We start from the raw sequence: 108,831 nt of genomic DNA on the forward strand, positions 1-108,831 counted from the left end.
AAAAAAAAAAAGACAGCAAGTATGATATGCACCTGTAAGGTACAAGGCTACCCGGAACAACTTTCCAAAGACAGCACAAGTTGCCCCATAAGCGTTTGTTCTTCCAGCAGCGTGGAGGCAGCGAACAGGAGGGCGTGCGGCGTGCTGAACACCACCAACCAGGGAAGAAATCAAAATAACAGCGGCTGTCATCCGTCAGAGGAGAAGGGGGGGAAATTACCAAGCGCTACCAGCCAGCTTGCAGGTCCCACTATTAGAGCGCGCACGTTCAATTTATCATCATGTTATTCTCACGCACTCCCCAGTCCCCTAAAAAATAAAAAATAAAAATAAGAAAAAGAAAGTCCATGAAATATTCCTTTTTGGGAGAACGCTGCAGCAGCAAAGCCCGGCGTTGTCTGAGCACAACTGAGAGGGTCCAGTTCATGGGGGAAACCCTTTTGACTCAAATTAAGGGGAGGCTGTATGAGAAGAAGAAGGAAAAAAAAGGGAAAATGGGAGGAGGAGGGCAGGGAAGAAAGAAAGTGGTGGTGGTGCCAGACGCAGCGGCAGTAAGAAGCGTACGTACGTGCTTAATCTTAGCGGCTGAGTGTGTGACGTGATATTGCAGCCTGCTCCCGGAGCTCTGCAAGCACCGAGCAAAGCGCGTCTATTTCTCTCTCTGCTGTAACTCACTGGCTCCCCAACATCTCACGTCCACCCACTACGGATCTTTTTTTCTCCCCCCCTTTTTTTTCCAGAGGGGGGGCGCGAGACTTGCTGGAGAAAACATAACGGTGGGAAATAGAGACGTGGAGTCTGCCGAATTAATTTTATGGTAATTCTGTAAAGAATTGCTCTCTTCTCATCACTCCAAGAATTTCTGTCTCTGTCTCTCTCTCCTTCTTTCTCCCTATCTCTCTCTCTCTCTCTCTGTCTCTCTTTCCCTTTCTCTGTGTCTTTCTCGGTGACTGTCGTGTGTTGTTGCGCTCCGTTTTGATGGGAAAAACCCAGAAGAGGAAGAAGACAGGGGGATATGATCGGGCAGACCGGAGTGTAACGCATTTTATTTTCATCCATTGAACCATCTTGTTGCGCCGGACTTGTATCGTCGGGAATGGGGAGTATTGATTCACCGGAGGGCTGCAGAATTTATTTATAAAGGATGTGGTCAAGTATGTTGGAAAAATAGCCATAGCTCCGCAGTGTAAGGTAAGATTGTTATTTATTGTTATTGTTACTTTTACCGATATTACATGAAGCCCCGAAAAGCTCATTTTCATATGTCATCCATCAGTTAAAGTTTAGCCTCCCCCTGTTAAATATGTGTCCTGTCTATTCATCGCGTTGGCTTTGGAGCTTTCATCCGCTCACATTAGTCCAGGGCGCTTAACAGATCATTTCAAAGAGCTCATCTCCCTCTTCAGAGGCAAAAATCACTTTAAAGTGCCGAGCGTCGAAGTGACACTGCGTGAGATGGAGCTCGCGTCTCCATATTCAGATTTCCTCTCGAGACAAAATTGCTCTTATAAGCCCCGGCAATGAAAAAATCAGCGTCTCTTGACGACCGATGTCTCGTCTCCAGAATACAGATTTGCGTGTAGCCTTGACCATGCAATATTGCGGAAGGATGGGGAGTCGTATGGATTTATTGCGACTGGAATCTGATTTCACTCAACGTTTTGCTTCCACAAATCCTTATGTAACACATATTATCCTAATGTAGTGTGACGGGGAAGGTTTTATCCTTCAGACGGAAGTAGTCTGAGACATAAGTGCAAATGTGTCTATTCTCTGGACTCTGGTATATATAGCCTAGTTGAAATTTCAACGCCTACACACACACACACACACACACACACACAAACACACACATGCACGTTGTGCTGTGACACTGCTCACAGCTGCATTGCCTGTAGGATTAAAGCAATCAGGACATCGCATTGCATTCTCTCTCTCTCTCTCTCCCTCTCTCTCTCTCTCTTTCTCTCTCTCTCTTCCTCATACAAACACACTTAGGAGCGCACACGCATGCAAGCTGAAACAACACAGACACACTCAGACGCGCGCACACAGACACACTCACAAACACGCTGGCTCTTTATCAAATTGCATTGTCAAAAAATGTCAAGCCCTGAATTTTGGAGACATGCAGTGCGGGTGGCGGACCGAAAGCTCGCAGAAGGGGAGAAGCCAATAGTGACCGGGCTGACACAGAATGAGATTTCTAGTCAGTGACTTTGTCCTCCTTGTATTATCTCACTCACTGTCGTGTGCGGAAACTGACTAAATCACGAAGAAAACAGCTTGATTTGAAAAGATCCTGGTTACTGCGTAAAATGAGCAGCTGCATCCCACAGCTTGTGAGGACCGCGCTCACTTGGATTACGGCTTTCACAGTTTTTCTTTTGATGTTAGATATTGTAAACAGCTATATTTGAATATCTCCAGGGATTGTGCCACACCAAACACGAGCCAATTAATAGTTTCTAAATGACTCACACTATTGTACCCAGCACCCCCCCAGTAAGATAAATAAATGAATTAATAATGGCAGAAGCAACCACAAGGTGGCAATGTTTGCACAAAGTCTAGTAATGAAAGAGGCAGGATGGAGATGCAAAAGACACGTTGCTGGGGTTAATGTGTCTTTTTTCATTTTCATGGCAGGACTTGGTAGGAAATGTGTGAGCCACATCAATCAGAATCGATAGATATCATATATCATGTTTCATGTGCCTTCTGCTTTTATGTTCCGCTGTGTAATTCTCTTGATCTCTCTTCACAGGCCAAATGACATAGGATGAAGGCTGTTCGAAACCTGTTGATTTATATATTTTCCACCTATCTTCTGGTTATGTTTGGATTAACTGGTGCCCAAGATTATTGGTGTTCCACTCTGGTGAAGGGGGTCATTTATGGATCATATTCAGTGACTGAAATGTTTCCTAAGAACTATACAAACTGTACATGGACGCTGGAGAACCCAGACCCTACCAAATACAGCATCTACCTGAAGCTATACAAGCGAGACTTGAGCTGCTCTGAATATTCTTTGCTTGCTTATCAGTTTGATCATTACTCACATGAAAAGATCAATGAATTGCTGAAAGTCAATGAGTCTATAGTGTACCTTTGTGATTCGAAGAATTTTTATGTATTTTTGCTGTACGACAAGAATTTTGTTCAACTACGGAGAGTTTTCCCTTATGATTATAATGGATTGACGCCACAGAAGCTGGATGAAGAGGACAAGTCTATTGTGGAGTTTCTGGTGTTGAATAAGGCGAGCCCCAGTCAGTTTGGGTGTCAAGTGCTTTGTACGTGGTTGGAAAACTGCCTGAAACTAGAGAAAGGGACAGTGGAGACATGTGGGATTGTGTACACAAAATGCACATGTCCTCAGCATTTAGGCGATGGAGAATCAGAGAGCATGCTCATGCTCAACAACGTGGTTTTACCTCTAAATCCACAAACAGAGGGTTGCTTGTCACCCCAACTACAAGCTGGGCAGGTCTGCAATCTGAGTGCAGAAGTGAAGCGGCCTCCTAAAGAAGGTGAGTATCCTGTCACCTTCCTCCCTTATGCTGAAATAGATGTAGGCTTAATGGACTACTGTATGCATAGATAAGATAGTGTCATGTCAGTCTAATGTGCATGTCAGTCACTCCCTTCTCTGCCCTTATTGCATGTTTGAAGTATGATGGCCCATGAAACAAAGAGCACACATAGATATATAGACAGCCGTTGACTCAGAAAATTATCAACTTCGACAACAAGCCTGCCAGAGGAGTTGGGTGTAGTAAAGACCACACCAGCACAAACCAAACCACCCAAAGGGGGGGGTCTTTTTTCATTTGGTTGGATTGAATTCACAATGTTCGTTGCTATGAATTTAAAATGGCTGTTTTTGTGCACATCAGCACAGAGTTAAAATGGCTGCAAATCCGAAGATATATTTTTTGTGTGTTTATACATTTATGTCAATGTCATCCATACAAAGACCGACAGTGGTCCATATGGACGCATAACCTTGTTTGTTTATTTTTTTGACATCTATGTGTCACATGAAGCATTTGGAATCATGGATGCAGCTGTGGCATATTGGATCCCATTGCCAATGCAATGCAACATTTAAAAGTTGAGAGCAAGATTCAAGAGTGATAAGTTGAATTTGTAGAAATGAATAATTATATTCATTTAGATTAGGATGAGTGAATAAAAGCGTATTCTGTTGTGTTTTAAAAGCTGTGTTTTTTATACAGGGAGGCTTGTCCAGTGTTGCCATAGAGCAATGCAACGTGTTTCCACTCCATGTTGAGCAATAATTAACATACAGTCAAAAGCTTACAAAGGAAGCTGGCATTCTGGGTAGCTCTGCTTGCAGCTTGTATTCACACATATGCATAAATACATACATAAAGCACCTACACTGCACACCCACACACATTCACAGGTAGACAGCTGAATGAACATTAAATAGTAAACGCTCCTGATAAGGTCGTAATGATTTTGTTCATTAGTGTCAGCAGGTAGCAAGGGGACTTTTTGTAGTTAACACATTTGTGCAGCTCTTTGAATTGCTAAGGGAGGCCTTCTTGACACATAGCTGCTTGCATTTTAACTGATAGCACAGGAAAAAGCCCAGAGGAATATGCTACATTCTTTAAAGGTGAGGTGCGTTTACCGTGAGACATAAAAGGAGGGGCATTCATCACAGCACACTGAACCAAAAATAATGAGTCAACCTTTAGATTTATTCGTTTTTTGAGGAGGGGGGGGGATAATGATAGCAAGAGCGTTATGGAACCATCTCCCTCGTGGCAGTTACCAAAATAACAGTCGCTATAAAAGCACCCTGGAGAACAGGTGGCAGTTTTGTAATCAAGAGGAACAGGTGAACATCGATTGCAGCAATTCAGCTGTTTGCTTGACTTTTGCTGTGTGTTGCTACATGCTGCACACTAACGCAGGATTTTTCTAGAACTAGAAGTCTTCACCATGCTTTTGTAAGAGTTACAGTATTCTTGCTCTGAATTCCAGCGATATATTAGGCAGCCAGTCTCCATCTAGTTGAATGATAAACTCCTTATGAGTATGGTTCACCTACCCTTTCAACTAGAGCCCTCAAGCAATAATGCATACAGTCTCTGGTGCAGATTGCCAATATAACTCATCCTGCAGTCAAGCAGCATGTGCGGCAACATCAGAGAGTATGACTCAGCTTTGTGTATTTTAGTCAAATAATTTTATCATTTCATGAATCGTCTGTTCACAGCACAAGTATCACTGGGAAGTATTGTGCATATTTTCACAGGAAATTCTCTGCTCCAAAATAACATTTGACATTTTTTTTTATCAGCAAGTTAATAACAGCTTAAGAGCAAAGCTTTTTTTTTTTTTTTTTTTTTTTTCTCGCAGAAGATTTTCTACAAGCTTCTATTTATAGGGTCAGTTGATGGGAGGTTTGAATAAATCCGTTTTCATCTGGATAACGGGGAGATCACCACTGGGTTTAAAAGAGCACTGTGTCTCCTGTGGCATCATGGTGACAGAGTGGGTGTTCCTGATGAAGAATAAAGCATTACAAACAGTCGACAAGGGCTCCATTTGATAAAAACGCTTGTCTTTGATCTCTTCAGTTCCTGGTAGAGGATGGCTTCAGAGCACATCAAAGAAAAGTGAGGCTGGAGGTTGTACACTCCAGCCACGCCACCGAAATGCCCCGCCGGTGTTTCACAGAGACACAGGATGACAACATTTTAAAGGTTAAGGCTCTTAACTATTTAAGGTGATTATAAAGACAAAGGACAGACCGCATTCCTTCATACTGTGGCATTTTGAAAACCACCGTGACACAATGAAATCCTCAACCAGATGTACTACGCGTATGACTCATTTATGCAGTTTTATTTTTATCACATTCTCCCATTTCATGAATAAAAGTTGTAAAAGGAGGCAGCACAGTGGTGCAGTGGCACAGTTAGACGGATTTTATTCTCGATCCTTTTTTACATGTCGTGTGTTCGTGTGGATTTCCTCCGACATCCCACACATGCAAGTCAAGTGGGCTGATGACTCTGAGCTGCCCATAGGTGAATGAGTGACTGACTGCGTTAGCTCTGTGTCCTGGAGATGTGTCATGGGTGTTTTCTTGCTTTCAATCCAATGAATGCTGGGATAGGCTCCAGCTAGTGTGAGTTTTACATATTCTCTACACTACTACACAAATATCCCTGATGCATGTATTTTAAAATAGTTGAATCTCAAATGTGTAAAGAGCCATTCAGTAGCCAGATATCAAGTACAACCAGACATGTTTCCTTGTCCAGTTTGTTGCAGATGCTGGTGTTTACATGTATGCAAGCTTAAAATCCTCAAATTCACATTGTGCACAGTTCAAATCATCCACAAATTGTACTTGGCTCCGGGAAACAAACATCATGAGGCATTGTCTTGTTTATGGCTCAGTCTACTAGTCTGCCCTTGGCTGAGGAAAAGTGCCCCACTCTTTGTCTCATTTGGTTGGAACCTGCCAGTTTTCAAGATCAGGGTCAAGGAGTCAGATTGTTTAGGGAATTTTGTTGTTGCCTGTTCTCCCAGGTGTTGCTGCCACAGTTCCTCACCATTATGTGAAAACTGTCTGTTGAGATTCATGGTAATTGCCTGTTCCCTAAATTATTGTCACGTTTCAAAACGGACTTATTATTTTATTTTTGATTCAGTCAGAAATTTCAGCTCATATAACTGACTCACTCTTTCCCAACGTTCTATTTTCGTGTTGTCACTGGCTTATAAGTAATAGTGGGAAAAGATGATGAAAGTGACAGTGACAGTATGATGCTTTCTGGATACAAGGGTTTCTAATTTGTTTCAAATCCAATAAGGTTACAAAAGGGCTGACGCTCATAAGTATGCAAAATATTCAAATGAATATTGTATGAACCCATATTGTTAGTAACAACGATGACATCACAGATTTGAGTCCTGATCCACGGTTTTCCACTTGAGAGCAAATTGTTCACACTTCTGAACACTGATTAGATTCTTACTTGTAGTAGGTATAAATCATATCACTTCTTTATTTAGATTTTCTGACTTTAATAAGGCTGATTTGAATCAACTACTGCTGAAGAAGAAGAAACTTCTGTTGCAAAGGTTTTTTCAAAGGTCTAATAAATATGCAGCTGCTTTTTTGAGCACTGGCAGATGCTTACGTGATCATTACAGTATCTGACGACGCAGACCATGTGCCATGTACAAAATGGCAATAGGATTTTATTGGCAAATGAAATGTGTGTGAAGCGTTCTAATGCACTGTCACCTGCCAAAGTCCTGAGCACTGCAGCAGCTCAGCCGTGCTGCCTCACATAGTGAGGCCTTTTATTCCCTTTGGATCTCAGTCAAGTCACTCAGTAGTCACACTGCATTATGCTCACCCCCATTGTTCAGTACACTTGGAGGCCATTTTAGTTCCAATTCAGTGAAGGAGAGAGCTTAGCTCAACAGTGTAGAATCTGTTTGTTTAATCATGTATTATTTGTCTTTAACTACAGTAAATATCTTAAATACCCCATGTCCCAACTCCCCCGAAAATTCCCAGGCAAAATTGTTGCCAATTTTAGGAGTTTTAACCCGCTGTAAATATTTTTACTATGTGCAGCCCTCGGATTTTTAGCTGGTTCTAGCTGTGTCCTCTGTGTTCATTCTTCTGTATTCAACCTCCTGAGGCAGCTGTGTTGAGATGGAAATGCTAAAGAAAGTTGTTAGGGGATGACAAGGTCAACAAAAAAGCGTGATAGACTGTAAGACCCTGAAGAATCAGTGTGAAAGCGCCGGCCATCTTCTTCAAAAACGAACTGCCGAGCTGCATATTAAATTTCGCCTATTCAGAAAAGGATGGCGCAGCGTGTGGAACAAATATGTTTTATGCTGCAATCAATTACACAGTTTTAGGTAAGTTCAAGTAAATTTTGTGAAAAATATATAGAAAACTGCTAAAATTAGTTAAAATGTTACACCGGATTTTACTTCAAGATCTACAACGCTGTGATTGTTAGGAAAAAAATAATGGAGTCTGGAGGTGAGTGAGAAGTTCTTTTCTGTGTGTGGCTAAAAATATACATATATAAACTGTATAGTCTTCAAATGGCCCAGGTCACTGTTTCTGAATATAAAACTTCATGAGGCTCTGAGGTGATTTCTCAGTCTTTTTATACAGTGATATAAAACCACAAAAACGGTTGCCATGTTTAAAGTTATGTTTTAACCACTAACACTGTCACACATGGATGCAAATGGGCTCTTTGGAACCGCAAAGGTCTCAGTTTTCCAACCATGCACATTTACGACACAATAAAGTGGGGTTGCCCACATGAGACTTGATTTTTTTTTTCCCCCTATTAGCCCTTTTAAAACAACATATGTCATCCAACATTGGAATTTCTTTAGTCAATATTAGGTTAGTTATGGTTGTTTCCCGGAAATCTGGATTTACATATTTCTTTGCACAATTCAAGTAAGATAAGAATGTAAACCTGATGATAGCTGTGAGGGTGATTGGAGTTCTTGCCAGATAACTCTCCACCTGATATAAAACAAAAAAACACGTGGGCTTTAAACAAATTAAATAATTGCTAAAAAGTTTCAGTTAATCATTTTAAAGCACCAGTGCTGAGTGCTTTTTCTTACCAGGCTTGGCTGTGATGTTAACGATGATAACCTGCCAGTGGGGTGGATGTAGATCAGCTGTGAATCCTGTTGTTCATTTGACATGGATTTGTGATCTCAGTCTTGAGGCTGTGCTTCAGCAGCATGGCAATTGGAAGTCAGAGTGATAACTCTCCAGTACCCAGACTGCTAACTGCTAACTGCCTCCAAGTAAATTAAAGCCTTGTGCTGTCACAGCTGAACTGCAGACACGATGCGATGAAATGCAGGACGTCTGGAGGAAAAAGCTGGAAAAGGATGTAAAGAATGTGGACATTATTTTTGGTTATGAGACTAGAAAATAACACAGTATAACAAACTATGACTGCATACTTTATACAAATTAACTGCATTAATAAATAATCATAAATTGTGCCTAAAATGTAAAAAGGTAGTTTAAAAACAAACACATTTTGAACATTCTCTCTTATTTTTAAATATACTCACTGCTAAATAATGACATGGAGCTAAATTTTATACTCGGAAACAGGACTTCAGTAAATGTGCTTGCAGTAGTTACAGTTCACTACTGACAATTACATCAGAAAAAAGTATGTGAAAGTGTCCAGAAAAGCTCTAACCTACATTTTACGAATTAGAGCATCACCTCAGTGCCCATCTCCATCAATGTTGTTGTGTCTTGGAGGTGACAAGCCCACCGTTTTAACTACAGTAACATTTGTGATCAAATTTGTGAATAACAAGTTGATAAGGACAATAATGTCACATTACAGTGAGAACTGCAATTTAATTCTCGGATGTGAGGCAGACAAACCTCAAGTCCTCAAAACACAAGTCTGATTTATTAGCAAATGTATTCCACTTGTACCCAGGTTTCTTGTTGTAAATTCCAAATGGTGGTAGACAAGTGTGCCACTATATCCACATTCCCACAACTACTCAGAAATTCTACTTGAAAGACCACAGATTTGCCCGTTTAGAATTCAAGGTTTCACTCAAGTCTTTCAGTTTTTTGTGGATTAAACAAATGTAACACAAAGCAACAAATCGACACCACTTTGCATTTTTAAAATGTTCAACTGAGAGTAATTTTATATATTTTTGGAAAGAGAAAAAGCAAAGACATGCAGTCAGTTACATGTAAGTATCTGCTGTCTGTTTCTTTTAATTTACATATTCCCATATTTTTTTTTTCGAATCTAATACTTCTACATACTATGTAGTCTGTCCTTGCAAAATAATGTTGGGGCACAATAATTGAAAGGCAATTAATCCAATTTATTTAAAACTTATCTTTTACTAAAAATAGTACAATGACATCACATCAAATGATAAACCTGATTATGTACCATTTTGTCTCAGTTCATCTTAAATGAGTTCGGCCTATATGGCTGTTTCATTGCTTGCAGCCATTTTTATAACAGAATCCTGTTTTTTAAGTAGTGCTGCCTATTTAATATTTGCTTTGAGATCTGTCCAGATTTCTCTTTTTTATAATTTCGCAGTAGGTGCAGGGGGCCGGAGCCTATCCCAGCTGTCATTAGGCCATCACAGAGAGACGCACACACACAGACAGACAACCATTCCCACTCACACCTATGGGCAATTTGGAGCCACCAATTAACCTAATATGCATGTCTTTGGACTGTGGAAGTAAACCGGAGTACCTGGAGAAATCCCACACATCTGGAGGGAGAACGTGCAAACACCACACACAAAGGCTGCGAAAAAAAAAAACAAATTCTTTTCCATTTCACATTAAGAAACTGACCTTTTGTTTGCACTATTCACACACAGAGATTTTTTTTTTTACAGTCACTCACCAAACCTTTAGTTGAAGTTTAGGAAATACTGTGGCTTTGTAGAAACTCATGTGAGCATTATGTCAGGGTGCATTTTATGGTAACCAGAGAGCCTGGTGATACTGATGTGTACTCATCATACAGTGTAAAACACTTAAATTCAAAGTCAGACACTACTTAACGTGAACTGTGTTTTTGATTTATTCTTTAGACGTGGATAAGAAGCCGGTGCATTATGGCCGTCCATTGTTGGTCAGAAGGTTCAAAAGGTGGCAACATTTATTTTGAAATTGGAGTAATTTTGGTTACATTCAGACCTGATGTGGCCCAGTGCAACCAGTGCAAAGTGTCACAAGTCATATTAGGTGAACTTTGAAGCGAGACACATTTTAGACAGAACACGGCTGTAAACACGCATGGCCACGTGAATTGTGACATTATGCCACAGAATAATTTTCAATATAGGCGTTTTAGCTGAAGCACTTTAAGTTAAATATGTTTGATTTTCCACTGCAGAAAATACAATTTTACCTCTAATCATCTAGCACACTACTGCTGCATTATGTTTGCTATGGTGCATGCATGGGTGAAGCTGATGTGGTTCTTTGGCAAAGGCTCCATACAGTTTGCTACAGTTTGTTTCATCACCACACTAGCATTGCATACTTATCATGAACCATTTCCTTGTGTAATTGCATCTCTTGCATCCAGTCTCTATTTTGCAATTAATGAGATAAAGATAAGTGGACCTTATAAATCAAAGGAATAGCCACCACTGTGCTCTTTCCTTTAACTTCAAAAAGGTTTCTTTATGAATGCAAATATAACAAGTCTATGAAGGAGACTGTCTCATCTTCTTATTATCCAAATTAGATTTGTTTATGGCCATTATGTGCATAATTCAATGCTAACAATCATTTCTGATTCCCTGCCATAAAAAATAAAATATTCTTTCAGCCTCACTCGGGAGAAAAGCAGGGAACACTGTGAACTTGTTTCCATTTTATCCAGCTAGAACTGAGTGTGAAATTATGGTTTGGCATCTTTTCTTCACAGCGGAATAGAGCAATTCAGCTCACTGTAAAATTGGACAACAGCAATTGTGATTCTGATATGACAAATTAATTTAGAATGCAACATCCTTCAGACTGGGCCTCAGCAACTTCACTATTCATACTTCTAAGAAAACATGAACATTCTCATGAGTCTGTTCCAGCTCTGCCCTACAGTTCTGAAGCGAGGGTGAGTCTTTGAAGCTCTTAGCGAGGATAAACACTGTCATATGTCTTGAAGATTTCTTGTCATTTCTTTAAATAAGCTAAAACAAAATTTACTTCTAACTTTTGTGTGGGCTAGTTTAACGTGGTAAATTTTTTATCAAGCCCTTGTTACGCACTGCCAGAGATGTTAATGTAAATTAAGCACTGCTTTCAGCCTCTCAGTTGCATGTTCCTGCATTTCAACCCAGTTAGTTTTGGCCTGTCACTGGATGGCTATTCCAGCCCACAGAGGAGAGGCATTTGCATAAACATCCGCCCACAAAACCTGGCAAATGAGTCTGTCACTCAAAGATACTGTCTGTGTGGTATAAGTGGAGGCAAAATCCAAATTTTCTTTTTCTCAAGGGCTTCTGTAGCTGTCCTCACTTGCGGTCCCTCTGCAGTGTATATCGCAAGTGCCCTCATGTACAGTAGCTGTAATGGCTGCTGTCGTTAAACTTACATGCTATACAGTACTATGATCTAGGGCAGCATAAACACTTACATCATCATTGCAAACACCACCATGCAGTGTGCACATTCCTGAGAGACGTTTAGATTTTCAATACAAAGAAGTCAAAGAAGTCAAAACTGTATTTTCAAGCTTTAGGATTTATCAAGAACAGCTATATACAGTAGAAGATTCATACATTCAATATAAAATCTATTTTACCTTAAGCACAGACAACTACTATTTTAAGCATTTACTCTGGAAAGCAGTTTTCTCGTCAAGGGCATGAGCTTAAAGTGAATAGCGCTCAAAGATTCACATATTTTTTACTTTGATTCCAGATTCTCCAATTTAGACCTTACACTTTACCCTAACATTGTACACGATTCAGGCAAAAAAAATAAAATAAAAAATACAAAATACATCATATATAGCACTTGACAGCATTGGTATTATCAAAAAACTGAGTAAAATTAAATTGTTCTAATGATAATAATAAATAAAAAAATCTAAACAGCTGCTATTATTTGTCAGTAATTTGTTCTGCCTCAATCCACTAGCATAGCACAGTCATGTGAAATTCAAAGTTTCTTTCCAGCATTTCATTCGTCTGTCTACCTGATCCAATATGTGCATTTTTTTTATCATTATCATTTTTCATTCTACAGGACTAAATGCAAGTGCCTCAGTTGTACTACATCTGCTCGTGAAAGAATACCTTTGTTTATCAAGTGCCAAACTGTGTGTTTTTTTCACATTACAAAATGTATCTTCAAAATCTTGACAAAGTCCTTCAAATGCTCGATGCCAGATGCATCATGGTATATGTTAGTAAAGACAGCTGCTAACGAAGCCAGCTGACATTCGTTTGTGCTGCTGGTATGTGTCCATGGAGCACTGTGGTTATTTAGCTCCTCTCACTGTGAGGCAAAGTGTTACGTAACATAACAGAGATTTAGAAATTATCACTCTGCAATACTCTCGTGCCAGATTGTAAGCTTCTACAGCTCTCTGTCCTTAATGGGAAATTCAGAGTAATGACTCTGGCAGTAGTACTTTTGATAGTTCATCACAGTTAAATAAGAATAAGAAGTGCCGGCAAAGAATTAAATAATGCTCCATTAAGAATCTTAATATATGGAAATGTCATTTACAAATAAGAATCTAAATAACATTCAGCACTGAAATCAGAAGAATTTCTGTACTGTGTGTGTCGCACTGTCCTTTTTAGACTCACATTTCCTTTAAAACATTGGCAATCAATACCCAATGATGTCAATTTCACAGCTGTGCTAGCCCGCCAGTTTTGCTCCACATCTTAAACTCATCTGTCACTCATGCTGGATGGTGAAGTGGCAGAGCTCTGCACTATGATTACATGGCATTAAGACATAGTTTTTTTTATTCCTCATCATTTTTTATTCCATGCCTACAGCATGGTGGTCTGAAGGTGGACCACCTATTAACATACCTACACACTAGTAAGACATAACTATAGCAACCAGTGCAGATGGGTTAATATCGCCGGAACATATGATTTACAATCAATCGCTTTTAAAAAAACTGTGTAGATAGTTGGTCCTGAAATTGATTTGGAGTCATAAATGTGATTTTTTTAACAGTCTTTTTTCAAGATAGCATCAGTCCAGTAACTACTGTCGTCCTATTGCCATATGTGCACACAACCAAACAAAGAACTACAACTTCTGCCAGTCTACAGAATATTGTAGATAGTATAGTTGAGCAGCATAATAAACACACTCTTTCCTTAAATAATCATTAATTGTTCATTTTCTCACAGTCTACTTGAAGTCTCAATGGCTGTGTCAGTGGGAGCTCTTTAAAAACAGTAAAATGAGCAAATCACACTCCTCCAAATTAGTGAAAGTCTGCTGCAGGGAGTCATATCCATTCAGCCAATACAGCAGACACATCAGATGGTTAGATGCTCTCTGCAGTATTGTATTAAAGAGGAAGAGCTTCACAGCACAGGAGTCATAATGAAATGTGACAGATAAATCAGAAGCGCTTGGGAGATGGCTTTGGATTACTGAATCAATACTGTACCATTACAGCTAGTCCAGGCCTCCCAAACCTGCACTTTTTTAGTATAGCCTCAGGTAAAAGCTTACAGTGGGGCTGGTGATTTTGTATTCTCTGACATCGCTAGTTTGTAATTTACCATTTTGCACATAGGCCCCAAAACAAAACAGGCTACAGTATAATTGAAAAATGAAAGCAAATATGCAGATGATGCTCTGAGAAAGCACATCACTCACATGTCAAGTGGGATCACTTAATTACAAACTGTACACACACAGTGTGATGTCAAGCTTTCAAATATGAATCACAGTCAGGTCTTACATTTTAATTCTTGAAGGTGGAAATCTTTCTTTTTGATGACTTGCTAATGTTTCCACCTTGCTGCAATGATGTAAAATTGCCCTCGGGGTGCATTTAAAACATGGTGACATCCGTGTGAGGGGCAGTTACAAGTGTTAAAGGGCACATCTCTGATTATAAAATGTTCAGCTTGGTGGTAAATTATATCTTAATTACAGTCAGTAGTCTTTTGTCATTCTTACATCAATAGACATATTATTCAATATTCCATCATTCACAAAGCCTAAGGTAGGATTTTATCATATGAATCTATTTTTTCAAAATTTGAATTATGTCAACAAATAAATGAATGGCATAACAAAAATTGAATAGACTACCACCACTTAATAATGATTGTGCCCTAAAACACTGAATTGAAGCTTATTTGGCTCACAGGGTGCATCTGTCATTGCAGCCCTATAGAAAATCAACCAATGATTGGATTATGCAAGAGGTCACGCAAGCATGGTGATTCAGGATCAGGGTTCCTCCAGCTGATCACAGGGATGTCTGGTTCAATGTGAGTCACAGGGTTCATTGCTAGTAACTGTAACCATGCTGTGCTCTCAGAAACCATTAACCATTATGCTGTCATTAAGCTGTTTGGTTCAAATGCACAGAAAACAATTTAAGGAATGAGGGTAGATTAAATATCAGTGTTACAGCATTTCATCTATATGCAATATGACAAACATTACTTAATCGTAATATTAATGCAGTAGGAATTATACTTCTTAGAATCATTAATATGTCTCATGTAGAAAATTATATAAATTGGCTTCAGAAAGTATTCAGACTGCTTCACTTTTCTCACATTTTATTATGTTTCAGAGTTAATTTTGAATGGGTAAAACTGCCATTTTTGCCCATCACTCAGCACTGAATAACCTATAATGACAGGGCAGTTTATCCCATTCATCCTGCCAGATCCTCTCAACCTCCAATTTCACGTCTCTCCACAGATTTTTGAAAATCTTCCTAGACTGTAGTTTAGCATCTACTGTACTTCCACTTGTTTTCTATCTTCTGGAGTGTGTCGGCCACTCTCAGCTTGGCTGGCATGTAAATTCTGTGTTCACTTCTGTAATCTGTTTAGTCTTTGATTTTGTGCATTCAAAGACATCTTTGTTTCCAAAGGAAACATTAATAAACAATTTCTATGTGTGGATCAGATTTGCAAGCCTTTGATGTTTTCTCTTTGAAACATACGTCTATAAAAAGAGATCATGCGATGCACAGCTGCTCTGTGTGTATGTGTGTGTGTGTGAGAGAGAGTGTGTGTGTAATAGTAAGGTAATGAATAGAGCAAATGGCACTGAAGTGATAATAGAGAAAATAACTGCCCTGTGATACTTACCCTCCTGCGAGCCTCATTTAGTTTCTGTCACTATTAACACATTTTCTTGTGTTATACATTTGTACTGGTTTAAAAGAATCCAAATGCAGTGAGTACAGAATAGTAAACTACAAAGTATAGTTTATGTGGCATCTACATGTATGTTCCAGCATCTCATTTTACAACATTTAAATACATTTACATCTGTAAAGTAAAACAAGCCAAAACAAGTTTCCGACAGAATTGACAACTGTAATGACAATTGTGTGGCTAAAGCTCTATAGTGGCAGTCTAAACAACACGTTTTGGAGTTTTACTGCATGATTCTGCAGCCACAGCATGTTTTAGAAGCACAAGACACCGCGGAAGACACCGTTGTACTGGGCAGACACAGTGAAAGCTGAAAGTCAAACCTTCACCACGCTCATTTTAAATTCGGAAGACTTTAACAACATCAGTATTCCTCGTTCAAAGGCCATCTTCCTGCTTTCCTCTAAAATGCATGAGTGCAGAGATGATGGCTAGAGGCCATCACTCGGTGGTCATCTCTGTGCGTCATCTGGTTGTGCGGTTATTCAGTGATCCACAAAACTTTTTTTGTTTAGTTGTTTGGCACTGCAGCGTTTGCAGGCAAATAATACAAATCTGCCCAAATGTTTAAAGTAAAGTCCTAATGCTGTTAAATAAATGAATGTTTATGGGCAAAATATTTTGAGTCATAGGTTATAAATGTATTTATTCAAGCATCTATATTTCATGCTGTTCTAGTTACAAAGCTGGCACACAAGGGATGCCACAAGAGAGGGGTAATAATAAAGTAAAATCGTAATGGTTTATTGAGTTCGTCCTTCCAAACTTGTTTTTGCATTGACCGGTTGTTGAAACACAGCAACAAAGATTTTCTTACAAAACCAAAGCTTTATTTGACAAAACTTTCATTTGTATGGCACATTTAAGTGTAAAATGTCAATCCTACGAATTCTTGGAACCCTCATTTGAAATTGCAATATTAAATGAACCCTCATTTGCGTGTGTGTTTGTGCAAATGTCTCTAAGAACACTGGTATCCATGGAAACTATTGCTGCACGGTTCATGCATTCAGAGCCAGTGGTGCTACACTGTACAGCTTCTTTAGTCATTGTTCAAATTTAAGGATCCACAGTAACTAAATGCACAACCAGGACTGTTTCTTGGCACTTTGATGGCCACATCATCTGACTTTATAGCAATATATTAGTACCTTTACATGAACCCTACTCCCTGTTATGCCTTATAACAGTTTTAATCATCCTGAGAGTACAACCAGGTTACTTATATCCTTGTGTGTTTTTTACTTTATTAATGTGAATAATGTAGTCGCCGAACGTTTTTTTAATCAAAATAATGTGTATATCTCCGGTGGTATATAATTCCTATAATATTTTATTGCGTTTATAGAGTGAATCTGTTTTGGCCGGAGGGTCTAGGTAGATACTGGCTGACCTGTGCATTAACCTCGGTTAAATACTTTAGTATGTTAATCTGTAAAGTGTTGCTGCAACACGCAAAATGACCACTTGCTCTGTTAATGCCGTTGCTGCTGGCATATAATTAAACTGACAAGTATTTTTTATTTCATATATTTTTTTGGCTAACAGTAAGGTGACAGCTGCAATCCCAAACATCTGAATTTATAGCCATTAAAATTCGGAAATTGCCTATAATCTTCTTGCTAGGGCTTACAGTTACCATCCATTTATTTTAGGGTAAACATAAATAAGTTTATACTGTCTTTCATTAAGCCCACTAAATGACTAGGCTTACATATATAGTATCATTAAGGCCATAACTTATCCTAGGGTAGATCACATTTTGATGTTTGGATAAAACATACGTTTTCCGGTTACTTACAGCAGTGTGAGCAAACGAACTGTGAGGCCGCAAAATAGGCAGCCAGCCGTTTAATGATGCTATAGTGAATCTTCCCTCAGGCATTTAGTGCAGTGTGAGCCGCATTTTATTTTATTCTTCATAAAAGAATAAGTTGTGCTTTGAATAGCACAGATGGACTATTAAAAGTAGACTGAGCATCTGAAATTAATTTTCAAATATTTCTTCCTCTTTGGTGCACCTACAGTTGGTGGTGCCCTAGGTGACCACCTCGCTCATCTATGCTTGAAAACAAGCCTGCATATACACCAACAGCTATCTCCTAATAAACCCAATGCGGCCTCTACAGGGAATAGTAAAGGTGACCTTGCAGTTATGTCAAAATAATGACAATGTGAACATAAACCTTTTCACCCGCATGAGGCCACAACCAATATCAAGCTGCTGTATGCTCAAGTGTTGCTTTAGCACATGACAACTGAGTGGCACGCACACAAAACAACAACTGCACTTTCTTCATGGCAACACAACACTTCTGTTCAAAATTCCGTTGAGCTTTCTCGGGTGTTGCTTTCTGTGGACACTAAAGTAATTTTTCCCGTAACTAATATAATGCAGGCTACTTAGGAAACTATTACCATTGCTATTAACACAAACCCAGGGGAATGCATGCATTCAGGATCTTTTGTGTCAGCATAAATCATCTGCAGTATGAATTATCTTTTATTATACATTTTTGCAATTTCTCATTGATACAGTATGTCACATTTGTCGCCGTTTAAACATGAATACAACTGAATTCAAGTATAATTTTGAAATCTTGCATGACAAAGTGTCCATTTTTACAACAAAGTACCTCCTTACTTTTAAAGTGTGTGTGGTCATAAGCAAGAAAAATGTATGACATTACAGTTACTGCTGCAGCAGGGCCACTAAGCATTGATGGAGGCATTTCAGGTTTCTTTAGGCACCAACACCTGGAACTGCTCTGTGAGTTTACTGCTCTATGGGCACATTTATATGAAAATGTCTACACCCTCCAGTACTCTCATGCAGTGATCTAAAGTTATCATTAAGCAGGTGCTGTGGAGCTTTGAGATGCTCCACTTTAAGAGCTCTGCTCCTCAGACCATCTTGCCTAACCATCAGCTCAGCGGTGTCCAAAGCTTGACTGTTGTGATGTTGTCTCAACAGTTACTGAAGTGCAATAATTGCAGCTTTCTCTCTGATGTGAGGTGACAATTAGACAAAGGGGGCGAAAAAAGGAGGATTAGCAGCAAGAGTGAGAGAATAATTTACTGCCATTTGGCACTGTGAACATACACATAGCGAACTGCGGGGAAAATCAAAGGATTTTGTAAACATTGTTCTTTGTGGGTGTCAAAAGATGCAGTGTTGACATTTTTTTTCTGTGTGGCTCTAGATAAGTGATAAGGCCTGAATATATTTTCATATATTGAATTCTTTTGTCTTCCACTTTCAGTTTGGAAATTACATAGTGCACCCTAGCTTTGTGACTTCAAAGTGTAATCAACATCTTTAAGGTCAGTGTTGTTTCATATCTTTGGCCCAAGTGACAAATGGAAAATAGTGGCTGAAGACGCAGATTTTGTTATCTATGTCCTGAGCAGGCTGATGCATTACAATAAGCCTCAGAGGTCAGGGTCAGTGGGCGGATGCAGAGATTGCTCATCTTAATGTCAACACTTATCACAGCAGCTTGTTCCAAAGTGTCCATGTCTGAATGGTAAATCTCCATTGACGAGGGCTTACAGTTTAGTCCATAAGGTGAATCTCAGGCTCCATTTGTCATTACAGTCTCTGCACTCTGCTGTGCACTTCTTACAATTTGCACAGTGTACAGATTTCTGGTTGAAAGTGTCTATCTTAGAGATGTACTTGTTGTGACACGTGTCGCTGGCACAGCAGTAAAAAATAGACAAGACATGTTAATGACTTACAGAATATTGGTGATGCTTCCCCACTGCACCACTGGTGGTTAAAAGAAAGAACAGAAACTCAAGACAGAATTTAATCAATACAACGTTTAAAGGGCCTAAAATATTTTCAATTTGTTCCCTTCTATAGGAGATGGCGTCTTACATAAACATGAGGGTTTCTGCCAAATTTGAAACTTGAGTTCTTTCTGTTGCAGTCTACTGTTTTGTGCTATTCACCGTATTGAAGTGTTTACATAAGTCTGTGTACAAATATATCCATAATCAATAATGATATTGCAATATGTATATATTTGTACATTAAAGCTATATTAGATACAAATATACCAATTAGCCACAATGCTGCTGGCCGTACTATTGTCATGGAGGGCAAGGGTCAACATGGCAACTCTGAGTGTCAGTCTGTGGCTACACAGCAAAACGTGATACACTGTGTGAAGAAGGGGTAGATTAGATGCATTTTATACTGTAGTAAAGTGCAAACACTGGCCTATAAAATTCTCCACTACAATGCTACTTTAAACCTTTTACTCAAGTTAAAGTACTAAGCAGATTATCTACTGTATATTTTCCTCCACAATACTGATTATAGTAATTATGGCAAAACATATACAGTAATTATTAAAACTTACAGGTCAAATGTCACCCATACTGATACATCAGCATTTAATAGTTCCTAATGATTGTAAAAAAACAAATCCTATTTTTATATTAAAACCACCAGGTGGTGTTAATGTTGTGTCTGATCGGTGCACATACTGTATAGTGTATACTACACGACAGATAAAGAATGTAGACTGAAATGTGTCGTGCACAATTCATTGCACAGCAACACAGGTGTATACACACATACTGTACATAGCCACACAAAAAGACTATTATTGTGGAAATCAGTCCAAGACCTACACGATCCAGCCAACAGCAAGACCAAGGACTGCCGTAGAACTATAATGCAAATGCTTCAGTTATATGTCACATGTTCAAAGTATTAAGTTTTTCACTAGGTTTAATGATCAATATATGATCTTTATTTTAGCATGGGCCATCAAGGCCCAACTAAACACTTCATCAGCAGATTTTAGCGATAAGAGTGTGATCATTCTAGCTATGCTAAAACCTTTATTAAAATCTTCAATTCATTACATGCAAAAATGTTGTTGTGTTCAGTTTAAACAAATGCAATGTGCAAACAGCAGAATATAGGTTAATGCACTCTCTATAGGCTGGATTTCCCCACACTCTGCACTCGCTGAGGTAATACTGTGATTAAATTACATCAGAAATTTTCCTTAGGGTCTCAGCAAGCTCAGTGAGCCATTCTCAAATGTATTTGACAATTCAGATATTGAGCCAGAAGTTATTTTGACAAAGCAGGCAAGTAGAAGTGTGGATGGTACTGGGTGGATCATTATCAAAGTGGTGATTCTCCCAAACACACAAACCCATGAACGTCATATAAAGATAGGATTCAGACATTCCAGTCAGCTGCTGCAGGCAACCGTGCACCAGAGTTTTATTTTCTAAGTGCCGTATGCCACAGTACAGAATACATAACAATACTACATTGTAATAAATTTGACTGCACTGGAGCAGGAGAAATGCAGAAACCACTTACATGATTTAACTTTTTCAAATTATATTTCTTGATGTGATTTAGTGGGACTAATTACTATCATGCAAATAATGCATTCTCACAGTTTTGTTTCATAATAAATACAGTATATAAAACACATTGGGCAGAATTTAGAGATTAGATAAAACGAAGATGCAAATACATCTGGTCCTGTTTTATAAATCTCAATCACTCAGTACTTTCATCTTCCACAAGTTACAATGAACAAATACTGTATAAAAGAGCCCTTTAAAAAAGCTTTAAAAAAGAAAAGTTGTAAATAGTCGTGTAAAAAGGAAGCCTATAAGTGTTAATTAGGTCGAAATTAGATTTCTAAATAACAAATGAGTTAATAAGATTTATGAAAAGCCCAGATTATGTCTCTCATTATATATTCAGTTTCATCCATATCAATCCATTCGTGCTGCCGCTGGAAAACTGTAAACACGTGGTCTGAAGTTCGCATGGCGTGCACACTTTCTCCTTGCACATTCTGTGTTTATACAGTACACAGTACTTTATATTTGAGAAAAGTCATATGCATGTTTTTGTGCATATGCATCATTTATAATTCTGGGTCCTGGTGATCTTCATGTATCTGTTTGGCCTAATATATATATACTGTATATTATCTTTTGAGGGTCGTTGAAATCTCAACTCTCGGAGTTATATTGATTTAGCTAATTTGGTTTTTCTCTCACATCCCTCCATGGGAATATGTTAATCTTTTTTGACCTTTTTTGTCAAATTGCGATTTCCTATCACGGAGCTGCTAAGAGGGCTCTCCTGTGAGTACTACTGTATGAGCCCAAATCACAATGACCTAAGGTTTGTGTATACTTTACGCCCTAAGGCCACACATGTTCACCAGGAAAAACTAGGGAACTATGTTTTTTGTCCTTGAGAGGAGAATATATTTGGATGTTTGGCTAGTACTTTCTTTGTGACTGTCCTACAAATGTCCTCCATCAGTTTCTTCTTGCATTCATCTGAAAAACCATTGATTTATTGGCCTTGCACAATTTTTGGACATTAACAGTGAAAAAACAAATTTGATCTCAGAGGGAGTGTTGGTTTGTGTCCATTCTTGCAACATGTCAGGTGTGTAACTCCAAGCCTGACTGAATTCCCAGATGGACTGAAGCCATCAGCGCCAGCCAGACAAATGAATCTAAAGCAAGCAATGAGATTTCTGCTGGAGTCTGCCTTTCAGGACAGAACGGCATCGGTGAACTTAGTGTGAAAGAGATATTTGGTCTAGACAGTGTCTCCCTGCCTTTAATGCACAAAGCCGAGGCTTTGTTTAAAAGGCCCCTCACGTTCTGGGGTAGGGCAAAGCCTGTCAAACAGAGACTGTCAGAATACCTCCTGTGTTTAACAAAAAGAGGAGCACACTGATCCCATTTAATTATTCAAGACCTCAGACTGGCAAGAAAAAATAAACACCACCGATCAGATAATGTCAATGCTCTGGTTTCCACAGAGTAAACACCCACACAAATCTGTCACTACCTTGTTATGTTAGTGGTAGTGTGTTTTCAGAAGCTTTATTCAGTTCAAAAAGTAGACATGAATTGAAAAGATGTATTTAACTTTTCACTCTGCTTTTTCATAGCAAAGGTCAAACTTTTCTTTAATAGTAGGAATCTAATAAAATGATTGAAACCATTACAATAAAACAAAAAAAGGGGTTAGCACTGCCACCTTAAAAGAACAAAATACTGGGTTCAAACCTGGTGGGAAAATAGAGGTTGATGACATCATGCACCTTTCTGCTGTGAGCCAAACCTTTTTTAATGGGGGTGTTTAGTGTATTTCTTTAAAAAAGGCACATAGAGATGGAAAATGTGAGACATCATGCAAAAAGCTTCGCTCTTAACAAAAACAATGACAAAAAGCCACTGCAGGCTGCTTAGATGCCTTGTGTCAGATTAGGGCCGTGCTGTGTGTTTCTGCTATCATCAACTTTAAGGTTCCCAAAGTAAGAAACACATTATTGTCAGGTGTTAAAATATTTAAAATATTTGCAGCTCAGCTCAGTAATAGTGGGGCAGTTTGGGGAGGGTGTTAATACTAATGAAGTAGAAGTGTAACACCTTGGTAATAGGTTTGTTTTCAAAACGTGATATATTTGGTTCTAAAACCCTTTGACAAAGTTTGAGAGTTATTTCTGCTGCATTAATAAATTGGGAAACATTTTGTTGTTGTTGTTGTAATGTCATAGTGGCAACTACCTGAAGAGCTGAGCAGAGCGTGGTGGAGCATAACAGAGCAGGGAGAGTAGGAGCTTAGTGTGTGATGACAGGAAACATTTGGCTATTTAGAATTTTTTTAAATCTTAGTTTACATATTTTGTACCCGGCATAAAATAAGACATTTGTTGAGTTTTCTGAAACAATATTAGTCTCATTCTTTAAATGGAAAAGTGATGACTATCAATATAAACACTTTGCATGTTTAGCGTATCTGCACTGTTAAAATACAAATTCTACTTTTGATGGTGCTTGGTATAAACTACAGCTAGTTATGATTTTATTCCACCTGTATCCAGTAAGTTACATGTCTTAAATATTACATTCATGTTCTAATAATTCTTCAAACATGTCCAGAGTCACATGTGCTGGTGAGAGCTGGAGTGCACTTCACATGCATATAACGTTTTTCAAGCCCCCCCAGTGGCCTTTTGTAATGTCTGTATTAAAATGTTTTTTTGTAGATGAAACATTTACGTGTGGTGTCACTTCTATTCAGCCTTCATTTCATCCACTTCATTCTTTATTGTTTTTTTGTTGTTTTTTTATTTTTTATTTCTTTATTCTGATATTACCTCAAACTGAAGCAGAAACATGTAAGTTTACATTTTGCAGCTTTTTTTTTTTTGGCTAGATACCATAAAGTACTATGTGTCATACTGACATATTACCCCTCTAGTACCTTATTACCAAAATATTACAGTATCTTCCACCTTGTTAGTTTTAATATAATACTCTTCTATTACCTTGTCATTTTCCAGCTGTACTGTAAGGTGCTACCTCTTTTTTCTACTTATGTACACCCAGAAAGAATAATTAATCACCAAAATAATTTTGCATTTCAAGGTTGACAAAAGAACCAGCATAACTTTTCATCAAAGATTTTAAACAGTAAAATAAAAATAGATTGGTTCATGGGCACGAGTGTATTACATTATGTCCCAGTTTGAGTTTAGCATACCCCCACTGGAGCTGGATTGCAGTGTCTATTATGCCAGCTTTGTACTAGTTCTGATCATCCCGAGGCTCACTCTGTTAGAAATTGCTAGAATCAGCTCTGATAGACAAGAGCTGAGGAAAGTTTGCCCTTTAAAGTCTGCACAGTAACACTGTGGGAGTGGTGTGAAAATGAGATCAAAGATCTAAATTGTAAAGACTGGTTCCCAAAAGCATATTAATGATGAAAAATAACAAGCACTAATGGTCTTTGTTACATATGTATCTCAAAATTGTTACATTTTTCTCCTTTAGGGATATGTTGTTTCAAAAATGTCAAGAATGTGATAATACAGTCACTCAGACATATAACAGATGATGCTTCAACTCATGTTTTCATTTTCCATCCAGTTCTGATGCTATTCATTGGTTAACAGCTTGCTGGCTCATAATGGTGTAGTCACTGTGTGAGTTGATTAACGGGCCTATAATTGTGGAAACAAACAAGTGGGGCTACATGCTGTACCACATCGCACTATAGACATTCCAGTTTTGCTATACTCGTCTGTAGCATTACAAGACAAACTACTGTGTTTATAGGCTTTTTTTCTGCTCTTGATTTGAGAAAATCATTTAAATGAATTTTTCGATGAAAAAGACTACGATCGTGTCTGATTTGAAGTGTCTGAGTTGGATTACGGGCTCTATGGAAATGAGCAAATTGCAATGTCGTACATCTGTTGTCGTCCTAGTGCAGCATAAAATATACAGAAAATGCAAACATTTATCAACTTGCTTAACGAGTGTCTATTTGTATGTGACAGGAGTGACAGAAAAGAAGAGAGGGAAAGATTTAAGACGCAGAAAAACCTAAAAGGCATGTGAGCCAGATTCAAATTCACAGTACACTACATGTCCCCTGCTTTCTGAACAACCAGGACACCCCATGGCATGCTATAGTTTGATATTTTCATAAACACGTCCTATTATTAGCTTGTCCTCAAGCATTAGTGACATCAGTCTGACTGCAGCAGTCTCTCTTCATGTCTTGGCTTTGCCTATTACACTTCATCTGACTCACCAGTGGACTGTGCCTCCCAGGTAGCCATAGGCTGACACTGTCTTCCACCTCATTACCAGCCCAGTGAATGAGGTGAATGCGCCTCCTAGTCTAGTTGGAGGTTGGCACCCGGGGATGTACAATACCTTATGTCATTTACCTCAAAATCTAACTGAGGAAACAGATACAATAAACCAGTTAGGCAAGTATTGTGCAGCCGAGAGATTTCCTTTGAAATTTCATAGTTGCTTGCACAAGATGAAAACACAGAGTGCATGCATTTTCATTTTTTTCAATATGCATCTTGCAGAACAGTGATTTTGTCAGATACGTGCTGGGGAAGGAATATTTATCCACACAAAGCTGGAAGAATTATTCTCTCACCCAAACGAGTCAGAGCCAATTTATATTTTCCTATCTTTAACCCTCTCGACAACAGCTCCTTACCATAACTCCCTCTGCATTTAGTTGAAAAACTAAAAAAAAAAATTCTAAATGTTTTTAAAGCAGATACAATATTCTTTTGCCCTCTCTAAATACTGGATGTGGATCTCTAACTCTTGTAAAGTTGAACCAGTCATTTGTTGACAAAGTGATGTGAGCCATGATAATGCATTATGCAGCTCAGTTTGGTCTGTGAGCCTGTTCTGTGTACAGTAAGTGTCATAGCTCATTTAATTCTTAATAGAAAACCAAAACACAAAATATAATATTTTAGTCCCGTTATCACAACATTAATTATGTTTTGGAATACTGTAATGATGTTATAGTGTAATTCTGTTTTAATGAGCTATGTAGAGACATTTTGTATGTGGCTCACAGCTACTGTAAAGTCATTTGCTGCACTCTACTATACTTCACCTGTCAAGTCTTTTTAAAGGCCAATCTCCATTATTAGTAGGTTGTTTAGAGCAAAAGCATAAGGTCACCTTTGTTGCTTTCAGGAGCGATGTCAGCTCTGCAATTTGAAATTTTGCCATTTTGCTAAAGAGACTTAATTATAGATGGGCTGAATCGAGCATTTATCATATTTCTTACCCAATATTATGACACATTTGTCAGAGCATTAATTTAGATTAATGGCACGGGGAGGGTTTTGGGTGATTTGCAAAGCCCTTGACAGCTCATATCTTAAGAGTCAGATGGTTTTAAGGAAGGTGATCTGTACAGTAGGCAATTGTAATACAAACCTTGAGATGTAAAATGTATTTTAGGTGCTGTAGCAGTGTTCAATACGCAGTAATTGCCACAGCCTTCATCAACCTACTGTAGGAATGCATGCAGAATTAAGAGGAGGCAGGTGCTCAGTCCAAAAATAAATAAATGAAACAGTGAGGTGGGCAAGGGGGAAAACTGTTCTTTAGATAAGAATAGATAAAAGAAAAGAAAATATAGGTTAGTTAACAAGGGAACAGTCACCTCAGACAGCATCAGTGACCTCTGCGTTCATCTTGAATAATCACACTTAAAATCAGCACTTTCCATTTGTTCCATTGTTAGCAAAGAGAACTGTAGACACTTGCGGGGCCTCTAAGGTGTGAAAACTAACTCTCATTAAATCTCCATTTTATTAAGAGTTTAGTCCGACAGGTGTCCGGGCACTAGCGGGACTCCATCCTGGTGCCTTTTGACTATCACCTCAGCTCCAGCATTGCAATGCGCAGAGAACGCCTGCATTATTCAAATGCATTTTGTGTCTCAGTTATCTGTCATGCAGACGCCTGTCAAGTGCCATAAAAAGGTGGGTGGTACTGCCGTGTGCTTCCCGCCCGCTGCTGAACTGAAATGAACTTGACACATAGGCAGGAGCACATAAACATAGGATGGATATTTGTTTCGAGTGTGGATGGCTGGTTAGGGGCGGATGCATTCTGGACATGTACATCCTCTCCAGCCCACATTCATACACATAATGGGACAGCTGTGTACTTTAAAACACTGTGCTCATAATACTGCGTGAGTCAGGGTTTTTAGAAACTGCAGTCCAGTAGTGACAAGCCATATTTTGTGTCAAACAAAATGGATTTTAATTATCCACTGTGGAAATATATATATAAAAATGGAAGCTATATTAGCTTCCAAAAAACTTTAGGCAACTTGTTGTTAACATATTGTTTAAATTAGTACATTTAAGTAGATTTAATCAGATAGCAGTATTATTTAACTGAAGATCTCATCTATCATTCACTATACACATATTGACCTATGGCTGTCTGCTTCTAGGTCTCAGTGAATACTTGATTCTTATCTCTGATTTAAGAAAAAAAAAAGACAATGACATTTAAATCTCGTCTCGTACTTTAGCTTAGTCCTTACAGACAAAATAATGCCCGGCATCACTCAAATCTTTTCCATGTGTGCCTCTCACCTCCTGTTTTCATTTGTTTTCAAATCCTGCATATAATTTATAGCTCTAACCATCACTACTAGCCAGCTGCTTAAGATTCAAGTCACATTGGCTCAGGAGCCTAAATATTGCCTCTAAATGAGCCAAGTTCTCATTAAAGGAATTTCAAACACACCACTTAGACTTGATCTGTTGTCCACATTCCTACTGCTTTGTCCTTTAACAGTATAGCTAAAAAGGAAGCTTGGAAACAGACAGGAAGTCCCAATTCTTCTCACCCTGCCTTTAATATGGACAGAGTGGCGTGCGCATTGGTTGACTTGGTTGCTTGGTAACAAGAAGTTAGGTTTGTTGATTCAACTTCTCGTTTGTGTGTAGATTTACTTGTGAAACGGTTACTTGTGATGTGCAGGTTAGATCACTGTGATACATTTATAGCCGACGCAGCTCAAAAGCACAAGCAAACTAGAGTGTCTAGAGATCTGCCTCATCCATGGCCAAGAGGACTGCAATCACTCTGCAGTGTTCTTAATCCTTGATACAATTTACTCTGGTAGACTTCAAGTGGAAGCAAAAGTAGAAACACTATTGCTGGTCTGGTAGTTGATGGTAATAAACATAGTCATTTTCCGGGACAGAAACTAAATCTAGCAGACATCAGAGCACTGAACCCCACTGAGTTAGCAAACAAAAGTCTTCTTGTTCTAACTCCAGAAGCTGCACTTTGTGCTGCTTGTGGCACTGCGGTCTCCTTTGCCCTCCCCTTGCTCGCTCAGAGATGCTGCTGAATAGAAAAAGGCGTGACTCTGGTGGGGTTAGAGGCAGGCGGTGGTGAATATAAAGGCATCATGTAGGTGCACATACATCTGAGAACTGAGTGGAAAGCACCTCTTTCATAGTCATGGGCTGATTACTGGCTTATTTTTGGTTTATTGTTTTTATAACTGCAGCATACATAATGTTCCTCATTACCAGCTATTTGCAATTAAAGCAAAAACAAGAATTTATAAACAAAACTAAGCATCTAGAACCATGCTGGTGGCCCCATAAGGCCGTACTTAGAAACAAAAGTACTGAATGCAAATGTCAGCGGGAAAATTTGCTCTCCACAGAAGTGTTAACATGCTGATCTTTATCAGCTGCAATAAACATGGTCAGCATCATAGCTTAGTATGTTAGTTAACATTAGCTAATCTTCACTGTACACAAATATAGCTGAGCCAAATTAGGGCACAAATGGAAAAAAAACAGATTTTGGTGCTACATAAAAACGTTATTGTTAATTATTCTCAGAAGACAATGATTGTCCATCCCAAAGTAGAATCAAAACTGTTACTTCTTAACACATGATAATACTTGTGAAAATGCCGTAGTAGCGAGTAGATGTCAAACAATTTCACAAGGTATGTGAAAACTAGGCAGCATAGTGGTGGAGTGGTAAACCCTGCTGCCTCACAGCTAGAGTGTTCTCCTCAAGCTTGTGTAAATTTCCTCCGAGTACTTCGGTTTCCTCCCACGGTCCAAGGATATGCATGTTCGGTTAATTGGTGACTCCAAATTGGTGTGAATGTGAGTGTGAATGGTTGTCTGTCTGTGCATGTCTCTCTGTGTTGGTCCTGAGATAGACTGGGTACCTGTCCAGAGTGTACCCTGCGTCTCACCCAATGACATCATAGATGTGAAAACGAACTTGTTGGTTGGTGGTGGAGGGAAAAAAAGGATTCCCATAGTCAACTGGACTGGATCTTCTGGGGACCATAAAGGTCTGCAGAAAATCTTACAGCCAATAGTTTGTCAGATATCTGGTCTGATGGACCACCAACATCCTCTGTTGTGGCTAAAAAGGATTTGTTACCCAAGGGTGTTTGTTCCTCACCAGGTGCTCTTACACACTGAGTTGCAGTGGGACTAAGGTTTATGAAAGTCTTTTTTGTTCACAAAAGAACACAATTAAAAGTTTAAGAGGGTGCCAGGCTTTCATTAATTGTCCAGAGCAGAAGACAGAACAGTCAAAGAACAAATAGAAAAGTAACAGGAGACATGAATCTATAGCCACAAATAATTAAGAACCATGCTATTGCTGAGAAAAGATAATGAGAGAAACTCTCCAACTGGTTTGTGCTCTTGTGAGAGTGAAAGTTACTGCCGCTGCATATGTCACATGCTTCAGCTGTGAAAGAAAGTAGGTGTCTTCTTTGCACGATTAGAACAGAATTTCTACAAAGTGAGGGGTCTCAGCTAATCATGAGATGATCATGGAGGAGGTCAGTCAATGCAAGCTGCCACTCCATGGTTGACTTAGACATTAAAACGAGGAGAAACAGGAAGGGCTCATTTGTAATGAATTATTGAGAATGTCATATAATGAATCCTTTCTCCTGTCTCTGCAGGGTGCCTAGACACACCAGAACTGCTGATTGCTCTAACTTCAAATGAATGTATTTCATTTTGCATTAACTTATAAGTACAGTCATGGAGAATGTGTCTGGGCTCATTAGTTTTAGTTATTTACATGACGGTGTGGGAAGCTACAGACGGTATACAGTATTCTGTGTATTTACAAATGACAATCCTCCCAGCAGGAAATAGGTAACATCAGTCACACAAACCTTTCAATATATACAACACAAATATGTTTGTTTGTTCAAGTGGAACATATGTATTTGTTTTATTTCATCTTTTTGTGCCAGTTTTAATTATACTGTTTAGTATGAGATACCGACCTTCACTTGGTTTTGCTCCAGCTGGGTATCCTGAGAGTAATAGTGAGGTTTATTTTATGGTCAACTAGTGTTGGTGAAGAATATCTTTTGTCCAAATAATGGCCTTTAGGCTTTAAAATTTTTGACATCAGTATTAATATAGCCCCAACTGTGAAAGTGCTTATCAGCTGATAGATTTGTGAGCTTAAATGTGACTGCTGCCTGCCTCAAGAACACCCCTGGAAATTAACAGTGGGGAAAGCTAATTGTTGCCATGAAAAATGGCTAAGTAGACACTAAGTGGAAATATGCTGCTTTTTAATGGGGGAAGCGACAACAAGCAATAAAATTTTGCCTTGTGGGACTAGAGATATCAATAATTTTATGTTACCAATTGTATTCTGAAGCTGAATTGCTCACTTATGTGTAATCTACACAGTCTGGTATAGCTGATTTTGTTTTAGTACCAACACTTAAGGGGAGAAACGCAGATCTGTAGTAGTACTGTATGTTGTATTCTCTCATTATGGGTACCCAGTACTAAAGTTAGGGTGCTGTACTCCAACGTACTGTACGTCACCAACATGGTAGTTAGAACTGGGTTCAGAACAGTTACAGTGACTTATTGTAAATCAGTTACTGTTACTTTACTTGGGCCTGGGTGGGTTAGCCTGGCATATACAGTAGCTACAAGTAGATAGAGTACATCTGCCATTCTCATCAAATGCCAAATGAGGAATTCTCATATGACTGAGCCATGTGCCTTGTGGTGGGTAGCTGGCTGGTTGGGACTGGGACTGATTTGGTCTGGATATAAAGACTGGTGAACAGGAGCTGTGTGGGAGCAGTTGGACCCATTCTACCAATCTTCAGATGAAAAAGCCAGTGAGCATTTCTTTATTTGGGGCCACAGTCCTCAGTAGCCTGCACATGGTGCATACATCTCCTTTCATGTTACCAACAGCTCCCATGAGTGTTGGCCATTATGACATGGTGTGAAAACCTCACCACAGAAGCTGAATGCTAATAATATGTTTTCATTATACTCCCTAGCATTAATAGACACAGATTTCTCTTGGAGTATGAATAAAAATCCTACTTTTACAACTCAGGTTTTTATTAAAAAAAAAAAAAAAAAGACTAGTGAAAAGAGCATTCAGATGCATTGACTGATTGAGGCTTGTGTATCCCATTTTAAATTTTAAAAGAACGCAGGACTGTGTCTCTCTACTACTAAAGAATCACAGGTGACTGCCTGCTCTGTTTTCTGTATATTTCCATCAGAGTCCTAGCAATCTGACTTTCTGATTTTAAGTGGGAGCGTTCTAAAGACAGGGAAATATTGTCTGTGTTGCTGGAAACTGATAAATGTGAGGTACGAACACACTGATCTTTTGGACAGTCAGTCAATCGATCTGTCTATAATCTGACACTTTGCCCGTAATGTTAAATGGTGCTCGCTCACATTGTATTGAGTTTTCTTAATGTGTTTGGTTTTACCAAAAGGCTCACAGTATTATGACAGTAAAGCTCAGACAACAATGGCTGCATTAAATATTTATTATAAATATCAATTCATCTGCTGAGAATATTTTCTACAATTATTTAAAAAAATGTAAGAACACAACAAAAAAGGACAATTTTCTAAACTTTATATATTACTGAGAAAATAAATAATCATTTTCTGATGCTGAAACTAAAATATATTTAGTGTTTTGTTTCTTTAAATAATAAAAATAAAGTAGGCTCATTACTTCTCTAATGAGGTAATTGAATAATTTTCTCAGCTCTATATATAAATGTAATAATATATGCTATAATAATACAGCCGGCTACAAGTATCTAGAAGTGATTATTATAATAATTTCTGAGTGCCTCTAACTTCAAAGCAGCTGTTGATGCTGTTAATGTTAATAAGATAAGCATAATCCAATAGTTCTGAAGCACTGGACAGAAAAAAGGCAAAAGATATTGCTAGCGTTCATTTACATAGGGAATTTAAGGTCAACATTTTTAAGGAAAGTAATCAAGTTGTTGATCATCCACACAGGGCAGTAGTTTTACTCAGATATGCTATATGAAAATATATTCTCATGTCTGGATTGTTGTAAATTGGTAATTCTTTTATCCTACTTATGCATCAAACAAGTGATGAGATGATTCTCTTATTAAGATGATGTACATAATGTGAAATCTGTAAAGATCTATTGTGTATAGTATATGTATGTGTTTCTGCAGCTGTAGAGCAAAGAAATTATGCAAAACCCATTTAATTTTGTTTTATTTTTACAAAACCTGATATTATGTTGATATTATTATATGAAGTTGCCTTACCATATGACAGTGAGGTAGGACAAACAACTCTGAATGTGAGAATGCATCTGGAACATATTTCATCAGGGATTTTTCTGCATAGAACATTACAAGGCGGCCGCCCTCGTGAAATTTTGTGCTGTTTCCAAATGTCAAAGCTCTGGTGGGTCTCTTCATAGAAAACATTCTTTTTGTACTTTTAGAGTTACTACTCTTCTAAGCATCAGTGACCACATACATCAGCTTCACCACCTAATAGTCACAGTACTGCATGAGCAAACCTTACATCATAGCATCATAGCTCTCTTGTCACAGCTCCACTGGGGGTTATAGTTTGTCTTTTTCAATCATTTTTACAGGCTTGAGTTATGAGGTGCATTTGTTTCTACTGCTAACAAATCTCAAGGTAAAGTTTTATGCTAGCAGCTTCAAGTTTTTAGCTCACGCTGATTGTCGTGGCAAATTATTTTAACATGCTGTAAAATACAATATGTAAATTGGAAAATCATACAGGCCATATTAACGCTATTGTGTTTTGTCGTTTTCTGTAAACACTGGAAAGTGCAATTTGGCCTCTGATTGCCCTCTTTTTTATATCATCTTATGTCCACAGAGATTCAATTACTGGCAGAATATAGCTGATTTATGGGACCATTCAGTGCCGCCCCATTTTAAATCAGGAGAAAATACAGAAAACATGCATTCATCTGTGCCTTTAAATGCCATAATGAGGTGAAAGGATAGTCAAGACTAAAATGGTTCCTTTGCTCATTTGGTGTAGTATACTTTACAACTGCATGTGTGGAAGAAAATGCAGTTATTGATGTCCTTGAACTTTTGCCTAGTTTAATAAATTCTAATTAGATTAGCACGAGAGAGTGCATGAAAAGACAGCTTCTTTTCCTTTGCTGATTAGAGTGGGGGGAAAAAACCATATGCATGGGGCTACATTTTTTGCATTGAAAAGCTCATTAAGGCTGCTCTCACTAAAGTGCGAGGGGAAGTAGAAGGAAGTGGTTTTGTCATTCAGGCTCACAATCACACTTTGTTTGTTTTGTGAGAAACATAGAACGAACAAGTTGTTGCGTCCACAAGGGGATGTCGGATGGTGAATACTAAATATGCATTGATTACTTAATGCATGCACATGGCTGCCTTTATTCATCACACAGCCTAATGTCGTGAAGTGAGTGAAGTTTTTCCAAGCACTACTGTGAATGTAAACACACGGAGTCATTATGTCGTATTCATCCAGATCCCAATAAGCTGCGATACATTATTTAGAATACTTGCCGTAGCCATGAGAGATTATTCTCTGCAAATTAACCACTTCAGTTGGTACTGTGAGTGAAGTGAAGAAAGAGAGATGTTTTAAAATTGCCGTTTTTTTAAGCCTTACAGCACTTTTGCCGAGAGGGAGAAGACCTGAGAGCTTTCACTGCGTATCAGACAGGTACATCGACAATAATGTGAACTCACCGACGATAGGTCAGACAGGCTATTCAGCCAAAGCTATTTGGGGGCTTGGGTGTCATGGGCCTTTAAAACTCCACGTTCCTCTGCAGTGAGTGTGTCGCCAGCTCCCTATTTCAGTGCTCTGCAGAGCACAGCTGAATGGACAGCAGCCATTGTGTGCCCAGATAATGCACTTCAATCATCCTTAATGTCATCATAGCCAAAAAGGCTCAGAAGCTAAGTTGGAGGGGCTTTATTTCCTCCGATATTCAAGACCAAAAAAGGGGGTTTTAATAATACGATTTAGGACTGTGCTTGTTTTGCACACTAATTCACACACTGCATTAAGAGATGCGTTTTGAATATGGGCTTGAAAATGCAAAAAGTATTGTAGTCTTTTTTTGATGAACATTTGGTGTCGGCCTCTGGGTGGTAAATGATTAGGCAGTCACATTTAGGTTAAAACTGATTTAATTTACTTTGACTTTTCAGTAGACTTTTTTTACATAACACTTAATATTCTGGACATGGTGGACTGCAGGGAAAGCTTGTGGTGTGGTAATCAATTCCATACATTGGCCAACGGTTAGATGTTGAATGGCTAATTGACCACAGTAATGGTGCATGGCTATGTGGTGGTGGACGATGGAGATGTGCACATTAAAAAACAATTAATTTCCAATACTAATGCCACTCTTGGCTGCCTCTGCTACTGCGTATAACAAGAAGCTGTCACTGATAAGTCATTTCATACTCAATCTAAGATTTGATCCAGGCTATGCCTTTTTTGTTGGACTGAAATACATACATTTCTTTTAAAAGGCCACCTGAGAAGAACTTATGCTTCCTTTTTGTTTGATGAGTTTATTTATCATTTTCCTCCTTTCTCTAAAAAAGCTCGAGGTCATGGTCTGGCCATGCAGAGATTACATTTTCTGCTTCTGGCCTCTGAATTGAGTTTTTTTTTACTCTTATTTACTGTATATTTCAAGCTGACAAGTAGCAGACAACTTTGCACTTTGGAAGCTTCACACGGCTACGAGACATCATCTTTAAAGTTGGAATAACTTCATTATCCGGAAATCATGACTTCAATAAACTGCAAATTTAAGGTCTTATTTTCTTGTGTTTTGGCAATGATTTAGAGAGTCAGCAGCTTTAGGCATCAGCCTGATAAAATACTGCTTTCTGGTTGTGGAGTGTTTGTTGGCTGTTGTTTAGGATACAGTATGTTACTTCAGTTTTATTTATTTAATTACATGAACTGCAATCACAATCATCCAAACGGAGGCAATACCATAGATTAATCAATCACAGCAATTTAACTATAATTGTGTGGCAACCATTTAGTTAATGTTGGAATGATCTAGTAGACTAGGATACATCTTTATTACTTTTACAATTGTCGAACAAGGAGAATGAAGCAATTTCACTGGGATTTATGTTTTTTCTATCGTTGGATAAATGCTGCTTTCAACCAGAGCAGTGATTCATTTGACAGTTTGTTTGTTTACAGACAAACCACTTTTGCATCTTGCACATTTCCCATCGTAGCTTTTAGGTAGGTATGGTTTTAGGAGAAATACTAAAAAAAAAAAAAAAAAAGAATGCAAATTAATATAAATGTTTCCTTATTTGTTTACTATTCAGTATTTGATTATTTTTATAAGGTTGATTTCAAAGTAGTGGATAATACCCTGAAAGCCTTTTTCAGGATACAAAAATAAAAACACCACGAATCAATTATCCCAATTTTTAATGGGCCCTTCCTTTTCTTATTTTACACAATTACCTCGCCCTTCTGAAATTACCATTAGCCTCCACAAAGACTCAGCATAATATCAACAGCACTATTCAGCATAATTTAAAATTAAGATAATGCTTTTTGGCTCTGTTAATTTAACAGAACCAAGCAAGTCTTTGATATCTAGTTGCAAAAGGTAAAAAAAAAAAAGTCTGAATTCACTGCTTGTGAACACAAGCACTAAACTTGAAAAGTACTTGAAAAGTACTCCACATCATACTTGCCTAGCAGTTACAATGCAGCACAGTTAAGATCAGTTGTTCCCAACCTCTTTTTCCATGGAGCCCCCTACCTGCATGTAAGAAATGCAGAGCATCCTAGCACACACACACACACACACACACACATTCAAGAGCAAAATGTTAGCAAAATTATGGTAATATACCGTATGAATCAGCCGGTATTACAGTCAATAAATTCATATTTTAACTAAAAGTCTTAAAATCCTTAATTAAAACAAGGTTTACCTACACTCTGCACAACTCCAGAACTCCTCAAAAACTGTCGTTTCTCAAATCTCAGATAACTCACACTGTATTGTTCCTGAATGTCTCCTGATGACTGCGCTCATCTGGCAGACAAAAGCAGAATCCACCCAGTTTTACTTAAATGTAAAACACGCACGCAAAGATAACTGATAGGTCCACTAACAAGACGAAAGGAGAAAACATCCATTCCAGGGAAATATTCAGTCAGCTGATTTGAACACTGATTACTGATTGACAAATCATCGCAGCTTAACATTACATTGTGTGAGTGTGTGTTAAACTCTGAGACAGACAGAGACCAGAAGCAGAGCGCTTGTATTTCAGAACATAGTAGAGGCTCTCAGGATGGCGTTTTATTTCACAGCTGTGTGGTGGACAGTCTTCTGAGATGTAGGCTAGTGGCCAAATGGAAAATCTACCCACATTTAGCGCATGGTGGGTGGATGCATGAAATGTGACTGGCTTTGACACAGCCGGGCCTATTAAACAGTATGTGTTACACCAATAACAATCAGTACAGTATCTTGTTTCCTTCTCAGCAAACCACCTTAGGCTGACAACCTCACAAAGACAAAGCAGACAAAGCCTGACACCCCTCCTTCTGATCTCTGGGGCACCTCGAAGGGGGGCTTGAACCCCAGATTAGAAACCAGGCGTTTAGATGACATTTCGCTCTCACACTTTACCTGTCTGGCATTTGTCTATTCTCTTCTATTTACTCTTTCACAAATACAGTTGAAATACTCACTGAGAAAGATTGGAAAAGAATTTCTACAAAAGCTAAAATGACATGAGGCCACTTTGCTGCAGTGTTGTGGGTTTCCATAGATTGTCAGGTGGCTAAATCCCATGCCTCTTGAACTAAATGCTCCTTTTACCCTGAGACTGAATCCCTGCTGAGTTTTCCCTCCTGTGTTTCCAATTCTGCTTCTCCCTCAACGCTTTACACAGCATTTTAAATAAAGGAGAGAAAACACTTAAGGTCAGAGGGCATCCCACCATAGTTTAAAATAAAAACACACAAACAGACATTCTGGGACTTCCCCTCTGTTGTTGCTCATACTAAAGAAAAGATTCAATACTAAAACAGGTCTTCTACTGTAATAGAAGCAGGACACTGTATAAACACCAAACACAGCTCATGTTGTATTTAGTGTTTAGCCTTTAGCTGATGTTCTAAGTCATCTGGTTAAGTTTGAATAAAGCACCTCATTCATGAACTGAATGAAGTTCAGCAGCGAATAATCCATTTAACATTGTCCTTAGTTATAAAAACCCAAACTGTAATGGCAACACATTGCAGCCATGCATGACTTTGAAAGTTGCAATAACTGTGATGGTTGTCATGTTGCCAGACATGGCATCAGAATCCATTAAATAAAAATCCTATTGCGCGGCTGTTGTGCTCTTGTCTCAGAATATTTCAGCATCGCCACTGTGTCCTTGTAATTATTTTGGAGAGCATATTTGCTTTAACATGAGCTTAGCCAATGAGCCAAGACAGGGCATGTTGCAGGCATCTTCTTCATGACTAACTTGCATATGACACAATGTTCCCTGTGCTGATAGATGCAGGGCGGCAGTCTGAAGCACAGGATTTTACCACTGCAAAAGGATCAGACATGATTGGTGCTGTGGAAAGGCTGACAGCATGAATTATGAAAGTCTCATTAGTGGCTGTTGGAAATGATTTATCTTGCCACAAAATATGGTCATCAGACTACATTTGCCTCCATGGTTACAGAGTCCATATTGTGTTTTGCTCTTTTAATTTCATAGGTGTATCATTTTCCATTTATTAGTGAAGTATGTCCATGGACGCCAAACCATGACTCTATTAAATCGAAGGTCACAACTTGGTATGCCAAGCAAAATGGCTCAGAAAAGGACAAGGTATGCTCTTTGAAAATTGGCTGCTGTTGCAAAGGTGCTAAAAAATGTGTCATGTTTCTCACTTGACAGATGCATTGCTTGGCATGGTGGCGTTGAGCTTGGCAGTGTGTGTTACTGCCAGGTCATCTACTGGGGTTGTGCATTTCTATACTGCTGCCAAGAGCGGCCTCCATAGTTTTCCAGTGTCCCTGCAGGAGCATTGTAGTAAAGCATACCAAAAGATAATTATGCAAAATTTACAACCGTACATCCTGTTGGTAAAAAAAAAAAAAAAAAAAAAAAAAAAAAAAAAATATATATATATATATATATATATATATATATATATATATAGAGAGAGAGAGAGAGAGAGAGAGAGAGAGAGAGAGAGAGAGAGAGAGAGAGGCTAAAACCTGACTAAAACTTTCAAGAGGATATTTGATTAAATGCTTTAGGAGTAGTGTCCCAGATTTAAGAAACACTTACTTTCTATACACGTACTTTCTATACTATGAATGAAACATAGCTTCTGTTTCTGAATTACTTTCATTAGTAAGCCATTTCCATCCTTGTTTCTGTCAGTGCACAGTGGTCCTTTCAGTTGTGTCCCTGCAGCACCCCCACTTTTAGTCACGGGTGGTTCAACAGTGTCGCTTTTTGAAAAAGGCTGTTGATTTTGCAAGTTATAAGCTGCAATCTTGGCATTGCTTTCACTTTAAAATGCTTAGGCGGATCCATTTTCTGATAGCATCATGCAGCTGAACTGAAAGCACGACACATTGCTCACATTATCATGCAGTGGGTACATCTTTGTGTGAACCCAGAATACATGACAAGGAAATTAGTATATTCATATGTTGCTATTGTTTTCATTATATTCCACCCTTTTATTTAAACCAAAATGAAGTGTAATGCTTGGTAAGCAAGCATTTGTTTACAACTACAGTAATGTGGATAATGCTTTTGAGTCTCATGCTATGACAATTTATTAAGGTATATTGTTCAGCCTGTGCAATAAGCATCTAAACTTTGTGGCTTTTGTTATAGCAGAGATTGATTTTATACATGTTTGGATGAGTTGAAATAATATGAAAACAAACAGCTGAGGCTTTTTCCCTGAAGTGTATGGAAGAGAGGAGGAACGATCTGCTCATGGCACCCAGCAACAGGGCTTCTTGATGCAGTGCTTTGATAACGTCAGAGCTCCATCTAGGTTGCTTTGTGAGGTACTGCTCAATAGTGTTATGATTTAGCATTGTGCTGTAAATTATCAAAGCAATCTCCAGCAGCTCACATTTGCCTACACATCAGTAATACAAAATATATCTTCTCCACTTGCAACAGACTGTACTGTATTTCTGAGTATTCTTGTCTTGCCACACTGACTCCATTTTTAGGCGACTTCACATGACTTTTCAATGAGGTGCAGTGGCAATGGCACAGAATTCTAATTTGGCTTCAATCTAAGCCATTAGGAGAGTCAACAGGAAGCAAACAGATGGCAGAAGGAATATGATGGATAATTGTATGTCTCAGAGGACAATTTGTAATTTGTATCTGATTCCGCGCAACCCCCTCATTTTCTTAATGAAGGACTAATTGAGTTTTTTAGATTGGCTCAAGCATATGGTCCCACCAATAGTGAAGGCTGTCTATAATAGCTGAAAGGGGGAACATGGAGGACATGGGAGTAGAGTTATAAGATACCATTTCTCAAGGAGTTATACAGTTTGACAGTTTGAATGTATAAGTGCATGTGTTAGAAAAACTACGATGCATCTTCATCGAATCATAATCATCGTCAATATCATCTTCATACTTCTTCTTTTTACATTGAAAAGTAGTTTTCAGTTTTGTCTGAAACACTGATATGTAGTGAGAACTACGTGTTGAGAAAATAAAGTGCACTTTCCTGCCTCTAAAATTTGGAACAAATAAAACCTAATAGAAACATAATTTAATGTATGGATACATGTGGATTTTATGTATTTATGTAACAATTTTACAATGCATTGCTCTGTTGCATAAACTGACTGCTCTTTTGTTTATCTGTAAAATGTGTTTTTGTTATTGTAACTTTTATTTGCTGTTGCCACTTTTGTTAATTTTACTGTTATTAACTCTTATGTTCGGTATTTATAGAGAAAGTAAATTTTTAACCAGAAAAGCTGCTTCTCAACTTTTTTGCATTGGTGTTTAGGTTAAAGACCTCCAGAAACTGACAAAACCACAGGTACTATTGGTACAAACAAGTTTGACACTTGAATGATAGTACATGTATTCACACTTCACACTGTGATTGTCTTTATGTTTAAATGTAAAACTGTATCTCCATAATAATTGTGACTCATGACTAAAACAGATTTTCCAATATGGATAATAACGTAGTTTAAGTTATTTACAATCCAGAAGTACTACTACATTTGACAAACATCTGCCAGCCTCACCAGGTCAGCTGTTGAGAAAAGCATCAAAGACGAGAAAGGAGTCGGGAGGTGTCCCTCTTCCGGGTCTGCACGAACTGAATGCATGTCTCTATTTTGGGAACTTACACTCTTCAAAGTGCAGCGGTAATGAAGTGCTTCTCATTAAGAGCTACATTTGTGACAGTCAGTCAGTCAGGCAGGAATGCATGGAGGGCAGTAAGCGGCGCACACCTGATAGAAGCCACTCATGGGGGCTCCTGAGTAAAGGCTCATTTCATGCAAGGTTAGACACATCAGTCATTGGACACTGGTCTGGCTTTTACTGCATTTCAATAAAATTACACATGGAAAGTGTCCACACAGTGAAGATGAACCTGGAAATAAAATGTCTTCTATTGGACTCTCCGTGGCATGATTACTGCCAGTGGTTAAACTTAAAATTCCCTGCATGCACTGCATCAAAGCCTCAGTGATGACAAAGGTCATGGGCCCAGGGAAATTTTATTCGCTTTGATTGTGTCCTGAGTTTTTATTTGTTTCTAATGTGTAGTTCATGTGCTTTGGTAGCAGGACATTAATTAAATCAGGCATGAAAATCTTTGCAAATATGGTCTCTAATTAGGCTTGAAGGCATCAGTATGCTGTGATGGGTCAAAAATAAGGTCTAAGCCCACCAAATCAGGCTCACATAAATAGTTTGGCTTGGATGGGAAAATGCTGTCCAGCACTATCAATATTTGTACACCTTTGACACTGTGATGAAGGCCTGTGTGGGCCACAGCACATACATAGTAACACTGATGCCTCGAATTCTGAGCCCTACCATGCTGATAACCTTCATTTATTGTCACCTGCTAGGGTCACATCCCAGTGGTAATGAGTTCGTTGCAGCTGCATAGCCACTAGAAAATTTAGTGGACATTTTGGCCAAGGATTTTCATTGTTTTGGCTCCTCCACAGCTGCCATTGCTGTTTCTGTTTCTGCATGCAGTGCTGGCTTTGCTAACAGATGCACCCCTGGAGATCAGTTTCCAAAGCTGATTGAAACAAAAGAGTTATTTTCCCTTCCTTTTTAGAGCGGCCAGACATATCTCACGGTAAGATCAACTTGCAAAGCAGCCTTACCCACAAGACTAGCCACCCAATCACTGCAGGTTTTGAAAGTTGAGAGGAAGGATTTTTTGCTCAAAAGAGTCTAATCTTATTTTGCACTTCTTTATTACTGACTTGATTTGTTGATAATCCATGGCAAAATGGCTGCGATTATAAAAATGATGGCACAGCATGGTGGCAGAAAACAGTCTTTGCTAGCACCTTTAAAAAGATGGGGGGTTTTTTTGTACTTGCTTACTTACAAGTAATTTCAGGTTTGATCTTGCAAAGCATTACTGAGTGGAGCGCTAGTTCCGCTTCTTCCTTTAGCAAATTAGGAACCTGAAAATTGTAAAACACAATAAACTCAATGTGTACTGTTTTATTTCAGTTGTGCTCGTGTGCCTGCATGTGTGTGCTTTAGATTAAATTCATTCTTTTTCTGTATTCTATATTTATGTTTACTGTGTGGTTTCCCAATAATCAGGGTAATTCATATTTCCGAGCACCATATGTTTTTGGCCACATTTTTTGTTTATGAATGTTATGTATTTATAGAAAATCATAACAATGGATTAAACTGCAGACATCAAGAAATTGTATGATTAATAATTGTTTATTGTGACTAATGGATGAGTCTAGGAAGGTGGGGAAGAAAGAAAAAGTACAAGTACATGATGGCAGGTTAAGATATTAATGATGGCCTTTAGCCTCAGCTCTTTCAGTAAATACAGTGCCCTGAACACTGCTGCCATTTTAATTACAGTATTTGCACAATCTGACAGACACACTAGCCTGTAAGACTGCTCTCTGTAAATTTTTAATGCCAAATGTCCCCCCGGTTATGTTTAATTTCATGCTATAACATACTAGAATGTAAACTGACTGTGCTCTACAGACATTTCAAGAACTTTGAAAGCAATTACCATATGATTATTATAATTTAGATGACTGAAAAACAAAAAAAGGTAAAACAGCTGTCTGCTTCAGAGCCGTCAGGTTTTGAAAGTGTGATTATTGCTGATTTGACTGATTTTTGCTTGCCTTGTGTGTCTGCTAAATGACTAAATGTCAATGTAAATGTGATTTGTCTGCCAAAGTTTTCCAATTCTTCCCCATTTTACAACGGTTTTTCCTCCTACACAAATGTATTGTGTGTTTCTGAAAAGCAACAATGTACGTCCTCACTTTTGTCAATCCTGCTAAAATTAATGAACACAATATGACCTGTCGAAATGCAAATGTTGTTTCCTAGCCCAAAATGCATACCATGCCTTCGACATATGCCATCAAGGTTATGTGCATGTACACAAAGCGAATGGATCACTCGTTTCACAAAACTCATGAAAGTCAACAGTGATGGATTTCTGTGAATGGCCTTGTCTCTCCTTTCTTGTTGAAACCTGATGGTTGATGGATATCAATAATGCGTCTCTAGTCCTCACTGAAGGACATACAACTCATAAAAATTTAACTTAATTTTCTTTAAAACGCATACAGCAAAAATTCTGAATACTGGCCAAAGCTTCAAAACTTTGCTGTCTCAAACAGAACAAATGACACGTTACATGCATCACCTGTACTTTCTACCATGCAAAAGAGATGTTTTAACAAATTACAACAGCCTGTCCCTCTAGTTAAATTAATTCTGGTTTGTGTTTAGCCAGAGGCATGAATACAATCCTTGCAGTTCCATTTAATGTTTGTGCCTACTTCTGACTTTTCTGATGGCTTGAAATCCTTCCACCTCAGGTTCTTACAACATGAAACCATGAATTGGTGACACTGAAATCCTTCAAAACCTGTGAGGTTTCATACAGTAGGTCTTCTAAATTAATTGTTAGCCATCTAAGTATCCCACTGACATTGTGCTTAATGACAGTTTAATAATCTTTAATGTTGCAGTGCTTTTGGTGTATTGTTCATTGTGTGTTTGTGAGAACTACATTTGATTAAGTGTGACTGACTATATGAGTAATATCATTGTTTAATAGGTTGAGTTAAACAAATCATTGTAGGTATATGACAGATTTATAATCAATAATTTGTTAAGCTTAGCTGATTAGTGTTTACAAAGGACGGTGAGGAATGTACCAGCACCAGATACACTACAGTAAGTCCTCGCTGATACTGTTGCTGTCCATTTCTGTTACTTTTGAATGTAAATATAAAAAAAAAAAAATGTAGGCATGAATTACGTCTTTCAGTATATCAACAAGTAATACTGTTGCTTCTGTGTCTTTAGTGGTTTGAATTTATAATCTTTTCTGCATGATTACCATTGATTGTTATTGCAAAGTAAAGGCATTAGAGAAAGTGCTGCAATTTCGGAGGTATTGTCTATATTTCGCCAGTCCCACTGAGCCAACCGGCATGAAAGTGCTAGTGTATGATGTCTTATAGCTTTTAGTGTGTAGTTTCATCAGACTAAATTCATTAATAAGAAGTGTGCCCTGCTTTTTGTATGATTTCCTGCAAAGTAGCAGACGTTCAAGCTGACTAAATCAGACAGCTCTTTTATTCTGCCAAATGGACAATTGGTTCATGATCGAAGACACCACAGGGTAGGGTATAAAACACAGTAAAGAGATAACATTTCAAAGTATCTCTGAATAGTAGATCAACTGCCCGCTGTTTGTCCGACCATCAGTGTACCTGCACGATCTTTGTCCGGCAAAGAGTTCACACTGTGCTTTCTGCTTAATTTAAGCCACGCAGATGTGGACAAGATCAAATCATACTGCAAAGACCTTTGAACACGCTTCTAAAGCTTGTTACTTTCTGCAGTCATGGTTCTGAAGATCTCAATCAGCATCAAAAGGCTGTGATGTTTGTTTCTTCCTGGCGGCTTTCTGTCCTTTCAGAATACCTTCTTAATATTCACATTTTTTTTTTATGTAAACACAAACACAGTTCTCCTGGTGCTATACTGGGAAGGGAGGTTTGACTGTAGCTGAGTGTTTTGATTTATTTATTTTTCATAATCCAATGGAACATGTTTGTTGATCTGATTTTGTTAATGCCAGCAGGCTGGTGCGCTGATCAAACAGCTGTCATTTGTTGTAGTCAAGTGATTTGCTGTATAATTAGTCCTAAAATTTTAGCTTTTAGCGGAACATGATAAGAAAAGACGACTTATTTTCCCTCTACGGCTCATTGTGAGGGAGGTCAGTTTTTCAAGGCTTCCAGTCTGCTGTAGGGAAATGAACACCGTAAACTGAGGCTACAAACTGTATTACCACTAATGATTGAAACATCCTCCCTATCAATGGCTAATGCATTGTATTGTCTACGATACTAACATGAGCTATGTGTGAGTTTGTTGTTGATGCATCACCTCATCAGGACCACACTGCAAAAAGGAGCGCTAGTCGTTTAATTAAACAGGGTTTGTAAAACTATTTGCATGAGCAAGTTAAGTAAAATATTGACTTTGTTTTACAGTGCGTCACTTTTACTTAAACCAGCTGATGCAAATCATGGCCTAAATGCAACATTGCTGGCATCACTTTTCTCAGTGTGGCTCAGAACATTGTTCTCATTGTCTCTTTGTCCCTTTATGGGCAACAAAGAAGTCATGCATCGAAATAAATACAGCTCAGAATACATTTGTCTAATTTTACAAAAGGCTCATAATATTTTGGACTGGGTCAACCAAAAGTAAAAAGTGCAAAGATGACAAACTGTTGAAGAAACTGTGGATCAATAGCATGTTATGTCCCCCTCCCCCCCCTCCCCCCCCCCCCCCCCTTCCTCCTCTGTGGCTTTCTGATGGCTTACACATTTTTACTTTCATTTTAATTTTGTTTTCTTTTTGAGGCGTACAGGAGGGTGGGAGGGAGGGAGCTGGTCTGTTGAAGTGTTAGTCTTAAAAATCAATGTGAGTTTATTTGCATGTTTGCTATGTGTCTACACTGTGCTTTCAAGCTCAATTAATACTTCCAACTCACCCTTATAAATTCGTTGCATTGTTCTATGCCCTAGAGTACAGCAAAAAAGTAAATACAAACTTGTGTGGTCTTTGTTTCTAGCCATGTACTGCAGTTGCTTCGAACATCCTGAAAAACAGTATGTAATAAGCTTTTGTTCTCAGATCATGTTTAAGCCTAGCTTTCATATCAACCTCTATTTTGTCCCATAGAATATGGAATGATCGGAGAGCATACAGTAAAAAGTCAGCGGCCAAGATCAGTTCATGACACAAAGGCCCTGCAGGAGCAAGCTGAGTCTGCTAAATTTATGGCACAAACTGGTAATACAATAGTTATGTTTCCTTACTTTATTTTGTTAACTAAACTTAATTTCATCATGCATGCTCTCTCTTGTATTGCACCTTTTAAGTGGAAATGTTTTGCATTATTATTTCTTTCCTATCCATTCTCTATTGCGACATATGAACTAGGAAGATAAATCTCCCATTTCTCTGAGTATTTGCGTTGAATATAGTACATAATTGGGTTTGGTGGGTCTGTTTGTTTTATTGTCAGATAGTGAGTTGGCAAGTGGATTACTCATACAGTATATTCATAGAACATTAATTAAACAGCAGTTTAAAACTAAGGCCCTGGTGTAGTTAATCATTTCCTCCAAGGCGTGATAAATTAAATGTCATTCGATGAAAAACCCACCCCTTCAGCCAAATATGAAACACATACTTGGCATAAAGTTGAAGTGATAGATGCTGCCCTTAGAGATAAAAGGACGCTGTGTGGCCTAATCAAGAGTAGCATCAAATAATTTAAAAAGCTTAAATTATAGTAACTCTTAATGGCAACCTACCACCTTAGCATTTTTTAGAAATGGAATAAGTGACAATAAATTCAAGAAAAAACGTAAATGTTTTCCTTAATAGTAACTTTTTTCTATCTAGAAAACGACTTTGATTTTAGTGGGTGGGTTTAGATCTAGATACCATAAGATGTTTCTACCATTTATTTCATTTTTTGTTTTTGAATTTCTTTTTTGGGAGGGGGGCAATGTTTTACCTTTTGAATGTGTTCTTCCATTTAGATTGCTGTCATTGTTTTCAGACTTCTTTTATTATGATTTTCATATGTGACACACCCTCCATACATACAAGTACTAACATATGATCATAAACACCATTTTACACACGCTGTAGGTATGTTGTTTCCTTGTCAAGTAACATTGCTGTGCTTTTCTGTTTCTCATTCTCAAACAGTTTACTGTACCTGTACTGCCTCATTTAACAAATTGATCCACCTTTCAATCTATTTTATGATCTGCAAAATTAAGAGCAGGGTTTAGCTCCCTATTTGGCTTAAACTATGTGTCCTTGATACTACATGCTGAAAAACTACATTAAAGCCTAATGTGCTGAAAATTCTAATATGATTTGATGGCTTCCAATGACATAAATGTATTCAGAGCTGCAATTGTATTAAATTGTTCCTCTAATGCAGAAAGCCTCAAAGAGAAAGAATACTTCACCTGAGGGTTTAACATAATCAAACATCAATTATTTGGTGACTTCTCTGATGTAGAGATTTGATTGTCCACTCACATGTCACCAAATAATTTATTCTTTTTTTTTTCATAAAGGCTACCATGGCTTTGGAAATCACCCTACTGCCTCATTACAACACACACTTTTATTAAGCATTTCATGGCCTTTTGATATTTTACTGCATTTTTGGACTATGAAGATTTAAAGGCCCAATGCTATGTATTTATTTTCTAATTGAGCTTTTTAATTGAACCCAAAAAACATTTTGAGATGAATGTAACAATTACGGCGCTCCTCGTCCTATTCTAATAAATGTTTATACTATCTGATGACAATTTGTCTGTAGAAGTCAAACCTCAAACAAATCTGCTGGCCAAAACGTCCATTTAGGCTGAAATGCCTGGACCATGGAAACCGAATCCCTTTTCATTCTGAGGCTTACTGTAAATACATGTTGCATTTTCTTCTGGGCACAATTGAAATTTAAATAAATTGAAAACAGTCTGCTTTCAGCCACATTTCTACGTATGAAAATGGCTGTGATCTGCTGAATAAAAATCAGCTAACTTTCTCATTTTCCTCTACCCCTGGGAGTTAACAGTTAAGATGGATTTGAAAATTATTTGAAACCACCATCTAAAACAGAATTTGCTCCACTGTTGTCAAGGAAACTAGATAGTTTCCTGCAGTGCAAGTGAATCCATATCTCAGACCACTTTCTGAACTAACACCCATTAAATTCCATTTTATTTTCTCAGATGTCGTCTATCTTGCATGCCACCATGTTCTTACCAAATTTTCTTTGTTTATGCCAATTTTGTCACTTTGTTTAAACGTGAAATGCATGAATTATCTTTAAATATAAAGTGAAACAGCTGCTAATGTCTACTGTTGAGTTTTAGAATCACAGCTACACCTTGTCTGTGATCTTTGTATAAATGCACCTTCAAATTTGTTGGAAAAAGGCCTATTCATTCTCACACTATAAAGATCGCTGTTAATGCAACTTCCTTCAGTGACTAGCTGGGACTAGCTGCCTTCAAATAAAGTACTAATCAATAAAGCTAAGCTGCCAATTATGCATTTATCGAAGATCACGTGAAGGTTGTACAGATTGTCAACGGTGTTCTTGTGAATCTTAAAAGCCCCACCTCACCCCAACGTTTTACACAATCCAGCTCACTTTGCCCCACCCTGCCACTTTAGCCCTGCCTAGGACCATACTGCTGCATTTAACTAGTGTCACCCTTCTCCCACACAGGTGAATCAGGTGCAGAGGAGTGGTCCCAGTGGAGCTCATGCTCTGTAACATGCGGTCAAGGGTCGCAGGTGCGAACAAGAACATGTGTCTCACCATATGGAACACACTGCAGCGGCCCTTTAAGAGAATCAAGGGTTTGCAATAACACTGCCCCTTGTCCAGGTAGTGTTAGTCGCAGATTCTTGAATGTTTTTCTCATTTGTTGTTTATATGGGAGGAAATGTGTTGTTGTGTTTTAACAAACTTCTCAATGTGTATATTTAAGAATGTATTTTCATGATTAATACAGTTCTAATTAATCTGATGCTTTTTTCTTTGATGTTTATTTTGTGAATGTGTGGTTTTTTTTTTTTGGTAATCATGATCACTTTTGTGTTTGCCATTTCATATAACTGTAAGACAATTCATCAGCATTGAAATGATTTAATGACATATGGTTCTGCATGGAGCTCGGGGAGCAGTAGATACTGATATGTCGTCAGCTTCATTTCCTTGAAGGTCAGCCGTGCATTTTAAAATAGCTTGGCAGCATTTCTTCAAATACGCTGTAAGGCATTTCTTCCTCAACACATGATGGCATGGCAAATGAGTCACTGGTTGTCAGGTATCAGCATCAGATGCTTTTCTGTCTGGTGATTGCAGTGCGCTAGTGTTTGTTTGTGTGCATCTGGTAGACAGCGTGCATTCTAAACAAGTCACCATTATCCATTTTGAGATTGTTTACACGGACAAATACGTTGAGTTAGTAATGTGTTTATTGAAAATATTTGTGAACACTGTGTAGTGCTTCTGTGGCTACATCAGACATTATTAAGTAATTATGACTGATCAAAAATGTGGCAAGCTTCATCCAGCAGTCTGATGTATGATGTACTGTGTTTCATTTTTAGACATGGCATGCTAAGTGGGAAGTTGGCAGTTTTCGTAAGGGTTATGCTCTTCCTGTGCACTAAGTACTCTATGAGCTCAAAAGAAAATGACTCATTTCAAAAGAACAGTTGCCTAAATACCAGTCTTGGTGTGACTCTTCTCTGGCCATTAATATTAACCTCCATTTTACAGTTCCTGTTTCTCAAGGAAAAAAAAGGCTTGATAGCCCAATTCCAGGTACATGCATTCATTTCCATGAAGAATTGTTATTAATTTAGAAACAGAACTGACAGAGCTTCCCATGTGAATTTGTTATTGTTCTTGATTTATCTGAGGACATGCAGACATGAGGCGTTTGCTCGTGGCTCATTGTGCACTCAGAACTTTCTTTCATGTAATAAAGTAGAAACACTTATCGAAAAATAATTGGGCCATAAAACTCTGGCAAAATGTCAAAGCAATTTTTACTTTTCTCACAAAAGTATAACTCTTACAACTTTCATTTTTAGAGAAATAACAAAAGAAAAGTTAGCATCAGAGGGTCTTTTTCTGAAATGTTGCTATTCTTCATTTATTGTATTAGTTTGTGGGTTTTGAAATATAAAATGTACTACAGTCCAGCAGTGTTAAATTGCATTGCCTGTAATAGCTGAAAGATTTTTTTATCTCTTCACTTATATAAAAAAACCTAGAACTGGAATCATAGAAATCCTTTTTTTTTTTTTTTTCAAATCTTCCTGAAAAAGCAAGTGACATAGTGTAGTTACCTCTAGGCTACAGTAGCAAACTGGAACAAAAGCAATCCTCCTTGGCTTGGTGCCACATGAGTCTATATGTACAGTAATATTCTGAAAGGCGGACAGATCTAAATATCTGTAGTACGCCGGGGTAGAAGGATATCTCAAAAATAGAATGTGCTCGAACTGAAGACACAAGACTGCAGTCTGAAAGAAACCTTAGCTTATAGTCAGTCATTAGTGAAAAATCCACATCATCTGTGAACAATGGCTTTGGTGCTGCAGGCTGCAGATCAAGCATGCTGTTAGAAATTCTGGGCCCCCGTACAAGTTGTGGTGCAATTCATCCAACACAGTGAACCTGCCAAGTTACACTTCTGTTTTGTTAAATATTCACTTTGAATGACCGATCCTCCTTTACAACCTAACCTGCAGATCCCATGGCTTTTGCCTTCTTCTTCTGATTTCTTGCAGTTACTCTTCAGAAGAAAAGCAGTGCGGTCTATAGGAATTCTCATAATATCATGTTAATATTTAGTTTTCATGTATAGGGTGGGCTACATCCTTCCTATGCAGTGCCAATATTTTTAATGCCAATACAGATTAAGGGTGAAGTTATGATACTGTAGCACAGATCAAGGCTCTTTGTTCTTTTACAGGAGTAAGTTAATATCTACACTCACATACCAAGCACAGTTATGGATAATGCAGATATGGCAATGTTCATGATTTCACTCCATCTTGTCATATATATATACATATATATATGTATATATATATATATTGCATACTATATTTTCAAAATTAGTAATTAATCACTATCTATTTTGTTTGTGTTTATATTTCTAAAGTCTTACATCACTGCAAATGCTTATGGACATTTCCTAGTAAGTAGCGTAGGGTCGTACAGTTTACAATTAATACGCCAAAGGTTATTTTGCCTTTTTAGTAATGTTACTAGTAACAAGTGAGAAACTATAGCCTGTGTCAGTGAACGCAGCGTTGTCAAAAACAATAAAGAAAAATTTACTGGGTGAAATAATCATTCACTGCTGATTTTGGCGCAACTAGCTAATAAAAACCATGCCGACACATGCACATGATCTTTCAAACACTAAACTATTCTACCGGATATTTACACAGCGATGGATTTCTTTCAGAATACAGCAACGTATTACCTACATACAGTGACAACCATACTCTCATACTTCCTTCCTATAACAAGCATGTCTGTAGATCAGCAAGAACTGCACAAAGCCACCGTTTTAAAGCCTATATATATATATATATATATATATATATATATATATATATATATATATATATAACAGTTGCTAGTAGTACATTTCTATATTTTGTATTAGGTTGTTGCATAGGCCAAAAAGCAGGGCCTTCAACCTGTATCAGCAGGAAACCGTGAGTGTCTTGTATAAATTGACATGGTGATCATATAAAAACAAATAATGAAAAAAAACAACAACAACAAAACACAACTGACTAATATAAAAAATGTAATTGGTAATTAGTAAAAATTGAAGACAACTCCGAAATTAAGTACAGAATTAAGTCATTTTTATTTACAAAAGTATAATGCAATGCCATAATTATTAGACATTTAATTTTGGCCCAATAATATAAACAAATTACCCTTGAATTACACCTGAAAACTAAAACTTTAGGGGAGCATTCAAAGTTTATGTAATTTCAAGAGTACAAAGAACATAATTAAGATCATGCTTTCAGCCTTGTTCCCGACTATAACAACACTTTTTTTAGATAGGACTTGCTGTTTGACATTTTATAAATTAACTAGAATCCCTAAACTTGCAACTGAAGGACTCTGAAACCAGTTCTCATTAAACAGAAAGTCCGACTGCAATGAAAACCATTTCCAGTTACTATTGATTATTTCTTTATTGTGCGAATCTGACATCCAAGTGCAGTGTTGTGCAGAGTTGAACTACCTTGGAATGCATCGCTATGAGTAGCAGAGTGCGTAGTTGTTAGTGTCTGCTTCATCAAACAGATCTAGGGCAAGAAAACGGCACTGTACCAAAATATTAAAAATACTTTATGGTGAATACAATTGAGCACTGGAGGTAGGCTAACAAAGTAAAAGGTTAAAACCCACTGGAATGATATGAGAAGGCCAACCCCAGCATACCAAGAGTCAATAAAAGCACTATTGGCTTTATTTTGACCACTATCTTGTTCTGGTCCAAGAATTTCACCTCTAGCAGCACAATACAATTGCTCCCTGTAAAATGTGGCCATAGTTAAGATAAATAACACACAAAGACACAGAACACTATTCCATTTTTCTTTTCAATTTTTAAATGTGATTTCTAGTTTTGAACTCAAATTTTCAAAGTAAATGCTTTAGCCACCACGGGACACTTAGTTAAGAGCATCAAAGCAGCACCTAGAGGCAGGGCCTGGGACAGACGGTGGCTTGCTTCATGGTGGACCATCAGCTTGATCCCAAGATCCAACAATTCTACAACTGATCATGAGATCTAAACTGTTTCCGTACTGCAGACAGTTGAAGTCCCTACACAAGTTCCTTGTGGACAAAGTAGGTTGACTCCTTTCCTAGGTCCTAAATCCTCGTTGCAATCAACAGATGATAAAAGCCCCCTATCAACTCGTTTACCACCAGTTTGTATAAATTTCACCCTTTATGCTCCACTGTAATATGGAAACACCTGAATAAGTTCAGTATAAGCAGTGCAGCACTCACATCTACATTTATGACTCAGTTCTGTGCGTGCTGTTTTCTAATACTAAAAGATATTTACTGTGTGAGGGGTTTGATACAATTTCTAAATTCATTTTTGAACCCCTAAATCTGTCAGTAAATGCACTTTATCAAAGAGATCAAGAAGTCAGCTCAAGCTTCAGAAATTAATATCCGAGGTTAAACCGCTCTTTTTGAAAGAACTGTGTTTATCATTTCATATCACTGTGTACATTGCATTTGAAAGGACAGTGCGAAGGGCCAAGACAAGACAGGAGGTATCTTACGTCTGTCTGCCTCTCAGATTTCCATATTTCCCTCTCCAAAGTAAAACTTTGAGCCAATAGCAAATATTCTCCGCAGTTCTATGAAGACTCACCATCTGTCAACCAGAATCCCGTTAAGCTCACACACAAACCAAAATGCAGTAGGAATGATGCCTCCTGCCAGCTATTGTTTAAAATTAAAATGAGAAAAAAAACAACATAGTTTTAAAGTGTTTTAATAAGCAACTGAAACACCAAATAAATGTATCAATAGCACTGTTTTTAAGTGATGAATGTGCTAAAAAAGTATGTTTGGCAGTATGTCCAAAGTGTCCAAAAACAACACTGTCCCACATTGGATTTAGAATGATTTTAGCTAAGAGAAAATAAATAACCTTTAAAATATTTTTGCTCTAATTTCTCAGGCATATGGCTACATCTGATAAGGAAACATGTGCAAAACATACCAATGAGCCTGTTTCTTTCCTTTTGGAATTGGACTGTCTAGGCTGATATTTAGTCTGAGTGGTCACTTTATTGCCAATTACCTGACAAAATAAAATATGGCTGCTTATTCAGAGGTCTGGAACAAGAGCATGTGCTGTCCACTTTGTGTATAATTATGATTACTATGTTGGTGTAACAGCAGCTTTGCAGAACCATTGTCGGCCTACATTAACCTGAAGATCATCTGACTCAACAAACTGTAACACTGTGCAGACCTGCTGCTCCTCACCCTCACCTCGGGTTTAAAAGTTAGGAGTCTGCTTGTTGCTGTTTGTACGTGTGAAACTGCCATGTGAAAGATTGACATTTTTTGCACATTCTGTACCTTTACCTCTGGATGAAGCATGGTTAGTCTGATAGCATTTATTGTTGTTGTGTGCAAGTTAAAGAACACTAACTGACAGAGGTGGAGCCTGTGCCCCACAGTTTCTGTGTGCTGAGTGTTTCATTTGCATTTGTTTTGTTGATTATTTTAATTGATTTTACTCCACTTATGGCTCAGGGCAGTTTGTTGTGGGTTTGTTTATGCCATAGCAGGGACAAACATAATGATCAGGCCTGACGCCTTTTCTGTGCCCGCAGTACACGGTGTATGGGAGGAGTGGTCACCGTGGAGCCTGTGCTCATTCACATGCGGCCGAGGTCACCGCACTAGGACTAGGATGTGTGCGCCTCCCCAGCATGGAGGCAGGGCCTGTGACGGACCTGAGACCCAGACTAAGCTTTGCAACATAGCCCTATGTCCAGGTATCATCTATCACCCTAAAGACATAAAAATAAGATCAATGTTAAAGGTAAAATCAAAAACAAATATAAAAAAGTTACTTCTAGAGCATGATATTGGTTTACTGTACCTCTATAATCATTAATAATAGAGTTCTGCAAAGGCGAGTAAAAACTTGAATGAATGTGGGCCTCGTGGTGCCCTTGAAGTAATAGTGCTTACACAATAATGTGGTTGAGGAAATCCTGTTGAGAGTCAGTACTGTAATACTGAAGTCAAAATCACTTACTCGGAATTGCCTGTGAATGGTAAGCAGATTAGTGATGATGAGTTTTTGCACATAGTAAATGTTAGCTTTGCTGTGGTAACAGACCCAGTGAAAACCATTTATTCCCAAACACTTTCTGTGAGCTCAGACGGGGGAAATGGAACACGGTTTAATATAAAGATATTATACCAAAAACACTTTCATGTTTTCTTTTCTTTTTTGCTTTCGGCTACTTTTGAAAATTGTAGACTATAAACAAATAGGTCTAATGGGGTCTTAGTTGCAGTACAATTCTTCGAAATCTACAAGTAGTCATGTAATTTTTTGCTTTCCAATTAATGTCTGCTTTATTGGCTTTCGATCTGAGAGAGAAGAGTGATCTGAATATTTCCTCCCATTTCTGTCTGCCCTCTTTTTCCCTTCACTTGGGACATGCTTGTTGGGTTGTGGTTGGTGCCTCAGTGGACGGACAGTGGCAGGAGTGGAGCTCTTGGAGCGATTGCTCGGTGACCTGTGCCAATGGCACTCAGCAGAGGACCAGGCAGTGCTCAGCAGCCGCCCATGGGGGATCTGAGTGTCGTGGTCACTGGGCAGAAAGCAGAGAGTGCCATAATCCTGACTGCACAGGTAAAATCCTGAGCCTCTTAATTCTGTATCCGCTTTGATGTCTAAATTCACAAACATGATTTAAAACAGGGGAAAGACAGAGACAAAAGACTGCGTGGCCCGTACTGTCACCGTCATTACTATAATCATGGGTACTATAATCATCAGTATCAACTTGCCTTAACACAGAGCTTGATTGCATTGCGTGGTTTCCCCCTTTCTGTTGCATATTGAAAAGATCTGTATCAAGAATGAAGGCTGTGCTGGAAGAATCAAGAATAATGTTTAAGACCATGCTCTATCAATTGGATTTTAAAAAATCCACTTAGATATAGTGTATGCCTTTCACATAATTTAGGGTTAGCTGTCCAAACTGTCTGTCAACACCGTACATGTATTAGAGGCTCAAAGATGTCAGCTTAGTGGTCTCCATCAGGCTTTGAATTGTCTGATCATATGAAGGGCCTGAGCACTCTCATAATCTCCTGATGCAATTTTCAATGCAGCAGCGTAAAACAGTAGATTTTTGTTTTTTTTTTTTTGCTGTATTTTACTGGTGTTTGTGTGGCAAAAAAAAAAACCTACTCATATTTTTGAAAGTGAGTGGAACAATGTTGTGTAACAAGACTAAATGTGGTGGTGACTGTGGATATTTAATTTGCGCTTATAAAAACGAAGCAGGAGAAGCTGTTGTTTGCCTCACAGTGACAGGCTGCTTTATACGATTTATTCATTTAATGAGGCCTACCTATTTAGCAATTCTTATTTGTTTCCAAGGTGAGAGATCAAACATTAGTGAGACAACAATGTAAGTCATCATTTAATAAGTCAGCATGTCCATGATTGCTAGAGGCTTTGCTTCGCTTTGTGAAACAATTCACATCAAACTCGATATGTTTTTCAATAATAGAGACGTGTGCTAAAAGGCAACAGGCATTTAGGGAAAAAACTGAAAACACAATAAAGTGAAAATACTATCTAATACTACAATAAAGGATTGAGCAGGGTTTGAATTGGTGTTATGCGTTAGAAAATTGAAAGATTTTTTTCAGTACGGCTGGCACAATGAGCTCTTTGAAACACATGAGCATGCATCTGTCGGAGGAATCATCGGCTCAGATGTGATATACAGGCTTCAGTATCTGCAGGGATTTGATCAATGTCTTGCAGGTAGTTTTAGCCAACAGGTCAGTGCGGTTTCTTTTTTTTTCTTTCTTCCAAAAGCGCTCCCAACAGAGGTTAGTTGTAGGACACGAAATAGCCCCGCACATGTGAAGGAAGAGGGTAAGTAGAGGTTAAAATCAGAGTGGCGCGTGTTCTTCTGCTCACAGGTTGTTGTACCTTTCTGTTCAGACAAGGGCATGTGATTTACTACATTGCTGAAGGGGAGCATCTGTTTTTTTGTCTAATGCACAATTTAACAGTGTTCATTACAAGCGCATAAAACATGCAGCTGGTTTTGGAATCTTCAGCATTAATGTGTTTTAATATTAGCAAAGTGAGGTGAATAATCACAGCGCTCACAGAGATGTTTTTTAGCTATAACACTCACAGACACACACACCCTCCTGAATATTCAAAGTGATATTGTTCATTTTAGATTGGGGATTGCCACAACAACCTACATCTACCAACTGAGTGTATAACAAAAAAATGCATTAAAATGTATATTTTAGATGCAAAAAAAAAAAAAAGTTTAAAATATATTTAATGATTTATTTAAATCATCATTGGATGCCCTGAGAGTTTCCATTTCTAACCAACAATAATTCTGTTTTAGCTAATGGCCAATGGAATCCTTGGGGTCCGTGGAGCGGCTGCTCAAAGTCCTGCGACGGCGGATGGCAGAGGCGAGCTCGAGTGTGTCAGGGGGCAGCGGTGACTGGGCAGCAGTGTGACGGCAACGGAGAAGAAGTCAGAAAGTGCAGTGACCAACGCTGTCCAGGTGAGCCAAAGGATAATAAGTCTTGAATCTGAGTGTCGACAGAGACTCTGAATGAAAGAGGGGAGATAATTATCTCTATCAAGTGAATGACATGTCTCATTATATAAAATCAGTTATAACAGAACCTGAAGAGGAAATGCAGAGGAGGTTTGAATAAGAATGGGTATATTTCAATAAATTAAAAAGTTAAATACTGTGACATACATACAGAGTAATGCTGGTATCACAAACTTTTCTGCATAAATACCAAAAATTGTATCAGTTTTTCCGACAACACGAGTCATAAACTACATCAGACACAAAATCTGGCCACACAAAAATATGTCTGGCAGAGGTATGTGAACTTCTTGGATTACAGGTACATTTTCAGGTGATGTTACAATGCAGTCTTTCAATGGGATGACAAAAGGATGTGAGTCCTGAAGGCCCAAATTCTGAGAAATGTGCCATTCTGAACTATTTGTTAGGCTAGAAAGGGTTATGAAATAATTTTAAAAGAGTCTGGACTCTCAGTCTGAGTTTGACTGTCAGGCACATGATGTACAATAGCAGTTCACCACTGTTACCCTCCCAGCAGTGGTTGACCAAAGAAGATGACAAAAGAGGAAGTTGAGTTCTAGAGATCAGAAGGTAAACATTGGTAACATCGAGGAAAGTTCATAGGTTCATAGGTCAATGATCAGGAGGACATTGAACATCAAGGTGTGCACTAATGCAGTTTTTGTGTCAGACTGGGGTCGGCCTCTAGACCAGGATGACTTCTAACACATTTCGAAGCATTATTTTGTGTCCTCACACTTAGTTCTGAAGTATCCAGTGTAGACATGTATATGAAGGAATTGTTGCATCATATTTAAAAAATACTGAAAAGCTCTTTGCATAACTGAAGCGATTTGTTTTTGTTTCAGCACCATATGAGATTTGTGGTGAGGACTATGCAGTGTCAATGGTGTGGAGACGGACACCTTCAGGTGAACTGGCCTTCAATAGATGCCCACCCAATGCCACAGGTAACAGCATTATATCTTAAATCTACTAAATCAACTTTGTTATCACGATTTATTTTCAATATCATAAAGTGTGCACTTAAGGTTCCATAGATTAATTTGCGGTTGTCATAATGTGTGTGACTCATTTTGAGGCTTGTTTACATGGCTGGACTGTTAAAATGGCCTCAATTTGCTAATAAGAGCAACTGTAACTTTACAATGGTAGAATTGCACTAGTGTAGTATTTTATTTATTTTTGTTGAATTTTATTTGCATTATTAAAAAATACATGAAAATATGTGATATATACAGAAAGATACTGTCCCGTACCCACTAAGCTATCCATAAGCTCTTATGGTAAAATAAAACCAACAAAACAAACAAACAATAAACATTCATATTAATAAGATTGTCAGCACTGTAACGAACACGTGTTTGTTTAAGATGTTTCTTGAAAGAAAATAAGAATGATGAGTAACGAATAATATGTAAATTTGAATTCCAAAAAACAGCTCCTCTGTATCTAAATGAAAATTTTGCTTCATTACAGAACACAATCAAATATATTCATATTGTCTAATAGAATATGAATGCGTGATCAAATTAGTTTGGAAACAATTATGAAAAGCCTTAGGTACTAATGAATGCTAAACATATTTTTACAAATAAGTCGGTAATTTATTTGTACTAAAAACCTAAAAAGATTAAAATTATAAAATAGAGAGTTAAGAAAAGAGGAAGAGAAAAAAGAGGTAGCTAATCCAACAAAATACACTATGAATTTGAATACAGTTGTTTTTTCTCTTTGTGTATTAACTGATTGATAATCCTCCAAGTTTTCTTCTGTGATTCAATGTCTAAGGAAATATATTCATATAGGATTTCTATACAGTATTTGAAGATTAAGAGTTCAATATCTAATTGAATCTACTTTATGCATAATGTTTGGATGATCTGTAAAATTAGCAAAACATCATGATAATAAGATTGCATCTGATACAAGAATAGTTTGTCCACATCCAAAGACAAAGAACATACTGTTTCCTTTTATCCCATTTCCACATGTGGTGATGTAACTCATGACAACACTCATCCGTGCATGGCTTCTACACCAAACAGAAAAAAAACATTGTGAGAGCTTGGAGAGAAGTACACTGAGGTCTGCTTTCAGACTTTAAGCAGAAGCTTTAATATGTGCACATTGAGAAGAGCATCGGAGCAGAGGATGCAACTTCTCTAACAGGGTGAGACTAATACTCAGCTCTTGAAAAGAAAAAGGACGAGAGAGAGAGAAGAGGGGATCAAAAAAATGCACCCTCCGATACAGTTGCCTTGATTCACGTTTTGTTCTAGCTGAAGGTCAAAAAAGCTGCGTTTGGGTGCTAAAATTACATGATGGTCTGACACAGTAAGTTGTTGCAAAACTTTAAACACTATATTGTTAAACTGACGTTTCTCCCACAATCATAAAATAACATAACTGGCGAACTAGGTGTAGTAGCAAACACACATTCCCAGATGGCTTACCTGCGGCAAAGTTATGCAGAATAAGATTTACTAGCATGACATTAGCTTTCCGGCTTGACATTCGTTTTATAGCTAATAACAGTTTGGTAACACAAAGCTATTTCTAGCTCGCTGTAAGGGCATTTTGTGCTCTTTCTCCTTCTATCTCTGATGCTTGAATTTTTCCCACCTTTACTGATTAAGAGTTTAATCTACACTAAGATGTGCGCTCAGGTCAGTCAGTCAGAGGGAGACACTTTGCCCTATGATACAATTAGACTAATTAGTTTTCCTTACTGAGCAGTATCAAATTAATTAACTGGATTAATGCTATTTGTAAAGAAAAGTAACAAGCAGTAAACACTGTATTTTCTGAACCCTGAACATAAAATATGAATAAATATGAGACTGTTTTTCAATATGCGAACTGATGCTATTACAGATTTGACTATTGCTGCTGTCTATACACTCTTAACAAATTATTGAATAAACTGTGGGTCACTTTCTGGAATTAAAAAAAAAAAAAAATCTGAACTGTGAGCTGAAGTGTGACTTTCCCGAAAAAACAGGTTATTTTAATGTCTACCCAGTATCATGATAAAAGGGAAAAATAACAGATAGCATGGTGCATCCCCCTGCAAGCTGGCACTGACCACTGGAACAAAAAAGAGCACAATAGTTCAGGTCTGGTCAAGTTTATTTGTAAAGCCATTAATCACAGTTCCAGCGTGAGCAGGCTTCACAAAGCCTACATTATGAAACTATAAATGAAAACACCACCTCCCAACCTGTAACCTGTAATTAGATCAAGGTCAAGGTAACAAGAACAAGAACCTTCCATTACAAACAGAAATGTAAAGGCTGCTGAGAGCCGGTAAAGAAAAATGAAATATTGATCAGCCAACATACAGTAACAAAATGTGTGATATGAATGCAGTAAGACTGCTTGGGTGACCCGTCCAAACGTGTTAGGGGCATCTGGGTCTACTCAGCCGTAGTCACTGGCGTCATCAAGGTCATCATAGGAACAGCACCCACCACCAGGGCGTCAGGATGACAACTGCCACCGGAGGCAAGAAGGGAGGAGAAGTCGAGAGGATACATACACACAGTCGATGCCTATGTTCACTTTTCATCACTCAAACAAAGGTTCATACATTGATAAACACACCAAGTACACTTACAGCAGCCTTCTGTCTAACAACATAGCCAGTATCTCTTGAGGTGACGGGGTGAGTTCTTGTGCAGAACTACAGAACAATCACCAGGCCATTATAAAAATGTCTTATTTCACTGAATTCTTTATTTGATTTTCTTGTGTGCTACAAAAATTTGGATCAAGTCCTGCTACTCCAACACTATACCTAAAGTATTACAATTTTTTGTAATACTTTCAAGCAGTTTTTATTGCACCAACAACCGGAGTTACTTGTTGTGTTGCAGAAGAAGTTCTGTATGTGAAGTTGATGTGCCATTATTTACGAGCCTGTCTAATCAGAGCCCTGGATCTCAAATATCAATTAAAATTCCAGTAACCTATAAGGAGTAAGTGATTAACATCATCACGAGCTGTTAAACAAATTTCTTCACATGTTACTGCGGAAATAGAGGATCCTGTACTATTAGTAAATTAGACACCATTCTTCAGAATTAAGGTGTTCATTTTAAATTGCTGTATGAGAGGCAGGGCTTTGTTTTTTACTGCTGGCCTAATGTTCTGTGATATGTGATTTTTGGGGCTTTGTTGCTTTTCAAACACTGGATTATATTCAACAAGCTTAAGTCCACGAAAATCCTTCTCATAGAGTGTTTTAGACACTGTCTTATCTATAGCTCCCCAGTTTTAGCCTCCTGTCTCGTGTATTCTTATAATAGTATCAGAGTTGAGGGTGTAAAACTGGCCAGTGACAGGTCAGTGCCTCAGTGGAGTGCAGGCTAGATTTTGAGCACGTACTTCTCCACTGACCTATATTTCATATTCACCCGACTCTACATACTGTATATCACGGATGATGCCAAGTTAAATGATGTATTGTAGCAGAATAACAGTGAAAGCCTCACATTTCCATCTCTGACCATGTATGTATGGACACTTTTATTATAAAATGGAAGCGAATGTGGTTTGAGGTCTTATAGTATTTTATACAAGTAAGAATCAGCAACCATGACTGTTTTATTTCCTCAAAACTATAAATATTCCCAGCAAAACTGCAACAAAAATTGTGCTCCGATCCCGGCGTTTTACATTAAAATTATTTCAACCTTGGGCAATTTGTGTCTTCCAGTCCTGCTGAATTCACATTAAAATTGCATCATACGGTAAAACAGCAAAATAAAAGCAGAGTGCAGGCCATCGGAGAGCCAGAAATCTCACATCCTTTACACAATTCTTTCTGTAGCTGACATTCATTTTTCACTTTAATCAATACATAAACATAATTCTTGTCACTAATTTCAGTTTTTCTTTACCAGTTCATCGTAGTTCTCAAATGTTTTTGACCTCTGCTTACTGCTGTAATCTTTGTGTTTGTGTTTCTCCAGGCATTATTGTCTTTAGGAACGTCAGAGCCTAAATGCTCAAGTGAATCCCTAATTTCCACCTATCTTGTCCTCATAAAACACACTGTTTATCACATTTTTGAGTGCGTTGGCCTGAAATAGGAATAAATAACAACGTGGAAACACTCTTTTCGAGCGTTGGTTGCCTTAACAATAGCAGTTCAGAATATCAAAGAAAAAGCAACACCCAAGTGAATCCGGCTTGGATAGAGATGGATTTTCTGCACAGAGTAAAGTGGGGGGCCTCTCCTGCTGCCCCTCTGGGTTGTCTCGCTGGTGCTGCCTGGGTGCTTCCACCAAAGAGCAATGTTTTGTGTGCACTCATGGGTTCAGTGCATATCACCAGGTAGTAGCAGTGGAGAGGGAAGGCATGGGAGGTGTGTTTTTGATCTGTTTCTGTCTGTGTGTGTTAGTGTGTGAAAGGCAGAAATAGAGAGGCAGAACAAGAGATAGCAAAAGGGTTGTGTGTGATGTGGGAAATGTTTTGTACTGTGGGAGGTTTCCTTAGGATGTCAAGCACCTGTGTTGGAGCGGTGGGATGAGGTGCGAAGCGCCACGCAACAGGTCGACAGCTGGGTAGTTGTGATGCTGGTCATGTGTAGGGTGTGTAGGGAGATGTGGGTGGATATTGGGTGGTTTTGGTATTTTGGGATCACTGCCTGACAGCCATTACAGCTATGGTGCTGCAAGCCTGAAAAAGCTACTTTCGGTTGCATCATCTTGGCACACAGTGCTCAGCATACTGTATAATAAGAGGCATGGCACAGTATGGTAAAACTATGAAAGAAGTTCCATTTGAAAACTGTAGTCCTTTTGTTCTAGAAACCAACCTGCCTCTTTCTATAATATATTGTACCTCAGCTCCAATGCAAAAGTTATCGAGCTGAAACTTCGATAATGACTGATAGACAGAAAATGTATAACTTCTTATTGAAATGTTAAATTTCTGTATTTTTTTCTCCTTTTTCTTGTTTCAACTCCCTCCACTCCACTGCTTCCATCTGCCTTTCTTTGGCCTCTCCCGGTCCTAATCCCCCACACCCCTCTTTGCACTCTCCCTTCCTGCATCTCATATCCCCTCTCATCCCTTCCTTACTCTTTCTCCTCTGCAAATCTGTCACTATCTCCTTCCACTCTACAGGCACCACTAGTCGACGCTGCTCTTTGGATCACCGTGGTATGGCCTTCTGGGAGCAGCCCAGCTATGCTCGATGCATAACAAATGAATTCAGATACTTGCAGCAATCAGTAGGTGCAAAGTCAGCTCCCTTTCACAGCCTCTGTTTCCAGTGCATCATAAATTACCTCCCCAGTGTCTCCCCCACTCCCCCCACCGATTCTCATCATACTGTAGCAAAAGATTAACCACTTTCAATAGAGGAGCAAATTAAAAAACTGATCTTGCCATTTTTCTCTTTTTGATGAATGGTCATCATCAACTCCTTAAACTGTTTGATTTACAGTAGTGTTTCTAACACGTGTGTCTCGTTCATATTCTAGAATCCCCCAATGTGTTAGAAGAAACAAATTACAATTATTGTTAATGTTTTAATTAAATAGCATGTCGTGCTTTTGCATTTTTAGAATTGATGAAAAAAGTGTTAACCTCACTGACACTCGATAGATTGCAGTACGATTAGCACACACATTGCAAAGAAACATAGTAATTATTTTGGAAAAAATGTCGAGGATGTTGCTACTTGTTTCCATTTCATGTACCATGAGATATTTTGATCACCAAAAGTCAACTTTTATCCAAATCTGAGAAGATCTCATTGCCTTTTATTAAACAAGTCTTTGCTTTAGTGTGCCTGTCTTTAGCCTGGAAACACAATAGCGCTCACGCTAGAATAAGGTAATTTCAGTAACTCTCCATCACTGTTAAAAATAAAATAATTCAGAAGAGCTGAGGTAGCACATATAGCGCCACACCTGTGAACGTGTATTTATGGACATAAACCCTGTGCAATGATGTGAAATGTCATTTCACTGTGCAATTTCTGCCTAAATGTGTGTGTTCCGCTCCAGTTAACTCTTTTATTCATATTGGCTCATTTCAAAACATCTGCGAGGCAGAATACATTTTTGCTGGGCTTAGATATAAGTGTCACATAAAGGGCCTCAGAGAGCAAAGTCTTTCTTCCTGATTTTCTGCACTCCATTTACTTCAAATTTGTAGTTTAACATGTATCCTGCACAGCACACCGATGCCCCAAGTTCTGCCTTCTCCTGTTTTTGGAGGTTCAGGGGCACCTTGCCAAGGGCCAGAGGATGCTGGCAGGAGATGGGATGTCCCAGGTGACAAAAAACCTGCTCGACCTCACTCAGAGGAGGAACTTCTACGCTGGTGACCTGCTGTCTTCCGTGGAGATCCTCCGCAATGTGACAGAGACCTTCAAGAGGGCCAGTTATGAGCCGTCTTCAGATGACGTGCAGGTAAGTGGACAGTGAATTAACAGTAGCAAAGTATAAGATACCAAGATATTCACATCCTACTGTATAGTAGCTTACAGCTATATTGTATCAAGAGATCTCTTCCACATCCTAAGCTGTTTCATCTCGCCGCGTCAAGGTTTATTGCGGTCTTGGTCCTCTTTGTGTCAATAGGATGATGGCGATTATAGCTAAAGCTTCACCTTCACCAACAAAAATACAATATGTCTTCTGAGTCGTGTCATTCGAGACACCCATCTTTGATATATTTGTGTCATTGCCTTATATGTATGTTGTTGTGTTGTGTGCATATGTTGACTCCTATGGTTTTATAATGAGCTCTTTTTAGAGGGCATCAAATTTGTTTAGAGATTTTTTGTAGTAATTAAAATATACATTTTTCATCACAGTTAATTAGCAAATTGCCAATCTTGATATGTTTCTTTATGAAGCCTTGTTGTTGCTTTTATTCTATAAACAAAATTTAATATTAGCATTTATATTAGTAAATAAGAAGGGAGAGAAAAAAAGTGATTCTGAAGTAGCCAGTAACACATCACTTTTGAGTTTACTTCCTATTAGTACCTAACTGGCACACAGCCCATACTTCACGTTAGGATGTAGGTAATTAAATCACCACAGTGTTCAACGCACTCAATTAAGATCTTCTAAAGCGCGGTGGTATTTGGTACTAAATGTCAGCAATGCTCTTTTCTTTGGTTTTCTGCAAGTTATATGCACATTTATCAACAGTTTTTATTGGATGTAAGGTGTATGACCTGCTGCTAATATTCTGCAGAAATAAAACCCAAATGTGTTGGCCATGGATGGGCAACCTAGGGTCCATTCAGCCACTTTCCAACCCTAGAAAATCTATGAAATGAGGAAAGCATCCTGTCTCAGGTTATTACGAGTGCCCTGTATGTGTGTGTGTGTGTGTGGGCAGACAGGAGAGCAGTCAGTCAGCCAACCCCCTCCATGTGCCTCTGCGCTAATGCAGTGTTAAAGTGGGCACATTACCACCAGAGGGAGCATAAGCATTCAAGTAGAAAACAAGATAGCCTGTGTCAAGAGAGAGAGACACTCCCTCAGGCACACTGTAGACCAGACGAAATAACAAGGCTAAAGATCAGACAGGGGTCCTATTACTACTGCAGGCATGCACCCCAAGCAGCCCCTGTTCTCTGCTGCTGAAGAAGACAATCCACACAGCTGCTCAAACATTCCCTTTCATCTTTTTTTCTGATTGCAGCTTGTGCTTCACTCCTCTAGCATTCAGTGTTTTTTTGCAAGCTGCAGGGGTTTAAGGTGTATATTTGTCAGAGCTGATCCACACATTCCATCTTTTCTCTGATTGTTTACCATCTTGCTTTCAGTGGCAAATTTCCTGGTGCTATTGAGCCTTGCAGGGACAATCATTATTCCCTTATAAAAAAAAAACCTGCGTTCCCGGGGTCAGAAATGTCAGTATATTACCCACAACAGCCTTTTTAGTGCATAGTGCAGTTGCAGTTTCTGTAATACGTGTGTGGGTATGTGTTATGTATTTTCCCTTTCATCCTCTCCACAGAACTTCTTTCAAATCATCAGCAACCTCTTGGAGGAGGAAAATAAGGAGAAATGGGAAGATGCACAAAAGGTAAGCATGTGGCAGCACACTTGTAAATAATTCAGGCTTCTGCATGAATGTTACTGTATGTGCCTCAAAATGGACTCTGGACTTGTTTGCTGTTGTTCTGGGTGAACAGCAGAAATAAAGAAAAGTCAGGCTGAAGTTGAAAGAATGTTATACAATACTACCACATAGCCTTATGAGAGGTCATCAAACAGGAAGAACATCTGGCCTCATTTAAAAAGCTAGTTCCTCAGAGCACCACTTGGTGGCAGCAGCAGTGTCACAGAGACTGTCCAAGCATCAACACTGCAGGACTTCATCTATTTGCACATGCATTGTTTAAACCAGCTGATTCTGTTCGTGACAGCTGTTACTTCGGCTGACCAAATTACATGTTTATTTGTTTTATTCTTTCTACCAGAGGAGCTAAGATTGTCTGTGTTATATGCAGGGTCAGTATGATGAAAGCATAGCCCTAAAATGCATTACAAGTGAAGGGGCAACAGATTGCAGCACAGCACCAATGGACTTTAGATCAAAATATGAGTTTTTTGTGTTTGAGTTTGAGTGTTTTTTTTCATGGAAATTCATATATGGCTACGTGCTCCATTGGCCACGACTCTCAGTTTGAGAGGTGGCAACTTGGCTTTTCAAAACTGCCACTGGTGTCTGAGACAACCTGAACCCTGAAATCCCTCACATCCAGACTCTGACAGAGAGGCCATCTGCACAGACTGCGTGTCTGCAGAGAGCACAGGCTCTGTTGTCACCTTCGCTGGCAAATTGATTTAATGTATCTATCACCTGCACTGACACATGACTGAGAGGGTGTCTTAAAATCAGGCAGATGTCCTTTTTGTCTCACTTTCTCCATGCCTGACTTCCACTCAGTTGATAAGGGAATGCAAGGAGTTCAAACTCTGCCATAAGTGCCAATCCTGGCTGTCTCTACGGGCAGTAATTAGGTGTTTACTCACTGCCGCTTTAGTTTGGCAGGCCACAAAGGTAGGTTATCGGTGAGAGGAGCTCACAAATGAGCAATTTTGTCAGTAAGAATGCGTCAGAGATGGAGAGACAGATCAGACAAAGTATAGAAGCAGGAGAAGTTGTCTCTGTGATTGAACACCCAGAGGAGAGATGTGACACGCTTAATTATTTCTGAAGTTATTAATGCTCCTGTCTAAGGAGTGCTGCTTCAGTTTTGGCACTCCACCAAGTGGACGTTGGCTAAGTGATGTCTGATTTGAACAGATGAGCCTCGGACTTCGCAGTTAACAATTTCTTCTCACTTTCATGGCTTTTCTTGCATTAATGAGTTTCCACAACACCCACACACACTGCATAGTGGGGACATTCACAATACTCAGATGAAACACCTCACTATAAGGTTTTACTGACTGTGGAGTTGGCTCTGTGCAGAGATCACTATATATTCACCTCCTATCACTGTTACCATGGCAAGGAAAAGAAGGGCTCTGTCTACCTCCACTACAGCCATTTCCCTGCACTGCCTTCACATCTAATGGTTGCCATGGAGACCAGCAGAATGAGCATGACTGCACTGTGCGTCAGACATGCCGGAAGGGGCGACGTGATGTGCCTTTCTCCCCCAACTATGGCTTTCACTCTGCTGTGTCAGAGGCTCTCAACCTCAGCATTGCTGATCCACTTGCCTGGCTTAGTAACTTCACATGTAGTGGCATGTGCAAAAACACAGAACACAAGGTGTTACTGAGGAGGGAAACACCTGCTTCAGGTGTTTGTTTATTATCTGCCCTAAGTGAGGTGTTGATTGCTAAATGCCACTCAAAACTTTTGTTAATTGCCTGAGTACTCACACATTCGCTCTGCAATAATATTCCTTTTTTTTTTTACATTTTGAAATAATAATAGTCTCTCATACAGAAAGATTGTCCTGTGTTAAAATATGGCTTAAACACTGTCACATACTATACAGCTACATATTCCTACGTGTCTTTTCACTGCTTTAGTTCTTCACAACATCCTAGTCAAAGGACAAAAGCCACTTATTAGATCTGACCCATCAGCACTGAATTGACATCCAGGACAGTGGCCCAGTCTTTTAGAGATCAGTAGTTGGAATCCTGTGTCTTTGATTAATTGCCCTGCAGGGATCAAGCTGACCAGACCAGCAGTGTCATGGGTCCAGCTGAGAACCTGTCCATGGTGCTGGCTTCCTGCCTCTGCATTCTCTGCAAACCACCCTGCCCATTATATTTTTGATTTATCTGTTAATCATTTGTCATTTATCCTCTCAAGGGTTGTGGGATTGCTTCAGCCTTTGCCAGCTGTCACTGGGCAAACGACCGGCAAAATCCTGGGCAGGTCATCAGTTTATCTAAGTGCAGATATACAGAGACAGACCACCCTCTACAGTCACATTCACACCCACAGGAAACTTAGCATCACCGATAAAGCTAACTACCTGTCTTTGGACTGTTGGAGTAAAAAACTTGATTAATGGACAAATTGTTTTCATTATTTTAGGTTTTGGTATGAAAGTTATTATGTGAAGTAAATGTCTAATCTGTAAATTCCAATATCTGTAGCCTTTTTCCTTTTTTTAATTCAATTTATATAAAGCATTTCCTCACTACAAGAAGATTTTACATTTCTTTGTTTTTATCCCATATTTTATTAAGTTAGGATTAAACCACTGCTGTACATTTTCACCCTTCTACTAATACACACTATTACTGCACTTGGGAAATTGTCGAAACAATGTTGAAATTGAAAGGTTCTCCTTATCTCTCTTTTGTGTTGTCCAGATCTATCCAGGAGCAGTGGAGCTCATGCAGGTCATAGAGGATTTCATCCACATTGTTGGACTGGGCATGAAGGATTTCCACAATGCCTATCTGATGACTGGAAACTTGGGTAAGAATCAGGACACTTTTCCTCCAACCCTCAGCTAATTTTCCTATTTATTTCTGCTTGACATGGGCACACAATCCATGTGTTCTGCTGACTCCTTGTGTCAATTTCCCCACCATCATTAATTTAGGATAAATGGTGCGTGGTAAGGGTGGAGCAGTAAAATTACTGCAAATCAATAACGTTAATTAAACCGAGCTTGTGCTCTTAATGTGCTAAGTTCCTATGAAAACACTTAACACCCATTCCCATATCATGCAGTGTAGGAGCCTCTGCACAAGTGCAGCTCTTGGTCAAGTAATTTTGGTAGCTAGGATTTTTAAATTATGCAAGCTAAATATATCTATATTTTATATGGGTTCTTTTATGGAGAAATGTATAATGGTCTAAAAGACACTTTTTAATTCACTACAGACAATTTTTTCAATAGTGAAGTAATCCTGTCTGATGAAGCACTCTTCTGCAGTTATTTGAGAAGCACTTGATTAGCAGAGCAAACCGAGAAGCATGTTGTGAAAAAGCATAAAAAAAAAAAAAAAATCCCACAAATTCTTGTGAAAATACCCTTTTTGGAAAATAATTATTGTGGGAGTGTCTGATAAAAGTCTGTAAAAGTCAAAGTCAATTTACAAGTCATTCTTTGCACCTATAATGAGCTTGCAAACATTTTTCCTGCACCACTGATTCTGGTCCAGATGATAACTCAACTTGCTTAAAAATGAAAAGCATCTGGAAATGAGTCTTTGTGCAGTCTTTCTTTTGCTTAATGTCCTCGTGGGTTCTTTTAGCTACTGTTGCGCAGCCTCTTGGATGATCTGAGGTCTCAGTGGCATTTCATTTCTTACTCAGCCGTAAATGGTGTCTTACCGGAATTAAATAATAGAGCCGCCGTCGTGATTGTGAGCATGTACAGCTGTGCTGGTAGGAAATTCCTCTGGAGGAGTGCGGTTTCTTTTTTGTATTCTTTACAATAGCTAACATTTGACCCACTTCTAGCAAACACTCACACTGAGTGGCTCTTTATAGGGTATGATTTCCATAATGATGAATAGGTAGCCCCCAAGAACGGCATACCAAACATGGTACAATGAATGTAATCATCAAAATGCCATTATGATACACAGTGTGAGGCAAATGGACACTTAGAATTAAGGCTTGAATGCGTTTCATAATGCCAAGCATTAGTGACTTCTTTCACACATGTGAGAATATTTCTGTTGCTTTCACCTATTTAATTCTTCTGCCAGTTTGGCTTAATGGTTGTCATCCAATCTTACTGCCATTGCCTCCTCTTAATGCTTGAAAAAGCATTAACACATGACCCCTATTTTATACAAAAAATGCCATCTCTTCTGGGAAAGTAACTCTAAATCAAGAGTTAATCGTTTTATTCTGATTCATTCAAATATGCTGAAGAACAGTGCACTGAACTTTGGATAGCTAGACCTAAATAGGACATGCTTGACGTATTTTATATAAGTCAGCCATATGAGTGCCTGTGCATGGCCATATCCAGTATAGCACATTGATAATATGCGTGTACTCTTGTAGTGGTAAATATCACAAAACACACAAGTCAAACTATCCAATATTTTGGCCTAACCTGCAATGTACTGAATATGCAGAAGGTATAGAAAAGAATCAACTGTCCTTGGAAGTTTGTTTTTAATAAGTCTTTTGTTTTTTCATGGCATTGATGTATGGTCAATTATATTTGGCATTTTTGGCAAAATAAAAACAGATTGCTGAAAAGTAATCTAAATGAATCATACATCTATCTGTAACTGCTTATCCTTTTCAGGGCTGCTGGAGTTTGGAGCCTATGCCAGCGATTTAAGCTAATAGCAAAAAAAGCTTAGTTTTGGTCTCATCAGACCTTTGAAACTACTTCCACTTGACTTCAGAGTCTCAGAGCCTGCTGAAAACTTTTCCTTTTTCTCTTAGCTATGCTCTCATAAAGCTCCAACTGCTGAAGAACCCAAACAACACATTGTCTGTACAGTCTCTCCCATTCCACCTGCTGAAGCTTGGAACACCTACTACAACCCTTTAAACACATTCACTGCAGTCCGGTGATCTCTTTTTAATTAACTGTGTGACTTTGGAAACTAATGAATTGCAATGATGATGATTTAGGAGAGTTACTTTAAAGGGGAAAATCTTTATCAATTATTTTCACCTTTATATTATAGATTATTTAGATTCATTTGTAGCTTGTGTCCTGAATAGTTCATGCACTTTGTGAATGTTACAGTTCCATTTGATCATTACCTCCACTAATAAAGTAGTTTACCTCTGTTCCTCAAGACTAACTTAGTTGAAAGGCACAAATTGACAAATGTTTTAATTTTATCACACAGTAATTTTAAAAAGTTATAACTCCATTCAGAGTTGTTGTCTAAACTGGTTAACTGGAACCAGCTTATTGTTAAGGGAGTGGAACTTTTGTTTTTTAGTGATTTAGAGAAAAAAATGGCACAATATATGAATTTTCATAATTATTTCAGGTTGTACAAAGATTTGGGGTTCACGTGCAGGTAATGTTTGCACAGAGAGCATGTGTGAGCCTCTTAGTAAGTGTATGTGAATGCAGGCAATGTAGTATCATTAGCCGTTTGGTGATGTAGAACTGATGCAGGCGGATTTATAAAAATCTTATTCCACCAGAGACTGAGGGGCTATTTTGCCTTTTAGCAATTATTTGAAGATGTAGTAATAATGAGTTCTTCTGGTTAGAATCAACCAGAATCTCACTGTCTGCTGATGCAAAAATATAAAAGACCCTGTAGGGAGAATTTCTGTGCAAGAAATCACGACGTTTTACCTGTTTGCTGTAAATGTCAGCAATTATTACAGCTTTTAGTTTATCTTTCAATTTTGCTATATTAGGTAATTTTGCCATTATATGACTAGATCAAAAAATGTTTTTCAGACATATTTTATTTTAATATGTGTATTTGAACAATGTCTGAACACTTTTCAATACAGTAGACAAAAATATGAGTAGTTATGGTAGAACAAATTTGAAATATACATACTTAGATTCAAGGACTGAATTGTAGATGATAATAAGTTATTGTAATGGTCCCATATTATTAAATCAGAAAGTCTCTATTACTTGATTATATTATATACACTTTAATGATGCAGACACCTTAGAAATAAAGAAAAAACAGAATGTACTCTACCAGTAAGTAAGCTCAATGCTTCATTCACCATTCCAAACACTAATGAAAAAAGCAAATACAGTACATTTTGAGTACTGTGCTGTTCCAACAGACTCAGTTCTCCAAACTTTATTACAGTACAAGACGAACAGACACACTGAGTTTTCTGGATATTTATTTACCTCCTGGACACAGAGCATTCTTTGGTCCACTGCCACACAGACATTACAGCTCACACCACAGTGTCTTGGTGACCACGTGGACTTTTTGATTAAAGGAATGGGAAGTTTTGTGGCTCCATCAGCGGAAGCCAAGTGGATAGAATCTGGCTGGGTAGATATTGCGCCATCATTTCGTCACTAATTTATGGCAGCTTCTTGACACCTAGATAAATACTGGCTGTCACCGGTGCATCGTCCTCTGTCCTCCCACTTTTAGTCAAATAACCTTGATTGCCAAATGCTTTCCACTCCAGGATTTCATTCTCTTCCTTTACAGGGGAACACTTGGAGGACAAAGTCAAGCTGCTTTATAGGTGCACTACATCACGCACTTTTGACATTTTTGACATTTTCTTTACTCCCGCTGTCTATTTAAGTCTCTACTTCATGATAAAAACAATAGTTTGACATTAATATAGATTAATTGCAATTGCACACGCATATGATGCCTGGAAATGCTCCGTTTATTTTCGGTGCAAAATGTTTTTGCTGTCTGACTTGGATAGTTAACTGAATGCTGAACCTCTCATGAAAGCATTGAGATGTAATGAGCAATGCTATAATTCCCTCTTATCAAAATGAGCCATACAGAATACTCTCTGTGCACTGAATCGGAGTCTAGAAGCATCACAGTCGTAAATGATCCCTTTATTTGTGTTGTCTAGCCCCATCGGGCGAGTGCAAAGCCCCATTTACCTGCAGAATTATCCAGAACCCTGAAAGGCAGTTTTCACAATATCCTGTTGTTTTTCAGTATGTGCCCCGTGACTAAAACCACCAACACAAACACACACACACAGTTACCAGCTCTGCTCCCAACAACTGCAGCTGTTGAGCAGGCTTCTTTGCAAATGGCAGGTCCCAGAGTGTTCTTGTGATTTCATGCCTGCTTCTGGATCATCCCAAACACACAGACACACCGATACTGTCACAGATTTCACTCAAACATGGAGTCTTGCCAGGATTCAAATTGTATTATTGGCAGAGGACAAGGAACAATAGAGCTTTTGCATCAATGGTAGGATTAGCCTCAGATTCCCCTCATTGAAGCACCACCTGACTGGGACTGGATGTGATACCAGGTAGAGAACAGTACAGCTTTATCCCCTCCTTGTAATTCTGAGGCCTTTTCAGTTGATCCTCTGTATTTTCCTTGTCGTTGCCTTAGTGCATGGACTGGCCCCGTATGGTACCTCTGCAGGGAGTCAAGAAAAGGAGCGGGTGATTAAGGAGATTACCTGTATACCAGTTGTCAGTTGTAGCTTTGATTTTGGGGTAAACGTGTTCATGAATGTATTAAAAACCCAGGTGGGACTCTTTTGGACAGTACTTTTACATTCACATTCAACTCTAGTTTGATTAAAAAAAAAAAAAATAGTGGAGGAAGTTGTGTTTCTCTGTCTTTAGCCATGCTCCAGTTTCTACACACACATGTAAATGATCTGTTAACAGCATCTGAATGCATTGGTAACAACTGTAGCTCTTATACGTCTGTTACGAAAGTCAAAGTAAAGACCTGCATCTTAACTCTAATCCTTTTGTTAATATTTGGTTAAGCAGAATTGTTTTAGCGCAACCTTATGTAGCATTACTGTACAATTTCAGCTCTAAACATATTTACACATGACTTGTTATGTGTAAATATTACAAATTCACAGTAGCATTTTAGCCGTATTCAAGTACATATTTTAACAGGCAAACAATATATATTTAAAAAAGCAGGTGGCAGACTTTTATATGATACAGGTTAAGGAAATCGTTCAGCGTAATTGACCTGTAATGTGGCCTAGTTAACATTGTTTGGGTTTTTTCATTACAGATTTTGGTTTGTTGTTAATGAATGTAATAAGGATGATTATCGACAAGGCTATTTATAAACGTTTTAATTATGTTGATCGTCTAAATTGCTTTGTTGGTCTCTTTTAAATTCCGCAGTGGCCAGCATCCAGAGACTCCCAGCAGTGTCTGTGATGACAGACATCAACTTCCCCATGAAGGGACGGAAAGGCATGGTTGACTGGGCCAGGAACTCCGAAGATAAAGTGGTCATCCCAAAGGGCCTCTTTGTTTCCCAGTCAGCAGGTATGAGACACAATATAGCTGTCTAACAACTGGTCCAAGCCACATGATCAATGTACAAACATTTTATTTTGGAATAAATATATATATATATATATATATATATATATATATATATATATATATATATAGTTTTTCAGTATAAGAAGAAAGGAAAAAATGTGGCATTAATGTTTGGTGAGAAATGGTGCGTTTAGAGGCTGCTGCTTCTGCTGTGGAACTGGAAGAAACTACAAAAAAACGTTTGACATCTCAGCAAAAGCTGAATGATTTTAGCTGAATTGCTTTGTCTGGGCCCGACTATAAGACATGAACAGAGGTACAGAAGTTTTCAGCAGAAGGTGTTTTATTAATGTTTATGCTATACAACGCCTTGCTTTGGGAAGTTGAAATAATGTTACAAGTCTTTGAACAAAGCCGGCTTGCTTGCCTGTGCTTGTTCAGTCAGGGAAATTTCTTGCGACTCAGCATTTTCAACATAGTTTCAAATGCTGCCAGTTGCCACTGTAAATCACAGTCCAGAGCCAAACTATTTGGTTAATTGGTGTAATCAGTCTTATCTGGAAAATATCAGGGATAACAAAACAAGGGATTGATTAGGAACCTTTGTCATGTGCCTAATCCTGACACTCTAATTTGGACAATGCAAGAATCTGACTCTATAGGAGACTTTAGCACTTTAGCCGTATTCTGTTACAGAAAGTTACTGATTTTCTAAAGTAGTATTGGCAGAAATTGCATTGGCACCACAAACAAGAAGGTTTACTTAAGACAACACCTGGTTAAAAGTTTCTCTTCAATGACAAAAACTTGGATAATGAGGTTGGGTGATATCAATGTAAAGACTTGATAGGAGTGTTTCTTAATGCTTCATTTTCCCCTTTAGATATGGAAGGATCTCCTGTCTTCATTTTGGGAACAGTTCTCTACAAGACTCTTGGACTCATGCTACCTTCACCAAAGTAAGGGCAGCATATGTCTCTGTCTGCATTTTCTGCTCTGCTGGTAAGAGGAAATATGAGACAGATTTCATCCTTTGGAAGCAGCAGAGGTGTCCATTTTTATTCACAGTAGTAGATCAAGTCTTAAAGACATGCTGTGCCTGACTCCAGTGTCCCTGAAATGTTTTAGTTCTAGATACTTTGAAGGTTCTCACAAGTGCGGTATAGGTTAAAGTTATTTTTACATTTCAGTTTGTATTTTCTTCTTTTTATATCTTAATTGCAAACATCCATATCAAACTCCAATAATTGTATTAACTCCAATTTATTCAAAGAAACATATTTGCTGAAGCATAGCATAGGCTCCTAATTAAGGATGACATTAGAGACTGGAAAAAGCAGCAGGATGTTTCAAACAAACACCTGGTGTCAGACCCGAGTCAACAAGTCTCTGGCACCAACTTCCCAAGGACAAAGCGGTCATCGCAGGGCCGGTCAGGCCAGCTGTCACAGGTGGAACAGCAGCCCTGTGTGCACATGTGGGGAAGCGCCACTGAACTAGCCACTGAAGCTTCATCTCTTCAGAATTACAAGGGATAGAACTAAGAACTTACAGTATCCGCTGACTCTTTTGTTTTTAAAATAAGTCCAGAAAAATGATTTGTACCATGTGAAAAAGTCAGATGAAAATAATCCCAGCTCAAGTGATGCTGGATCGACAGAGGGGCCACTGTATAGTTGTTTTATTCCTAGTTTGTGGATTTCAGCTTACGATAACGTTCTGTCAGTGGTTCCTTTGCTGCTGATAGATTTTCAAATAGGACTATATTTGCCAGATTTACAAAGTGTCAGATACAAAGAAACATCTCATTCAATTCAGACAAGCCTTTGATTTTCTTTTCTTCTTCTTTTTTTTTTTTTTTTTTTGGGTCCGCTTGAACGTTTTCAACACTGTTGCTGGCAAACCGCCTGTATAGCTGCTTTGACGTATAATAGGCAACTCTGTGAAGTCCTCTAGTTATTGAGTATGTAATATTTAGTTCAGTAGTCAACAAAAGCAACATTAGATATGATATATTAGCCAACAGAGGTTTAATTCACAGTATAATACCATATTTGCACAAAGTCTTGACAGAAAAACTAATGATGTGATAGTAGCAGCAGTACTTGTAGATTTTATATAAAGTTTCACTGACCACACTGTTAATGTTATATGATGTCCACTCTTTATACCTATACCCAGCAGAGTGTAACAATTACACAGTAGTTACACCAGAATAGTATTATCATAGTATAATAATAATTAGAAATTCTAATAGTTATAGCAATTACACAGTATGATTATGCCTCTGCACCAGCTGAAGCCTCTGCTTCACCACCTTTTTTAGCGAATAAAGTCATTTGTGCCTCAGAAGTGAAGTTTGTGTTCGTGTGTGTGTATCTGTGAGTTTCAGTGTGTGTCTGTGTGACAGACACATCCAAGAAATTGAATTCATTTTCTAATTTTTTTGCATCTCTGTTTGACTCAGGAACCACACAGTTGTGAACTCCAAGGTTATTGCTGTGACTGTGAGACCTGAGCCCAAGGCAACAGAGTCCCACCTGGAGATTGAACTGGCTCACCTGGCAAATGTAAGCACCACAGTAACTCTCTCCTGTTTGAATCACAGCAGCTGACGCCTACATGTACATCAGCAAATAAATGTGTTATTATGTATGGACTGTGCTTTTCATGTTAGGTTTGGTTTAAACGATTCCTTTCTCAATGCTGTGGAAAGAGTTTTTGTGCACTGACTGAGCGTCGAGCGACCACAGCACATATCACCTCCCATTAGCCATCACACAATGGTGGTTAATTGGCTCGATAATTAATTTGCGAGCACCGGGTGTCAGGAGGGTGCACTGCAGTCAGATAATTACAAGGACAATCCCTTTTATGATTCAGCCCCTTTTTATTCATCTTGGAGATAAAGTGCATGTAGGTCTGAGCGTGACAGCTAGTGTGTGTGACTGTGTACTCCAAGCTCAAATTTATGGTTTCCATGTGATCTATGCTGCACGTTTTCAGAAGGACAAATAAGCAGTGGATTTATAATAACGATGATGATTGCAGTGATGATAATGATGATGAATTCTGTTCATAAATTAACTGGTAAACCCTTTGTCCTTTACCTGCCTTCCAGGGAACAATGAACCCTTACTGTGCACTTTGGGACAGCACCATAATGTAAGTTGACATCATTTTCCCTTTTCTAACTTATTGGTTTGTGTTGTTGGTATTCCTGCTTCTGGTTTTTAGGTTTTTACTTTTTTAGGTCTCTCTATTAAATATGGTTTTATTGTTACCCATGTGCTATATTATTTCTCTAGCACACCCCTGTAATTTGTGGGCATTGCTACTATATCTTTAAAAATCAGTATTACACAGCTGAATGATTTTGCATCTTACATGTCCTCATGAAGGAGGGTACAATTAAATATACCTAATCTAATAACCATCTATAAATGGCCAGCTTTAAATCAAATGTTTATACTCAGCTATGAGGGTCATATGTTTTAATTTAAGCCAGTGGTAATTCAGTTTATGGAGTTTTTCAGTGTTGGTAAGCTCTTCAGTGTTCTGCAGTGCTGTTGTGTACTGCATATACCATCGTGATTTCGTCAAGACTCTCATAAGAACCTGATAGTCCATGACTCACTTATGAGTCATAAGCTCGCTCCTGTATATCACAGTTACAGAGATGTGCATACATGGGAGCTAAATTATACAGAACATTAAATTAAACATCAATTAGCAGTATGTGTAGGCTTCTGGAGGAATCTGAAAAATGGCAATTTTTACCAGAGGATGTTGATGAGACAACTTGTTTAGATCAAAACAAGCCAGAGTTGCTAGAGCATCATCCAGTTATGTATTGTAGCAGAAGAAAAACAATTACAAAATATGAAAATCACACAAACTACAAAAGAACTTACAAACTATCATGGAAAGAAATTAAATTAAAATTAATTTTTTTTTTTCATTATTCGTTTCACATGCTATGCTTTTATGGAACGTAGCTGTAGCCCTCTACGTTGGAGCAGTTTGGCCTGAGTTACATGTTTAGGTGCTGTTAAAGGGGATTTGATGTCAGTTTGGCAGTGGACTGATTTTTGTTCTGGCACCACTTAAATTTCAATGGCAGTGTTCTTTTCACAGTGTCACTGGATAAAACCACAGCTGTTTGAGAATTTCATGTGAAGAAAGATAAAAGTGAGGTCTATTTACTACATTTACTGTGGATACTGTTAATTACAATAAAAAAGGCAATGGTAGCTGATAGCTGGTGAATTATTTACGGCTCTTACGGCCATAAATGTTTCATTAGAGAATTCCTGCCTTTAATACTATTTATGGCCAGCATTGTGAGCAATAGCCAATTCAAAGCATTTGCATCCCATTATTTTCTATATATAGAAGATTTAATTGTTGCTGGAAGAGTTTTAGCAATTTGTATACTAATTGGCAAGGGATTCACCACAAACATGGAAATGTATGATTCCACTGAAGGAGGATAAAGAGTTGGTCATTTTTTCTGTTTTATATTTTTAATTAGCTTGTCTTTTTTGTAATGTAGTTGTTTTTTTTTACATGTATGTGCCAATACTATTATTAGAGCCTCCATGGGGGCTGAATACTTTTTATAGGCACTGTAATACATTACTGTGTAGCATGTTACAACATAGCCCTATCATCAAAAAATTATTCATACTATGTTTAATACATGTTCGATGCATATCTACTGTATTTATGGATTTCAAGCAAAGCTGGATAGATAGTTTTTAAAATTCAAAGTCTGCTTTATTTGTAGGGAACCAAACGAGAGCTGTGTATGATCCAGTTTATGGAAAAGCTCAAAAAGCTTTGAGGTTGTTATTTTTACTTTGAAGTAGCATGTGAATTGTGCATGGTCTGTCCTCTACTGTGGTATTTGAGGGCAACCGGTCTATTTTTGAACTGCAAAGATACAACTGGGACAACTCAGTTCCATTCTCTTTCTCTGACTTTCACAAACCAAGTGTTTATTATAAGTAGGTTTTATCATCTAGCAGTTTCAATCAGAGAACCATGAAATGACACCATGGTATGATTATCATGTCCATTTCTAACAGTTGGCTCGTCCAACTATAGAATAGCACTCGCTCTCAGGACTCATTGAGGGGGTAATACACCATCTGTCAGCCATGTTGGCTCAGACTAAATAAGAGCGCTCGCTGTAGCAATTAGCAGAATGAAAATGATCTGTGTTGTGTCCTCTGTTTTGCCCGTTGCCCAGTCGTTGCGGTCTACATTCACACATGTGAGCAGAGAGCTGAACGCTGGAGGCAGCTACAGTAAAGCTGTAAGGCTGAGACAGCTGCTACACCTCTCTGCTGCTTCACTCTCACCACAGGGATGAAAACCTAAGGCATAAATATTCTTGTGTGACAACAAAAGGAGAAAAAGTGTTGTGGTTTGTCTGTTTATGTAAGCAACAGGGAGGACCGTTTTAGGCAGAGAGTGTGCTGTTCATCACTACAAAGCTGTAGCTTGATATGCATACATTTTTCATATTCTTTGTGACTTTCTGGGCTTGTCCTTTGCCCATATTTTGCTTCGTAGACCAAACTGAGTGGGAGCATTATGGTGCAGTAAATGTTGCAAAATGTTTTGATCATTCTTCAGCAAAAGGGAGTCTGGGAGCAATATAAACAACAAAGTTTCTTATGGTTTTATTTTTTAAATATTCCAGTGAATCAAGGTACTGGTTAAATAAGAATTATTTAAAATAGTTACAAAGTATTTGCATTTCTATTTCTGGTGTAGAAGCACTTTACTTTAGTATTAACAGGGTAATATTGAGGTAATATTTCTGAAACAACAAGGTAATGTAGCAGTAATATCTAGGTAATAACAAGGAATGTTACCTAGACATTACCAATATACCATCCTTTTATTTCTGAAATACTACCCCAATATTACCTTGTTATTAGTGAGCTGTAAGGTAACGTTACCCTATTTCCATTTTATTCTAATTCATATTTCTACTTTGCTGCATTGCAGAGCAAAACACTTTTTGATTCATTAAATGCCTCAACAAACTGCAGTTGAAAGTTACTGGACAAATGGTTTTAGAGCAACATATGAACAATTTGTTGACATTGATTGTATCAGCATAACATTAAGTCTAATTATATACGGTATATATAAAACATTAAAGAGGCTTTCATTATTAGTACTTTAATATAGAAATGTTTAAGAATATTTTGCTGCTAATTGTAAAATCTTAAATCATAAACCCAATGGAAATAGTATTAAACTTTGGTATTAATACTTTCACAAAAAGTAAAGGGTCTGAGAAAAGTCTCCACCACAAATAATTTGCAATATAAAGAGTAAAGACAGTAGAGTTCTAATCATAACTTTACATACTGAAACAGAAAGGAGTCTTGGAAAGATAATTAAGTCTCAAACGATCGTTATTTCATTCTTTGCAAGAAATAGGTTAAATTACTCACCTGTCAGAGCTGCTATTAGGTTTAAACGACATTTGCTTCTTGAAATTGTCATGCTTTGACTAGTTGTGCAACGCATGCAACCCATTGAACTGTAGGATAATCTGTCAGTGATTGTCTAAAGACAATAAAGAATAAATGAGAAGAAAATACAGTTAATAAGAACATACAAACATACATCGACACTGGTGCAGCACTGTGTTGTGGGTAATAAAATATTTGAACCTTCAGAGAGCTGTTTTTATTTATTTATTTACTCTTCAAGTCTGCTGTTCCACAGCACCAGCTGTAAACAGGTCAGATGCACTTTTATTACTCTTTCAAAATGTCAGTATTTTCAGCCTTCAACTAAGCCTGAAAATACTTAAATCCCAACACCAAAATATGAAATAGGATTTCTTTCCCAGCTGTTTTCAAAAGCAAATATTTGGTGGATTATTAATCTACAAATCCAAGCATTGGATTTGTTCCAAACATAAAAAAAAAAGTTCCACAGGTACAGTTGCACTATCTTGGAAATGTATTTTCATTGTATCATTGTAAATAGCACTGGTTTTCCCTCTGTTCAGACTTGGAATGCATCGTTCTTTAAATGGTTTGGAAAGGTTAATTAATCTAGTTTTGAGTACCCTAGTTCAGCTCAGACAACCACTAAACTTGCATGAAAAGAAAATTACAGAATGACATTACAAGCTACTTTATAGTCTTTTGACAGTCCCCTGCAATTAGATGCTTTTAAAATCCTCTGAATCTTTGTAAAGCAGTGCCTGATGTATCAGTGTCTTTCTGACTTTATAGGCATAGATGTTTTACCGTCTCCTTTTAGGTTTTCCAACAGAGCCTTACAGAGGCCAAACATTAAATTGAAGAGGACAAGCTTTATCAGTAGAGTCTTGTAGGTCTTGATGCAAGCACCTCGCCACTACAGGATTAACAGCATCTTGGCCCTTCTTTAAAAACATCTTTTAAATACAGCACATTTTTTTGCACCTCTATTTTACATTTTAAGATACATTTTCTTTTAGCATTTTAGCCTTTATTTGACAGCACAAAGCAAAGAGGCAGACATAAAATACGGAGAAAAACAGAGGGTATGGCATGCTACAAAGGTCCCCGGCCCAGACCAGGGTCATCATGATTATATAGCATGTTCTATAACCATTCAGCTTGCAGGCCACTCCCAAAATCCAGTTTCTATAGACAAATATGAATGACAGAGTGCAGTGCTGACTTTTTTTTTCAAGTTGATAGTTTCTTCAACAGTCAGTTGATAAGACTTACTCTGCAGAACAGACTATAAAATCATAATCAAAGGACATAATAAAGGTGACACACGCAGCCTATTGGTACATTTAATTACAGTATTTGTACTTGTACAGGAACATTGAAAAAAATTCGCTGACAATGACAAATAACATTGAAAGATATTTTCAGAACAATTATGTTGGTAGAGTTCATACCATGAATAACCAGGAAAACCTAACTTCCTGGTGGACTTGAAGCTAATTAATAATTAACACGTCAAGATGCGAAAAGCGGCCGTCACAGCTTGGGGTTCTGAAAACATCTGGAGATCCTGGATTCGAGCCAAACAGGTCAAACAAAACACTGCAAGCTGATGCAAAGCTTACGCACCAAGAAAAGATTTCTCTCATGCATGTCTTTGTTTAACTAGAAACAGAAGCTGCCATAAACTTATTTGGCTCTTAAATGAAGAAAAGTAATAGTCTCTTACTTGAACCTGAGAAAACATGAACTTGCAATGATGCCAAATCTGGTTTTACTTATAGCACTATTTGACAAGTCAGGGGACTCATCCAGCACATTTGAGTCAACGATATTAACACTGCAAACAGTATTTAATTACATAGACGGTTGAAATAAAGTATATATTATTCATAAATATTATAAATGTTGCGGTCATAATGCTTCTGTGTGTGTGTGAGTGTGTGTGTGTGTATGTGTAAAGCGTGCTTGTATAATTAATAATATGTAGTGTATCTCCAGATTTAAAGCTACTTGAAGTCCACAAAGTGGTATAAACAGTATATACCTGCAGCTGGTGGCTTATTATTCAGACCTCAATAGAACTGAGATTTCATCTTCCTAATTGTGTTGAAAGTGCTCTCTAATGGTTTCCCTCTTTGACGTCAAGCTTCTTTGACATTTTCATATCTGAAGTCAGCAGTTGTCAAACTTTTTCACATCATAGCCATGCATAATAGGAACATTTGCTCCTCAAACTCACACTTAATCAGATTTAGTCCCAAGGACCCACGCTGCAAGGTTTCGTTGTTTATGAATTGGTTTTGAATGGAATCTGTCTATGCTGCAGATGTGGATAAGATAACTCGAAGAATGTTTTCATTCTTTATTTCTTATGTTTTCATTTAAAGTGAATTAAATTTAAAGTGAATTAAACCACTTCTGGTTTTGCTTAGGACATTTGGTCGTGGACATGGACTGATTCCTGTATTCTGTAAAACAAATCTGGCAGGGAGAAGAATGAACAATGTGGGCGATGTTTACAGTAATTCTAAACTTGGCTCCAGCAGATTCACGATGGACTGCTGAGTACACTAACCATGCATTAGTTGACAACAGGAGGTTTGCCTGTGTTTATGTGGGGTGAGTTGGGGTAAATCACATGTACACCCTGTAATATAATAGGTGCAGCAGTGTCAGGGTGCACTGATGTCTCAGTGGTGCTACATGACATAACCAGTTCCCTCTGATTTGATTCTGTTTGCATTAATTGGTGTATTTACATATTGCTACACTCGTAAAGCTGGTGCACGTCGTTGACTCAAATGCCTTACCATTAGTCTGACGATAGTGTTTAAATGAATCCCGAAGGTCAGCTAACTGCAGTGTTAATGCATTTAATGGACTTGCATGACACCATAATTTGTATGCACCTGTGGAGTTATTCATGTCCCAACAAACCCAAACAGCTGGTTCTTTTGCTTCTCTAGCTCCATTAGAAGGTTTCGTGCCACTCAGGATTAATAAGGTTTTTCTTGATATATAATTGTACTGAATTCTTTCTCTACATTCTCTTAACACACACACTGTGGCCCACAGGCTAACATAAATTGCCGCTTATCAAAAGATCCGAAATGGATTGAATAATTCCCCAGCATTGCCTTCACCCTTCTCTGCCTGTCATTCTCTGTCAGTCTTTATAATATCACCTGAAGTGCATCCCCTAAGGCACTCTTTAAGCCCCCAGCCTAATGTCTGGATGATTTTTTTTATAGTTATCCCACATACCTGGAAAAATATATGCTGAGCAAAGCTGACTCATTTGTTGAATTTACTTATTGTATCAATAGGTAAAACACAGGTAAAACAAGGCTCAGGTTTTTTAGTCTATACAGCTGCAGTATCTTGCTTAGCTGAAGGATCGTGACGCTGCAGCGCTTCACTATTTGATTCTAAAGTACACTCGTCTGGATATGTTATGGGTTTAGTGAAAAGATCTGCATGCCTGGAGGAACTCTGTCAGTCTGTCAAAGTTCAGCAAAAGACACAAATGTAATTGGACGTTTTGAGCAACTGTCTATCTGGTTTTAGTAACACAGAGAAGAAGGTTCAAATGCTCCATGTGCGTCGACTTTCTTATGTCACTCTACTGTCACTTATGTTGCAACTCGACACCTAAACGTGTTTAAATTGGAGTGCTCCGAAATTATGTTAAAAGTTTTAAAGTTGTCAATTACGTCACTGCAAGCGTGGAAAGGAGACGTGATGAATGTCATATCATCAGTCTCACTGCGGTTAACATCAGCACTGACACTTTCTCTCGGGGACATTTTATATTCTAGGGCCACCAGCCCCGATAAGGTCAGACAACACATCAAACGTGTCGTACACAAATCCCCAGCCGGGGATGTTCTCCTGTCAGCTTCTCCCACTGGCACAGAAGAGAAGCAAACATCTAGCAAGTCAAAAGTTAGAAACCAATCATGTCTAGAACTGAGTTCTCACCAGGGGAGTAGTGGATTCATTCCAAAGTTATGAAGAAGTAGAACCATCACACATGCTATCAATCTATCACATCACAACAAAGTGTGCATTGGAGAGTGGCTTTGCTTCTGAATGTGACAGTTGTGTTTTGAGAGTGCAACAGCACCACACAAGAGGGGCAGCTCTGTGTAGGGTGTGATGGTGGCTGCTCACCCAATATCTTTGTCATGGCTCTATCTTTCTGTCCTACAAGAATTCCCACTAACCATATTGTTTTCTAGCCCAAGCCTCATTAAAATATTGTTTGACTGTGCACAGAACATCTCCATCAGCTACAGTTTTGGAGAAACTTGCCACTCTACAACTTCTCACTGGTGCGTAGTCTAAGACGGTTGTTAGGGCTGACAGAAACCCACATCAGTCTTCATAAGATAGTCCAACACCTCAACTGATGAAAAGCTGCAACAGACAGTGTTTTCAGCGAGACTTCATTCTACACAGTTTTCTGCTTCTAGGGCGTGTGTAGCAATGAAAAAATGAAGTCTGATGAGTCCTTCAGCCCTGTCAGCACCTTTATCTTTAGGTGTGGCTTCTGTTCTTCTACTATCCTTATTTCACTCACAGGTGATTCATTTTTGGCCAGCCTGCACTCACAGTGTGTTTAGCTCAGACATAATAAGTAATCTCATAAATATACTATCTTAGAGCATGTGTGTGTTAATGTTAATCCAAATCAGTGGTTGAGGTTCCTGGATTTTTTGACTTAGTGAGTGCAGATCAGTCATGTTTCAATGAAAAGGATCAGTTTGAGAGCCTCCCTTTCCTCATATTTACTAGCATCAAGTGTCAGTGTTTGATCAGTCCATTATGAAGCCATCATCCGTGGAATTCCTGTTGGAAGATACACAATTTCCTCCACATTTGTTTACTACATGTGGTTAACCTTTTAAAGCACTTCTCCTGATACTAATGTCATTTTGTTCTTGAATTAAATTGAAAATTAGTTTAGTACAGACTGTATGCAATCTGTGGAGCAGCAAAACAAAAATGTGCACAAAACAAGTGAAGGGAAAATAAGGAAAGATGCTGGTGGTTCTTTCATTGTTTTAATGCTGCACAAAGCAGAGTAGTGGTCAGAACTGGTTGGGAATTTGCAACCGGCTCCACGGTGCCTTCCAGGAATAATAAACATTGCTGCCATATTGATCAAATGACAAAGCAGTATTGCCTCACACACCAGAGGCCACTTGGCACACAAATCAACAGCTGGCATGTTCTATACAATCTTCACGTGAGATGAATCTTGTTCTGCCTTTGCTGTGACATGAGCAGAGAAGGTGTCTTGCAGGACAACAGGTGTTTGCTGGAGCGTTCGTGACGCGAATCTGAATGTGTTGCGGTAAAGACCGAGCTCTGAACACAGCTATATTATGGTCTTTGTCTGTGTCAATAAAGTTTTCACATGGGATATGTAATCAATGAGGGTGTGTGTGTGTTTTTTCTGTGAAGATTGGAAATGAGTGGGAGCGAATGACAAATGGAAGAGAGACGCTCCTTTCATTTCACCTACTAGTGGTGTGAAGTGGGGACCGGCTGCAACCATTTGCGCTGCTTGCGCGGGGTGTTATTAGTTCTGCAGTGCTTTTTTGCTAAAATGCTTCACGTTGAGGGGCGACAACTTCGGTTTAAAATGATTTTCAGGAATAATCCAAAAACATCATTTATTGCTGTCACATCATTAGACGCGCAGGTGGAAAAACAGATCCTGCGACAGCGCGCGTTTCTTTTTTCACTGTATCAGCCTCCCCCTCTCACGCCAGCAGAGAGGAACAGAGTATCAATCTGATGCTGTCCACCGTTTCCAGGGTGAAAATCCCCCTAAGGAAGCATTCAGAAGCTGCTAATTAAAACAGCTGAGGGGGGAAAAATCTACCGAAAGAGGAAAAGAAAAGATAACAGGATAATATTGGGAAGAGAAGGGGGGGCTACAGTCGTTTTCTACAGGAATAGAGAATCACGCAGAGACACATACAGGTAAATATGAAACGCTCTTATCTCTAAGCTTCATGACGGACTAATGGGGGTTTGATACCACTTGTTATTTGTCTGCTTATGGCGAATCAATCAGCACCGGTCTGCATGGACAGCTCCGTGCGTCCTCCCCCTCCTCCGTGTCTCTTCTTCTCCATCCAGCTCCAGCTGAAATGCTGCTCGGAGCCACACAAGAGCCGCGTCGATGTGTCTTATTCGCCTTTTTCTTTTTTTTTCTTTTTTCTTTTGAAATGTGACCGTGTTGTGACGGCTCTGTCGCTCTCGATCCACACTAAATAATGCAATAAAAAGCCGAAAAGATGTCGATACGTCCCGTGAAGTCGTGCCTCCGCTGGAATTAAACCTCTAATTGCCTCTGCCTTCCTATTGCAGGAACGATTCTTGGGGAGCCTGGTCCACAAAAGGATGTAAAACGGTGCTCACAGATGCATCCCATACAAAATGCTTATGTGATCGTGTATCTACCTTCGCCATTTTGGCTCAGCAACCAAGAGAAATAGTAAGTAGGCTATTGATTTGTTATTCCGTGTGGGTTGTACAGGCTAATGTAAAGGAGAACGGTGTGTGTGTGTGTGTGTGTGCGTGTGCATGCGCGGGCTGGTGAAAATGGAAATTGAATCTTTGGTGTGCTAATCCTGTTAAATAGTAGTTCAGCGGTGAAGGGAGATTGTGGGGGATATTTGCTAGTTTGCACATAGATTTAGACACGCGGGAGGGTGTGTGCGTGCTGATGCTTGTGTGTGTCTGTGTGTGTGCCACTGTCTCTTCTTCTCGTGAACCAACTGCACAATATGCTCACGTGAAAGTATGTCGGTTATTGTTTTTGTACTGACACATGAAAACCTTACACATTCTACAGGTGATATGTTCACGTGCTGAACACAGACTGCTGTTAAGCAAGCAGAAGATTGTAATTTCTTGAGAAGAAAAAGTCATTATTGAGAATTTCTGTGGTCTCTGCATTAGTACACAGTAGACATCTATGACTGTCTTCTCTTCTTGAAGCATTCAACAGCAGGATGAGCATCGTTTATTCAGCCACTAAAGTGCAGTTTTTGTGTCATGAAAGCACATTACTTTACAGTATGTTTAAACTAATGTGGTAGCTTGAAATTGGCGGCCTGTGATTGGTCAGCTAATGCTATTTCAAGTATAACTCGAAAGACAAATAACTTAAACACTGAATCAAACAAAAATCAAACCTCTGATGCACTTGAGCATATGGATTTCAGCACAGTTTCTCCAGGTGTCATTGTTTTGTAAAAAACAAAACAAAAAAAAAACACCACAGCTGTAATATATGGAAAGTTTTGGCCATGTATCTAAACAATCCACAAGCCCACGCTTGCAGCTCAAACCTCACAGTACATTAGGGAAATCACTGTGGACCTATCACATTGGTGGTGGATGCTTTTGATTGGTTCCCTGTCTGAGCAGCAGTAAAGATTTACTGTCCTGCATGAACCAAATCCAACCTCCCACTGACTGGTTTGTCTTGTTCTGTCTCCTCCACAGACCATGGAGTACTCAGGGGTCCCATCTGTGACATTGATAGTTGGCTGTGGTCTGTCTTGCCTTGCCTTGATCACACTGGCAGTAATCTATGCTGTGCTGTGGAGGTAATTGCAACACTTCAATCACATGATGCTGAATAATTACCAGTTGTTAAGAGTTGCTGCATTTATAACATCTTAATTGTTTAATTATCTATTAACAATCAACTCAATGTCATGTGAAGAAATGTGCTGACTTGTTGTCTTTCTTGTCATTCTTTTTTCCCCCTAGATTTATTCGCTCTGAACGATCTATCATTCTACTGAACTTCTGCTTATCTATAATCTGCTCGAATATATTGATCCTAGTTGGACAAACACAGACCCACAATGCGGTAAGTGTCATTTAATGATTTATTCCTCACAGTTTACATTGTGTGGAGGTCCAATGATTATTCTCAATATACAAATTTGAAATATGCAATGGAAATATCCAAGGCCCTGTCTAGACTGAACAGAGCTTAGGCCTATTCTTCCTTCACCAGAAGTTGAATTTTGCATGTTAAATGTTGACGCTCTCAATACCAGAAGAATATCCTGAAACATCTAGATTATAGCCTCAGTCAGACAAATTACATTTGTCTTTTTGGTTTTGTGCTAAGAAGCCTTTCATGTTTTATCCAAAAGTGTTTCTAATGTCTTTATGTGATGTAAATCCACTCTGTCTGACTTCACGTAGGAGTTTTATTGTCCTCTGGTAAAGTTGAAACAATCACAATCTCCTGGCATTGAGACAGTGATGATGTTAAATTGCAATTAAAAGTGTGAAGCCATAAGGGGAACTAAAAAATGGCAAGAAAAAGGGTTGTCGCTGAGAAGGAATTCTGATGCAGGTTTTATTGCTATGGTTCAAACATGAAGCACTGCCATCATTAACAAACCAGAATAGTTTGGCAGATGAGAAGATTTGACAGTACAGCAGCAGAAAGGCACGATGCACACCAGGAGGTTGTCTTGGTCACCTGTCAATCAAAGACTAATGAAATGATTGGGATGCCAGCCTTCAGAGGATCCTGTAACGGTGACAATAAAGCGCAGCTTAAAAGTTGGGTTGGAGGATAAAAGCAGCTCTCGTACTTAGATTTGTGCAGTGTGCATTACGGAAATGAGCTCAGCCATCACAGAGGGATACGAGACGGTTTTTGTTCGCGTGTCAATGAGAGCTGAAGTTCAGATGGAGTCAGCAGGATTCAAAAGGACAAGTGCAATACTTAAAGAAGGGCTGCTTCCAATAAATTTGTATCACTTCCTCTCTGCTGCTTCATAACTGGCCAGTAAACAAGTGGCTAATGTAAAAGATTGTTTGGCAAACAGTAGTTAGGATTTACAAGCTGCCCACACAGATGCCCTTCTCAGTCATTTGGCAGCTTTACAAAATGACACATTGTCCGATTACACAGACATTCTATCATGTAACAATGTTCTCAGTATACCTTTACCTTTTGGTAGAAACACTTTTTTTTTTTCGTCGTCTTGTTTTGTCCAACCGTTACTCCTCATTAATCCATTCTTTCTAGGTTTCCAGCTCATTAACAAGCTAGTGATTACCATTTAGAGGTTCGGATGCACCAGTTGTAGATTTAGTAGAGATTTAGTACATGTGCAAAATAGCCAAAAGTCTTTGAAAACATATTTCTGTGGAGGTTTTTCTATCTTTGCTATTGCTGGTGGTGTAAAGTGTGGCTACATACACTGTGTTTATAGGTATGGCTCATTTTGGAAGCAGATGGGCTTGCCAGCAGTTGGGGCTCACATTGGAGCAGACCCTGCTTCTAAATCTAAATGCTTCCTACGATCAGTTCTCCTATGTTGGAGGAAAATTGAATCATGAATAATGAATGAATGAATGACAAGAGAAATTGTCTGAAGGGTGTTTTGTAAAGCTACACTATCTCTAGATTAAATTTGAACAGAATGGACAAACTGTAACTGCTCACAAAAATCAAAATGGTTCATATGATGCAAACCATTTTAATCTCATAAAACGACAACAAAAAAACAACAGCGACATCTTCACATAATTTTGTTTTCTTGCTGGCCCTCACAGTACATAGGCTATCTGGCACACAACAGTAGCCAAGACTATGTATGCACAGAGCTTTGGGGCATTTTTAAAGCTGAGCCGATTTGAAGCGTTGTCAAATTCAATCAGGCCGCCGGTCATTTCCTGTCTTAATTATGAGAATCACTATTAAGCATGGCATACTCACTAGACATGCTCCTAATGGGATATCTGTCTCTTAAATCTGCAATGAGATTAGGTGGTTTGCAGAAAATCCACCGACATACTGCTGATGTCATGACAGCACCTTGATTAAGTCACAGGGTGCCACATCAAAACAACCTTGATTGATTTAAGTACAGTTAGCCAACACTATTATTTATACAAACTTCAAAGCTGCACTATTTAAAAAAATTATATTTCATATCACTAATACATTATTTACTATGTGAAATTGTGGTAAACGCACGGACAATTATCCCTTAACTTAGCAGTACCCCTTAGTTGTTGACCATTTTAGCATCTTTCAGCTGACTATTTTGGTTTTGCAGCTGAAAACTTAGTTGTTTCCCGTTTCCATGCTCATAATAACATTACCCTTGCTTCAGACAGCAACAGGCAGTTAAAAGTTCTAATTTACCTGCCTTGCTCAGCACAGAACGACATCACAGTATCGACGACTCCAAATATAAAATAATATGGCTCTGCACCTTTTTCTGAAAATACAGTCACATGTTACCTCTGTACACACAACCATAGAATGCTTTTAAGTTATATTGGTCTAATAAATTTGCTAGAATTGCGTCATCACATCACAAACAAAACCAGCTTTTCCAAGTCATCGTCTCCATTTGTCAAATACATTGTTGTTTATCCAGGCGAGTTAGTGAGCTCCACTTGTTGTGTCGGTCTCCTTACTGTTGATGAATGAAACTTCCAGGTCAATAAATGTATTACTTTTCCATTGTTTTTGTCATAATGCGTCTTTCCTATGGCCAAAATGTTTGAAAAACCATCCATTTGTTTGGTCAGATACTCTGTAGAACCCAGTGTGATTGGTCGGCCAGCCAGAGGAGAAAACATAGCTCCTGTGTGGGTTTAATTGCCATGCTGCCTGACAGTGCCTCACTTGTTTTTCCTCCATCTCCTGTAAGAAGTGCATATAATTGGCTCCACTGTTTGTGGATTCAGAGTTGCACATCGTCTAACAGAAATCATCTCTTTGCTGTAGAGGTGTCCTCTGGGAACAGGAAGTCAGTGAGTCACCTTTGCCTGTCTTTGCCTTTGTCCTCTGTGGTTGTTCATCTTGGTTTATGGGAAAGAAGACAAACAAAGAGAAGCACGCACTGTTGGTTGTGCCAGGGAAGATAGAATTAGGGTATGTCAAATGTTCATTCTATAATAAGTAAAAATACATTCATGAGTTGGGGTCAGTGGGTCCACGGTCTGCTGTGTTACATAGTCACATCTGGTACAGTCTGAACATTGTGTGCTGACACGGTTCTTGAGAAAAGCTCTGCGAAAACAATAACTTTATTCATGTTTTGTGCTTTTGATTGTTGGGCATGTAAACATCCTGCTGCAACTGGACATTGCAAAAGATCACATTTAATATATTGTGCATAGAGTATCTGCAGTATACTCATTTAACCAATAATTGAGTATATTGTTAGCACATGAAGCTTGGCCTTACAGATGTGTGCTGAAAAGAGAGATTTGATTTATCCATGGCCTCAAGTTAGTAGTAAGTAAATGACTGATGAATAGAAACAGGCAAAATCAACATACGGCTCATTCCTAGTTGCTTTAAAAGGGCAGAAATCCTTCAGTGATGTTCAGCGTAATAGTTCAGAGGGTGTTACATGTTGATAAGGTACGTAGAAGCAGAGTTTGCGTCTGTTTGCTGTGATTTCCATAGAACAGAGAGTGGAGATACATTTTCGGACTGTAGTGGTGGAGGTGATGCGTTTTCTTTTTTTTTTCTCTGTGGTTCAACAACACTTCTCCACCACTTTGTTGTTTGGAGTTTTAACGTCCTCCAACTGAACACCTACTGTATAAAGCACTGGGGCACTTGTTGCTTGATTCAAAAGGAGAGTGCTTCAGTCAAAATAACAACTAGCCTCCTCCTCCTACACTGATTTAGTTAGGAAGATAAAGTATAATATGGTAGAAGATCTAGTTCAGATTGGACTTTGCGGTTTAAATAGTCCACTAAATTTGCTTAGGTTCTTACTGGAATACCTAAAATTTTGTATGAAAAGGTAAATAAGTAAATACAACACATTAATGAATCGGTAAATATTACCAAAGTATGAATAGTGAATGGCAAACCTACAATAAATGCCAGGTGCCCAGAGAAAATACTTTGACAGCTAAGCAAACATTAGTTTAATCCAACTATGAAGAGAATCTATTCAGCCTCACAGAGAGAGGTTTAAGGATCAGACCAGACATTTTAGTTTATTGAGACCGTGGTAAGGAATTCTTCACATTTGAAGTACAGCCCATCACCAGCTACCCTTACCTTCATGTCTATCAGATCTGCGATGTTTTAATGTGGTCCCTTCCTCAGTTCCTCTGTTTCCATGGATACTCACACAGTGCGCTCAACATCTCCCGGCATTTGCCTTTTTAAAGGGCAGTGTGAACTCAGGGTTTCAACCTTGATTTTATATGAATGCCTACGTCCAACGACTGGTATCATAATGTCTCATAATGTAACTTTCTTTCTTTTCAAATGGCCATTTTTGAGGACCAACTGGTCTGGATGTGATAGGCACCCAAGTGAACTGTGCAACATAATGGTTGCATATGACCTGTTTCCAGGAAACAAGGCAGACTCTATTTTCAGCACCTTGGACAGCACATGAGCAACAGCGCCACTAGAATTAGCTTTGGATGTAAGTCTACTGGCAGTAAACCTGCTGTATATGACAGACCCACTTTCATTCCCCTGTTGCTATTGTCTCCTCTTGAAACACTGCGAGCAACATTCCTGGTTTTTAATTCATATAAGTGACAGAGGCAGAAACATTTACAAAACTGGAGATTTGTGGCTATGATCGAGCCAAGCAGATGCTCTTTCTTATTTTAAGCTTGTTAAACAAAGATTTATAGCAGAGAGAGTGTGTGTGATTTCTACAAAAGAAGCTGTATTCACCTTTAATTACCTCATGAGCAGGTGGCACTGTGGAATGGTTCCTTCACATACTTTGATTTGATGTGTCGCCTTGAAACTTTCATCTTTGCAGCATTAGCAGTTTTGAAGTGTCGAGAATCAGAGTAAATCTTTCACTCAAACAGAATGTTTTTTTTCTCTCACCTAGAGAATGCAATGTACAATGGAAATGCATATAAAAAAGATTGACCTAAAACGTGACTTAACCCTAATTTAGAAACTTTATTGATATTCTCTACTGATAACACAGAAATGTCAAAGAGGATTACCTCACTACACCATATAGGTTTCACAGATACAGTCGTATTTTACAAGGCCGAAGATCAAAACTGGATGCATGTGAACTTCGGGCCCTCAGGCAGCACTGCATTAAAAACAGGCATGGTTCTCTACTGGACATCACTGCATGGGCTCAGGAACACTTCCATACATCAATGTCTGTACACACAGTTCACTGTGCAATCCACAAATGTAAGTTAATGCTGTATCGCGCAAAGAAGAAGCCATATGTGAACACGATCCAAAAACTCATTAAATGGACAAAACTGTGCAATGGAAACAATGGAAAACTGTGCTGTGTTCAGATCAAACTGAAATAAAAATTTTGGGGGGGGGAAATCATGGACTCTGTCATGCTGGCCAAAGAGCAGAGGGACATTCCAGTTGTTATCAGTGGACAGTTCAAAAGCCTGCATCTCTGATGGTGCCTATGGTGTGGGCAGCTTACACATGTGGAAAGGCACCAATGATGCTGAAAAGTATAGAGGGGTTTCAGAGCAACATATCCTCCCATCTCTTTCAGGGAAGACCTTGAATAAAATGTGGGTTAATGATATTTGCAAATCATTACATTCTGTTTTTATTTGGGTTTTACAAATCATATAACTTGTTTGGAATAGAGGTTGTAAATAACTGGAATTTTCTTGTTGCTTTGTTCTGTAAAAGGGCAGACTGTCGATCTTTTCTTTAACTCTATGACATTTTACATGTGCCTTGACTGAATCATGCACACTTTATATTCCCGTAATTGTTCGAAAAGTTTGGCCAGTAGTAAAGTAGTGTGCACGTTGAACTGAGCCGGCAGAATCCATCATTATTTTTGTTACAGGAGATAATTTTCAGCTAAAACAAGTCCTGAATCCACAGTGCACAAGCATGAAAGGTAAACCTAATTTCCTGACTTCTCATTCATAAGGCTACGCTGGATTATGGTCTCATGTGAGCATACCTGAACACTACATTGGATGGATGGAGTTAGTATAGTGTGTTCAGTGGGGATTTTCGGTGTATGGGAGATCTCGCAGTATGGTGTGGAAGCCCTGGGATGAGATGATATACTTCAATCTTTCCCTCTTTGTGCAGTATCACTCAGATTACCACAGCTTCACACTGCAAACAATCCGAACTGAGGAAAGATTAATCTCTTCTCACTCGCAAAAGTCAGCATACAATGAGGAGATTCTTATGGATACTTCTTTATAATCCTCTTCTAAACAATCCTATTTGGCGATGCCTCTCCCTGGAACAAAGATGGACAAGCTAATGAAGCTGAAAAGTGCTGCTACATTGTTAAGCCTGAATCCAATCTGCTACCTCTAACATGAGCATTCAGTATCTTTGAAGCAGTGTTGTGGTTTGTTTCCCTTCTCTCTGTGTAGAACAGTTGACCTTGGCACACATGCCTCCAGGTGGGAACCCCTGCATACTAATGAGGGTTGGTGCAGAAGAATGCTACGCAGTGGCTTTTTCTGTCTAGCCAGGCTCTGATTTTTACTACTGTTGCCACCTCTTCTGAAGCGGTTTAGTCTGATGTTTCTTTGTTTCATTCGCTGTGTTGGAGTGTTTCAAGAATAGTTGTGGGAAATAAAGAAATATCAATATAATTAATGTGTATCTGCAGGGAAACTCTTGCTTTGCAGGGGCCTGATGGAGTCTGGATTTGTTATGCAGAGCTACTGTATACCTTCATTTTTTTATATTCACTAATAGTTTTCTACTTAGCTGTGTTTCTTTAAATGTGGCACTCCGGGTGAACCCAGTGAATGAACATACTATATCTCTTTCTGAGCTTTTTTTCCCCCCCTGTATCAATAGGGTGTCTGCATCATGACAACAGCCTTTCTGCACTTCTTCTTCCTGGCATCTTTCTGCTGGGTTCTCACAGAGGCCTGGCAGTCGTACATGGCAGTGACGGGAAAGGTTCGGACCAGACTCATCCGCAAGCGCTTTCTGTGCCTGGGCTGGGGTAAGCAAGCAGCATGTTATTCTCCCATCATACCTCGCAGCTGCAAAAGCTCGCAGGTGCTGGTCAAGGTGTCTTTTCAATTTACTGTATGTCTTTTCTGTCGCTGTTCTCAACCTCTCTGTGGGGCAGTTAGATATCAGGCTCTTTGTTGTGGTGCTTTTGTGCTCCAGTCAGGCTCTCTGAGGGCTGAGTAAATGGTCCGGCCTTGAGCACTGGGGGGAGACGGACTGGTGTTGCTCACCCATGGCGGGTTGCAGTGACCTTATGTCTGATAAAGAGGGTGTGGAACAAGCATTTACACTGCAGCTGGATACATCATACCTGAAACCAAATAAATATACCTACATTATGATTGATTGCAACAGTGTATCACAAAGGACATGCGTGTAACAATGTTCAATCATTGTAATGTATTTATTGCAATGCATTTTCATGAGTCTGGATCTTAATTAAGTTGCTCCTGCCTCCCACGCTGTGATCCCTGCATTTCACTTTAAAAAAAAAGTTATAAAATACTGACAATTAATCATTTAGCAGCACATCATACTGTGTATACTGTACATCTCTCTTAATAAACACAGGCTGGCCAAATTTTGTTACAATTATTAAGCATTTTATTCTGCATTGGGTAAAAGTCAGAATGAATCCTCGTCCAAAGATTTCTCTCTTAGAGACTACTAGAAATCTCTCCTTTAAAAAAATCAATTTGATTATGAAAGAGCCCACACTCATTCTTCTTGTTACCTAGCAACAAACAAGTCTCTCTTAGTCATTGCAGTGCCACTGCTTGCTGCAAAAAAAATAAATAAATAAAAAAAAAGGACAAAGCCTGTTCTACAGATTCAAAAAATGGCAAAACACTCAATTTGAGAAGATGGTCAGTGTCTTTGTGTGACAATAAAATGCATGATATAATATTAATGCTATTCCTTGCATATAACTTCTTCAAAAACAAAATTACTCTGCAGATTACTACCCGTGTTCAAAGATGAGATAAACATTGCGACACAGATTTTGTAAGCAACATGCACCACACGGTACCTGTTGTCTCTTAATTCAGCCTGTTTGAAGTGCAGCGTCTCCACCAGGCTTTTGCCAGCACGGTGATTTATGACATGCTTGTGTACACTCGGCACTCTTTACCACTTCAGCACTGCAGAGAGGCACTGGATGGCCGCAGGGTCTTCGCCTCGTGCCTCCAGGAAACTGATTACATCAATAGCACCTGCCTGTGCTGCTCAGAGAGGAAAAGCGTTAATATTCTGAGCACACCCTCGTAAGAACCAAATCCATTACACAAAATCTATAATGAGGAGCAATACAGCACAAAATACCCCTCATATAAAAGGTGTGTAAGGTGGTGAAAGTTCTTACGGCACAGTGATGAAATTTCACTACGTGATATTCTAGACTCAAAGCAATGCTGCCATTTTGTTAGAGCACAGTCCAGACTGCTCTCTTCTGCCACTTAACGGAATACATTGCAGTGTTGACTGAAATATTGAAATGCATATAGTTGATCAGATACTCTCAGATGATTGTTTAGTCTGTAGCTTTTAATGGAGCGATGTCTAGTTGCACTTCATTTAATGATTGAAAGGTGGAGGCACTGACTTTCTCTGCAAAGAAGTGGATTTGTGCTTTTAGTTCTGACAAGCAACTAGAGCTATTGAAATAACTATAGATTTTTCTTTTTCTTTTGAAGGATTACCAGCCTTAGTGGTTGCTGTTTCAATGGGATTCACCAAAACAAAGGGCTATGGGACCCCCTTATAGTAAGTTTCTCTCTGTTGTCTGTATTTATCATTCAACACATACACATGCCATTAGTTTGTGGTAACACTTAAGAGTAATGATTAAGTGCTTCTGCAGCGGCTTATTTATCCTAAATAGTGCCATAAACAAAGTCCCATGAACCCAATCAAATTTCAAAATAGCACAGCAAGACCCCAATTTCGTCTGAGTTGTATCCCTGCTGGATACCAAACGCATAAACACTGCTTAAAATCTCTTTAGCATTTTATTACCCTGTGAAACTTTGGAAATAGACTTACAGCATATGGCCCTTTTCCCCTGACAATTGAGAGAAAAACAATTGCATGTTGGTGTGCGCCATTAACTTGGATGTTAATGTCTTGGTGGGAGTGATGTGTTTTTTCTTTTTTTCCCCTGCTTTCCCTGCAGCTGTTGGTTGTCTTTGGAGGGTGGGCTTCTGTATGCCTTTGTTGGACCGGCAGCTGCTGTTGTTCTGGTATGTTTTCATTGCTATGTAGTGCATACAAGCAATATTCCAATTTATTAAAAAGCCAAAAAACAGCCAAAACCTGAAGCATCAGAAAGAAAGTGCAGGTATACATTCTGTAAGCATGTGATATTCAGTTGTGCGGTTATTATGTTAATAAGTATAACAGCGAATTGCTGTTTTCAACAAAATCAAATCAAAGTCAAAATAATGAACATCCTATCAGGCACTGCGCTCAAGTAATTCCTTTTCGTTTACCATTATGGTGCTGCATGTAGCTGTGAGGTTATAAAGTATTAATGCATTAGATTTGCTTAAAATCTAATACACTGGGACATTTTAATTATCTTGTATTTACATTGTTTTACAGAGAAAATTACACAAAGACTGTGATTATGCAAATCACAAAGTGTGTCTGAGGACACAGAATGCCGAGTAAAATTATTCATTGACAAACTTCTGTTCTGTGGTGGGATTTGAAATAAAAGGTTTTCAGAGATTTATTTTAAGAGACTAAAAATCTTAGTTTGAGCATCAGTAACACAAGTCTTGCTGAGCTGTGGCTTTGAGTTGAGACGAACCTCAGATGAGCTAAAGCTAATCTATGCAAAAATCCTGTTATTTCTGTATTGATACGGTAACATCATAGTCAAACATCTCACAGCAGCAAAGCTTATTCAATAAGAATTCACCAGTGCAGCATAATTTTGTATAAATATGTAACGAGCTCTTTATTTCAGTTAAAGGGACATACAGTATAAGATGGACTGTAGCCTGATGTTCTCTAAAGAATTTTCTACCCAGCTCCTGTAAATCTCCTCCAGCTTGCTACCACCGTAAGGCCCAGCTAATAATAGGAGAAGGTGCCTTTGAGAAGACAAGTTTTTCTTGTCAGGCAGATCTTTTCTTAAGGCTGTTGTACTGGGATGAGTGTGCAGGGCATGCCTCATCCATTGGCTGAAATGTCACAGAGATGAGCAAACAAAGGAAGCTAGAGGTCAAAGCTCAGCACAGACAGAAAATCGAGAAAAAAAAAATGCCAGCAGCATAATAACATCAATCATTGACTACCTATGGAGAATGTCAAGCTGGGAAATTAAACAGTATGTTTATCAGTACTTTTGAAATAACCTTGTTGAAATTGATTTGCTGAGTAGTGACTATTCCTCTCTCCTTCCTATTGACAGGTCAACATGGTGATTGGTATATTGGTATTTAATAAACTAGTGTCCAGAGATGGCATACTGGACAAGAAGCTGAAGCACCGAGCAGGGTATGACAGCACGTCCTTGTTAGTACCTCTGTTTTTCTTATAAACATTTTCATTGTTAATTTCATGCAGAAATATACATGTGGTTTGGTTTGGTTTTATACATATGGAGATTTAGTCCTCCTTTTCATACTGTTGAGGAAATTAGAGGTATAAACATAAAGAGGTCAGATCTCTCTCGGGAGCGACGTGTTTTCGTATTTCCTTGGCAGAATCAGTCCAAGATGAAAATCATTAAAACACCCACATGTTGGCTGCTTCTGCTGTTGCGAATATGACAGGGAGAATTTAAAGTCGGGGTAGTGGCTGTTAGCGTTGTTTGTCATGCTGTTGTCTCTATGTCCCACAGACAGATGAGTGAGCCGCATACAGGATTAACTCTCAAGTGTGCCAAATGTGGTGTTGTATCAACAACTGCTTTATCAGCAACTACAGCTAGCAATGCAATGTAAGTGCCTGTCAGTGTTTCTGAATCAATAAGACGATGCTACAGGGAGTCTCTGCATGCACAGTGTGTCTAGATCAACTCACTTGTGCAACGCGAACCGATGCTCCAGTTGCATCCGCGTCAGATCTACAGGATCTGTTACAGTAAAACATGTGATGTTTTCTTTTAAGCGAATGTACATTGCCTTTACATTAAAGTGCTGCTGTTATAGTGGAGTAAAAAGGTTTTGATGGAGATGTTACTCGCCTCTCCAGACTGTCATGTTATCTACACCGTGTTGCTTGCTTTTCTTTCCTCTACACAATCCTTCCTCCTCTTCATTCAGGGCGTCCCTGTGGAGTTCCTGTGTCGTCTTACCTCTGTTGGCTTTGACCTGGATGTCTGCTGTGCTCGCCATGACAGACAAGCGCTCCATCCTCTTTCAAATTCTCTTTGCTGTCTTCGACTCACTGCAGGGCTTTGTCATTGTCATGGTACACTGCATCCTACGGAGAGAGGTACAGGATGATTTTAAGTCCTCTTTGATTCACCCACGATCTTTGTTTAATTCCGATGAAGCATGTATATACATGTTATTTGAAATGTTGCAGGGAGCAGATTGGCTCCCTGACCCTGGCCATGGAGATGATTTAACTTAAGCGCTTAACCACCTCTACAAACTCTAAAGGAAATACAAGCTGTTTTGAAGTGTGACATTTTCATGAGTAAAAACTGTATGTTTAAAGCTCAGGGCCAAAACAGCAGAAACAAGCTGCATTTAAATATATAACATGTAATATCGGTTACGTGTTTTTAAAAAAGAAACAAATCCCCCTCTCTTTAGGTCCAGGATGCTTTCAGATGTCGGCTCAGAAACTGCCAAGACCCAATCAGTGGTGATTCAACAGGAACCTTCCCTAATGGGCATGCTCAGATAATGGTAGGGACTGTTACCCTCTCTTATCTGCAGAGCCTTTATAATTTTAGCAGACCCAATGTTCACTGGTTATTTATAATCTGCTCGCACACCCCCTTGTTCTCCACTGACCTTAATTTAACTTTATGGAGTTTTTTTTAATTCTTAATTATTCTGTTTAATCTGACTTCTAAAACAAAAGGTATTGTTTCCCATAGCTTTATAATTTTCCTCACAACAATTGCACAAAGCTGCAATTACATGCAAAGTAGACACTTGGCCCTTTGATAAATGACATTAGTTGCCTTTGGTATTCTTAGGCCCTATGCCCAGTCCTTTATTTCTGTTTGATTGAACTTACTGTCCATGTTTGCCATGCATCCCTTTCATTTCTCCTCACTGGTTAATAAAGGACTGCTCCACGCCTGACCTTTGAAATAGGACACCAGTCTCTTCATCTAGCATGCTGATGCCACCGGCACATCGTAGCAATGATCTGCCATTAGTATTCCAATACCCCTCGGAGTGAAATCGTTTTCATGATAGCAGAATTGTGATAGGTCTTCCTGGTTCAATCCAGTCATTAGCAGCAAGCACAAAATGCTTTCCAGCTGCAGCAGTGCTTTTTTTTTTCTTTTTTCTTTTTTTTTTTTTGACGTTTTATTGATATGTTGTTAGGAGGAAGCAGAGAAAAAATGACTACTTTGCAGTTTTCTAAAGCATTGGGAAAAAAAGAAAGTAATATTAATCCTAATCTTGGCTATTAAAGATGAGGATGCCTTTGGCTTTTTATATGCATAATGTACAGTATAAAGGCCTTTTATGTTTGCACTATATTTGCACTCTTGCACTCTTTTATTTTAGCACTACTGACTATTTGACTGTCTTACACTTACAGACAGACTTTGAGAAAGACGTGGACATCGCCTGCCGATCAGGTAAGAAACAGATGGTCTGTTAACAGGATTTTTTCCTTGCATCGCATGGTAAAACACCCAAAATAGGTTAGAAAGTAAAACATAGCTCAGGTTATGCAACAACCAACAATCCCCAAAGGAGTTTTTTTCACAGTTACCAAAACACTGACTTTAATCCTAGAACCAAACAATACAAAGACAGCACCTGGATATTCACTTTAGTTGTTGCATAGACTGCAATAAATGACGGCAGCTTTTCTCATACAGTGGCACTTTATACTTATGTTTGTGATTATCATTTTGATGCTGTCATAGAATAAATGTGTAGGTGCTATGTGTGCGATTATGGAAGGATCTTCTTCTTCTATTACTTCACTCAGAGACAAGGAAATAGATGTTCTTGATTCCTCAATCTACGTAGTTCCTGTAAACTAATGCAGGATGTATTAGAAGTTTCCTGAATATGTTCTTAATGGGTGTGCAAGTGTGCATGTAACTCGTAGTGTGATGGTAACCTGCACATGCACTAGTGGAGTTTCATCTTTCTCCAATCTCTTCCAACCCAATGAAAAACACACCCTAAATAGATCTGCAGTGAGTAACCAAGCTGACCATTATTCAGAGCTCTCAGAAATGTGGCTTGTTAAGAGACAAAAAGGCCTGTCTGGCTCTTCTGACCCACGTTACCTCATGCTGTGCAGTCTTGTAAAGCTAAAGTGGACATGCCTGATACAAAAAGGCAGAGCAGACAGGTGTCATTTATAAATCATGACCAGATTCAGACCAAAGTAGAGCTGCAGCCAGAGAGAAATGCACTTTACAGATTACTCTCGGGGCTCACAGGGTTTAAGTGGGTTGTTTACAAAAAAGGATTATTGTCAGCAGCAGAAGTAATATCCTGCAGTGTCACCCTACAGAATAAAAGTATAAACATCCCCGGAATTACTCAGTATGAGCACCAGACTGTTTTCCCCATGTCCACACTAAGCATTATATTAGAATCAAACACAAAGGTGAGTATTAGATCTTATTTGTTATCCTCGTCATCTCCGTGTAGGCCTTCCTTGCAGACAACACAATTCGTACGTGATTCATGAGACAAATATCAAACGCTCAGTTGTGGAGGACGAGGTGTTCTTCTTACCAGAAGGTATTTCTGAATAGGTAGCTGTTTTTTTCTTTAAATTTTTGGTGCATGACAAGGTTATCAGCAGTTACTAAATCAGGATTAGGATGCCACGTACTGCAAGGCAGGGGAAATAAATCCATAGTACCTTATTTACAGTTACACCCTCTAGAGATCCAGTACAGTTGGTACCTGTATCTGCTGCCGGGTCCCTTTGCTTTGAGGTGTTAAGTCACACTCAGTGCATATTCACAGTTATTTGTCTTGTCATTACAGTTCTGCTTCTGCAGTAGTAAATCCGTTGAGAATTGTTTTTATTGGTTTGAGTTCTCTTGTTCCTCTGGTCATATGTTGGATAATCTCTGACAAACTGTGACACTACTTTCATTACCAGGAAATTCCAACTAATCCTTGTGTCACTCTGCCCTGCAGCACTCCACAAAGACATGGGCTCTTGTCGTGCTGCCACCATAACAGGCACCCTTTCCCGCATTTCCCTCAATGATGAAGAGGATGAGAAGGCCCCCGAGGGCCTCAACTACTCTACGTTGCCTGGCAACATCATCTCCAAAGTGATTATCCAGCAGCCTTCAGCTCTGCACATGCCGATGGGAGTAGGTGAGCTTAAGGAGCAGTGCATGGCTGACAGCAACGCAGACATGCGCCGCACTGTTTACCTGTGTACCGATGATGCCATGCGCCAGAGCGACCAAGACATGGGTGGCCATGACATGGAGGGTCACTCGGTGCAGGGCCAGATGATGGAGACAGACTACATAGTCATGCCTCGTGCCTCTGCAGCGGCGGTGTCAGGGTCGGGTAACATGCCCACCCTCCTGAAGGAGGACACCAAGATGAACATCACTATGGATACGCTGTCACATGAGAGGCTGATGCATTACAAGATGAGTCCTGACTTCAATATCAGCCCGTCAGGCATGGACCACATGAATGTGAACCTGGAGCACCAGTATCCTAGCGCTTCAGAGCAGATGCAAAACCTGCCCTTTGAACCTCGCACGGCTGTTAAGAACTTCCTCGCTGAGATGGAGGAAACTGCAGGGCTTTCTAGGAGTGAGACAGGGTCTACAATTTCTATGAGCTCCTTAGAGGTACATAAGCTCACATTGATAAAGCGCAAAGGATACAGACTTACAACAGCACTTTAGCATAGACTTTAAAATATACTACGCACATTCTAATGTAAGCATTTTCTTAAACCAATGTAATGCCTTCACATTTTGTTTTTACAGAGACGAAAGTCACGATATTCTGATCTGGACTTTGAGGTACGTAAAAAAATTAATCGATTTTTATTTCATAGTACATGCATCTAGCTTTTTTATCCAGAGAAAAGCCATTTTTTGCAGTTGTGTTTGTCATTTGATTTATAAGTACTTGTACCACTTAAGCTTATTGGAGTTACACAGCCTTGACTCAACCAGATATATTGACATGCTGTGTAGTTAAGGTAAAAGCAAGGCTGTCAACTGACAAACAGGGCAACAGTTCTCATCTACATTTTGTCCTCCTCCATCTCCTACATCCATTAGCTATACGTTGATTTTCAAAATGTATGCTTTTAAAGCCATTTGCACATTTCACATCTGATTTTACCACTGGTTTTAACAATGACTATATTGGCTTGCAAAACACATATTCAAGCCCCCTTTGGTAGACTTTAGCATTTCTTTTGCAATGTAAAATCAGGCTTTACTGCATATATATTTTACACACTTTCAAAGTAAAGGAAACTTGACGCTTCTGGCAGCTATTTCAGCGGGAGGTGCATTTTTTTTTTTTTTAACTTTGATGCACACCAACCCTTGATAAGTACGATTTCTGGCAAGGTTTGATTATAAGGATTTCCATCACGTCAACAAAACCCTAAATGAGGCAATTTGTCAGTAAAGAATTACGTTTAATCCAGATACACCACTCATTGCAAATTAAAATAGCTCAGGCTTTCAGTGTCCTATGACCCTAACTTGAATTATCTTGGTGTTTCCTTTATTTTGGCAGTCACTTGTATATATGCAGAGACAAGTAGATTTGTTTCAAACCTGGCCAATACGTTAACTACCATGACACTAACAAATTGATCAGAGTTGGAGGGGGTGGAGAGGAAGATGCATTTCCATTATTGGCTGTCAATACCAAAGAAAAAACCCTTGCCATTGCAGAAAGTCATGCACACCAGGAAAAGACACATGGAGCTGTTCCAGGAACTGAATCAGAAATTTCAAACCCTGGACCGATTTCGAGACATACCAAATATGGGCAGCATGGTGAGTAACAGGAAACCAGGGGGGTGGCTGTCAGCCAATTAAAGAGAGAAGCATCTAAACAGCCTATTTAGATACATCCGGTGCAGGACACATAGTGTGTGATTGTGCAAATGAGCAGTTATCTAGCAAAAGTATTCATGTGGAAGTGAACCTTCCTATACACAGTGAGCCCGCCAGCAGCTGGCAGGGGGCGAGTGATGGGGGCTGCCTCTCAAAACCACTAAAGCAGTTTCTCAGGAAGGCCAATCTCAGGAAGAAAGACCTTTGGTAATCTTGTTGCAATAGAGTGCATCCATTCCAATGCAAGGCCATGAATGCACTTTTATTTACATGCACATTTATCTACTTAGCTACCCCATCATTTTTCCATTAATGCATGGCAGATTATTTAATCTATCAACATCTATACAAATATTACCTTTAGTTTGCTGTTCTCTTACTGCAACTATGTGTGTGGGGGGGAAACTTTTCTTCTTTGTCCCTTTGGATCTAGCAGTCAGGCCAATTATGGGAATTCTTCCTGACCTTGCAGCAAATCAAATGTCCCACCATCTGTCTCCACACCTGGCTGGAGCTGTAGACAGTGAGGATGTCAAGCTTTATCCATCTCTCTCAGACAAGCAGCACAATGTTTTCTGTAGTGAGTGCAACAAATAGAAATTAGGCTGGTGACCAAACACAGCCAGGCAATTAGACAATGTCAGCTACCCGGCATCTTTCTTAGCTGCATTTAATCTTTCCTGCACTCACATTTCAATCACTTTGTTAGCACAATGCAGTTTAAGGTCCGTTGCTTAGTTACCAGTGCAAGTTCTTTTGAATAAAAAATGATAACTACAGTACGTTCTCACTCCCCCTTTGTCTTTTCCCCCCAAATGAATTTACTGCAGAGTTGGTTGCAGACATTAGTATCCATTTTATATTCCCACACTGGGAGCAGCTTGTCTGCCTTATTTGCAATAGTATCTTTGGGACTGTCAATGCGAGCGTAGTCAGATGAATGGCTAACACATGAATTGCATATAGTGCACCGGTTTCTGAGCCTGGGGAAAACACATTTCTCCACAATGACTCCATTATAATAGTGTAAGCATGTTCACATTTATTACACTACCATTATCTTTTGTTATTTGATGCTTTCCACAGCATTAATCCATTATTTTTCAATTAGCACTGGGTAGGAATTCATATAAGTCTGTTTGAATAAACCGGCAAGTTCTGTTTTACTTCTATTTTTTGTAAAGCTAACACATTAGCTGCAGAGGATGTCATGCCACTAATATCACACCCTGCTGGCCATGTTCACAGGACAAGGCAATGCCAAACAAGAACCCATGGGAGAGCTACAATCCAGCCTGTGAGTACCAGAATTATGCCACTATGAATGTACTAGAATCTGACACAAAGGACTCACTGGAGATGACGCCTGCAGAGTGGGAAAAGTGTGTCAACTTACCCTTAGACGTCCAGGAGGGAGACTTCCAGACAGAGGTCTAGAGGGTGAACAAGGGGAAGATGCAAACAAGGAAAGAAGGAGAACGTGATGTATTTTGCACTGAATAAAGCAACAGACTTTTCTAACAGCCTTGGCATACATATCTGGATATTACGAGTGGGGCAGGGACATTATGTGCCAATACAATATAAGGACTGAGGAGAGAGAAAAAAAAAGGGAAAAAAACATCAGTGTTACTTTTTGTATTCTCACTAGTGTACTTAGTGTGGGGCAGCCTGGTGTACAATATTTACCATCATGTGTTTCAAATTATCTGTTGAGGAATTGGCTAAAAAAGGTAATCTCTCTAGATGAAATCTCACAAAGCAAATGACATGCCATGTCGTCCCAGCTTCATTGGGTCTAGTTTTGATTTCATAAAACTAAGACCCGGGAGCACAATGTATATATTTATGCAGGTTTTTAAAAAGTTTATAAGTCTGTTTGGCCATTACTACACTTTTTACTTTATAATATAAAACATGGGAGGCAAAGAGGATTTTTTCTGTCATATTAAAATGAATGTTTGTCAAGCTACATTCTTCATTGCTTTAAATGCAATAAAGATAATACTCACTTTTATATAAATAATATATTTCACAACTTTAATACTGCAGAATCTGCTTGAAGGATCCCAGCAAGCTCTCTCATCTGCAGCTCTGTATAAAATATTTAAAAACAAAATGTTGTATGGTGTAAATAAACTTTTGTCTACATATGTTTTACTTGTGCCAATTTATTTTAATGAGAAAAAAATGCCAACCTGATCAAAAGTTATAGCGAAAAATGTTAACATTTGAAAAGGAATGTAAATAAAAGAGGAAATATGTTCGTACTGCTTCAGAGGTTGTGTCAAGTTTATGTGGTTTGTGGCTTGTGAAATGCATCACCCACCTAGAGCAGCTTCATTCAAGTATGTTGAATGAAGAGGAATGTATAATCTAATAATAATGATGGGCATGTGAATGGATATTTTGAACATTGTGCCACTATGCTAAAAGTCATGAACATTTTTTGGACCTTTGTTTAACATCAGTTTATATTCAAAACCAAAAGTCAGTGCACACACCATCCCATCAGTATTTTTTTTTAAATCTCAGGTTAGTACTGCCCTCCATGATTTAAACCTCCCCCTTTTACTATTTTTGAAGGTTACTACTATAAAGTTTCCTGACTCACCTCATAAATCCATCTCTGTATCTGATTTTTGAATTTGGATGGGAAAATTTTTAACTTCTAATGGGTTTCTGGTGCCTCCGGGAGGTTCACCTGATAAGATCAGTTCAGACTCTCCCGTGCAGACAGAGCCAGACAGAGCACAAATGGGAGGAGGGTGTGAGGGCTTAGGGAAAATCTTGTTTGTTCTGTCTGGTGGTCTGTGGTCGGGCTGGCACTTCAGCAATGAGAGCATCAGTATCTGTCCCCTCTCTGGGGAGCAGTGGTCCACCCAGCAGGAGAAGAGGAAGAGATGGAAGGGGAGGAGGTAGTGTTACTTGGCTCTGCACCATTAGTGAAGACAGACAACAAACAGGTTTAGATGAATGAAAATTCTCCATTTGCTTTAATGCTGTCACACCACAAATTAAGTTGATCATATGTAGAGCTCAGTCTAGACATTAATATCTGACTTTATATGGCATTTCAATTTAGACTACCAGACATAATCAGCTTAATTATGTACAGCACTGCTGCCTGTTAGAGGCTCTGTGAGAGATTTTTTAATTAATGCTTCAACATGCAATAAAGTAAAGTGC

At 38.7% G+C, this 108,831-nt stretch overlaps 1 protein-coding gene across 11 annotated transcripts; it reads left to right on the forward strand.

Moving 5' to 3' along the window:
- The first annotated feature begins 375 nt into the window (after window positions 1-375).
- Window positions 376-107,916, forward strand: adgrb3 (adhesion G protein-coupled receptor B3). Of its 11 annotated transcripts, none has more exons than XM_067522899.1 (31): window positions 379-1,191; window positions 2,768-3,536; window positions 46,208-46,318; window positions 48,795-48,956; window positions 54,494-54,658; window positions 55,366-55,530; window positions 57,290-57,454; window positions 58,363-58,464; window positions 63,650-63,756; window positions 64,750-64,944; window positions 66,512-66,580; window positions 69,346-69,454; window positions 74,775-74,921; window positions 75,805-75,880; window positions 77,389-77,491; window positions 78,043-78,086; window positions 87,788-87,914; window positions 88,931-89,034; window positions 89,201-89,303; window positions 96,246-96,396; window positions 98,102-98,171; window positions 98,581-98,647; window positions 99,826-99,929; window positions 100,258-100,356; window positions 100,682-100,853; window positions 101,180-101,275; window positions 102,150-102,189; window positions 103,727-104,406; window positions 104,548-104,583; window positions 105,478-105,582; window positions 106,891-107,916. In XM_067522899.1, the coding sequence occupies exons 2-31, from the start codon at window positions 2,783-2,785 to the stop codon at window positions 107,077-107,079; spliced, it is 4,617 nt and encodes a 1,538-aa protein (XP_067379000.1). In that variant the 5' UTR covers window positions 379-1,191; window positions 2,768-2,782; the 3' UTR covers window positions 107,080-107,916. The 11 variants fall into 11 exon arrangements, with proteins under 11 accessions (XP_067379036.1, XP_067379056.1, XP_067379000.1 ...); XM_067522906.1 differs by having other exon boundaries at window positions 64,756-64,944; XM_067522917.1 differs by having other exon boundaries at window positions 380-1,191; window positions 99,826-99,911.
- Window positions 107,917-108,831: the final 915 nt, after the last annotated feature.

This window comes from Channa argus, chromosome 1, assembly GCF_033026475.1.
Source record: "Channa argus isolate prfri chromosome 1, Channa argus male v1.0, whole genome shotgun sequence".
In the NCBI taxonomy this organism is placed as follows: Eukaryota; Metazoa; Chordata; class Actinopteri; order Anabantiformes; family Channidae; genus Channa; species Channa argus.

Bases quoted from the DNA above. Each gene is read 5' to 3' on its own strand.
- adgrb3 (XM_067522899.1), top strand. From the start codon at position 2,783: ATGAAGGCTGTTCGAAACCTGTTGATTTATATATTTTCCACCTATCTT. The intron at 100,357-100,681 runs GTAAGTGCCTGT...CTCTTCATTCAG, and splicing joins ACTACAGCTAGCAATGCAAT to GGCGTCCCTGTGGAGTTCCT. The intron at 104,407-104,547 runs GTACATAAGCTC...TTGTTTTTACAG, and splicing joins TTTCTATGAGCTCCTTAGAG to AGACGAAAGTCACGATATTC.